General features: G+C 39.6%; 3 protein-coding genes, 4 long non-coding RNA genes and 2 gene segments (V, D, J or C); 7 read left to right on the top strand and 2 right to left on the bottom strand.

Moving 5' to 3' along the window:
- Positions 1-240: 240 nt before the first annotated feature.
- ccdc177 (coiled-coil domain containing 177) lies at positions 241-4,015 on the bottom strand. Its single transcript, XM_014994858.2, has one exon. It carries the CDS (start codon positions 4,004-4,006, stop codon positions 1,478-1,480), a length of 2,529 nt encoding a protein of 842 aa, XP_014850344.2. The 5' UTR covers positions 4,007-4,015; the 3' UTR covers positions 241-1,477.
- Positions 4,016-14,118: 10,103 nt separating this feature from the next.
- smoc1 (SPARC related modular calcium binding 1) lies at positions 14,119-76,875 on the top strand. 9 transcript variants are annotated; one of them, XM_088002868.1, is made up of 16 exons: positions 14,119-15,249; positions 40,841-41,006; positions 42,269-42,337; positions 45,992-46,104; positions 46,207-46,306; positions 50,179-50,232; positions 51,059-51,106; positions 51,910-51,942; positions 53,433-53,489; positions 53,920-54,000; positions 58,892-59,084; positions 61,390-61,472; positions 64,782-64,887; positions 64,984-65,103; positions 65,195-65,228; positions 67,729-67,781. In XM_088002868.1, exons 1-15 carry the CDS (start codon positions 15,148-15,150, stop codon positions 65,199-65,201), a joined length of 1,332 nt encoding a protein of 443 aa, XP_087858994.1. In that variant the 5' UTR covers positions 14,119-15,147; the 3' UTR covers positions 65,202-65,228; positions 67,729-67,781. The 9 variants fall into 9 exon arrangements, with proteins under 9 accessions (XP_087858994.1, XP_014850352.1, XP_014850350.1 ...); XM_014994866.2 differs by adding an exon at positions 74,345-76,875 and having other exon boundaries at positions 14,552-15,249; positions 64,984-65,228; positions 67,729-67,762; XM_088002865.1 differs by adding an exon at positions 74,345-76,875 and having other exon boundaries at positions 14,561-15,249; positions 64,984-65,228; positions 67,729-67,782.
- A 5,116-nt stretch (positions 76,876-81,991) lies between these two features.
- slc2a1c (solute carrier family 2 member 1c) lies at positions 81,992-89,374 on the top strand. 2 transcript variants are annotated; one of them, XM_088002756.1, is made up of 11 exons: positions 81,992-82,271; positions 83,183-83,256; positions 83,462-83,560; positions 84,575-84,735; positions 84,826-85,066; positions 85,150-85,312; positions 86,323-86,507; positions 86,642-86,743; positions 87,278-87,379; positions 87,927-88,130; positions 88,567-89,374. In XM_088002756.1, exons 2-11 carry the CDS (start codon positions 83,242-83,244, stop codon positions 88,744-88,746), a joined length of 1,452 nt encoding a protein of 483 aa, XP_087858882.1. In that variant the 5' UTR covers positions 81,992-82,271; positions 83,183-83,241; the 3' UTR covers positions 88,747-89,374. The 2 variants fall into 2 exon arrangements, with proteins under 2 accessions (XP_087858882.1, XP_014850363.2); XM_014994877.2 differs by lacking the exons at positions 81,992-82,271; positions 83,183-83,256 and having other exon boundaries at positions 83,274-83,560.
- A 1,869-nt stretch (positions 89,375-91,243) lies between these two features.
- Positions 91,244-91,743, top strand: LOC148152776 (uncharacterized). Its single transcript, XR_015761993.1, has 2 exons — positions 91,244-91,349; positions 91,512-91,743. It is a non-coding gene; the product is annotated as an uncharacterized LOC148152776 (long non-coding RNA).
- Positions 91,744-96,416: 4,673 nt separating this feature from the next.
- LOC148152775 (uncharacterized) lies at positions 96,417-96,878 on the top strand. Its single transcript, XR_015761991.1, has 2 exons — positions 96,417-96,560; positions 96,647-96,878. It is a non-coding gene; the product is annotated as an uncharacterized LOC148152775 (long non-coding RNA).
- Positions 96,879-98,576: 1,698 nt separating this feature from the next.
- On the top strand, positions 98,577-98,909 carry LOC148152774 (immunoglobulin kappa variable 1D-13-like). The segment is given in 1 exon segment: positions 98,577-98,909. A coding segment is annotated over 1 exon segment (333 nt).
- Positions 98,910-101,097: 2,188 nt separating this feature from the next.
- On the top strand, positions 101,098-101,824 carry LOC148152773 (uncharacterized). Its single transcript, XR_015761990.1, has 2 exons — positions 101,098-101,229; positions 101,308-101,824. It is a non-coding gene; the product is annotated as an uncharacterized LOC148152773 (long non-coding RNA).
- A 6,992-nt stretch (positions 101,825-108,816) lies between these two features.
- On the top strand, positions 108,817-109,149 carry LOC106922453 (Ig kappa chain V-VI region NQ2-6.1-like). The segment is given in 1 exon segment: positions 108,817-109,149. A coding segment is annotated over 1 exon segment (333 nt).
- A 2,146-nt stretch (positions 109,150-111,295) lies between these two features.
- LOC148152772 (uncharacterized) lies at positions 111,296-112,681 on the bottom strand. The gene is made up of 2 exons (XR_015761988.1): positions 112,230-112,681; positions 111,296-111,594 (listed from the first exon to the last, which is right to left on the bottom strand). It is a non-coding gene; the product is annotated as an uncharacterized LOC148152772 (long non-coding RNA).
- Between the last annotated feature and the right edge of the window lie 8,321 nt (positions 112,682-121,002).

The following is a 121,002-nucleotide window of genomic DNA, read 5'->3' as shown; positions in this document are numbered from 1 at the left end:
GGTGAAGTGAAACGGTCGAGATTTTAAGTCTTAACCATAGTTGGAATGGCCTACTCAAAGTTTTTACCTAAATCTAATTGACCTCAGGTTATTTTTGTAAAGACTGTTAAAGGCATACCCAAAGTTCTACAAATTGTGAATGTGGCAGCCGGCAGGGGGGCCTTTTCTCACTGCAACCCAAACTTTTCAGACCTTCTTTCAGCTTCACTGCTTTGGTTTCCTTTGTTTTGGTTTGTCACATCATATTCCAGTTGTGGTTGTACTGTGACAAAAAGAAAAGAAAAGAAAAGAAACATCCAGGGCTGTTTTGAACCTCGGTGAAACACTTTCTCGTGTAAATAAAGTTTGATTGATTCAATGTTTTTGCACTCTAACAGCTAGAAGACTCTATTTAACACCAAAATCCTGGCTGGGAAAAAGAAACATCCAGAACGAGCTCCCAGTGAACCATCCTCATTACTCAGGCGCTTTCTGCAACTCCAGCCAGATTTGTATTGCCATGGCAACGGCCTCATCTCATGTGTGTCGCTTCAGTTTTATTTTTATTTTTTTTCCCCTTTTCACAGCTGGAAAATTGTAGGATTAGTGCATTATTAAAACTACTGCTGCAGCAGAATGCAACAAAAACAGACGGGGAGGTTTAAACCACCTACCTGTTGTTCTGGGAGACGGTCACTATGACACTGTGTTGGAAGCAGGAGGATGGTACGGGGAATCGAGTGAAGGTTTTCTCTTGGAGAGCTTTAGTGCTGACTTTAACATGAAGAGGGGACTAAAACAGAGTTCCTGAAGGGAATTTGAAGGGGGAATGCTTGTGGTGCAATATCTACCGTCCTCTGCACCTCCTGGCGCTGCACAGTCAGCACCGAAAGGACGGACAAGCTTCCGTTCTTGGGCTTGACTTCCAAACTGTCCGCATTTGTACAAAAAAAAAGGGGGCCGGGAACCATTTGTGTTTAGCCTTTTCCTCAGGCTTCCTTTCCCACTAACAGGAGTGTCCCCCTGAAAGCCCCCGCAGCTGTCGTGAAGTTGTGCTTCCAGATAAACAATGACTCTTTCATTCCAGAACAGCTTCCAGTCCAGTGGCTGAAATAAGACGCAGCTAAGGGCAAAAGGACGAAATGAGAGAGAGAGAGAGAGGGAAAGAGAGAGAGGGCGAGAGAGAGAGCAGGTTGTGTTGCGACAAAAAGAAGAAAATTGTTCTGTCCACTCTAAACATTAAGCTGGCTCCGCCTGACTAAAGGGCTTCACTGTTGAGAAATGACTACTGATATGGTTTGTTTCTCTAATACGGCAATAATACAAATCTGGATTTGTTCACTTTTGTGGGAAAAGTGGTCAAAAGTATAATAAAACTGCTCATGGGTAATGATATGTAATGTAAAGATATGTGTTGATTGGAAGAAGGGCAACCTGTTGAGTGTACAAAGGTCAAGAGCCGATGATATGACTGGCGGTATACGACGAAGCTGTGGGTTTACTTTTCATCCAGACTCGCTTTGAGCTGCGCTTCCAGGGCCATCTTGTCAAAAGTGCGCATGTTAGTCTCCTCCCGCACTTTGTCCCGCACGTGGAAGGACGCCCGGGCAACAGAGCGGGCGCTCTCCAGCACCGCCTTCTTCTCCCTGAAGATCTGCTCGCTTTTCTCCAGCTTCCTCTCGATGGACTGCAGGAGCTCCAGGCGCCTCTGCCTCTCCTCCTCCTCCACCCGTTGTCTGTTGAGCTTCTGGAGTCTCTCCTTCTCCTGCCGACTCTGGACGGCCCGCTTGGCTTTCTCCTTGGCCTTTTCCTCGGCCACCACGGCGGCCTGCTGTGCTCGCTTGGCAGCCTCCTTCACGCGGGCCTCCAGGAGCTGCTGCTGCTGCTTCTCGCGTTTCTCCGCTGCCTTGCGAGCCTTCTGGATCTGCTTCTCCTCACGCTTGGCCTTCTCCTTCAGTTCCTGCCCCCGCCGTTCGACTATTTGCTCGTAGTTCTCAAGGGAGCGGTTGAGCTTCTCCTCTGCCGCCCTCTTAGCTTCATCCCTCTCTTCCTGTTCTCTACGGGCGATTTCTTGTATGAGGGCGGCGTGACGCCTCCTCTCCGCTTTATTCAGACCTCGCCTCTCCTCATGGGCCTGGTGCTCCCTCTCCTGCCTCTTCAGCTCAGCGATAGTAAGCTTCTCCTCCAGGAGCAGTCTCTCTTGCTCCAGCATTGCAGCCCTCTCCTCCTCCAGGGCTTTCAGATTCTGTTCCTGAAGAGCTTTCTTGTGCTTCTCTTCTCTCGCCGCCTGCTGCAGCCTCAGCAGACGGCTGCGCTCCTGCTGCTCTGCCAGCTCCTTCCAGCGCTCCTCATGCTCCTCGGCCTGCCGCAGTTTGGCGGCGGCTGAGTCGCGCTCCTGCTGGCAGATCTTCTGCTGACGTATCGAAACCTGGGTCTGCCACACTCGCTGGCACTGGAGCACCGCCCGCTGCTTCTCCCTGTCCTCTTGCTCCCGCCGCAGCTCCTCCATCCGGCGCTCGCTGTCCCACTGAAGGTGAGCGACATAGCGAGTCTGGCTCATGATGTCTTCCTCCTGATATCTGGCGAGCATCAAAGCTGCGATCTTGCGATCGCGCTCGGACACGGCCTTGAGTCCTCGACGCTTCACCTCCTTCACAATGCGCTCCACCTTCTGTGTCGTCTGAGGGGAGTGGCTGAGGTCTCCGAGGCTGAGGCTGCGGCCCATCAGGGAGTTGAAGGTGGCCATTGTGCGAGCTCGAGGACTTGACATTTTGGCCCAGTGATCTCGTGCGCCATCCCAGCTGTAAGCAGATGACGCCCCGGACTCCGATGAGGTGCATGTAGTCGTGGTGGTTGTGGAGGTCGAGCAGCAGATGGGATCCATCCTCCTCTGTAAAGACTCCAGGGAATGGCTTTTCCCTCGGGCCTTGGACTGGAATCCAAGATGTCCGTTGTGCTGAGAGAACAGCCCTCTTGTTACTCCGTTCAGAGGCGGGTTGGAGTTCTGAACAGCAGGCTTCAACACCGATGATGTTAACGTCGTGTTGGCTCTGGGGAAGGAGGGAGGTTTTGGTGTTGATCTCGGAAAAGTGTTGGACGATTTACCACCGGCAGATTTCTTGAGCACCGGTGGGGGACCAGATGAAACTGGATGTGTGGTTTTTGTATGTTCAGATGATGAGGACACCGAAGCTTTGACTGATCCTTGAAATAGACCCTTAGCAGGTGGAAGGGATGTTTTGGGCCCAGACTTTGCAGGTGGGCTGGTTCTGGGTTGCATGGATTTTGGGGAGGTACTAAGATTAGAGGTGGAGGCTTTTGATAGGATAGTTGCACCCAATGCTGCAGGTTTAGAGGGAACTCCTACATTGGGAACTGAGCTGGAGGAAACTGTGTCAGATTTAGGAGGCGCACCGATCCCAGATGTGACTTTATCCACAGAGGATGAAGACATGCTGCTGTTGACAGCTGCCTGCAGAATCCGTCTTTTCTCTTCCCTAATGATCCTCTCCCTCTCTTCCCTGCACTGCCTGAGTTTGCCATGTCTGTCCTTCTCACAGACTTCGAAGAGACCTGTGGCGACACGCATGGACCGGCCTGGAGCCTCCCGGACAAAGTCGGCCAGCGGGCGAGGCAGCAGCTCCACGGGTTTGACTCCGCATCGAGCACATGCCTCCAGAGAACGGGGGCTCGTCAACACATAACGACTGCCCTCCGCCTCGGGCGAATCAAAGTTATACAGGTCCAAGTGAAGTTTCGGTGGCAAATCTGCATCAGTCTGAGTCTGTGGTTGCTGAGGTGCTGCCCCCTGTGTGCTGACCTGTGGCCCCACCGGAGACGCAGTGTGGCAGGGGCTGGGCTCCGAGCTGCCAGTGGGTGGCGTCTCGAAACCGGCATCACCTTCCTCCTCAGTCGTTGTGTCATCGGCCGGTTCTGGTAGTCGAGAGTCTTCAGCGGCCACAGTTGGTGTGTCAAGTTGTGGGCCTTTGCACTTGTTCTGCTCCTCAACATCTGAGGGGTCGACCATAGTTGGCTCACACTGCGGGTAAAGAGGGCAGGGATCAGCGCAAGACGGAGTGGATGTATAAAACACACAGAAAAATGGAGGTTAAAGCCTAAATCATAAAATTCAGCTCAGATCAGAGATACCGTCTGTGGGGGAAGGGTCAAGCCAAGCTTTCAGGGATGCATGCATGCATGCATGAGCACATGTTCATACACTCAGTGATTTTACACCAGATGAGACATTTTCCCTTCGGGGGAAGTGAAATAACGCACAGAAAAACATCACAGCCCTTTAACAGAAGGGCTATTTTTGGCAGAGTTACTAGGCTGAGAGAATTTGATTACTCATAGCCATGTTTTTTTTCTTCACACAATCGACCTACATGTACCTACACACATTGAAGCCAAGGAAAAATATGGTAAAGAAAATGAGCTGAGTATTGTAAAGGAGTGTGGGCCAAATTGATTATAGGCGCGCACCTGCTAACAGTGAAGGCCTGGACTTTTCCACTGTGATCCACATCAGGGAAAAACAACTGAATGACAGTCTAAAGTCACAGACTGCTATAAATGAAACATACACGTCGACTAATGTGAATACGCGGATATTCTGTGGATTTAACGCAATTCTGTACGACATAGTTTAGCTCTACTGACCTGCCAGAGTGCCAAATGTTTTCTAAACCAGTGCTTCTTTCCCCTTTAATCCTCGCAGCCTCCCTTGCTCCCTGCATAATAGCAGGCTTTCAGGAAAAACGGCTCCGGCCGCCGATCCAAAGATGGAGCATCACCTCGCCGCAGCCTCCAGCTACACGATGGAGACAGATGGAGCGCTTCGCTTCGCAGCCCGTCAGCCTCTTTCTGCGGCGGAGCTCCAATCGACGCCTCCCGACCACGATTTGAACACAGAGCAGCGTGATTTTTAAATTAATTAATTAATTTATTTATTTATTTTGTCTTACTACGTCTCTCATCAACGGCAGATGTATCCTCTCCAGCAGCTCCCTCTGATCCTCCCTAAGTGAAGCGCATCGCGTAAACATCCGCCGTCTCCACCTGCTTCTCAGCAGTTCGCCTCATCTCAGCATCCTAAGCTCCGCCTTGTTGAGGCAAGGAAACAGAGGTTTGTTCACGCAGCTGACCGCTTTAAGATTAAGATGCTGTAGATAATAATAATAATAATAATAATAATAATAATAATAATAATAATAATAATAATAATAATAACAGAGGAAAAATGAGGGGAGATGTAGTAGGAGTAATAAATAAATAAATAAATAAATGAACGTGTCGCGAATAAATAAATAAATAAAAAAATAACATGGTAACTGGACTGTAAGCTGTCTGCACAGTTTCCGGTTTAAACGTGCTAAAACTGGGCTTTTAGAAGCAAAAGAAAAAAATTAAAATTAAAATAAATTAAATAAAAATTATAGTAAGCGTACATACAATTGAAATACAATACCGAGTAAATCAAATAATGATTTGTAATAAATAAATGCGGTGTTATTCGCAACGCTTCCGGTTTTACTATGTAGAAAGGGCTTACACGGTGTTAAAGAAACAATTAATAAATGTAGTGGAGCGGAGAAAGACAAGTAATTACTAAAATAAAAACATAATCATTAATCAATACATAAAATAAAATAAAATACTTAAGTAAAATAAGGGAAAGCCATAGGTAGCATAGATGCACGCAGTAAGGTGCGTAACAGCGGGTATCATTAACAACTCCTGTGTGGTTGTGAACCTGTGTGTAATTAATCAAAATGAACACAGGAGGGCGCCGCAGTAACACGGTCTGGGGCGTCGGCCAGGCGCTAACAGGCGGTGGATTCTTCATTAGAATAAATGGAGGATTGAGATTATGGCGGATAGTTTGAAAATACACACTTTTTTCTTTTTCTTTTTTCTTTTTGCTCAAGAAAATCAAAGAAGCTATCAGGTGTTAAAAATCAAACAAGGAAAACAAAACACAAAACAATACTGAACTGATTTTATTTGTTTTCATTTAATTCTGTTATCAATCTTTTATTTTTTTGTCGAACTCTTTTTCCCAACTTTCTGTCTGCTCAGCAACTTTAGTCCATTAACCTGATTGTCAAACAAAAACATGTGTTAAACTTTTCATTTCACAAGAGAGAAAACAAGCTTTGTTCCTAGTGGTTCCCACCTTTCTAAAAATAAAAAAAGATCTGAGATTAAGAAATTTTTTAAATAATAAAATGACCATTTTGCACAAAGTATCCATATCTTTTCACCCCGTTGTGTATATCAGAACCACAAAGTTCAACCCATTTTGTTGGTTTATTTTATTTTATTTTATTGTGACAAACCGGCTACAATACAGTGCATTAATGAGGTGAAAGGAAATGCTTTTCCTAATGTTTATAGAGAAATTCTAACAGGTTTGGCATGCCTCTGCATTCAGCCTCCTAAATAAGATCCAGTTCAACCATTTGCCTACAGAATTTGCCTCATTAGCGAATACAATCGACCGGCAGCTTAAACTCTGTACAAATCCAGCTCTTCAGTGGAGGTCTGGGAGATTTGGTAGAGAATATTTGTGAGCAAACGACGTCACGGACACAAAGGAGCACAGGAATACAGCGGTGGAGAGGTTACAAGGGTTAGGTTGTTAAACTATCGCGGTCTTATGCGGATTTTACAGAGCAAAGAGACAAAAGCGTAATTCTCTGGCATACATGCGGGACGCTGCGTCCAGGTGAACACTAACTGCACATCACATGATACAATATATGGTGCAGGAGGCATCATGCTGTGGGGACAGAAGACTGGTCAGTGTTGAAGGAAAGATGGATGCAGTCAAATACTGCGACGGAACCGTCAGACACCGCAGAATATTGTTTTATTGAGTTCCGTTTGGGATCAAAAAAAATTATTTTTTTAAAATGGATTTGAATTGAAAACACTTTAGACTGGGGAAGAGATTCACCTCCCAGAGGGACAATGACCCCAAACATACACTTGCAGTGGTTCTGCCGAACGGCCCAGTCGAAGCCCAGACTTAAATCCATTTGAAAATTTATGACATTACTTGAAAAACAGCTGCTGTTCAAATACTTACTCTGTGTAATATCACTTAGCCAGGACTATTTTACAAAGAAGAGAGGACACACAACTTTCCAGTGGCCTTGTCTTTGTGTCACCAATACGATACGAGTGTGCATCGAAACTCATGTGAGCTCATATATCTGCTGCTGATCATGTACGGAACACCAAGAAGACCAAAAAGGTGAGAAATTTAATGCGTCTTTCATACACAAAGTAGGGTATTAACAGGTGAGCATCTGCAAAGATGTGTATAAATAGAGCAGGAACGCCAGGGAATCACTTTCATCCAATCAGCGTATTCCTCGGATGAAAAAGAACCAATCACACCGACAAGTTAAAATATTCCAGGAAGTGACAGAAACGACACAACTTTAGGATTCAAGAAAAAAAAAAACAACACACAAGAAAACATAACACAGTTCAATTCTGTTACCTAATAATCTGAGCATACAAATATGCTTACTTTGTACGTTTTAGGTAACATGTCTACATTTCTTGAGCCACTATATCTGCCGCCACAATCTGCTTGCTACGCCGCAGACTCTCGTACAAGCAGAGGAGCACCGACTGCGTTCCCTCAGCCGTCACCACCGGCAGCCTCAATTAACGCGCCGAAAGCCACTTTCTATAACCGCAGTCGTCTGGTTTGGTTCAGTGATGATTAGATAACCCTGAGTGAAAACCACAGTGATAATGACCCACTAAACTCCTGACCCGGTGTGGGGAACAGTGCGAGTTTAATTGGCTCCCTCCCGCGCGCCGTATCAGGTCGACGGCGGGTAGCGAGCGACGACAGGGAATGTGGTAGCTAGCTTGTTAAATAGGGGGGCATAGAGTCTGGTTGGGTGTGAGGGGGGGCATGTGGACGGGGGTTCAGAATGGGGCACAGTTCACTGACCGACAACATTTCCATGTTTCTGTTTTTGTTTTTGGTGGGCTGGACTGAGGGGTTCATCGAGAGGTGAGCCGCTCGGTGCATTCATGGAGACCACCGAACAGCCCGGCTGGTGGGTTTACACTGAAGAAGACTCACACTCTCTCTCTCTCTCTCTCTCTCTCTCTCTCTCTCTCTATGTTTATTTCTGTACAGCTTTTTGTCTGCTCACAAACAAACTTTCAAGTGTTTCTAATTTAAATTGTTGGTGACACATGCTGATGGATTCTGGATTCACAGTTTTTTTTTTGTCACACTTCAAATCATCTTACTTCAAAATCAAATTTAACTTTATTTAATTAAGAAAGCTGTTTCCACATGAGGATTTCAGTCATTAAAGTAGTATTATGTAAAGTCGACTTTTTTTTCTTTTTAGCTTTACACCGAGTCATAATCTTCCTCCCTCATCAAAAAACATACCTGGAGGTTTGCTTTGATTCTTTCATGCATGTTTGAGAAATCTTTCAATCTCACGTGGAAACGGGTCAGCTGTGCTAAACGTCCGTTTGGACCCAGCACCATCTTAAAGGTGCAGCTCGGTTTCTAAGCACCCGATCTTCTGTCTCTCAGAGCAGTCCTCCCCTTGTGACTCCCCCACTCTGCTCCTTCAGACTAGCCAGCAGCAATTAGCAAACACCTGGTGGAACTGCACATCTGATGAGCTGATTCTGGAGCTTTTAAAAAGACAGAGGTCAAGTTTCAAGGAATTAAATTATCCATGAAACAGTGAATTCCGAGGATCAAACTCAAGTGCATTTGAATCACGCAGCATGAAAATAACACCAGCATGCCCACTTGTGAATGGCTTCAAAAAATACAAGTTCAGACTTTGACTAGCGGCCCAGTCAAAGTCTGAACTTAAATTTGATTCAGACCACATGGCATGACTTTAAAAAGTTTGCTCCTTTATTGAAATGAGTGTGTTTCGCAACGCTGCAATGGAAAAACTTTTTTCACATCACACTAGTCATGTGATCAACAACCGGATGTTACTACTGGTGGAACTGACAAAGCAGACAGGAAGTGGTAGGAGGATGATGGTCTGGCACTTTTTTTTAAAAATAACTTATCGTGAGAACAACCTTAGTCACATGTGATTTTAACTGTGTTTCTCATTTAATGGAAATAACCACAATTGTGAAATTGTGTTTTTTTCTGACAATAGTGGAAAATCGACAAAGTTTTGCGCACGTTTGTAACGGAAACCCAGCTACTGGAATAGTACTGATATTAATTTGGGTGACTTCTGAAGACAAAATATACTCTCCACATTTCAGATTTTAGCTCAAACAGTTTTTGAAAACCATAATGCACAACTCAGTGTTACCGACACCAATAAAGCACCGACTGCACAAAAAGTAAAAGATTTTAAGGATTTTGAAAACATTTCTGTTCCTGTCCTATATATGGACTTTTGTTATTTTTAAACAGCAAACATACGGTGCTTGCACTGATCGGAAAGAACCAATGCAGGAACGTTATTAGAACCAAACTTCAGCTGTCCAAAGACTGATTTTGACTCTTAAAACAAAACAAAACAAAAAGAGAGGAAAAGACAATGTTTCATGCGGATTGTTAGACAGATGTAGTTCCAGAGGCGTGCGGCAGTGTCTGGACGTGTCCTCTGCTACAGTCTGTCCCTTCTCTTGCCTTGGAAGCTCGCTGCCCTGCTGGAACCCTCTGGGCCTGTGAAGACCGGGACCTCCTGCCCCCCACCACCCCCCTCCCGCAACCTCCTCCAGCCTCGGTTTGCTGACAGAAAAGGTCATGTTATTTTGGACAGTTTCAACAACTCCCCCGCTTGACCCTTTGCTTTTTATCCTCCCTTCTCTCCACCTCTCCCTCTTCCTCCAGCTCTGGTGTCTGCTGGACCGAACAGGGCTCCATTTTTGGGGTGTGTAGCGCTCCCCCTCCCCGCCTCCCTCTCTCCTCCCCTGAAGGGGCGAAAAGGTCCCAGAGACCGAGCTGTTAATTCAATCAGGAGAGCGGTATGCTCAATTAGGCATCCATAAGGGCCCTGGATGGGTCTGGGGGCCCTGTGCAGGGCAGGCAGCCCCGTCCCCAGGAGGTATTAATTGTGGATGACAGTGTATAAACAGTGGGGTGAATAGACAGCGCAGGTGTGAGACCCCCAGCCCAGACTCAATAGTTCTTTTCACACCCTCGACTCTCTGTTGCCACTTTCCCTTTTCACTCACTTTGTACAAAAAAAAGAGAAAGAGAGAAAAGAATAAAAAAATCCCTCATATCTCACAGTTAAGCTGGCTTTCCTGGGTTATTTATTTGCCGAGCGCTTCCATCTCAAAGCGTGCAAGTTCGTGTCTCAAGGAGGGGAGTGAGAAGCTGGCGCTGTCGGCCAACTGAGGCCCCCGAATGTGGCTCCTCAATTTAGAAGCTAGTGAAAATTGCAGCCAGTACATGTAAAATATGTGGAATTTATAAAAATGAAATCCAGATGATACTTTAAAAAGCGAGGGGTTTTCTATCTGACCCCTGAGTTTCTTTTTTTTTTTTTGTTCAGCATGCCACCCTCCCCCTTTCCCCTTCTCTGCCTGTCTTTCATGCTGTGTTGTAAATGTATTTAGTTGTCTGAGTTTCCACATTAAATCAGGTGAATCTAGAAATCTTACAGTATCTATCATGCATAATGATTCTGTCCAGGGCTTTACATAAGACATTAACTACAAAATCTTTTTAAATGTATTTGAACAAAGTTGCATTTGAATAAATCAGCCTTTTCATTAGATTAGAGCAATAAGAAGCTGGAAAAAAAAGAAAGAAAATGTTCAAACAGGTTTAAAAATGGAAGCGATGAATACATATTTTCTAAATCGCTGCTTTACTGTTTAAAAAAGTTGCTCAGTTTCTAAGATTGTCTAATTAGTAATTGATGACTTTCTGTTTCCCTGTCATTGATTAATATTTAACTCGTCACAGTGTGCGCGAGAACAGAAGTAAAGAGTGAAATCCAAAACATTTACAGACTCTTTACGTGCCAAGTGGCCATTTGGCAGGGAGGCCAGGTTAAAGCATTTTTCATTTCTTATAAACATATAGACAAATTGAGTTAGCTAAACTCTTTGGCAACTTCAGCTGGAGCTGGGAGCCGTGATCAGATGGAACTGTTGAACTTTTCAGCCAATTTTCATAAGGGTGGTTGTTGTTAAAGTTTACGACTCCAGATGGTTTTTGTCTTTGTCCACTTATTTGCTCCGTACGAGACCAGGTTTGTTTACATGTAGAGCAGTGGTGCCCCAAAATGAGGGGCCAGGGGGGCTGTGACCCCTCCTTGAAAACGTCTAAAAAAAAAGAAAAGAAGAAAAAGTAAATAGTGAAATAAAATATATATTTGGGAAAATGGGTTAGGGAGAATGCCTTGGTTTGGCATATATGCAGTTACTAAAATGAATGGAAGTCAATACAAAGTCTTCAGTTTGTATATAAGTACAAGAATGTCTGTATGTGAGTGTGTTGCTGCAGTTTTGGTGCTCTATCCACCAAAACTGTATTCTATTTTGTACTTTTCAATGCGTTTGTTCACAAAATATGAATTTGTAAAAAAAAAAAAAAAAGAGAGAGAGAGATAAAGAAATAATACATCTTTGAACTGTCTTTGTGCGTTTGAACTTTTTTTTTTTTTTTGCTCGTGTGACATCATCATGGCTGAACATCTGTGCTAAATCTGCCCCCTCTACAGATCTCTGGGGTGGCCTCTGCACTGCCCTCTCTGTTTCTGTGTCTACAGACACCTGCTAATTTTCAGCCGTGTGTACTTGATGTAAGCCGGCGGGGGAGAGCGAGAGCCTGGGTAGGGGGTGGGGGCGAGAGGGGAGGACTTAGGGGGGGCGGTCTAGTAATTAGGAAATATGTGTCCTGTAAACTTGTTCACTTTACCCCCTCTGCCCTTTTTTCTTCTTTTTTCTTTCTTTCTTCTTTTTTTGTTGTTGTTGTTGGTCGGTTTTCCTTTCATGTCCGGCCAGACGGCAACAGAATCAACGACGGCTTCGTTCCTCGGAAAACCTGCTCTGCTTTTGTCCGGGGAGGGGCACAAGGGGGTGAAGAGAGAGGGAAGATATAAACTGATCTCGTTAACATTCCAAGAGACACTCCTGTTCCCCCCTAACCCATCCCACACACACGCACGCGCCCACGCACAAGGGCGCGCGCACGCACGCACGCACGCACGCACGCACACACACAAAATTGTGTTTTCATGACTTATGGGGACTTTACATTGACTTCCATTAATTCTCTACAGGCTAACATTAACCCTACCCCTAACCATCACACACCTGATCCCTAACCAAAAAAACAGTATTTCCCAACATAGGGTCTAATAAAATGTCCCCAAAAGGAACAGTGGTCCCCACAACCCCACATAGGTCCCCACGAAGATACAAAAACCTGGTTCACACACACACACACACACACACACACACACACACACACACACACACACACACGCACACACACACACACACACACAGTACTCTGAACATTAGTGGACCAGCTGCCGCAGATTACAAGGGTGGATCTCCAGATTGAGAAAAGCCTGAAGATGTCTCTCACACACACACACACACACACACCCCCCCCCACACACACACACACACACACACACACACACTGCTCCGATAAGAAGAATTCACAGTATCGAATTCATTCCTTCCCTCTTTTGTTCTCTCTCCAAATATGACCGCCCCACCGGCCTCCCCTTCCTGTCGCCGATCCGTTCCGAGGAAGCCTCCCTTCATTTAGCCGGGAATCATCAGCGGTGACCCTAATTGTGCCAGCTCCAGCAGTTCAATTGCTCCGATTACAAGGCTCTTCAGTGAGGCACTCAAAGGGCCGTTGAACTGTCAAAACCAACAATTAAAAATATCTATAGGGACAAGGACTGGGAGGAGGAGGGGGAGTGGGGAGCCGGATGGGCCTTTTCAGCTCTTAAAAGCCTGGAAGAAGTGAGAGGTTGTTGGAGTAGAGCTGGACACCTGCACCACGTCTCCCTGTAACATGCTCTCTCCTTCTCAGTAGGGGGGGAGAGAGAGAGAGAGAGAGAGAGAATGTGGCAGCCAGAACTGGCTTGGTTTGTTTGGATGGCTGCGATGTGGCTTCACTTTTAAAAGGCCACAGTTAGCGCACGTGTCAGTCAGGGCAATAACAAAATCACTAGTTGGGGAAAATATGACAGCAACATCGCTGGATTTTAAAATATATATTTATTACTTAGTAAATTATAGTCCTGTACTGAGAAGAAAAGTGTGCTTCAAGGTTTATAGTTGGACCATGTTACATGTAAACAGTTCACATAGAGAGCAGTAACTCAAGCAGTTAAAGGGATGGCGAAGGATTTTTAAAGTGAGTTTCAGTTAAAGGGAAAGCATTTGTAAAATAGATTTTTTCAAATTTCATGTGCCTCGTCAAAAACACACCTGGAGTGATGCTTTGATTCTTTCATGCATGTTTGAAAATTCCTTTAATTGCCATGGCAACCACTCCACTGTCCAAAACGCCTGGGTGGACTTAGCTCCGCCTTCAAGGACAAAACTCCCTCTTTCAATTTTCAAGCCGAGTTTCTGCTTCACAGAGGTACCCCACCCCCCCGCGATTACCCCACTCGACTCCTTCAGACTAGCCAGCAGCAATTAGCAAACACCTGGTGAAACTATGCATCTGATGAGCTCATCATACAAGCCACTTCTTTGAAACATAGGTAAAAAAGTTGCTAAAGGCTAAAGGGTTAGTAGAGGAGCGATGCTGCAGTGACTTCCTGAAAGTGGAGTTTCAGAAAGCGCCGGTGTTTTTTAAAGTGACAAAGACCCAATTTCAAGATGCTAAATTACAAAGTTGAATTTCTTTCAAGTCATATTTGATATATATAACATTTTTTTAACAACTGAAGTTAACTGATAACTTAACTACAAAAATTGTAGCTAAATTGTTAACCAGTTTCACAAAACTGCTGCTATCATATGCTAACTTAATCATCTGTTCATCCTCCCAGAGGCGAAAACTAGTGGCTACCCTGAGACCAAAACCAAAGGGTGGCTTCGATTGCCATCAAACAACCATTAAACCTCCATCATGGATATTTAAGATAATTTATAAAGAAGCAGGTAATTATTTCATAGGTTGATGTTACATCACAAAAACTTAAAACAGACTTCCTATATCTGCTATAAGTTGAAAGAAACCTGATAAGCTGATCAACTTTACCCAAAACCAAAGAATGACTGAACAAAACCAGCTTATGTTGGAAAAAAAGGGAAATTATTTCCTTCTACACCAAAGCTTGCTGTCAACAAATCAAATGAAAAATACAAAAATGAAATGCTTAAATAAAGAAAAAAAACCTTCACACTGGATGCCGAAACTGGTTTAACGACAACTATGAAACTAAATCATGAATTAAAAAGCACATTTCTGACCAGTCGGCAGTGGCAGATCTTCAAACACAGGCTGACCCCCTGGGCTGTGTGTGACAGCTATTGACTTTATTCAATAGATGTTTCCCATTGTAACCCAAGTACAGAGGCTAAATGTCACAGCAGCAGGATACTGGCCTATTATAGAGCATTATACGTCCCTGAAAGGGGATGAGAGCCCAAAGTTTAACCTCACAGTCGCTCGGCCATTGTCTCTGCTCTCAAAGACGAATGATAATACACTGAGGGGTCTCTGCAGCTGGCAGCTTCTCTTGACTCAACCAGATCCTGCGTAGCTTCTTCTTCTTCTTTTTTTTTTTTTTCTATTCTCAATATGGGCGCGGCTTCGCCACCAGGCGGCGCCGCCATTGGCTCCGGCAGAGCGTCAGTCAGCGACGCAGCCTTCAGCCTGGCTTTTAAATGAAAGTGCAGCGACACTGAACCTGTGGAAACCGCGATGAACAGCTGATCCTCCCGCAGTGGATGAAGCCTCCCGCCGCGGTCTCCGGCCGGTCATGATGTCCGCTCCTGTGCACGGCACTATGTGAATAGCTATTGGACAGACAAAGCAAGGAAGTTATTACAAGAAGAAAAGAGTGAAGATATTTCTACATACATATGTGTTTTTGGGATCTCAAATTAATAATAACGTCTTAGATTTGTGTGTTTTTTTTTTCTTCCCGGATTGGAGATACTGCGCGCTTCTCGGTGCGCCACCAGCTCCCCGTCATGCTTTTGCCAAGCGCTGTTGTCTTCACTTTTTCTTGCTTTTTGGCCCCGTTGCTCCTCTGCTACCTGCCTCAAGTCTCTGCACAGAAGCCCGGATCGCGGGTGAGTGGACCCACGCGTGTCTCTGCACACTCTGCACTCTTTCAGAAAAAAAGTTCACACACAGAGCCGCCCGCGCGTAAAATTGTTTATTGAATCTAGTATCTGTTTTAAATGGTCATGTTTTTTTTTTCTTTTTTACTTGCGGATTAATTGAGAACACGTCTTTTACAAGGCAGATAAATAATTGATTCCCTTGCTAATAATGTGTACAAACGCCTTACAGTAAACGAAACTTTTATTGTTGTTTTTTGCAAAAAACGAGTCGAAATCCCCCATTTTTTTCCACTTTATGTTTATTCACCAGGTAAAACAAACAAACCAGTAATAGTTTTCAATCAAATCTCTGTTAACATAAAAACATTTCCTGTCTTCTCCGGTAACATTTCACAAGCTTAACCAAACAGATGAATCTCTCCAGGCACTTCAGCTCACCCCACTGGTTTTCCAATTATTATTGATCAATTTTGTGTCTGATTAACCATCTTCCTTCTGATTTAGCAGAGTAGAAAAACTCATTACGGATAGAATCCGCCTTATTTCTATTAAAAAATAAAACCCCCTCTTTAGATCGTAACAGAGTGAGGTCCACTCTAACAATTTTCCCAAACCCTCTAAATTCACTTCAATTCACAGTGCTAATTTACAATAAATGTCTCCCCACTACACTTTACGACAGAAGCATGTAGAATCTAATTATTATTTATTTTTATTTTGTAAGAGTTTGTGGCTCTAGTGGCATTTATTCAGAGTAATCAGGCAGGAAATGGAAAACATGCAGCAGCAGCTCCGGATGTTGGGGGAAATAAAACCCTGGAGGACCAAAAACCGACTGTGACTGTCTGCTTCATTCCAGTTCAGTCCCAGGAATAAAACAAACTTAATTCAGTTTATAAAATGATCCATCCAGGCATCAAGTTGCCATCGCCTGGTCAAACATTTAGATGGTTTATTGCATCGAGTTAAAAAACTTTGTAGCAACCAGACTGAAGTAGAAAGAAGCCCACAGCATCACAGATTCATCCTGTTTCTCGTTGATGGGGTGCTCGTTGCCAAGGCGACCCACCTCAGTTTCATCTGGGCCAAAGCAGATGAATCAACATGTTTACATTTGTTACATATAATGTATAAAATGAGTTTCCTCTACATCGTTTCTGCACTAAATAACTTTATTTTAAGACCCTTACTACATCGACTACCGATAAATGGTTGTATTTTACTGTATTTCTTTTTCTTTCTTTTGGCTAGATGATGCATTATCCATTTGCAATCATCTAGCCAGGAGCCAGCAGTGTTTTAGTTGCTTTTGTAATCTAGAGATTTTTGCGACTGTCTATAGAATCATAGAATTGGCACCTGGCAATAAATCCAAGGTCTGTCCAACTTCAGTCATAACATTTTTGCGAGGTTCAGACAAACGCTGATGGCCTTGTCAGGTATAAGAAGAAGAAAAAAAAATCACTCTAGGATCCAGATGCACTTTAGAGGATTTGATTTTTTTTTCTTCTCTTTTTTGCTTCAGTTTTTCTGAACCTGTTCGACTCACAAGCGTTTTTTTTGTGTGTGTGTTATTTAAATGTTATTTTGGAAAGAGAGCAGGACTAAATACTGCACCGCTGTCCCGCAGTTGGCTTTAATCCTGAGGCTTGCTCCAAAAGTGGTGTAATCCATCTAAGTGAGTAATGAGAAACAGCAACCCCAGACCTGATCGGTCTCCAACCAGGTGGATTATGAGCAGCTCAAACCCAGGAAAAACTTCTCTTTTCTGTGTTTTATATACGTGGTTTTAAAGCCTACATGTCAGTGCAGTCAGGGAAAACCAAAGCATAGTTTGTCCAGATATTTCCTTACTTCCCACAGCATCCCTGCTCCCGTTCCCTCCTCCTGTTCTCAGACAGATCTTTGTCACTGTTGTGTCTCCTGGTCCCGTTTATTCCACCACCCTCCCTCTCTCCCTTCTCCTCCCACACACTGCTCTGCTTGTTCCCCCCCCACCACCACTTTTTGTGTTCTTTAGTTCCTTTCCAAATACCCGTGGCACCGCTGAAGGCGAAGAGGGGAAATGAGCGATGCGAACTGGAGAGGACCGGTATTGTTTCGGTTTGCTGATGTGCCGTGATATTTGCGGCTGTGCGTATGTGTGTGTGTGTGTGTGTGGGTGGGGGGGGGGGGGCAAGATGACTCACGGCGGGGGGTGAATATGTAATGCCCTCTCACATACGGGAACCGTTTCACAATGTCTTTGAAACCTTCTCGAATACAAAACGTGGTGAGGTCTGTGGGGACGGAGGCGCAGCGGATTTTGTGCTGTCTCTATCCGTCGTTTTCCTCCTGGTGAAAATAGTCCAAGCAGGGAGGGGGGGTTATAGTTGACTCAGGTGCAAAAAAAAACCCCAAAAAAGGTTTGGTTGCCTTTGGGGTTTTCCGTTTTGGAATTCACTTGGAAGGTTTCACCCCAAATCTCACGCGACTGACAACCTGACCAGCTCTTCTTCTGATGAGCTGAACTGTCATGTCGTCCACTTCAGGAGGAAAGATTCTTTTGTGCCTGGTTTTAGGCAAACTTCTCCAAACCACACTGCAGTCAGTTCGACAACCACAAAGAGAAACGCAGTAAAAAGCGAGTTGCTGTACGTCTGTTTGGTGTCACTTTGTACAAGTTCCAGCCAGGAATGGTAGGAATCACCTCCCAACACATGAACTCTGCATCCATTTCGTCCTCTTGCAGCTCACTGACCACCAGCATCCACAAAGTGGAGACTTTTAACCTGGAGGTTCAAGAACATGGAGAAACTGAGTCTATAATACTTCAGCAGCTAGTAGTGGTAATTACTACGTGGTATAAGGCACTCTGCCTGTTCAGTATATATATATATATATATATATATATATGTATATATATATATATATACATATATATATATATATATATATATATAACATGATTTCTTCCTTCCTTTCTCTACAAGGCCGATCCCTCCCCTCTTCCCGCTTCTTAAAAAAGTCGTCTCTGAAAACAGAGCCAATCGGAGCACAAGAAGAACGGCTAAATTATTTTACTGTTGTAGACAAAACAACATAACGAAGCCTAACTCTACATGCGGCTTAGTCACGACTGAAGCCACACTAAACTAAAATGAAAAGACAGAAACAAAACGTGAGCAGTGATAAGTACAAAAGCAATCAAACGTGAGAAGTTATAACATATTCCACCTGCTTTAATCGACAGTTCTAATTGGTTTTAGAAATCATCAACTCAATTAATTTTTTAACAATTAATCATGATTAAATCTCAGCATTCCTGATTAAAAATGGTCATTGTTTAACCACCCTTATATTTATACGTGTAAGCTATATACATATATTGATCTTTCATGTAAACAAATGGTCAGTGTACTAACACATAAGTACTTAGGTCTAGAAGTCACCTTTCAGGCAGCTGACCAGCAGTGCATAGAATTTAAGGGCTTTGTGTTGTATTGACAGTCACTTTCTTTAGCATATGCTAAAGGACTTTAAATAGTATGACACAAAATACTTTGGGTTTTTTTAAACTGTAGCTATTTATAGTCTGGTACATCAGATAGTATACAGTAGGTTTATGTTTACCTACAAAGTCAATAATAACTAATTTATTCCAAAGTAAGACATTTATGTTCATGTTTGGCAAAAGAAACCAACCAATCAGAGCATGTTTCTGAAATCTGAGAATAGAACATAAACAGACAAATTTGCAAAATATGATATGTACTTAAAATTTGATTAAGAAACCAACTTTTTCCAACATGCATTGTTTATCCCCATAATTCTCTTTAATTGTATTAAAATTAAAGACAATTAAAAACTCTGATGTTGAAGGCAGAGGAAGGAGGTGGAACTGACCCTAGTTGCACCTGTGGTCACTTCAAGGTGTTCTGTAATTACTTTTGCCCCGTCTTCATAAACGTGGAGGTGGGAGGGGGCAAAGGGGGATGAGAGCGCGGTGGGGGCGACAATAAATGTAGAAGTTAAACTTACCGTGTCCTACGAGTCAGTTTTTAAGCACATTTTTTAAACCTTACTAACCGGGGAGGAGGATTTGCACACTAATGAGACAGATGGCGGACAGGCGCCGCGTCCACAAATATCTTTGTCATGAATTCAGCTTGATGAGGATGTCCTACGTAGCCAAGCATCCTTAATTCTCCTCATCAAATCAACCTGGTAGTGCTCGCTGAGGGATGCAACAAACGGTCGGCGTGCATATTTTGCTGACGGCATCAGCGAGGACTCGTAAACTCACCGAGCAGCACAGATAAAGAGCCAGGCATGGGTGGCGGGGTTGGCCAGGAATGCATGCCTTCATGTTGGGAGAGAAAAAGCCACACGGTTCAGCAGGAAAGCAGTTTTTTTTTATTGCTGTGATGTAGATCACAGCCTTTGCTGCAGGTGTGAGTGGTCTGCATCTGTGCACCGATGGATGCAACGTGCATGTGTACGGTCGGCCGGTGGCTCTAATTAAGCTCGCAGCACGCAGGTCTCAGGTTTTATTGAAAGAAAGAAAAGATGTGTGAACGCTGAAGTCGATCTGAAAGTAAAGGCAGGTGTCAACGCTATTAGACAGCTGTTATGTTATGAGAAGCACCTTTTTACTCAGTTTGGCTGCGGATGTCCCATTGCATTTCTTGATTTTGAATATGTTCAACCATCCTACCGTTATCTTCTGCTTAATCCAGGGGAAAGATCCAGGCCTTCCTCTCTTTAGCCACTTGTTCCAGTTCCTTCAGAGGAATCCCCAAGGCATTCCCAGATTAGCTGAGAAACATAGTCCCTCCAACATGTCCTGGGTCTTCCTCTGTGTCTTCTCAAGTTTGGAACATGCCTGGGTTCTCTTGATGTAGACTCAATAATGATATCCTACTGGATGACTGCACTTCTCACCCCATCTCCAAGGGAAACCCTTCGTAAGAAACTCGTTTCAGGCTTTTGTATCCGCAATCTTGTTCTTTTGGCTTGTGACCAAAAGAAAGCAAAGGAACAGAGACAAAGCGGTAAATCCAGAGCTTCTCCTTTTGGTTTAGCTCTCTCATCACAATGATAGACCCACATCACTTAGACGCCACACCACTACCCTTATTGATGTCCCACTCCATTTTCCCTTCAATCATGAACTAGAGCCATAGATACATGATCTCCTCCACTTGGGGAAAGACCTGGAAGGAACTCTACCATTAACTGCCTCAAGACCAAGTTTCTGGATTTAACGGTGCTGATTTTTTAAAAATTTTTTTATCTTGACTGCTTCTCACTTGACTGAGAACCGTTCCAGTGGAAGCTTCAGATCATGATCAGATGAAGCCAGTAGGACCGCATTGCCTCCAAAAAGCAGAGACGCAATAATGAAGCCACCTGGACGGATCCCCTCAACGCCTTGACTGCGCCGAGACAATCGAGACTTTCGAGACTTACATTCTGTTTATAAAAATTATGAACAGAATCTGTTACAATGGGCAACCTTGGCAGAGTCCAACTCTCTCTGGAAATGAGTCCGACTTGCTGACGGCAGTTCAGACCCAGCTCTGGTCATGTAATGACAGTCCGTGTCAAGGGGGCCTGGCACCCCATCATCTCAAAGTTCTCCACACAAGACTCCCAATGAGACACAGTCCAACGCTTTCTCCAAGTCTAAAAAAAATGTTTAGGCTAATGCTCATACCCCCTCCAGAGCCCTGCTGTGGGTGTAGAGTTGGTTCAGTGTTGCTTGGAGGGGGGAAAAACGACACTGCTCTTGTAAATGTCAAAGATTTGTCACACGTCAGAAATTGAATATCTTTTTCTTGTAATATTTGGTTACATGAGGCTCAGGTTAGATTTCCTTTCAGAATGTTAGACGATTGTATTCATAACGTAATAATAATAGTAAAAGAGCACATGATGTATTAAAAATAGAAAGTATTGAAAATATAAGCTGATATTTCAGGCAGAGCAATCATGGTCTTACTCAAATTTGTCACTTTTGTGTCATCAGAGACTCTAAACATGCTCAACAAGCCGGGTAGCCCAGAGAAGTAAACTTTGTTTTATTGCTCTATCATGCTGCATATTTGGTCATTTAGACCCAAATCTAGAAGGTCAAGGTTTCCAGCTGAGATGTTTAGACCCTCTGAAGTGAGCGGTGTGGTTGTCCAACCATAACAAACAGCAATGAGAACAGCAAAACAAATGCAGGGGAGTTTGTGGGAATTTTGTGGGTTTGTGTTAGCCGCACTCTGATGATTTAGAAAAGAAAAAGCAGGAAAAGTCAAGGTTTTAAAAGAATGGCAGCTTGAAGAAGTCATATTTCTCAAAACAAAGATCAACAATTGGAGAGTTGAGGCACATTTCTGATCTCTGGTTTATTTAAACCTGGAGTCTGCTGACACCGGTTTTAGTAGATTGCAATTTGGTTTTGTGAAATGTTGTGAAAAGTCTGTTTATCAATTATTTACATCAAAGTCCCACAGTGTGAATAAGAGAGCATTGGCTCTGACATAAGGCCATCAGAAGTGAAAACCAAGACAAAGTCATTTCAGTTTCTGTCTTTAACTTTTCATATTAGCCACATTAGCGTAGTTAGCATTGCTAGCTGTAAACATCAGTCTCTCTCTCTCTTTCTCTCTCTCTCTGTGTATTGACCAGAGAATGCAGACCTTCACAGCAACACAGAGTCTCCCAAAAAGCTGCCAACATTTCTAACATGTTTCAAGATGGAACCAAAAAGTAAACAGAGGAACTTTGCATTCCTGGTTTCTACTGAAATCAACTCCAGGTCGATTTCCCCAACAACAGAAAGATTCAGATTTAGTGCTCTGTGGCAGGCAGTTCATTTTTGTATTTGGTTTCTGTTGCAAAAGTCTAAATGAACACCTGATGTACCTCTGTGGAAAATACAGATTATGTTCTACTTTGATTGCTTACAGTAGTTATTGTGAAGGGTATGAAGAATTTTTCATTAAAATGTAAAAAAAAAAATTCTTTTTTAAATTAAATGCATGCCAGTTCCCTTTGACATATCATCTTTTGAGAGATGTTTGTCTCTTCTCTCAAAAGACGATTTATTATTATCCAATCAGAAAACAAAATTCTTGATGAAATGGAAATCCTTTTAAATCTAAATCTGCCAGATGGGGAAAAAAAAGCAAAGATCTTGAACAAATTTAAGTGGATTGTGATTTAACCAAAACACACTTAAGAATCATCGTAAACCAACAGGAAGAGGAAAAGCAAAACACAGAAAAAAAATCCTTAGGATGATTGCACAGTTGCTTATTTTTTTCTTTTACAAAACATTATGTTTTTAATTATAAAAAAACAAAACAACAAAAGATAAAAGATGTAGAAATTGTTCCAGACACCAGGGCTCCACTTTTATTGTATTGGACTCTAACAAATGCCTTGAATGGTCACTCCACCTCTGACAAGTCATATTGCTTGCATATGTTGATTCCCTCAGATAAGCGCATGATTAGGAAAATTCATTTCATGCTCAATTTCAGGACTTCGTAATCAGGTTAATGGAAAGCAGCCATCCTACATGAGTCAGGCCTGGAGTTCCCGTCAGGAATCGTCATGATTTTACTCAACCTTTTCTTCTCTCTGTAGATCCTGCTGATGGGTTGGGGGGGGATTAGGGGGGTTGCCTGTATTTACATTTTTATTTTAATTTTTTCCCCCTCCAATGTCAATTTGAAGTCAAGGAAACTCACGTGACGCATGTTGAATGAGTTACTACTCTCTTTAATCCTCAAAACGGCTGCGACGTTTCCGCCTCCTTATCGGGCTCCCTCTGCAGATTTAGCCTCTGCTTCTGGCTCATATTTTTTTTGGTTTGATTTGAGCAAGTGTGTGGTCCGGACAGAGCAACAGGGACTTCTAATCCGGCTGTAGTACGTGATGGACGCACACACTGGGCGTTTCTTCCCAGGCCGGCGGACACGGGCCGACTGTTCTGCAGCCAGGACGGAGCATTAGTGACAGAGAACGCTGTTAATCAGATTTAGAGTCATATCGGAAGAGGAAGAACATGTCTCCTTATCCCGGCATCAGCTTTGGATTTATATTTCTTCTCACCACTTCAAAAGATGCTGAGGACGTTATCCAGATCATTAATCCTGTCTTCGGTCTCGAGCACTGATCTGTTTTCATTGTGGCCTAGCAGCCGGCGACGCAAGTCGGGATTCTTCGCCATACATTGGATCAAAATGAAATTTGCTAGGATAATTGTTCACAACAGTAGACTAAAGTGATTGTAAATGTGGCCAAAGTAGAGATTTTCTTGGTCATACTAGAGGAAGCAAAGGGAAATTTCTAAAGCCATTTGGAACCAGTTGGGAAAACTGACGGGGTAAATTAAAAATAAAGGAAAAACTCCACAGATGGTAGGATAAACGGACAGTTTCTAAGGAAGTAACAGATAACTTTTAACAATTTCCTTATCGACTCTGTGTAAATCATCACCTATGGTTTTCCAGCCAACAACAAACCTAAATATTGTTCCAAAAAAAAAAATACAATAAGACCAGCTTTTAGCTCAGGAAATGTCACAGAACTTGAACTTTTAAAACTTAAAAAAAAAACAAAAAACAAAAAAAAAATCATAAAATCACTCAACTCATACACAACAAATGAAGTAATTGGTTTCCAATAACAAAAAATCCTCTATTATTAAAATTCTCAGGCAGTGTTCCCTATGCATCAAAGTCAGCTAAGAGAACGCTGATCTGACAAAGTGGAGAACCTTTATTCATTTGAAATCACAGGCCTGTCAATATGCTACCAGAAACGTCTAAATTTGCAGGGAAACTCATAACTCAACAAATAATCGCCTTTCTGAACATGTACTCAGCTTCCTTTCACCCAATCTGGTTTCAAAGTTCTATAGAAAATGACAAATGCTCCCTCACGGAAAATGTTAAAATATCTGCTGGACAAACGTGTTGTGGTTAAACATGAAATATTACTGACCGAGCAAAGTGGATTTCATTTCTCACTTTAAAACTCATTGACTTTTATTCATGTAATGAATATGAGACAGCCAGAATCAATTTGTTCATAGATGTCTCACAGGGATCCACTCTTGGGCCATTAGTGTTTTTTTCTTTACAGAAATGATCTTCCATCTGAATGTCAAACATCCAACATTCAAATGTATGCAGACGACACACTAATATACATGTACGATAAAAATGTTAACTGACAGAAACTATATTTAATTAACATTAATTAACATTTAATTAACATTCAACAAATGTTGAATGAATGCTGCTGAAACCTCAACGTAGCCAACATAGTCGCTGGGTTCTGCTCTGGATCAAACAGATCCAGTGTGGAACCTAAAGATCCTGGACCAAGAGAAAGAATACAAGCTGTAACAGAGTAAAAAAAAAACCTCTGATAGAATCTAAATTAACTTTAAAATCCCAGATGAAAAGGGTCTTTGGAGTCAAATTCAACGTTTCCAATTTACTTTCATAAGGTCGCACTTATATGTAAATACAGGCCAGTGAAATATGTATAAAATGCTATGGTCACGTCACAAATCAGTTACTGTTAAGCATTAAATAGAGCCCGCAGCCTTATGAGACCTATTCAAAATACATAAACTATTGATAGTCAGATATGCCAAGATGAATATTAGTTTTTTTTCTATTGCTGTGACTTTATGTGCTTCTCCTCCTACTTCAGTTCCTGCTTTTCTCTTGTCTGAAAAAAATATTTAGATGTTTGAATATCTTAACTGGCAGTTTTTTTTTTTGTTTATTAGTATATTATCTAGTGTCTGATTATTGTAGCTCGTCTTTTCTGTGTATTCTGTACATTCTGTCCTGTAGTGTAAATGCTGTTTTCGGTAACTTGTAAAGACCGAGTGCCAGAAACCTGCAGGTGTTTACACTTTACCTACAACATTAAAGCAGTAAGTGTCTGGGCATTCACATTACTGAGTTTCTGATAACTCCACTAATTAAAGGATACGAAGGAAAACCCTCGCTCACAAAGGTTCAACGTCAGCCCAGACGGCGGAGGACAAACTTTCATTGGTTTGTTGTTCCTCAGTGGAGGGCTCATAATTTAAAGAGTCCTATAAACAGTCTGAGATTATTGACAAAAGGAAGCATTTAATGGACATGTAGAAGAATGCGCGTTGTTGTTGCACCGCTTGTTGTTGCTGTCTCACCACGATAACAAGCCTGTCGCACAATAGCGGAGATCTTGGCGCACAGTTCCGACTTTCTACAAACAGATGCACAGTCAGTGAACTTGAGCGGTCCGTAATCTGCCTGAGAATAGAAACACTTCTTCCCAGCAATAGTCAAGTCAGGGTGAGACCTGCAATTTTTTTTTTTTGGCCTAATGATGAGAGCCTGCTTTGTTCTGCTTCAGAATCATACAGAGAAAAAAGAGGGTTCATTAAATTATGTTTTTCTCCATACTGCCTTTCATATAGAAGATGTGAATTTGGTACCTTATGTTGGAAAATGTAGATCCTTCGGGTTGAAAAGAGACCGCAGTGATGCATCATGGCCTTTGCCAAGTTCAGGGTTGCTGTACCACACATGTACTGGAGTCACTTTTTCCACATTTTATTATAGTGGACACTTGTTGTTGTTGTTGTTGTTAAAAAGTTGATTACAATAATTTTCCTCTCACAGTTTGTGGAAAGAATTTGTGGGAAGTCTTTTGTATACAGAGGCCTGTCAGCATAACAGATTTTGCTGGACGATAAATTGCCCCAGAAGTTATTGCGATAAACGATAACATCGTTATTTTGAGACCGCTTTCAAGTGATAGAAATGGTGGTGGTGTAGTAATGCAAGGACGCATTCTTAAATACCAAAAATCTTTAAATTCTAACAAACATTTAATGCTGGAACGGGAAGATATTTTAAATACACAAAATGAACAACAGAAATAACAAATAAAATTCATTTTGAAGTCTCTGTAAACGAAATAGTCCTTAAAAAAGAGTCTAGTTGAGACCAAAGCACCAGACTGAAGACTTTTATCATCCAGTTTTTGGTGGAAAGAGAAAAACGATAAATCATGCAAATAGAAATTATAGAGCTCATTTTAATTTATCATGTGATTAATTGATTTATTGCTTATTGTTACAGGCCTATTTGAATATTTAATAAAATGAAGAAAAAAAATCCCTAAATAAAAATAAAATTCATTGTGCTTAACTAAGAACTTTTTGGGGCATTTTGGCTGCAATCACAGCCTCTCATGTCTTCTTATATCTCTACAAGCTCAACACATTATTTTCTCCCATTCTTCTCTGCTGACCAATAGGCTGGATCTACAGCGCCCCCTAGGGAGCCATTGTTTATGATTCTAGAGATTTTCACTTATATTCAAGTCCAGGACCAGGTCCAAGGTTCTTTGCTTTATTGCTGCGGGTAAATTTAGAGCCGTCCAGATAAAGTGACTGAAGAAAAGGAATTTCTTGTTCAAGGACTCTGGTACAAAGATTGACAACTTCTGTCTCGTCTGAATTTAAAAAACAACCAAGTGCAGCCATCCAGTAGCCTGCTGTGTTTTTGAGTTAAAAAATCGTTTAAAGTTGACAGTAAATTTGAAAGTATGACTAAGCGATTACGTATTATTGGACAACACTATTAACAATGCCTTAACACCAACTATTAAGTCTTAAAAAAGAAAGTACAATTAAAATACACATATTTTTACACTCCAGTTGCTTCATCCTATTTAAAGAGTTCTTTTTGATTTTTTTATCTTTATTCGCTGACATTGTTAGCGTGTCGACAGTAAGTGGTTACGGAGCTCCAAAGAATAAAAAATGACCCCTGACCTCAGACTTCCTGTGTGTTTACATACTGACCATAATGATGTCATTGTGCTTCCAACTGTTTCACCAAAGAGACTCTTTAACACGTCTTTATTATCACTGTTACTGGTGTTTAGAAAGAACCTATAACCTATAAACAAAGAATGCTTAGTCTGGTGGGGCAGCAAGTAAAGCCTGGTGGCCCGCCAGGCTTAAAATACATGAGCAGAAACAACGCCATCCATGTGTTTGACTGGCCTAGTCAAAGTCCAGACGTAAATCCTGTTGAAAATCTGTGGCAAGACATGATGTTCATACATGCTCAGCACATACTCCAAGGATCTTACAGCTGAAAATGCTCTGAAAGGTGTTAGTATCTGAAAATGTGAAAATGAGCAAGACTTACTAATATTTTTCTTACTGGATCATAACCATGTGGCTTAATGTTCGTCAGTAATGTCCAGTGTTTCTGGGACGTACATCAGCACACATGCTAAATAACAGTCTTTTATTTGGGCACCACCTGATAGGTGTGATAAATCTAAAATTGGGATCAGCGGTTTATTATGTGTTTATATGATTGTTTTATTACTCAAACTCCGTCCAGAAGTGGAATATTCTCCAAACTAATAAAGAAAGTTGGAAGGTGTGAGATTTAGATCCACTGTTGAAGGTGAAATTCACAGATTTTCTTACTGCCTGGCTAAAATAGCTCGTTTTTAAACCTTTACGGAGGCGTATAAAAATTATTATTTTTATAATGATATTTGCTTATCTTGTTTGAATGCCAAAACCCAGGCTGGAATAAATTCCCTGCCAGTGATGGCAAAGTCTTTTTTTTTGTGAAGCTGTAATGGTTGCACAACAGGGGTTGCGTTTCACTTATTTTATGAGTGTTGCAGAGAGAACTCAGGGGTTTGTGTTTTTCTGGCTCGACCGTGTGGGATACTGTGCATGCTGGGGGAATGTGGCTTGTTAAATGTGAGAATCTCATTGCTCATTGTTTCCCGGCCGAAACCAACCGAAACACACCGTCTTGATTTGACAGAAGGAAAAGGTGACTGTCAAATCATGACAGTGTCGGGAAATGCTAACTCTCTCTCTCTCTCTCTCTCTCTCGCTGTCTCCCCATTGTTACTACTCCTACATTGTTTGTCGTTAAAAGGTACTGAGAAGGATGTATTTAATACTCTAATTTATCTTTTATCTCCTGTTTGGCTCGGCGTCACGTCAGATTCTGCCTCAATACGGAAAGTATAACAAGTTCGGGTATCTGTGATGTTTTCCTGGTGTGTTCCGATAATTGCTCCCGTTGCATTTTGCCGCATTCAGTCCGAATATGTTTGGTTTTGATTATGAGATTCCGGGTGGGTCTGAACCACATCTATTGTTGGCAGAACCGGGGAGGGGCTGTTTTCTCTCAGTAGATAAAAACACTTTATGTCACCTATGCTACAGCGGACGATTGCTGCCAAACGGAAAAGGCCAAGAATTTAGCTGTAAATAACAACTTTTAAGCTCCCCAATTTGCTAGGCAGGTGGAGTTTTACCACATCAGGACCTTCTGGAGAGGATTTGGTGATCTGGGAGGAAAGAGCGAACTGGGTAACGATGGGACGGAAGAAATTTTCACACTTTGATGTCTTACCTTTTTTTTTCTTTTTTAATTTACCTTTGGAAAACAAAGTCGGTAACACTTTATTTGAAGGGGGTTGAATAAGACTGTCATGACACTGTCATAAACATGACATAGCACATGTCAAGAACATGAATAAGTCTTCATGAATATTTATGACTGTTGTCATAAAGCGTCATTCGGTAAATTATGACACTTTTAATACAAAGTTGACATTATTCAAAATGTCTTTGTTATGACAACTTCAACTAAATCATTACTGTTTAAACTTTACCTTTAATAACATAAAGTTACCTAATTTTTAAAGTGCAATCAGTAATACTTTTATGACAAATTTATGTCAGTAATGATCTCTTGGTTAATGTCAAGCTGTCATAACAAAGACATTTTGAATAATGTCAACTTTGTATTAAAAGTGTCATAATTTACAGAATGACGCTTTATGACAAGTCATAAATATTCATGAAGGCTTATTCATGTTCATGACAGGTGTTATGTCATGTTTATGACAGTGTCATGTTAGTCTTATTCAACCCCCTTCAAATAAAGTGTTACCACAAAGTCTTTTAGTTACATGTAAATACCATTACTTACAAATGATGTCCTTTGATAGCCAGTCTTGCCTCCTCAGTTCGGCGGGTTCCAGTCTTTGATAATCGGTGTGAGGAAGGTTTGCCTTACTCCTCACTCTTGGTTTGAGATGTTTTACGGATTTCTTTGTGTGTACGTCCCATTTCAAGTCATCCTGCAGTATCTTAATGAGAATCAGATCTGATCTTTGACGTTGGCCGTGACTCTGTTTCTCGGCTAATGCATTCCTTAAGCCAGTCCTCGGATTTACTGGCATGTTTTGGGGTCATGGACATGTTGCAAGGTCCTGTTTTGCTTCCACTTTAATCGTCTTTTACACATGATGATCTCATATTTTTCTCTTTGATCCACAACTTAATTCACGGTGGAGTTGATGAAGATGAGTTGGTCAGGTGATGAAGCAGCAAAGGATCCAAAACCCACATCAGGAAACTTCCAGTTCTGTGCTCAGCAGGTGGGATACCACTCTTTTTCATGAATATTGTGTTTGGTTTCGGCCAAATTTTTACTCCATATAGTTAGCCCTGTCACAATAACAAATGCTGCTAGACGATAAATTGTCCCAGAGGTTATTGTGATAAACAATACTATTGTTGTTGTTAAGTAATGCAATGACAATAATGGCATAATAATGAAATAACATATTCTCAAAGATCAGTAAACCTTAAATACTAATGAACATTTAACACTGGAGCTGGAAGATATTTTAAATATCCAAAATAAATGAAAAAAAAAACAAAAAATAAAATGAATTATGAAGTCTCCATAAACAAAACTTCTCCTTCAAAAAATGAAAAAGTGGCTAGTTGAAACCAAAACACCAAACTGAAGATTTTTATCATTCAGTTTTTGGTATAGAGAGAAAAGAGAAAAACGATAAATCATGCAAATTAAAGTAATCGAGTTTGTTCTAATTTATCAGTCGATTAAGTGATTTAGTGCTTAGTGCAACAGGCCTACATATAGCATATATTCACTTTTGTTTAATTGTTTTTGTTAGGTTACAAAGATTTACTCCTTGTACACCTCCCACGACTGTTAAACTTTTACCATCTCTCACATTTTTAAAGGTTTTTGTGGCACTAGTGGCCACAAAAGCCAGAAGAGAGAAGGGGAAAACATGCCTGGGGCTGGGACTGTGCTGAGGATTGTAGCCTCAGGATATGATGCACTTGGTATGCCCATCTCTTCCTGGTTGTATTTTTCCCTCCCAAAAATGTGCTAGCATTGATATTTCCTGAGAATTCCTTTAGCACCTTGCAGTCTGCTTTCATGTTGAACTGGCAGCTTTGAATGTCCTCCACTTTTAGGGTATTTTCTATAAAGTCTTATTTTCTATAAGACCTGTTCCTTCACTCAGTCTTGCTGCAATCTTTCAAAGGTGCTACGGTTGTACTGTTTAGTTATGCTAGTTGAATTTCAGATAATCTTTAAAATTCATATTGAAACTCTTATGTGAATCTTTGTATGAACTAAAGAGACTAAAAAGCCAAATCTCCCCTTTCTGCTTGTTTCTGCCAGTTAAAGGTTATTTTCTTGATATTATTAGGAGCTACATTTAGGTCAAAACCATTGCAAGTGAACCTTGCTCTGACAATGTTCAAATATGAACTATGTTTCTTTGATACCAGAAGGGAAAATGATGTAAAACAGTAGTTTAGAGAGAAATGTGATAAGACTGTTTTCCACGGCTGAATCTTGGCGTCGTCGTTGGCTGTGATGCAGGACAAAATCTGAGTCAGAAACAGACCCGATAACATAAGACTTTGCTTTGGTTGCCTTTACTGCTCCTCTTGTACTCTGCAGGGAAATAAAGTTGCATAATTCACTCCGACACATTTCTATAAAAGCAACCGTCCTGCAACCGAATGAGAGATTTAGTTTGGTTCCATAGCAACTAACGGGACGAATTTACTCCCGTCTCACACTGGATGAGACGCATAACGCCTCATTGTTTAGCTCTGATGTTGGTGTTTTCTTATGTTTGTCAGCTCAAATTCAATTCAAAAGCGGTAAATAAACAAGACAGTGAGTCAACAGATTTTAGTGGGGCGTTAAATGTAATTGAACGTTAGCAACTAAGTCACCTAATTACGTTGGGGCGCCATGACTTTACGTTGGAAGTGAGGGACGGGAGTGTTGAGATTGTTTTCCCCCGAGTTGTTTTTGCCAACGTAACCATGGCTTCCACTTGTTCAAGTCGAGCTAATTTGTTTGTGTTAGTAGCACACCTAGTTCTCTCTCATAGTGCCATTTCTGAAAGTTGGAAATAGCTAGCTTGGAAATGGATCCATGGCTTCCTGACGCGTCTGTTGATTTGATCAAATCACAAATTTCGGCAGAATTCACGCCACATTTTCTACCACTTGAAAGTATGCAAAAGTCTAGGTGCTCAATAGCTTTTGATTTGTTCTGGGATCAATGAGTGATGAGCAGGAGGAGAGCTGAAGATGTAATGTTCAATACTTACCCTTATCAGTGTTTACTATTCAATTTACAGAAATCCAAGTTTGTGACCTTTAATTAAAACTATTTTTCTTTCTCTTAAAACCTTTCTCGGATGAGAAAATTTTAACGGAAACGAACTGATAATGTCACAAAAATGTCATCAATTTAGTCAGACGGTCGGATTTCTTTAAATCAAATTAGAATAAAAACTTGACCTGATTGAGAAAAATGGATGTCATTTTTGGATTTAGCGGTGCAAAATAGACCTAATTCAATTGAAAAAACAGACAACTTCCCAAAAAATATTTGTTTTTTTGTAACTCAGTGTAATTAGAAACATGCCTGCTACATAATGCAATACTGCTGTTACTTACCATTTTTACACTGAAATCAACTAAATAAAAGCGATTAGTCTACCAAATGTCTGCTTTTTGACAAGTTTAACAAGTTGTTATGACGTCAATCGTGGCAGAGTGGGTTGCTCTCTCAATAGCATAACATCAAATGCAAACAATCAATTATCTTGGTGTGTGTCACAGGATAAAAATAACTACTTATTAAAATGTAATAGTCATGTATTAGTAATTTAAATTCAAACCACAAAAGCCATGACTTAATTTTAATTCGTGACCCTCTTCAAAACACCCAAGAGTCATATTTGGTGTAAGGGAAATAGGTGTGGGCTGCATTTAGCACTGGATTTGAAGTTGTGTGGATTTTGGGTCTGATGGCGGCATCCGTTTTAAAGCTTGGCCTGCTTTACCCATTTTAAACCAGCTTTAATATGTTTGGGAATACCGTCCTTGTGGAACACCCAGTTGCGTCCGAGGTTCGACCACAAACCCAAACTATCCCCTAAGTTGAAAACAAAATGGTCAGAATTAGCCCAGGAGCCACTGGAACCTTCTTTTACATCGGTGTGTCTGTCCTGAGTGGGGACAGTTTCACACAGCTAAGGACTTGGAGGGTGCAGATGAAAGAAGAATCTCTGATCCAAAAACACCTTCAATTTTGTCAACATGGATGTTCTAGAGAAAAGCTACCATATTTTTCGTATTATAAACCGCTACTTTCCCCCCACTCTTTGAACCATGCGGTTTATAAGCCCGGTGCGGCTTTTCTGTGGAATTTTCTTCAGCCACCAGGGGGCGCTTTAGCAGGAAGTGAATCATTGGAAGTCAAAATTAGAAATCAAAGAAGAAAGTGCTGATTTTCATTGAGAACAAGCACATGCTAGCAGTATTCATGACAGAGAAATGTTTTCAAACTCATATGATGCAGCTTTTAAGTTAGAGGTTATCGATCTGGCAGTAAAGATTGATAGTCGCTGCACTAAGCTTAGCGTGAACGAATCCATGGTTTGGCGCTGGAGACGCAGGGCTGCGCCCTTAATAGCAGATGTGGAAAACCCGAGAGCGGTGGAGATACCAGCGGCTTATAGCCTGGTGTGGCTTATATAGTAGGTACATTTCCAGTTTTTTTTTTAAAACTTTGTGGGTGTCGTTTATAGTGAGGCGCACTCTATAGTCCGGAAAATACGGTTCATGTTCAGAGGAGGGAATGACAGGTTTTTGGCCTCGGAGGCAGCTGGGTGTGACGTTTAGTCTCATTCCTGGTGCTGGAAGCATCATGTTCACAGAACACTTCACATTAATGTTTAAAACTGAGATATATAGCTTTAATAAAAATATATATTTCAGAATAGAATAGGGACAAAACAGGTCCTATGGATAAAGCACGAAATTTGGAAAAAATATACACAAAATATAATTTTTTCAAATATCTGATTAAACTAACCTGAGTCATGTGAGCACAACAATGTATATTTTCCTGGTATTTGCTTAATATTTTTTTATATTAAACATTGTAGTCGGTGGATGATGCCTGTAAAAGTCCTTGTCCAGGAGCAGAACTCAATACATTATAATAGTTTAAAATAATTAAAGAAATACTAAAATTATATATTGTGACAATTAAGTATAAGTAGTCATATAAATAATTATAAAAGTATCGATAAATTGAATTAAAAATATTTTTTTTTATATTTTCCAACTCCATTGAAATTTGTCCCTAGTTTTTATCAACACCGTCAGACATGAAAAGAATGTAAAAAAAAATCAGGCATTATTGTGGTGCACCAGAACTTCTGAGGACCCCATGACCTCTTCCCTTCTCTTCCTTTGCTAGTTAGCTCTGGTTAGCTTATGTTATTCTTTAGTTTTTTCTTCTGTTTTATTCCTAAGTTGCTTGTCACAACCATGATGTGTCAACTCCATAACTGACAATTTACAAAACTTTGATGAAATTTTGTGAAATAAAAGCTTAATTTTGGTATAATGTAAAGATTTCATGGACCTGATGAGCTACAATATGACCTCCTTCAGAATAACATCCTATAAATTAAATAGAGATAATTTGTTTTTTTTTCAACTCCGTCAGAGTTTTTGACTCTTTCAGTGAAATTGTTGTCAAATCTCACTTAAATGTGCAATTAATTCATTTGTGTTACTTCACATGCATCAAGTATTTCTTTTTACTCACTAGTTTGTCATCACCTTCAGCTCTGGGTCAACTCCATCATGCACTGTCAACTCCGTCAGATGAACTTTTTGTTTTTTGTTGATTAAAAATGTAATTTAAAAAAAAAATGTTGCAACTGGGAGCCTGTACTTTAGCATCTTTACATTTCCTAAACATTATTTGTCATATTTGCATACATAAGGTTGAGAAATAATTAAAAAATGGGAAAATTAAAACCCATTTTGTCTCTCTTCTCAAGAATCACTGATTTACATATTTGTTAAAATTATTTTTTTGTGACAGTATGAGATAGACAGAAAAAAATCGAGCTCCTCCATGTCCTTCCAGTGCTGCTACTTCAGTCTGAAGAAATTCACCGCTCTGGATCAGAAACAACCAATCAGAGCCAGGAGGAAGGTCTTAGTGCCGTCCATCCAGCTCGTGTAGGCGTTGCTAAACGTGCTAATGGTGTAGAAACAACTTACTGGTTCTGGTTCTGATTGGTTGTTTCTGACGGAGCGGCGTATTTGTTCAAATGAGAGCAGCTCGAAATTTTTTTTTTTTTTCACAAAATAAAAAGTTTTGTACCCCAGCTTTAACGTTCACAATGTGAACTTTGACAAGAAGTGAGTGAGCGAGCAAATAAAACATCCTCAGTGTCTTTCTCGAGCGCAAGGACACATTTGCTACTTTATATTTAGAATTTTGACGCGAGAACTCTGCATTCCGCTGAATAAAGCTCGCATCCACACCCAAACTCTTACGCCATCGGACGGCCGTCATCTAAACAGTGAGTCAAAACACGTTGCTCAACACTGGGACTCACTTCTTCTTTCCCCCCTCCTCACCCCTCCAATCTTACAATTTAACAGACAAAAATTTGTGTTAAAGAACTCCAACCCGTGAAGTGAAAAAAAACACACACACAAAAAAAGCCAGCTTTTCCCCTCTGCCCGAGGCTCTAGTTTCACCTTTACAGGCAGCGAGTCTGTGGGTGGGACGGTGTGAGTCAGAAATGTGGGAGACTCGGTGAGAGGGGTTTATTTCAGCTCAACAGATAATGCCGCCTCTAAATGTCACCCGGCGCTTTGTTGTGATGAGAAAAGAGGCTGCATCCATTACGTGAGTCAGGAGCGCGGCGGACAGGTCAGCCTGTGGGAGGAGGACAGACGCCAGAGTCCTAAATCTGGACTTTTTGTCGTTTTGTTTTGACATTATTTGAGCCGTTTAATATTTAATCATATACACAAACTGCTCTGCTGTCGTCTGGCTCCCCAACAGGCCAAATGTATTTTTATTTTATTGTTTTTTTACCCCTGTCTGCTGTGGAAGGGATAGGTTTTTCTTTTTTGGTACTCTTAAACAAATCTTTTAAAATCTGATAAATGGCAGATGCGTTCTTTTTTCTTTTTTTTTTTTTTTCTTTTCCAGCTGGATTACGTTCGTCATCCGGCAGAGCCAAGAGGAAGAAGCACAAGTAAAAAATGAAATGCTCTGCTTTGTTTCTCCCCTGTCTGTACTTACTCACCTCGAACAGATCATATTTTAGTTTCACTCTCAGCCGTTTGACAAGAGTTTGTCGTTCTCTCCCGAATGCCAGGGCTGGAATCCTCCTTAAAACTCTGGCTTGTTCTGGGCATACTGTTCTGGCAACTGATCCCGTCTGAAATTTTCCTTCATTTTTCTTTTTCTAAACGTATCTATAATTGAAGAACTAACTCTGGCCAAAAGGAGTTGGAAATAGGCAGAGATTTGTGGTGGAGCTGTAAAGAGCCGTAACCTTTTATCTTATCTGGCCTCCCTCCCCTCAGCCACCATGCTTTCCTATCGCTCGATTTAATCTGGCAGATGCTGCACCTCTTGTATCTTCTCTTTATTTCACAAAGAATCTTATCTGTGTTTCAGCTCTTTAAAGTCATTGCACGCAGATTTCTTCCCAGCAAAAACACAAACAAACTGTGCCGTGCCACCAGCGCCTGGTAGAGTCTCGCTTTTAAGAACGCGGTAAAAGACGCAGCAAAGAAGTGATTTTTTATTTTTTATCTTTTCCAGACATGATAAACAGTTTGGCTTCAAATGACGGCTGGTCCGTTTGCCGTTAAAAAGTCATTTCTCTGTAAACGTGAGACCAGTTCGGCTGTAGCGTTTGTGAGAGTTTACTCTGTTGTTGAGGGATTTAGGCCGACGACTCTTTGCTTTGTTTTTGTTATTTTTTATTCAAATCGGTTTAATTCCACCACATTGAAAAGGTTTGGGAGCGTAGCACAACATCTGAATCAGATTTACATCTAGACTTTGACTAGACCACTCTAAAATCTTCCGACTTTAAATGTTAGCATTCATTTAATTGAGGAAGCGTTAAATCCAGGGACACAGAAATATTTTTGTTATGAATTATAGAGGCAACAAAATTTGCCTCAGTGCTGTATAATATAAAGTGCAATTCACTTTTTTTTTTTTTTTTTACTGGAACACTGTAACCTAGAAACATTGAAATATGATTCCACATGTAGACATGGCTACCTGAATATATCTTGCTAGTTTGTTGATTAATTATGAATTATTTCTGAATTTATTAATTTGGTTTGGTTCTACATATGATTCCATGGAGACATGAGAATATTTTTGTATTTTTTTTATTTTATGAATTAAGAATTTTCTATTAATTTATCAGCTTAGCTGAGGTCCATGTGGAATATAATTAGTGTTAAGTATTTATTGAAAATTATTGAATCTCTGATAAAACGATGTTGTTCCATGTGTTGAAATGATGAGAATATTTTTGGTAATTTTTTTGATGAATTATAGATTTTTTTTTTAGTTTTAACACTTTAACCTCTTTGGTTCATCATGGTATAAAGTCGCAGTTATTTTACTTTTGCAGAGGAAAAAAAAACATTGATTTATGAACATGGTAAATTTTTGATGCAATTCTACATCTACACACGACTGGCATTATTTAGGTAATTTCTTAACACATCATAAACTTTTCAGAAATATTTTACATTTGTGTCTGCATTGTTAAAAGTGTTGGTTAACATTTGTACGTTTTTTTCATGTAATATGGATTTTATATCATTTTTTAAAAAATAATTTGGGTATGTAATGCCATTATTGCTTTAAATAGAAGCTGTTTTTCATAAAGTCTAATCTAGGTACATGTAAATGTTGTAGAAAGTAGTTGATACAGTCATCTCAGTGTATTTTGTAGTTTTTATAATAAACTATAGATCTAAAAATAGTTTTCAATTTTGTTCTGCGGTAGAAAAATTACTCAAATGACATTTTACAGAGTTTCTGATGTATGTTCTCTGTTACTGGTTTAATAATTAGATTTTTCATGTGGTTTATCACAATTAACTCAAGATTTAAGGGAGAGATTATGTCAACATGAAGGGTCAAGTTGGTTTTAATAGTTTTTTTTATTGTAATACATTAAATAATTTTTTTAAAAACTGCTTTTGTCATTTATCCATGTCAGTTTTCAGTGTGACAAAAAAGCAAAATGAGAACTTGGTGTCATAAAGACTGCATACTCTGAGGTCACTTCAGCTGGATCACTGACCACTTATGAAAACTTGGTTTGTTTCTGATCAACTCGGACAGAAATGTAAAAACTCGTGTTTATAGTTGCCATAATTTTTGCTGCTGGCGGGAACAGTTTGACAAATGTAAAATAACGAAAAAGTCCCCTGCAAAAGAAACGATCTGTCCTGGTGTTTGCCCAGTTTTCTTACCACATTCTGGCGTTTTGCTGCACCATAAAACAGCTGTTACAGTTTCCAGATAGAAACAAACGGTGAAGTTGGTTTCTAGTCTGACTTCAGCTCCGTCCTTCAGCATCAGCTGGTTCCTCTTGGGCGTTTCTGGGTTCCTCAGCAGGTCATCAACCAGAGATCCAGGTTCTGTTACCAGACAAAAACAACATTCTATCAATAACGGGACATTGTAGTAACATGTACTACTTATGCTTCAACAATGCCGCCGTGTGTGTTAACTCAGGCTTCGCTTCTTGTCTGCAGTCTGTTTCCCACGTGTGAAACCTTTAAGTTACAAATTCAAAAGCTTTGCTGCTTAAATGCCTCAAAAGCTCTCGAGAAATACCTTTGCTAAAATGTTTTCCGCCCTTTAAGCTACTTTTTTCCCCCCATTTTGATGCATCATAGCGACAATCAACAGAATATTTTGTATTCTTTGTGACAAACACAGCGTGCACAGGACTTTAAAAAAGATGTTTTGTTTTTATTTTTAAAAACTTTGGCTCACATCAGCTCCACGGTCCACCGTATGCAACTTGATCTGACAAAACCTACAAGGCAGCCGAGAACCAGAGACTGATTTAATCTGAGACTGGTAAGGGCAGCAGCCGAGAAGCCAGCGGTAACTCGCGAAGAGGAGGAATTTGTTGGTGTGAGGACTATTTGTTGACCCGAATCTGGTCTTCATGGACCGACGGCAAACAGAACATGCAAAAAGCTGCGTGGGATTGAAATGGACACTTCCAGATCACAATTAAGCCGTAATGTAATAAGTGGAACAAGGTGGCGGGAGCAGGGCTGATGGACCTGATGGGATGATTTTCCTTCCATCTGACTGTGTTGCTCTTTTACGTTAGATGAAATGGTAAAACATCTTTTCTCTTCCGTTCCTCAGCGTGTACGAACTGCAGTTCTGTTCTCTGTATGTAAAACATTAAAGGGGCGCATTCTGCAAAATTCACATTTTGCAAAATTTTGTACTTCCATTTGAGTTTTCAGCGCTTCTAAAACAAAACAGTTCAAGCATTAAAGAAAAATAAAACAAAACAAAGCAAAAAAAACACTCAGACATTTTTTGGCAATAAGTTCATGTTTCTTGGTGTCTGTAAAATGAGCCGTTTCAAAAACCTTCTGGAATGAAACGTCACAAATCAGCAGGAACTGCCCCTCACACAGCAACCCAAGTTGAGCACCAATATGTTGCTGTACAATGGCTGCTGGAAAAGACAAGGGTTTTGTTGTGGACTTACTATTGTGAAACCACTTGCTGCCATCTGCGTCTGCTTTTCAAAGATGTACGGTTGTGTAATCGCGCAGCCATTTTCACGTGCGAGTGTAAAAATTGAGTTGGGGGGCGTGGCTACAAAGTGGATTTAAAGTGACAAGAGACCCTAAAACAGCTCGTTCTGAAAGGCAGAACTGAGTAGACTGAAACCTCATCATTGAAGAATGATTCTGTGAAAAACATTTATAAAATGTACATATTTTGTGTAGCCCATAGACCTACTCCCTACTCTATCCTAAAACTGCCATGCTGACTGAATGGCGCTCCTACTGAATCAGCTCGTAACTTTCATACTGCTGAACCGCGATGTAATGGTTTTCGCACAAATTCATGATCTGACAGATCGAATACATCAAAATTGGGCGAAACTGCAGACAGAATTCAGCTGCGATGGCTGAACAGAGCGTATCCTCTTTAGGAACCGCTTGCTGCGAACTCGGAGCGCAGACCAGAGCACGTCTGAAGACTCGCTGGAAATCGCTTGTGTATGAATTCCCCGTCGTGCGCCAACTCATTCGTGACATCTGTGGTTTGGCATCATTTCGATCTAAACCGTCTGATATCTCTTTTACATGTTCAGAGAAAATCCGTCTCCCAGCAACAATTTCAGATGTTTTTCCAAAACACAGCGTCTTGTGTTTGTTTGGAGCTCGGGCACCGAAGCAGGGGGACCGTCTGACAGCCAGAGCAGAGGCAGAACCTTCACATGCGCTCCTATAGCACATCGTTTCTTTCTTCTTCTTCTTCTTCTTTTTTGCAAGTGTCTTCAGATTATCTGATAAGATAAGAATGTTACCCTTTTCTTTTTTTTCTTCTTCTGCCTTTCATCTCTTTGACATCTTATTTTCCATCACCTTCTTCCCTCAGTACCTGCCCTTTATAAGATCTACTGTCAGATCCAACCAGCGCTGCCGCATGCAAATTCATACAGAGGTTTTCAAATGCAACATTTTCCCACGGGAAAACTCCCCCGCCCCAAAAAACCTTGTTGTTTTAATTGCGCATTATGAAACAAGGACTTGAGATTGTTTCAACATTGCTTCCAAGCAAGATGTGACAGATTAATGTCTGAATCCTTGTGAAGAAACAAAAACACAACTCTTTGGGGGAATGCTGATGTGCTGCTACCATCGTTTGCGTCTGCCTGTCAAGGTTTTTCACTCTTCCAAAATCTTTTAGATTTGAAATATCTGGTGACTGCTTGGAGGGTTGAAACTTTTTGTTCTGGCAGAGGGAACGCTGTCCTCCTATCGATAGATCACAAGTACAGAGAGAGGGAAAGTAGAGATTCCTACCAGTCAGTTTGGCTCATCAAAGTTGAACCTGTCCTCATCAAATGAAAAGATAAATTGGCCTTAAGGTTGATCTCTCTTACTTTCCTTTAAATCCCTTTTTTCTGTTTGTAGTGGCCAAAACAAAGAAAAGCAGCGGCTGACAAGTGTTGAAGGAATGCGGGACAAGTCGAGGCAGTAGTCTCGGGAGTCGAGACCGTGGAGACGCCGGAAAGCAGAGCGTCGTTGTGCTAACCTTGTTGCTTTCTCTGTGGAAATCAGTGGCTGATCGGAGAGAGAGACAACCACTGCGGGTCCGTCTGCCTGCGGACGCTCGGGAAGCCGGTGTGCGGTTCGGACGGGCGGACCTACGAGACAAACTGTGAGCTGCAGAGGGCCCGATGCAGGGACAAAATGCTGACGATGGCGCATCGGGGACGGTGTCGAGGTGAGGACAGCAAAAAACAAACAAACAAAAAAACAAATAAATATATATTAAAAAAAAAACAAAAAAAAAACAGCCACGCCGGCTGGGTTGCATCGACACAAGAACACCTTTCTGTTCGAGGGTTTTGTGTTTTAGGACATTATAAAAAGTCTTTTACGAGATTGAAATCTGAGCGCGAATCTACAAGGACGCCACATTCAATGCTGTCATTAAGCGGAGGTAAAAACCAAAACGGAAAAACAAAGTAAACACCATCTGTCAATAGCCTGCAGATCCAACATTAGCCAAATTAGCTGGAGGAAATTTTACTCTGTTTGGCTTTATTAGTCTCTTGCGTCACTGCAATATTGTGGTTACGATAAAAGTGACGATAAGAACTGTTTAATTTTTCCTTTTTCAGGCAATTGTACGACTGTGTGTCACGCTAATTATAGACCCACAAACACAAATAATACGCTTGGAAAAACATTCCCATTTGTAAAATGCTTCTTTAGGACACATTTTCAAATTTATTCGTATTTATTTGTTTTTATTGAACAAACAGTAGAGAAAATGGTAAAACTATCAATCCTGACAATAAAGAGAGTTAAAGGTTTTAAACGACACTGATTGGTAATTATTGTGACAGTAATGGATCAAATTTCTTATCTTGATAAGAAATGTATCACGATAAGTGATAAACGATACGATAAATGCTCACCCCGGTGCACAGCCATCTTGAAGTTATTCCATAACTTTTTAATCAGTTTTTCCCCTTTTATTATTGTTTTTGTTTAATGAATAAAAACAGTACATAATCTGTTTTACGCTTTCGGACAATCGAGGTTCAACAAAATAATTTAAAAACTGATAATGATCAAATTATTGTCATTACTTCTCTAATTTGCCGCAAAACGCACATTGTAGCCTTTAATTTAAAACTCGATTTTGGTGAAGATGTAAAGATGACTCCACAATGCAAACATGTTTATCGTAATCTGCAGAAATAATTAATTAATGCTAATGTGCTATTTTTTTTAATTATTGTGGTTTTCAAACATTTTGCATGCGAATAAAGCTCTTTTCAGTTTAAACAAATGTATTTATTAATAGAGCATTCATTTGTCAAACAGTGTATCTACATATTTTTCTAAAAAAAAATACCAGATTTACCTTCAGTTAGTATATTCATGGTGTCTTTTTTGCTTCAGACACAAAAACTGCCTGTTTTGCACTGATCACAAACCATTGCATTGCATGTAAAGGATTCTTTTGTCTTTCAGTGAAGTTTACGCTGCCGGTGGCTTCAGCACCAACGGCCACATCTGATGGGAGAGAGCCAGAACCGAAAGGTAGGAACTGAGGAGACACTTCAGTCTTTAGAAGCTGTGAAATTCACCCCATGTAGGGAATCGGTTCATTTGGAGGACTGCAAAGAAATGTTTTAGTGAGTCAAAGGTCATAATACAGTTATAGTCAAAACGCCTCAATCATCCAAGGGCTCAAAAAGTAACACGATGAGTTAAAATCAAATAAAAACAGGAAGAATATATCCCGAAAGCAGAATTCTTTGGTGAACAGATTTGGAAGTAGATGTAACGAAAATCCTTCTTGCAGCTTTAATGTGATCTACATGCATTCACTTTTCTTGCATGTATGTTTGAGAAATCCTTTAATCTCCACGGCAACCATTCAGCTGTGCATAACACCTGGGTTAACCGAGCACCATCTTCAAGATGCAGCTTCCACGCTTTCTCCTCACAGACCAGCTCTCCTCTGTGACTCCCGAACTCCTTCAGACTAGCCAGCAGCAAATTAGCAAACACCTGGTGGAGCTGCGCATCAGCTGAGCTCTTTATGCGAGCTACTTTTCAGTGTAGCGCTGGTAAAAATGTTGCTAAAGGGTTAATACATGAGGGATGTAATGACTTTCTGAAGGCGAAGTTTCAGAAAGAGCAGCGGTTTTTAAAGAGACAGAAGCCCAATTTCAAGATGTTAAATTACAAAATCAAACTTCTTTTAAGTCATATTTGATATATGTAGCATTTTTATAACCACTGAAGGCAACAGTTATTTTATTGTGCTATAGAATGGAACTATGTGGCTGGAAAATGCAGCCACATAGTTCGGCCCTTAACACGTCCAATCCATCACCTGGTGGTCTCCCCACGTTGCTTTGCCATGGAAACGCGGATAAGGTGAAAAGACAGAATCACATCTTGGGGGCCAAGTTGCATCGAATGCGGACCGCCTATTGAAAGTCACCTGTATCCCCTTTCACAGCATGGTTTTGTAATTAACACGCAACCAGGAATCCCTCATTAAAGATCACTTTGTCCTCTTATCGTCTTCACAGTGACGAAGAGCGTCTGACCTTCAGGGTCATGCAGCTGCGATTATAGAAGCAAATGAGCATCGCTTCCAGCTCAGCTTCCAACTCACCCGTTTCCGTGTGTTGGCCTTTCAGCGAACACGCTCATGGACCGGCTAAGCGTGACATCAGCGCTAGCTTAAAACGCTCTTCTTGGTCTCCTGTCTTCATTTTCCCTTCGACGATATAAACTGCAAATGTGGAAAGCAATAAAACACATTTATTTTGAAGATCACAAAGTTGCAGCTTTGAGCCGTAAAACCTTAAGGGGAAAGTGGAAACTAGGGTTTAGGGGAGAAGATGTTTTTGATTTCCCAGCTCTCTGTGGGCGTGTAAGTTTTTACAGACCATGATCACAGGCTGCCCTCGACTCTGGATGCGGCTCTGGAGTCAAGGTGTGAACCTGGCATTGGCTCCCTAGTTTCAAAGCCTGTTTACACGTCAGGAGAACAGCAGCCCGATTCCTGCCTCCTCTGTTTCAGATGGGTGAACTTGATGGATTGCATCGATACATGGGTAGCTGCTGGGTACGGATGAATTCGTGGATGCATGGATGGATGATATTGATGGTCTCATTGATGGCTTTGAATATTACAGCTGGAACAGCCCTCCGTATTTGGCTACTCACTTTGACTTTCTGCCCCTCCGTTTTGTAATGCTTGGGTTTATTTCACAATAAAAGTCCTGCGGCGCGTAAAGAAAAAGCTGGGAGAAGCTTAAATTGCCTTTGCACAAGTTTTTTTTTTCTTCTTTGTTTTAAAACAATAAAACAGACTGTCTTCAATAAGCAAGGGTGAGCCATAGCGATATGGACTTAAAGTTTTATCACAATATTTTACAGTGCTATTGTGATAACAATAAAAATGACAATGAGAACGATTTATTACTTCTTTTTCAGGTAAGTGTATGACCTGTGTGTTACGCTAATTATACCATTCCCATTTATAATACATTTCTTTGTATCACTAAATTGCACACGGTAACTGTATTTTTCAATTTATTGGCAATTTTTATGTTTCTGCTGAACAAACAGTGAAGAAAATAGGAAAAACCATCAATCCTGACGATAAGGAGAGTTTTGGAAGGTTTTAAACAGATTTAGTTGGAATTTATCATGACAACGATAAACGCACAGCCCTAATGAGGTCACAACTCCAATTCAGTCAAATATGAGAATAATAAGTAGAAACAACCAACAGAGAGATATAGCTATAAGTGGGACTTATGACGCAAAATTCTAATTTTGCATGTTTTTCTACTTCTAAAAACCCAGGATTTCCATGGATTAGAGATTTTTAGTCTCAATGGGATTTTTCTGGTGAAATAAAGAACAAATTACTACTACTATTATTATTATTATAATAGTTATACTATTATAAATAAATTATAATAGCAATAACGAAAAACTTCAAGCCCATAAAAAAAACACTACCCAGCTGTCTTTTGGCACTCAGTTCACATTTTTTGGTGTCTGGGAAATGAAACCGTATCAAAAACCTCCAGGGACAGCCCCGTCGCCTAGCAACCCCAGCAGCGCAGCGCCAGTCACCTAGCAACCCCAGTTGAGCTCCAACATGTTTTAGTTACCACATTTTACTGTTGTACAATTACTGCTGGAAAAGTGTTTTGTTGCTAGATTCTTGTTGGTTGCATAGGAGGTTCCACTTCTGCTTTTCAAAGATGAAAGGTGATATGATCTTGCATCCGTTTTCACATTTTCACATTTGAGTGAACCCATTGAGTGGTGTGGCTACAGCAGCTTCTTTTGATGTAAAGTGAGAAGAGGGCCTAAAACAGCTCATTCTGAAAGCTCAAAATATGCGGAGCTCACTAAAAATCTCATCATCTAAGAAGGATTTAGTGCAAACAATATAATGAAGATGTTTATTACAGCCAGTAGCACCTATACCAACAAGTTCAAGGAAGCATAAGAGGTCAGAGAGTGGCTATGTTCACATAAGTCCAAAATAAGAAAAAATAACCACTTTTTTCAACAATAATTTATTACTTTTTGGTGACTGGAAAAACCTTCTGAATGTAATGTCACCAAATAAATATAAAAACTAAATTCATAGTCCATTTTTCTACATTTTACATTTGACATCAAAGTCCTGTTTTAGTTCCATCCTTCTTTTCCAGACTGTCTTCTCCGGGATTGCTTTTTATGAACTTTCACTCATCTGCTGAAGTGGAGGGTTCAGGCCACTCTGTTCTGCACCCTGCTGAGACTATATTTACAAGAACAGCCAAGCATGAAGTTCAACCCCACAGGTGAACGCTGTAAAAGACAAAAAGAAAAAAAAAAACAAAACCCACACACATCTTGATGGGATTTTCAACGTTTAAATGTGAAACCTCCTCTGTTCCTTTTTTCCCACAATCTCAGAAATATTGCTTCAGAGTAAAACTACAGAGCGCTCGGTGCTTCGCCTTGTTACGTCACATTGCGGATGAGTCAGAACCGAATCAATAAGTCTGTTCCAATTCCTCAAAATATTCTTCAATTGACTGTACATTTCACCCCCCCCCCCCCCCCCCGTCTTTCAGTGTTTAAACTGCAGTGGGCAGCCTGCAGGTGCAACAGGGGTCTTATCGTTATTGTTTTTTTTTTGTTTTTTTTTTCTGTTTTCCACAGACGGAGGTCAGTCAAAGTGCCACGTCGAGAGGAACCAGGCCCTGGAACAGGCGCGGAGACCTCAGGAGTCCACGTTCGTCCCAGAATGCAACGAGGATGGAACGTTCGCCCAGGTGTGTGCTTTACCCCTGACCTTCCTTTTTCTTTTCCACTAGCGTACTCAAATAAACGCAGCTGTAATAACAGATATGTTTGCATCTGTATGTGTTTGTCAGGTCCAGTGCCACACTTTGACAGGTTACTGCTGGTGCGTCACTGCCGACGGCAAGCCAGTGAGCGGCTCCTCTGTGCACAACAGGAAGCCTGTGTGTTCAGGTACTTTGACTGGGCAGGGCGGTCTTCGTCAGCCAGTGTGTGAAGGAAATGTACTCGGCTTTTGCCGACTCATCCTGGTGTCCTTGGTGTCTCCTTCCTGTCAGCTGATTCTGTATCTTGTCTGATTTAATCATAAAAGAAAAAAACAGCAGATTATTTGGACACGTAAAAGATTTGGCAGCTTTAGTGTCGCTAATACATTCGGGACATTTGGCACGATATGGAATTATGTCTCCAAAGTTGGTGTCCCATGTTTTAGGTGGCAGCACAAAAATGTGCCACCGCTTTTTTGTGGTGGTAGTAATAATCTTGAGGTTGAATCGAATCCCCAGACCAACAGGCTCTGCACCAGCTCTGCCACTCTGCCATGCTCTGGTTGGTCCTTAAATGTGGAAAATAAATAAAGCAAAACTCAAAAGCCTCGGGCAAACCACCCTGACCTTTAGAAGCGAAACACTGCGAATATAAACCAATCACTGTGATCCACATATACTTATGCAAAAATGGGGGCCCGTCCAAGAGCAACAAAGCCGTAGCAGAGCTCGGCTCTCCACAAATTGTGTTTTGTTTCCTTGCACAAGACCGCAAACACACTCTACCCATTAGAGCTCCTCTAATTAGACGTCTCTTTAAAGCTCCAGAACTGTTAACTCATTGGTGTTAATGTCTGGCATTAGCAAAACAGACAATTGGGAATTGCATCGGCAGCTGTTCTCGCTTGACCTGACCGCAAAACGTTTTGGACGGTCAAGTCTTGGATTGAATTTAGTTGCGATTCATGGCAGGGTAGATATGCAGGAATTAGCACAGTAGCTATGTTTCATCCTTTGTCCTGAGCTTTTAGCTTTTTAGCTTTTGGCTTTTTTTTTTAAAGTAAATCACACTCATCAACTTGTTCTCAGATTTGAATTGATCAGTTCCAAGAATAAAGGAAGAAGTCTTTGAACAGAGTCCCAGACTAGACTGGTACATGTGTAATGACATGCTACGTGTTGTCAGGTGCAGGTGCAAGGTCAACAAGGAGGCTAATAATGGCTGGATCATGCCAGGGCCTCTCTGGTGCTCTAAGTGCTTTCAGCGGGACTCTGGTCGCTCATCCTGGATGGGAACACTTTCCGATAATCGCCCTCGTTTTCCTCTGTGAGATAACACTCAGGAGCCTTTGCCAGGACTGGATTGCACAGTCACCGGAGCAAATGGTGCAAATTTCGTTTTGGATTGTCTGGTAAACTGTTCACATGTGCCTTTGGAGTTGTTCACGCTCCCTGTTGGAACATAGAGCAGAGATTTACAAGATTTGCTTACGCGGGTTTAATATAGCTTATCAAAACTTGGGGATTTCCTAACTTGAGGAAATCCCCAAGTTTAGTTGAACACAAAAGTAGAAGTAATCAACTTCTACTTTTGTGTTCAACTGACTAATTAAAAATTAATGCAAAAATGATTTAATCAAAGCTGATTGCCACTAGAGGCTGACGGCTCAATCCACAATATCGATTAAAAAAAAGTCAGTTTCAGTATCAGATCGATACTTTAGTTACAGATTCCCTCTTGAAATTTTCTTTTGTAGTTTCTCAACTCTACCTCAAATCAGATTTTATTTTGATTTGCTCTCGAATGGCATGTTTTTTGTTTTGCACTTTATTTAGAAAAAATGCAGACTAATTTGTTGCCTATGGTTACTGTTTGTCAGGTCAATGTTAGGGATGGGCATGTATAGTATCATTTATCGTGAAATTTATTTTATCGTGGTATAAATCTCGACTTATGGGTCTCTCGATATATTCCAGTTATAGAAGGTAAATAAAAAAACAGAACCGAGAGTATGATTGGAAGTATTAGTTCCATGAGAGCTGATAATTTATTGATAATTAAATATCAATGAAAGAAAAATATGATTAAGTGCAGCTGCTGTGTGCACTTACTTTTTTTTAAGTAAGTGGTGTCCTAAAGCAGCCCGTTTCAAATAGAAATGATTTTCAAGAATATTATTTGTGTTTATGGCACAATGAATGCTGAACCATGCAGTCTGTCATAAAGTTACCTAAAACCCCCTAGCTTTTTAAAAAAAAACAAACAAAAAAAACAATGTCGTTTTCAGAATAGTACCACAAAATATTGTGATAAAACTGTTAGTTGGCGTTGCCCATGCATGATTAATATGTTTTAAAAGTTTGTTTTAGATACTTATAAACTTCATCCAAATGTTGTGTGAGGTTTGAACAAAATAATTTAAAGGAAAAACTACAAAAAAAACAAAACAATAAAAAACCACATAAGATCAGAAGTTTGACACATCAAATTAAAATAAAAAGTATCATAAGTATCGGTATCGACAATACGAGCCCTCTTTTCATTTCGTATCGGATTGATATAAAAAAAGGGAGAATCGCACCCTAGTATTAATCACACTGTTTTTGTAATTAAGAAATTATTCTAGCTCAAACTTGCCAAGCAATCGAACCCAACCGCTCAGTTTGACCAAAGTCCAGCAAATGAAATATGTGACAAAACTCCTTTGCCTAATTATCACCTCTGACAAACAACATCCTGGAAAACTATTTGTATTTTCTCCGTGTTTCATTTGGATTACACAAAGTGGAGTCAAATGAAAGTGATACAAATAAAAACAAAAAGTTTTTACTCATAAAATTCTGAGACATCTGGCATTCATCAGCCCCGTCTAATGTGATACTCCTAAAAAAAATCCAGGGCAACTAATTGACTTCATAAGGTACCAAATTTTAAAAAAAAACAAAAAAAACAAACGAGTCCTTCTGTGCGTAATATGGTCTCAGGATGCATACAAGCTTTTTTTTTGTAAATGTTTCAGACGTGTGCTGAAGAACAAAATTCATCTTGAAGACCAAGAAACGCAGCAGATCGGTCAAGCATCAAGTTGTGGAGAAATTTAAAACAGAACTACGAAACAATATCCAGAGTTTTTAACATTTTATTCGGCACATGCTGTAAAATAAATAATTTCTTATTTCAACAAGAACGAGGAAGCCGGAAACACAAGGAAATGCTTTAAGAAATCCTGTTTGGCAAAATGTTTACCATCTTACGTTGTCAATGGCCTTCAAGATACAGCCGGAACTACAATGGAACGGTTTAACTCGTTTTAAGACTTGGATCTTAACATTTATTTCCATTCCCATTCGAGAATGGAAGTCTTTACGTTTGGAAAAAACTGGCAGAGACGTTCGCAAAAAATACTTCCAGCTGCGGTCGCTGACGATGGTGGTTCTTCTGAGCACTGACTCAGGAGAGCTGAATACAAGGGTTAGGGTTTGTGTTTTAGGGTAAACCTATTTTAGCCTACCCTAAAATAACCCAGAATCACTTTTCCCAGTGTCTTTGTGTTTCAGGGTAGAGTTATCCTACCCTGAAACACAAAGACACTGTGAAAAGTGATTCTTTTTTTTTTTTTTAACCAGGTACTGTGTCCAAATCTACAAGCCTTTGTTGACATAAATGGTTTCTTTTTTTTTTTTTTGTAAAAGTGGTTGAAATCATTGGGGGGGGAAAATGTCTGAAAACCCAAATTTCTCTGCTCTTCAACCGGACACATGATCTCAATGTCCGTCTTGAATAACTCTAAAACTCAGTCATCATCACCTGCCTCCTTTCTGCCCGGCATGAGGTCCGATATCTTCATGGTTTCTTGCAAAGGTATGTATGATGGTGGAAGCAGAATCTGGGCGTAGCAAACCTCATCCTGCTCAGCCGATGCATCCGAAACACGACGCCCTCGTCTTTTTTTTTTTTGTTTTGCTTTGTTTTTGTTTTTCCCTTCTCGATATAACTAGACCTGCTGGACTCGAACTTGACTCGATCACCCGAGTAAATCATCTCACATACGTTTGCAGGAAACTTCAGTGAAAATATGGGAACTGATGCTGGAAGGAGTGGATTCTCAGTTAGTAAGTTTTTCTTCCAGTTGCTTTCACTCAAAATTCTGCCCTTTGACCTTCTGTTGTGATTGGTTGGATCATTTGATGCATTTTCTCCGAGAGCAACCATGCATGAAACTGACTACCTGCATGTGCCGGACCAATACAGTGAAATTAAAATACATTTTTAACATTTTTGCCAGTAATTTTCCAGAAAATTGGTCTCTGTTGGTGTGAGGCTGATGAAACGGGTACAACGTCTCCAATAGGATACAATCAAGTACTAACATAGGGTTCCCTCTGCAGCAAGATGTTGAAGACTAGCTGCGTTTCCATTGACCATGTCATCGCGCAATCTGGCATTTCGAAAGTAATTTTGCTTAGTGGCAAAAATGTAACAAAAAAACCTTGTTTTAGTGCTAAAATGGCTGTGTCAAAATTGGTTTATTTAGCAAAACTGCAATGGAAACACTTTTCGCATCACGCCAGTCACACGATCGACAACTGAATGTTGCCGAAGAAGACAGGAAGTAGTTGGAGGATGACTTATCGAGTCGAACAAGCGTATTCACACGTGACTTTAATTGCGATTCTTACTGAATGGAAACACCGCAGTTATTGAAGTTGCGTTTTCTTCGGACGTCAGCAGAATATCGACAGTTTGTAATGGAAGCGCAGCTGGTGTCGTGTTTCTTCGTCCTGCGTCGACCGACAAGCTTAGAGACAATCAGAAGAATAACGAAATCCAATTGAAATATTTTAAAGTGAAGGTCCTCAGAAGAACTGTCTGTTTCCACCATCTGAAGCGTTGCTCACTCTCTGTTGTGTCTCCACCCCCTCCCTCCAAATGTCGCAGGGTCAGTAACCGACCGACCGCCTGGGCCCCCGAACGCGGGTAGAAAAGGTGAGCTGAGATCTGTTGCATGTCCTCCGTTTGTTTGTTTCTTTGCGTGTTGGGATAAAGCAGCTCAAAAGGTCTTTTGACCCAGTTTTGCTCTGCCTAACATGCACAAAGTCCATATTTGCACAAGTAAAAAGTGCCGCAACAGGAAGCCGTGAATCTTCACAGTTAGGATTGGTGAAAGCATGCAAAAAAAAAAAAAAGAAAAAAAGATGAAATTTTGTACAGAAGAACAAAAGTTTTTACACAAGTTGATAGATATTTTGAAAAATCAAAATCAACTGTTGGTAATTATTTATGAATGCGTTGGATCAGATTTTTTGCTTTCCTTTTTAGAGTACAACTGTAAATGAATGAAAAAAAAATCAGACATATATTTTAATTTGTCTAGTGTTTAAGTTCCACTTGAAAGTCCTGTTGATTTTTCTTTTGTATATTTTTAGAAAGTAAACTTCTATTAACACAGAAAATAAATTGAGACCTATTTTTGCAAATTTAACTTCTTTCTAAACAGGAAGACACTGTTCAAGGCTGCTGTTAAGAATTATATATTAAAATATGTATTTTAATTGTTTAAAATATTATTTAATCAGTAAAAACCCATTTCTTTTAGTATTCGAAAACCTCCACAGTTCATAACTTCTCAAAAACTGGAGGGAAGAACCAACAAATAGAAGATTTTGAGTATTTTCTTTAGTAGTTTGTAAATTATTTGAATGTTTTGACACTTGATCTCACTTTGAAGGTTTCCGCTGTGATGTTGAAACGTTTTCTGTTGTATGCTTTTGACATAATTATTTCCCAAGGAATGTTCCAGATGCTGCGAAACCGCAAACAGGGTGAGTAAACTAGGCAGATTAATTCACAGTTAAATATGATTCAGCCTGGACAAGGACTCTGCCAGCATGTCTAAATATTGATTTTAGCTTGCAGCATTATGTCAAATTACATTGCTATGTTTCTCTTAGATCAATGGTAAAGCGCCAATGGGGAAATTTGCATGAAATTATCAAGGGTATGAATGTTATATTTAATAAGGGGGGCTGTGAGGCTCATTGTTAAATGGTGACATGACAAAAACGCTTCTGAAATTTATGGCACAATCTTTTATAGATTCAAAATTAAATAAAACAAGCCTCAAAATGTTTGAATGAAGTGTGAACGTGAGCGAAACAACATTTCTTAACGTAGTCCTGTCTGGATATTTGATCACTTTTCTTGATTTATTTTCTGAAGTTGCCGACTGTAGCTTTAAGGTGCTGGAATAACTCAAACCTCAGGCCTGCAGAAAAGTTGTGGATTATGTCTGAAAGCTAATCTGTCCCAGGAAACCAATCAGTTTTAATCCAGTGGGTGTGAAATCCCGCAACAACTTGCAGCTGTAAAGTTGTTCAGATGGAATCATTCAGCCCCTGAAAATTTCTGATCCCTGAATTATAGTTTAGAAACAAGAAGTACTCACGGCTCTGTGGTGAATATTTATGTGGTGACCACAGTTTAGAGCTGTGGTCACCAAGTTCTCCAGGAGATCTGAATCTCCAGGAGAACGTGTAAATATTTTTTTCAAAATATAATCTTTTTTTTTTTTTTACAACAAAGAAAAGTTTGCTAATGTTGACATTTGATGTGGACGGCTGTCTTTGTATCACACAGTCATGGATGTGATAATGCCATAACATTTAGCCATGGCGCTGACTATACTTGGTGCTTAAGTGTAACATTTATACTACATAAGAGCTATATTATTACTATTTATAACACATACATTTTCATAACTCTCGCAAATATCAAAAGAGCTGATCTGCAGTTAAAGAGAAGCTTTAACTTGGACACCCAAAAAGACTTTGACGCAATAACCTCATGTTTAACTCATCACCAGAGTTACTCTAAATAACCTAATGTGCACAAAGACCACATTACTTCTGAAACTGAGCGCAGCCTCAGTGCCTGCTCGGCTCTAGTGTTTCGAGTCAACCAACCATCAACTGATTCCCTCGCTGTGACGATGGAAGTCGTTTGAATTACCTGCAGCTGAACGTGGATATTGAATGGAGGTTTGAGGCCGCCCGCTGAACGCGCAGCCCGATCATGTTGTGAGTGATTTATAGACGCGGGCTTCCACAGGCACCCACGGGTGGGTGGTTGTCTTGTGATTTGTCTGTCATTTCTTCTGTCTGTCTGTTTTTCTTTCTCTCTCTCTCTCTCTCTGTCTCTCTCTTTCTTGGCCGGGCCATGTGCAAATCCCAACCATTCAACAGTTCTGGAGAGTAGATTGTATTAATCTCAATAATGGTAGTCTCCTTCCGTTTCTTTCTCACTCTCAACCCAGACGACGGCTCCAAGCCCACTCCCACCATGGAGACCCACATCCCTCCCGAGGGCGAAGGTAAGCTTCCCCTTACAGCTCTTCCGCCGTTACAGCACGGTCGAGACGGTCGCCTCGACGACTAAATGCGCATACCACAGACCCGTGATGGCTCTCCGGGGTCAAACGCGGCTCGCATAATTGCTCCTTTGTGAGCTCAGGCTCATCGTATTCCAGCAAATTGCAGCAGCCGTACTTTGTCAACAAGTTCATTTCCAAACCTAAGATCTATTCTCTTCAAAAACATAATAAAAGAAAAACATCACCTAATGGAAATATCCAGATGTCAAAAATTGCATTTCATATTTGATGTCTTTTGACTTTTAATGCTGTTTTAAGTTTGGTTTTGTGGGCAAAAGCCAGACTGCTGAATAAGTTAGACATTATATTAAAGTAAATACCTCTATTTGTGAATGCTACTGACCTCTCCTCTGTCATGCTGCCACCGCAGAGATAACTGCTCCGACACTATGGATAAAACATCTGGGCTACATGGAGAATAAGCAGAACAGCTCCACTTCCAGAAGGCAAGGTGAGACTAGAAAACGCACTCTGACAACGTCGGCACGCTCCCTTCTGTTCAGATTAGATCATTTTTATAGTATTTATTGACAATTATTGACTTAAAACAAGCTCCTACATCTTGGTGAAAAGTTACTTGTGAGTTTGTTTTGTCTTATTTCAAGTGTGCCAAGATATTTGCACTAGAAACCAAAACAAAACACTTTTCTCAATGCAAAAACATTAGAGTGTTTTTGCATTGTTCTTGCCGTGTGTGATGTGTTAAGAGTGATCTGGTCCGTTCCGATCTGAAATTGTGCATGTTGAACTGTCGATGTGTGATGTTCGCCAAAGACAAAAGACAGCACAGCCTGTTGAATGTGACGTGTAGCCAATCATAAAGCGAGGTGGCGGAAAAACGAAGGGGGAATCTAAAATATACAGAAGACAAAACATCTGCCTTGGCACCGCAGAAAGTCCAATGGACGTTGGAAACATCTTCGTTTTGCCTTTTCTCTGTTAAACGTAGTCCACAAACCTTCGCCATTGCTTCTTCCCAGTCGGCCATGTTTGTTTCCTGTGAACTCACATTTGTTCTCGAGAGGTTTTGTCAGATTTCCCATCTGAAATCTGCATGTTGGTGGCGAGTGAAATCGGTTTGTGTGTGTTGTGTTGCTCCTGCCGTGTGGCACACAGTACTCTGTGTGACCAAATCTGACGGGTTTTGAAAATCGGCAGACAATTTTAAAATCTTGCCGTGTGAACCAGGCATTACTTTCTCACAACTTAACTGTTATTTTCCTGTAATGTCTATGAAACTTCATTCATACTTACCAGATACTCTCTGGGAACTCTTATGGAGCTTCCCAGGTACTTTCCAAAATGTGTTACTTCTTCTGTGGAAGTAATTTCTAAATTGTGAAAAATGAATCTGTAGATTTTCTTGGACTCTTTTTGAGTCCAAGAAAGTTCCGGAAAGTACCAGGTAAGTTCCGGGAAAAAACTTTTACGAGAAACACCTGAAAAGTTTTAAGAAAGTTCTGGAGAGTTGTGGAAAGTACCAGTAAAGTTCACCAAAAGTAACATTGACTTTATGGAAAACTAAGGGCTGAATTAGTAATTGCTACTGACACAGTTTTCTTTAATCTGTTTCAAAACAACTAATAGTTAAAATGTTACAAATTTTAAGTAACATAGTATATGGAAAACAGAATTGTTATATTTCAGTAGAGTATCGCAGTTAACCTTCATATTCCTCACTCCTCTTTCTTTTCCAACATCAACATAATGTCCTGCTTAGCATCTCAGCCACAAAGTGAAGTCAGATGTGATCAACAAGGACAGATTTTGAGATTGACTCTGATTTCAATATGCATGCACTCTATTTCTGATCCACGTCGATCTGCTTGTTTACTACCCTTCACGCAACGGATATTTTGAATTCATGATGCTGCTTTCTATCTACACACATCACCTCACCCGTCTTATTTCCTTCCTGAACTCAGTTTTCATATTTCATCTCGCATTTCATGCTTCATTGCAAACAGCAGAAGATCCCAGTGATTGCATATTGTGTTTCTCTAAGTACTTTTGACTGATGGCAACGCAGCAAAGGAAGCTGCGGTCTGGCGCGGAGTGAAGACCTAGAGTTTCTCAGATATATTTGCAGTGGCAGCTCTTTGAACGCTCGGTGGAAACTCCGGCTTCCTGTTTCCAGTTAGCATCTGAAGACCTCAAAAGGACAAACGGACAAAGCCTGCTCGAGGGGGAGCTGTCATCACGTCGGAGACGTGAGCGAAGTGTGCGTCCGCATCTGTAACTCCACACTGCGCTTTGTTTCTGTTTCTTGAGTTGAAGAAGTGTGCAAAGAAGCAGCAGAAGCCAAGTATGTTCAGCCACCAGCGGGGTAAACATGCCAAGCGCATGGACAATTAGTGAATTTCGAAAAGTAACGGATGGTTTAGTGATTCAGAAATTGTGCTTTGTTGAACTCAACCCATTAGCTTCTTGTCGAGGTGGATATTCTTGAAATTATTTTTTCATAAACGCTTCTGTTCATGGAATGGAAAGTAATTACTCTCAGATTATTAGATGTTAGGATGTTTTTATGAATTACCAGTAGCAGATACAGGAAGGGGAGAGCACATTAGCAACAATAAAGTTCCATGTTCAACCCTTGGTAAGTTAAGTTAGTTTAACTTAACTAAAGTAGTGTCTGTAAAGATGCTGTAGTCAATATTTCTTTGATAAATAGGTGACGCAAAAATCTGAAATCTTGCTGATTTTCTTTATTTAATTTCTTTATTTGTAGTTAAATTGATAAATTAATTGAATTAATACATTTTTAAAATGTATATATATAAAAAATGTATGTAATTTTTGTTTTTTTTTCAGTTTTGCGCCTTCATATGTTATGGCAAATTGGGACATTTGCTTTTTTTCCCCAATCCCCAAACAACCTAAAAATGGTAAAATAACCACAACTGCGATTTTTTAAATCTGTTTTTCAATTGTTTAAGTTCTTAGCCAACTCTTCAGACCTTCAGACGTATTTTTAGGTATTTCCAAGCAGAAAAGGATTCCTAAACTTGAAGTCACTTGAGCTGCGCTGTTTCTGTTTACCTTTAGCTAAATAAAAGCGTTAGCTACCAGCTCGCTCGTCGCTGTGTTTTCATGGGAAGCGTTTTGCTTCTTCCTGCCAGTGTTTGAGGCCAGAGTGGCTTAAAAGCGTAGGCAGTCATCTGTAGCAATGCTTAGCTTTCTTTGCACGGTGGAAGAATCCTCCCCGTTTTAAAGTCTTCACAGCTTTTCCCCTTTTCCTGGAAAAACCTGAGTCCTAACCAACCAGTCAAGAGCGCCGACGTCCGTGTCTCTGGATAACCCCGCCACTGTGACGGACAGCGGAGCGGAGTAAATGTTTGCGAAGAGAGTTTGCTTAGGCAAACCGACGCAAAGTCCATTTTTTCCCCCCAAACAGATGCGTCGCTGCCAGAATCTGATGACGCGTTCAAAGTCTGGAAAGCGCTCCGTCATTTACGGAACTGCGCTCGCTAGCCGTGGACTTTCCCCGTCTGAGACTCATCTTTTTCGTCTTTTGATCCAATCGTTTTTGTCTCGGGGCGGTGCCGGGGCATTCACATCTGTTTGACTTTGCGGCACAAAAAGTGAAGACTGAGAGACGGGGACGGGGGAAGTAACGAACGACGTGTTGAAAAGCTTGCGAAAGGAGCTGAAATTTTCCGTGACCGAACCCTTCATCGTCTCGACGCATGCACCTAAAAGCCTTCCTCGGCACGGTTTTCCCCGGCTTTATTTCAGCTGCTACTTTAACTGCAGCGGAGGCTTCCTAGAAACAATACTGCAACGATTAGCCCACAGCTGAAAGCCATTGGAGCGGAGAGGAGAAAGTGACGGGAGACGGGAGCGATGGAGGGAGGAGAGCAGGTTTAAAGAGACGGGATGGAGGGAAGTGGAGGACAGAAGAGCAAAAAAGGAAGGAAGAGAAGACACCATTTGTAAATAGTCTCACCTGAATAATGACAGCCAGAGTGGGATGAATAAAACGAGTTAATTAAATGTACTTTACATGGTCATTTTCTGTCTTTGAACCAAAACTATGGAGCAAATTGCCCCAGTCTGTCCTACTTGCTCTTGTGTAAGTTTTCTTTTAGGATATTTACTTCCAGAGGTTTGTGTTCTCTCTTCCAGTCCCTGCTGACAAAAGAAAAACTTAGAAATTGACAAAACAAGGAGAAAAATGATTGGAAATAAAGATTTTCATGACGGGCAGGGAGGATAGATATTTCCAATCCGCACAAACCTGAAGGATTTCCAGCATGAACCGTTTTTCATTTGTAAAATATGTACAGAATCTTTTAATTTTTTTTTGGCTCCAGCATAAAACTCTGTATAATAAACTGTTTTAATTCATTATTTTGAGAATGGGGGCGTTTGACAAGAGAGGCTCAACAGAACACATTCAGTTCTGTGTTGGTATCTCGTTTGGCAGCTGGGATTAGAACCGACGCTGGACATGACTCAAGCCTTTCCATTGCAACACTGTCTGTACAACGTCTCAGATAATAAAAGGTGGTGAAAAAGCTTTGTCAGTAATTCTTTGTCAGTAATTTCAGAAAGTGAAACATAGCATATTTAATGTTGATGGTTGTGGCTTGTAGATAATGAAGACCCAAAATTCAGTGTTTCCAGAAATTAGAATATAGCTAAAATGGTGTATTAGTGCTAAAAGAGAAAAAAAAATATTTCTCTATAAATCGTCTTAGTTTGAAAAGTGAAGTCAGTTTTTGGGTTGCCAGATATTTTCTGGGAAAAAACAAACATTTCTTAAGTCGAAAGTGTTTTGGCTTTTGTGAATTTTCTGAAAAGTCGAAAACTTTTTACCTTGAAACTTAGAAATGTTCCTGTCTTTAAATTTATTAGATTAATCAAAAAAATTCTGATTTTCTTCTAGAATTTTTTTTACTTTAAAAACTCAGATAATGTCTGTTTTTTGGTGGGAACTTACTCTTTTTTTTAAATCATCGATGGCTCTAATTGGCTGTCGTAGATTAATTCTAATTTCAAAAGACACTGAACTTTCATTATTTTTAAGACACGAACATACTTGTTCAACTGGCAGATTATTTTACTAACATGTGAAAAACGTTTTGTTATAAGTGAAATAATCTAATCTGCCAGTGGAACTAGTACTTTTTTTTAAACCAATATTAAGGAATTAGTGACTTATAACAAACGCCTATATTTTGCTGAAAAATTACATTAAAGTTAGCTTTGACTTATTTCAAGCGTACTAAGATATTTGCACTAGAAACTAGACCAGAAATCTTTGGTAAGATTTCATGTTTTTTGATTTTATTGACCAACCTTGTTTCCCTGTTTTTCTGCTGTAACTCGTTTTCCAGAAAAGGTTCCCTCTTGTGACCAGGAGAGACAGAACGCCCTGAACGAGGCTCAGCAGAGTTCTCGGGAGTCCATTATCATTCCGGACTGTGGGTTCGGAGGTCTTTACAAACCAGTCCAGTGCCATCAGCATACTGGTTACTGCTGGTGTGTTTTAGTGGACACGGGACGGCCCATCCCCGGAACGTCAACCTTGTAAGATCTTTCAGCAAAAAGACACCGAAGAGAACAACTGGTTTGGTCTTTATTAGTTTACTGCTCATGTATGTTTTTTTTTTTTTCCAATAACTGTATAATTTACTAGTAAGAATCACCTGCCTGGTGTATGAAAGTCAAATTATGCTGTCAGCTTCAAAGCTTAAGCTAGGCAAATTACTCCAATTAAACCAAAACAGTTAGATTAACTGCTGAGTGAAACATGATTCACAGGAAATGATTCCCCTAAAGCCTCAGATACAAACCATCATCAAAACACTTTTTAGATTTCACAACTAGAAAAAGAATCATAAATGTGTTAGATGAACACTATGAGGTGGAAGCTAAGGGTTGAAAGCACATGCGCGTTCTGTGACATGCTGAAATCACAGCGCCACCTAGCGGTCTGGAACAACAACTACAGCTGACTCAAGGTGTCCTGGCGGTGCTGTCTAAACGTGAAACTATTTCCCCATTCAACATTGGAAAATACAGCCAGGACAGCGGTCTTGTTTAAACATACCCTAATACTATACCATGCAGACGCTCTGCCTGCACTGATGAATATTTACTCATATTGGAATGAAAAATACTCAAAGTGTCTCAAAATAATTGCAGGCGCCCCTCATTTTTGATTGACTCCCTTTTAGGTACTTAAAATTGACAATTTGTTTTTATTCCCAGGAACTTTCCTTTAACGTTGCTATTATTTTGAGAGTTTTTTCACTGTGAAGTCCAAAACACTTTCTTCCACTGTCATTGTCTTGACTGACTTTCACTCAGTGTCTCAGTGTGGGAGCAAAGCTTCAGTTGCGAAAACAAAAGCTGTGAATTTTGGGAATAGGATGCAAGAAAACTATCAAGATACCCTAGTTCCTGGAAGAGATTCCTGTAGTCATGGAAACATATCAAGCATTGAACTTTCATCCAGAGGCAGCACTACAAAGTTTAAAGTAATTAACCCGTCCAGGCAGGTAGCATACATTTATTCACCCTTCATCCCAACACGCATGCACTGTTCAAAATGGCAGTGAGCATAGCCTTCTACTCCGTTTCGACCCACATGTCGCATCTTTCAACGCGCCGACCTGTGTGAGCTGTTTTTTCAAAGAATCTCTTTATCAAATCTCGCTGTTTGTCATGAAAGAAAAAATAAAAATAAACACTCCAACTTTTAGACCCAGGCCTCTCTTAAATGTTTACTTAGCAAAGTGAATAATTTCAAGCAATGATGTCAGTATTGGTTAGCTAGCTGTAAACACTCGGCCTGTGAAAGGCCCTGTGTTTTCAGTTCGGCCTCTGGTGTTTACTTTGCTTTTAGCCGTTGGCAGCGACCTATATTTATATTTTGTGTTGGTCTTTGTTAGAGGGATCTCCAAAACCAGAAATATGACGAATAATGATGCTTTAAACTAATGTTTGCATAAGCAGTGTCTTATTCAGTTTGTGTTGAGAACAAGGATATCGGACCTCAAACAAGAAAATGAGACAAATAGATGTTTGGACAACCGTAGACGCGTGTGAGCGCATGGACACAGAGGACGGCTTGTGTTTTAGAGGATAAAATAAAATGTCAAATTATACAAAAAGTAAATATTTTCCATTTTAATACACAACGTGTCAAAGTTGCGAATCCATCTGATGCCTTTTTTAGTGTCAAATGAATCTTTTGTGTCATAACTTGGACCAACCAGGCTGAATTCTTACTTTCATTTCAAGAAAACAGGAAAGAAAACACTCCTGAGGGGATTGTTTCCGTATCTAAAGGTGCATTGCCCCCTCTTCTTTTTTACTTCCCTGGTTTCTTTTCTCCGGAGAGTGGTGTCCAGGGTTTGGTCGCGGGCTAGGCAGACAGTAGAAAACAGTTGATTTGAAAAAGCAAAAATGAGGCACACGTGCTCCACTTCTCGTTGCATTCAAAGAAGCACTGAAAGAACAGCCAGGAAAAAACGAGTCATACCAGACTGAAAGCCAAACAGTTTGTTATGCTTCTTTAAAAAAAAAAAAAAAAAGGCTCTTGAGCATATTATTAAAAAAAAAGATTTAATAAGAGGCAAGGCTAATCTTTGTCAGTTAATCCATAAGGGCATTTTAAAACATTTATTTATGCGTGCAGAACAAAGTGCAGCAAAAGTAATCAGTGAGAATTATATCACGCTCGTTTAGTTTTCTTTTTCTTTTTGAGCTGCGGGTTATGTTAAATCACTCTTATTTAATGTGTCTATGTGAATCTGTCTGTCCCATGGATGCTTCCTCTTTTCTTTTTCAGTCTCTGATGAAAGTCGTCTTTGTCTCTCTGTAAAAGGTTCAAGACGCCGGAGTGTGACGAAGACGCACGGTCTTACGTGGCGGACCCGGAGGACCCGTTCCACGTCAGGCCCCTGCAAGGTTCCCTTCCTCTTTCACGCCACGTTGATTCGCTTTGGAGAAATTTCACTTCCTGAAATTTTCGACCAGATATGAAGACAAAATAATTAAGTGAAAAATTGTATTGGCACGCAAACATATTCAATTAATTTGAACATTTTAAAAGGGCGGTATTATGTAAAAATCAACTTTTTTTGAGCTTTATGTTCTGTTAAAATGTTAATCCCTCATCAAAAACGTAGCTGGAGTGTTGCTTTGATTATTTCATGCATGTTTGAGAAATCTTTTAATCTCCCATGGCAACCATTTAACTCTGCAGAACTCTTGGGGGGACTTTGCTCCGCCTTCGAGGACAAAGCTCCTCCTTGGAGCTGCAGTTTCAAAGCTTCAGACTCACAGAGCAGCAACTCCCCCACTCAGCTCCTTCAGACTAGCCAGGAGAAATTGGCAAACAGCTGGTGGAACTGAGCATCTGCTGAGCTTTTTATACCAGCTACTTCCCAATGAAACGCTGGTAAAAACGTTAGACAGTTTATAGAGGAGCCATGTTGTGAAGAAAAAACAGGAGCGTCTTAAAGAAACAGAGGACCAATTTCAAAGCTTTAAATTACACAGTCAAATTTCTTTTAAGTCATATTTTCTATGTATACAGAATTTTATGAACAACTTAATGTAACATAGTTACTTGTGCTATAAAATGGCACTATTTGCCTGGAAAACACACAGTGCCGCCCCGTTAAAAACATTAGCGATTCTTTTGGGGTTTCCCGAAACCTTTTTATCCACCTGGGCCAGTTTTTGTGTGTTTTTCCACTACTCTCAGTGGTTTTTATGTGCCGTGTTTTTCCTCTAAAACAGTGAAATTTGATCAAAGCAGCATTCATCTCGTTAACCAATTTCAAACCGGTTCACTCAAAAACAATTGTGCTGGTCCTGACTTCCAACAGCAGGAGACGAGAGGAGAAACTAGGGTCAGATTAGGATTTTGACCGACTTTTTGAAAAGGATTATAAATGCATAACGGTTAAGCTCTAAAAGTAAATTAAAATACGTTTTTTAGTTTAGGAGAAGTTTGTGATAATCCACAGACCTTTAATTATTAAAACCTGCAAAATGTGATTCATCGAAAAAATAACCCTGCAGCTGCTGTGGTTGTCACTCTGGTCTTCAGTTGTGACTGAGGCCTTCAAAGAACAACAGGATTTATGCTGACATTAAATTACACACAGAAGGAGGTACAAGGGGTAGCAGAGTAAAAGCGGACTAAATACAGGTGCACACCACACTTTTTAGATCCTTTCGGGTAACCAAACCAATTCAAAAACCACAGATCGTTTTCCTTTCACTTCACAGTGATTTTCTACTTTGTGCTAATCTGTCATAAAAATAAAATTAGAAAAAGTTAAAGTGGCATGAATACTTTTGCAACATATTGATAAGTGAATTCTATGAAAAATAATAATAATAAAAAATGGATTTCTGGAGAGAAAAAGTCTGTAAAAAATAGGAACTTACAACTTGCCATCATCATCGCTGAGCTAACTCTGTTTTGCCATTGCATAAAGCCTTCTTTGGATCTTGTATTTAAATCCCCATCTGGTGGGTCTACAGAGCGGAGCAGGCTCCTGACTGTGCAGCAGATGTGTGGAAGGTTTTATGGGAGGTGGGGGTATTGAGTTGGTAGGGGCTGCAGGGCGAAGGGGGGCGGCTGGGGGTGCTGGGGACATTTTTATGTACTGTAGAAGGATGTTATGAAGCATCACAACAAACCCAAACACACTGCTCTACATCACCGCTCAAACCTTTATCTGTCTTTAATCACCTCACAGCCACAAGCTACAATGTGTTTTATGAGTTTAGGTTTGATTTTACTGTTGAATTATAAAAATTGCACCTTCTATAAAGTCACAGTAGGGTGATATTATGCTGTGGCAGGAAAGGAAAAGTTGGTAAAAGTTCACAGGAGAAGTCATTAAAAACCATGGTAGCAACGGACGTAAACAGCTACATGAACTATATTCATCCATCAGAGGAGACGTCGAGTAAGAACATATGCGTCGTTTTGTCATTGCCGATTTTACATAAGGGCTACGGATTCAACATGTTTGAATGACAGATAACTTTATTATGAACGTTGGGGTCCTGTGAGAGGTGGAGCCAGCTGCATACTGTTAACACAAAGAGAAAATACAAAATCACTGTAGTCTTCTTCGTGGTTTTCACCAGTAGTAATGTTTGGCTGTTGATCACGTGACTCGTGCGATGTCAATATTCATATATTTTGACTCGGCTGAAAAACCACCTCATCCCAACGCAGCAACTTAACCACGAGTTTTATCTTTTCCAAAATTGGCATGCTTCCAGGAAGGAAATTTATCTTCTAATTTCAAGTTGTGGAATTTTGTGGTTAATGGGAAACGCAGCTACTGATGTATTTTTACATTCTTACAACACATGGCCACAAGAAGACCTCATCTCCTGCGACTAAGGGTTTCCATTTGTCAACTTTAGTCATTTAGTTGCACAGTAAGCCGCATTAAAAAACCTCAAAAGGAGAACGTTAAATCTACATTGAAGCAAGAAATGTTGATTAAATCAAGCATTTGACGTGAGACCTGACGTGAGAGCGCCACTCTAGTGTTTCAGATACATCCCCAGGACTTTACATCCCATACGCCACCCTGTGTGGCAAAGTCCTTGACATTTTGTTGCTAGTTTGTGCAACAACCTAATTTTACACTTGGATGAAGGCACAGCAAGGCACAGTGCCTCCTCAAGCTTGTCCTCTTGTGCGAAATGCTAATTGGAATCAGCTGACGGATGAACATCCTGAGCCAGAAAGAGAAAAAGACAAGCGCCATCGTCGATGACAAAAAGGATGTAGCCTTCAAAAAATGAAAAAGCTTCGTACCGAAGATAAGACCGAACAATTCGACTAAAAAGAGAGCATTATTTACAAAAGACAATTAGGAGGGGAAATTTTGCCCCGGTTAAGTATGCCCTTAAAAAGCATACATCTGGGTAATTAAGAGGAACTACCCGAGGTGTTCGGAATTATGTCATAAAAGTTAACGGGTCTGCGCCGCTTGACAAAAAGCTCCCACCTCCCTCCATGTGACTCGGCTCTGTTCTCTTAAGAAAACAACCGGACCGTCACCTGCGTTTAGCACGTGATCCTTTACTTACCTTGAGCTAACAGACGGTCTCTGTTTGGGTATTCGTCTTCCTGGTGTCGAGGTGCTTCAGCCTCACTGTGCCATAATTACCCAAATTAGAGTTGGAAGGTAATTTTAGCGTATATCTTTTTTTTTTGTCTTTGATTTGTATCAGGCTGCCCGGATGGGAAGAAGGGGGAATTCATTACAAGCTTGTTAGACGCTCTCACAACCGACATGGTGCAAGCCATAAACGCACCGGCGCCCTCTAGTGGCGGGAGGTAAGACTGAATAAAGAGCAACATAAAGATGCTAATTCTTCGCCTGAGGGTGTGTGTGTGTAACCTTTTTACATATCTGCCTTTAATCCCCGTTAGGTTTGTTGAACCAGATCCCAGTCACACTCTGGAGGAAAGAGTGGTGCATTGGTACTTTGCACAGCTGGATAACAATGGTAGCAATGACATCAACAAGAAGGAACTCAAACCTTTCAAGAGGTACCTGAAGAAGAAAGCTAAGCCTAAGAAATGTGCCCGCAAGTTCACCGACTACTGTGATCTGAATAAGGACAAGGCTATTTCGCTGCAGGAGCTGAAAGGCTGCCTCGGTGTCAGCAAAGACGGTAAGAGAAGAATAAGTTTTTGTCCAAGAATTGCTTTGGGGATATATACATATTTTTTTTTTTTATAAAACACATTGTTAGACTTCAGTATCTTATTTATATTTTACTGGTATAGATCTGTAAAGTGTGAACTAGAACTGTAGTTCTATTTTTATGGAGCTAAATTGGAGCCATAAGGTTCCAAATTTGTTCAAAAGAAAAAAACTTGAAACTAAAAATTTTGTTTGAAATCAGCTTAAAATCTTTTTCAATTTAAAATTTCTTTTTGGTTTCAAACTTTTTTTTCAGTTTCAAAATAATTTTTCAGTTTAAATTTTTTTAACAAACTTCATGGCCCTAAATTAGCTCAAATATATTCGGAGGCATAATCTAAAGAAAAAGGAAACTACAAAAACAAAAAAGCATTAAGTGAAATTAGTGTTTGCTCACTTTTTGCTTGAACCTTTTACCCAATAGGAGTTTAGTTTGCCTTCTCTTTTATCGCAACTGTTCCTGTCACAATAAGCAATGAAACAACAAATCAATTAATCACATGTTGAATTAAAATGAGCTCAATAATTTCCATTTGCATGATTTATTATTTTTCTCTTTTTGCCAGAAAATGGACAACAAAAGTCTTAAGTCTGGTGCTTTGGCCTCAACTAGGCCCTCTTTTTTTCTTGAAGGACAATTTTGCTTATATCAAGTTCATAACTAATTTTATTTGTTGTTCCATTTGTTTTGTTTATTTACTTGGAGTATTTAAAATGTCTTCCAGTTCCAGTTTTATATGTTTATTAGAATTGAAAGTTTATTGATCTGTGATAATGTGTTCTTGCATCATTATGCCATTATATTACTAGAAAGTAGTTCCAGAACAGCAACATTGTTTTATAGCAATAACAAACTATCTTACGACTTCAAAGTCAAAGGAAGTTTGTAACATTCAGTTCAATATATAAAGATTGAGTTGTGTCCCAAACAAGCATTAACTACATGAGTGCCCTGCCATAAGAGGTTTTTTGTATTTATTTTTTCATTTCTATCTAGCTACTAACATACTGCTTACATAAGGGATCTACTGATATTTTTAGCCACTGACAGATGTTAACAGATGTCAGCAATTTAACAATTAAAGCCGACGAGAGTTTTAGACTGTTATAAACTGAAATGACTGAATTATGATGTTGAAAAAAAAAAAACAACCACAGAAAAATACCCTGTTCCTGTAGTGAAAACACAACCAGAATGTTCTTTGATTGTAAAAAGATTTTGCTTTGTAACTCAAAGGCAGTCTTAGTCTGTTATCACCATGCCAACGCTTCCAGTTGAAGTTGCAGCAATATATATCGTAAATCCCACATTTATCTTTGTGATGGTAGGACAAATCAAAGGCTTTTCCTTCCAATCAATCAGCTGGAATGTGGATGACATGTAATAGTTTTTATTGAGTCTTATGTGTTTTATTTGAATAACATGCTCTTTTTGTCTTTCCCATTCTAAAATAAATACCTGGAGAAACAAGATGACCCTCTGATGAAGCTGAAAAAAGATTATTTAAAAAATCCTAATCAAAAGTTTGAATAACAAAAAATATTCCAGGTAGTGGTTATTTCACAGGCAGTGATAGGCTGATCGGTTCTACGCTTACAAAATAAACAACAAATGACATAAATTTGATATCCAACTTCAGGCAACACTAAAAATGCAAGTTATGATCTAAACTTTTAATATCATAAAAATCTAGGGGTGCACTGATTTATCGGTGCCGGTTTCTTTAATTTTGGGAGATTGGTGATCGGCAGATTTTTACATATGAAGCCGATCTTATCCACCGATCTTATCTAGCTTGCAAAAGTCTCAACCACCGTCCTCTTTTGCTCTCCGGTGAGAAAGGTTTGACTGACAGGCCGGCCCACCAAGTTAAGTCTGCATGGTTACGGCTAACAACAGTGACCCCAGTGTTGCCAACTCAACAACTTTCTTGCTACATTGAGCAACATTTCAGACAAAAAAAATTGGTATCGGCCAAAATCGGAATCGGCAGATTAAGCTTTTTAAAAGATGGGTAATCTGCCAGAAAACTGCAATCGGTGCACCCCTATAAAAATCTATTTGTGCAAAATGCGACATTCTCAGCTGTAAATAGTCATTTTATTGGTATGTTTCTCCAGTCCAGTTGCTAAATTACTGAACATCCTTAAGTCGTCAGTCAAACAAAAAAAAAATGTTTGGAATGTTTCAAAATTATATAATACAGCAACGTGTACAGCGCTGCTGAATTTGTTAGCAATAATTCCTTAAGATTTAATGTGGTCCCACTAAATAAACATCCTCAAATAAAAGGTTTGGTTTTATAGGATGACGCTATTGCAATGAAAGTTATTTTAAGACTAACGTGTTTTTGTCAGGAGTGCAGTGACTACTGAGAGTCCTGTGTATTGTTTCAGATTTAACCAGATAAATCAGTGACACACATGTCCATTGAGTTTGATTCCTGTCATTTTCCTCTTTTTTGCAGGAAGCTCGTTGACAAGCGGCAGTCAAGGAACAAGGCAAGGGACAAAACTGTTCAGTAAGCACGCGGGTCTGCTCTCACCAACACTGCTTAAAGCTTTAAACACATTTATACCATGTATTAAAACTGTCACTTAGCCACTGTTGATCTTTAGCTGCAAGATTATCCATCATGGAAGGACAGGGAACCCTTATTTCATAGATACATTGGTGTTTCTTTAAGTAATCAAAAGTATTATTTGTTCTTCCAGTTCTTCGCTACAGATTGAAACTGTTTGCTACTGGAGTTTGATTACTTGCGTAAAGTTCAGAAGGTTACATGCCACTTTGCCTTTAAACAGTTTGGGAAAGCACTGGTGGACGCCCTTCTGTTCGTGGTTCAGTTTCGTCATATTTGTGGATTTTTTTCTTTGCGGGACGAAATTCCAAATTATTTGCAAAAAAATTGCCAATTCGCAGATTTTTTTTCCCGTCAAGCATTTCTAAAAATAAAAAATAACAAAAATGCAGCTGGGGATGATGAAATACTTTGGCACAATGCTGCTTGACTCACTATTGGCTGGTGTTTGCAAAGCAGCCAATCCAGAAGCACCAAGAGCAGAAATAAGGAATGTTGTTAGCTTCTGCCGTGTTACTAAGATGGCTTCCACTGAGATTATTAATGCACATTAAGATATCTTTGAACTATTAAAATGGGCAGTATTACATGTTTTTAGAGGAAGTCTAATGTATTAATGCCACTGTTCACGGGCTTGTGGAAGCCCACAAAGACCAGGGATGATCTGTAAAGGCAAATACGGATACGTTTTAAGGAAAAACCTCTTCCACTCACAAGGTTAATGTTTTGGTCAGAACTAGAAAGATGCGTATGAGCAAGGCATCTCACAGTCCTGACTCAGTTACATGAGTTTTGTCAGGAGTAAATCTCCCGCAATATGTTGCCATAAATTTGTGAAGAAACTCATAATGTTAGAAAAATGACCAAAATGACCCAAGTTATCTTGTTTGATAAGTATCTCCAGAAAAGTGCAAAACAAATGAACTGTCGAATGTTTGCTTTTTAGTCTGGCATTTAGCAAATACAGTAGAATGACTTCTGGTCATTGTAACAATGTATTGTGGGTTTTTTTAGATTCTGTGTAAATGTGTATATATTTCTAGCTTCAAGTGTAAATTTTATACTCAAAGAGATTGTGATGTATTTTAGATACTTTTTATTATCACTTTTATTGTCATGGCAGTGAATGCCACAATATATTTTGACAAAACAGAAACACAAGTCAAGTTCTTTAACAATTAGGTTAATTATTTGTTCAATTATTGACTCATTATCACGTTGTTAGCTGCTCTAACACCTCAGTAACATTGCTGTTTCCATGTTAAACTGTTGCTGATTTGACCTTGAGATGGCAGAAGTATTGAGAAAAGTGCAAACCCAGAAACTGAGAAGAATTACCAAAGTCTTTTTTTTTGTTCCCCTCGCCACCACCTTTCCTTTTCCAAGTCATCTTCCTTCATCTCTCAATTACTCACTCCGCTTGGATTCCCTGGAATTCACATGCTGATTATTATTCCCTCTGGTGCTGCGGAGCCTGGCTACCGGGTCCGCTCAGCGCCACAAAACACTGAAGTCATGTGTTTACCCTGGGCTTGGCGCGGACGGCGGTGGAGAACAGTGGTTCTAAACAGGCATAACGTCAGGGTTGCTCACGAGTCGCCAGAATAAACAGCCCCAGGAGTGCCGGAGTGGAGGAGGAGGAGGAGGAGGCTTGTTCTTACTACAGTCACTGAATCTATCACCTGCATGTTTAGGAGCAGGAGGTGAGCAGCCTGACGTCTTTATGTGGCTCTTATGGTACCACTCAGGCACACGGAGCCGGTGAAGGCTGTGAAGAGAGTGAGTTATGAAATAAGCAAAGGAGACGCGGAAAGCTCGCGTGGAAGAACTGGCAGCATATGGCGTTCGCTCGAGGTTGACTAAGATAGACAACCTTTGTGTTCAGGTATGCTTTGCTGCACCTCAATGGCCTGGATCGCTTTAAGTCGAGCTGCTTTTACCAGGCTGTAAATCGTGTCGTGTCCTATCGCAGCTCCAGAGAGTCACGGCAACGCCGTTTGCGTGTATGTTCACGACCACTTTACAGAACATGCCTTTTCCTCGGCGCTGTGATCGTTTGAGACGCATTATTTGTATGAACCCCATCACTCTTCGCTTGCTGGCACCGGCGAAGAAACCGATCTGAACACCGTGTGTGTGAGAGAGTGAGAGGTGCCTGAGAAAGTGGCATTCAACTTTCAGCAGACAGAAATCTTTATATGTTCTCTTGTGAACCTTGTGATTGTAATCAAGGAAGCAATTAAATGTACTTGGAGCGATTATTACCTGGTTAAAATTGTTGTAGAACTACCGAATACAGCTTGTAATTCCCTAGAAGTTATAGGTTACCTTGCACAACTAGCCAGGACATTCCTGAAACTGTCCTGAGACTTATCAAGTTTTTCCTTGGTACTTACATGACAGTTCCTGGATATTTTCTTAAAACTTTACTGCTATATTCCAGATTCTTGCACATCTAGCTGGTTGCTTTCTAGAATTTACCAGGTACTTTCCTGGAGCTTTCCTCGACCTTACCAGAATTTAGAGAGTTGTTTCTGGTAGGCCTGTTGCAATAAACAATAAATCAATTAATCACATGATAAATTTGAATGAGCTCAATAATTTATTGTTTGTTCCTTTGTTCTAAAACTGGTCTTCAGTCTGGCCCCCTTTTTTAAGAATAATAATTAAGAATAATTCCTGATTTTTATTTTTTATTTTTTAGTAAGAATCATTGATTTGTAAGTATGTAGAAGTATCTGCTCAGCAGCCTTGGTGATTGGGGTTGTCAGGAGAGACGCACAACAAACTTAGGAGACAGTGAAAATGTTTCTTTCAGCAGGTCTGAGTGTGTCTTGTATTTTCTCTGGCTCTATCTGGAAGGTGGAACTGTAACGACGGTGTTATTAAGTAGGTCTGGGACCAAAGCTCCGAGCCCAGAGTCTTGTCCTCCTGGAGCCAAACGAATTACTCTGCATCACTTAATGCTTCAGCTCAGTTTGACACTCTAACAGGATGAATAGGAACAGAAGGTGTCAGAGGTGACTTTGATAAAGACAAACACTTTCTTCCTAAGATCACTGCCTTGAATCTAAATCAATCTGATGCAAAAACAACCTTAAAAAGCCCCTCATCGGGTTGTGCTGTGGTGGTGCAGGGGTTAAGCACAACCCCCATATGGAGACCTTATTCCTCGATGCAGCTGTCGCAGGTTCGATTCCCAACATTGGCAACCTTTGCTGCATGTCTTCCCCCTTCTCTCATTACCCACTTTCCTGTCAATTAACTATCAAATAAAGGCCACTAGAGCCAAAAAAATCTTTTTAAAAAAAAATCCCCTCATCATTAGTTGGTATTCGCCTCCATGTACTGATGCAGCACAATTCCCAGCTCTCGAGCCAAGCGTTTTTATTGGCCGGTCCCAGGTGAGGTGAGACGATTTAGCGCTAGACAGGATCTGCTTTCAGGTCTTTATCACAAGTGGGGCCAAGGTGTCCAGAGAGAGGCAGGGGAGCTTTGTGTTGTTAATGGCAGAGACAGTCTCCTCAGTGAGCGGGCAGAGAGGAGAGGGAGAGACGTTAAGCGCTCTGGAGCCTGGTAATTGCGTGGCCAATTCCTGGGCACTAATGTCACTCGGCTCTGAACAACAGAGACATTTATCTGAGCTAAAGGAGAAGGAAAGCATGACTTCAGGGGAAGACGATGTCAGAAATGTTTGTGTTTGCAGGTATGGCGTACGTGTTGCCGACATACAAAGATTGCAAGTTGACTTTTTTTATTTTTTAAACCACTGATCACATTGAAAGTGTTTGAAAAATCTAAGCAGAACTGTGCTGATTTGGGGAGCAAAACTGTTTTTGTTTGTGCTGCTATCATTTTAAGGATATGAATAAATGTTTCCAGAGGTCATGAAAAGGTCAACCAGCCACTGTACCTTCTTAAAACCAAACAAAATTGGTATCAATCAACTCTTATGTCCGTGCTGATGAAATTTTTTTATGTTTATTGCCTTAATAAATATGAAAAGGCAATTTTGTGTGCAATTTCATGGTACAAATCAGACTTCAATGTGCGGCTGCTGAACTAAAGAAGCCTATAACAAATGGAAGCACTTTTCAAGAGCATTATTTGTGTTTGTGGAGGTATAAATTCTTAGCACAGCAATACAGTTACCTAAAAAATGAAGTAGTAAATAGTTCTTATCGTCACCTTTATCACAAAATAAGTCTATATCGCTCACCCATAGTTCACTCCACAGAATATTTCCCAAAACTCTTAGGGATCATAAAGATGTTTTTTTTTTATCCTGCAAATATTTTGATGTTACATTCCACAGGAAAATCTGTAAACACTGAACCTTGAATAAGTTGATGGGGGTCCAAAGTAGCATATTGCTTAAAAGACTGTTGCAAAAAAACAAAAACAAAAAAACGGCAGTAACATAGTTGTGGCGTTTTGATCTGGAGAATCAGCATTATTTGTTTTTATGAGCAAAGAGTTTGTGAGCTCGGAGGAATTAAAACTGTTTTATGTAAAACAGAAACGCGCTCAAAATAAAATGTAGCGCTCTGGATGGAGACGCTCCTCTTGAAGTGGTTGTGCTGTTGTTCCCACTACAGGATCTGCTCCCATGGAATGCAGCCTGTGATTTACTGCGTGTGGGATGAGTTGTGATGCATTCAAGTTTAAACAGCAAGCCGAGTAGTAAATACTTCATAAAAACTCTGGAGAAGCCCTGGGAGTGAAATCAGCTGGACTTGTAATTTACTGCGTACACGGTCAACAGTGACAGGAAGTGCACCTGCGTGACCCCCTGTCCCCCCCGCCTCAGACGCCCTCCACCCACACAGAAATGCAGTTTGATGTGTGCCGTAAGGTCGGATGGGCATAAAAAAAGAAACGCCTAGTCGTCCTTCGCTGGCCTGATCCGACGCAAGATGTAGTTTAATTGTAGAAATGTGCGGCCCAGAACAAATCGGAGGCCTAACATGCTCCCGTTTGACGGACGGGACATCTGCAAGCAATCTGCTCTCCGTGCCCATCTTCTTTTCTCACAAGCCTCTTCATCATTCTTCTGCTCGCTTTTTTTTTTTTTTTTTTTTTTCTTTGTACCCCACCCCCAACATTTCTGACTGACTGATGAGCCGGAGACGCTCCTGGGCAGTTTGGGCATGATTGCACAACAGAGCAGGACTTGAGAGGCTCGTGAACACATGAAGGATTCACCCTTCAAAAGTGTTCATGTGTCTTTAAATCTTTCATTTTATGCACAAACGTAAATGGATGCCAGACCAACTAAAGAGCTTATAACAGTGATTTTTATTTATTTATTTATTTTTGCACAAATGAAAACCTTCTTATTCGACCCCATTTAATCTGATACCCCTGAAATGAAATTCAGAGCAACCGGTCCCTTTCTGAAGCCACCTAATTATGAGAACACACTCATGTTTTATTTATCCTGAGTGTAAATCCAATGCTCTGTAAAATTCACACAGAGAGACATGGGGGATTCTTTACACTTTTCTTCAGCAGGACCAGAGAAATATCGAGCATTTGAGAATAAAAGCTGTTGGCTGACATGAACTGATACCAGGCTGGAGGTTCAGCTTCCAACAGGACAGCTATTAAATCCACAGTGGAGGGGTTTAGGTGACAGGCTTATTCATGTGTCAAATGGCCAAGTCAAAGTCTGGACTTGAATCCAATTTAGAATCTGTGGCACGACTTGGAAGTTGTTGGTCAAAGACGATCTCCATCCAGCTGCACTGAGAAACAGCAACACACAAAGTGCAAACGTTTCATCCTCTAGATGTGTAATGCTGGAGGCATGTTTCTTTACACTGAGGCTAAATGTAAAAGCACAACGCACCTTTCAGGTTTTTATCTGTAAAAAGTAAAAAAAAAAAAAACTTGTTTTCTTTCCTCTTACAATTAAGCACTCTTGTTTATGTAAAAGTAAAATGCAATAAAACACATTTAAAATTTTGATTTTTATATGACAAACTGTAAAAGAGTTAATGGGGTGTGAATACTTTTTGAAGGTCCTGTATATAAACGCAGCGTGTTGATGTTCTCAAGTCGTACTCACTTATTCAACTTAGAAGTTAAGTTGAATAACTTTGGCTCTAAATTGGAAAAAAGAACAACTTTTACAGCTGACCTGATGAAACACACATTTCACTTCTGTGTGTATCCTCTAAAGCAAACATGTGTCTGCTCCAGGTCATGTCAGTGTGACAGCGTATCAGGCCCGTTGAGAGTAAATTTGCTCCGAAAAAGTCAGAAATTTTGACATTAATCTCAGAAATTTTCTAAAAAAAGAAATTTCGGAGTCTCAAAAGTCGAACGTTTTTGATTTTTGGATGTTATCTGAGTTTTTTGATGGAAGTTTAATCTAAAATTAACTTAATTCATTTTCTGATATCTACAATGGCCCTCTTACGCCGTCGTACGTCAACTCATGTAAAACCAACATACAGAAAAAATACAAAAAGCTGAGTCTCTGTGTCTGTCCTTCCAGTCGGCCGTCTGGCGTGAGGAGAGAACGGACGAGAAGCTGAAGACGAGAGCGGAGGGGACGCGTCTGCACGCTTCCTGACGGGAACTTAAAGACGGAGCAGAGAAATCAAGAAGTTTCTGAATCGACAAAAAAGAAAAAAGAACGAGAGAGAGAGAGAAAAAAGAAAAGCAACAAAGCGGCGCCAAAATAATTGCACTTTTTCCTCCCTATGTCTGACATATTAACTGCTTTTTTTGTTTGTTGTTTTTTTTTTTTTTTTTATCTTGAAGTGACTGAGAATTCACTAAGTAAAAAATGAGAATATATTTGTAAAGAGTTGACAGGCTCACCACTGGAAGAGCGTGTATGTGTATGTAACCACTCCCCTCCCCTGCTGTACGTTCAGTCTGCTGTGTTGATTTGTTCAGTCCACATGTTTCAATCCCAGGCCTGTCCAATAAAACGTTACACCACCCGACCCCCGTCCTCCCCCCACCACCGTCAGACATGCTGCAGCAGCAGACAGCTCAGCGGCGAAGCAACAGACAACAATCAATCAAAAACAAAGTAAATCAGTGTGAAGCCACTGACTTACACCTGATTGGTCAGCATGAAACAATGAACTCTATGAATTCCCTTGCTCCGGCTACAGATCCGTTGGAGTTTTCCTCGTAAAAACACAACAACCCCCCCCTCCCCCCCCCAGATGTTTGTGCCGTAAACAGGAAAAGAAAACAAAAACTAGCTGTAAGTACTTAGCTGTGCCGTCCAAAACTGATGCGAGACCATCTGCACTAAATACTTTATACAGTCTGTTAGCTAAAGAACAGCAAAACAAAACATAATAAAAAAAGGCAATAAAAAGCAGTGAAGTAGTTCAGACGATACCTGCGGTGGCGTAATGCATCTCTTCTTCAGGACCCAGCGGGTGATTGGCCGACAGCACAGCCGTCAGTCGAGCTCCACTGCTAGCTCCGCTAACTCAAGTCTTGCCCCTGATTCTACTTTTTTTTTTGTCTGGCGTTACACATGAATATCCTTTGATTGTATCTCAGGCTGTTTGTTTCGTGTTGCCCTGTTGGAAGATGAGTATACTGGCTAGATGTAAAGTAGCTCCGTCAATTCGACCAGCTTCCCAGATCCCCACAGCATGATGCTGCCGCCACAGCAAGATGCTGCAAACCTCGGAGGTCTTCAACTGGATTCATAAATTGTGCGCAGAAACACTTTATTCACTAAGCAGGCGACTTCTAAACTCAGTCAAATGCGCTGGATTTTTATTTGAGAGTATTGGAGCAAAGGGGCTGGATACAAAAAAGCACACCACCTGTGCTTTACAGATTTTAAACAAATGTTTACAGATTTTTACCTGTAAAACATTTGAAAACCATGTATTCTTTTTTTTTACTTCCACTTAACCGTGAGTCAATACTTTGAGAAGCCTGAAATTAGTGGATGTAAAGTGAAATTATATGATTCATTTCAATTCATTAAATACTTGCATGCAATTGTAATTTCCAAAAATGACCAATAGGGAGAGTATTGTGTAGGAAAATAGCCTTAGCTTTATCAGGTAGCATGGTGGTGGACTAACAGTCATCTCCAGAGCTAAATATCAAAACGGCTTTTAAAAATAATGAGTTAATGAGCGAGAACAAAGATTTCAGTTTATTGTTTGCTGTTGATTTGGTTAATTAGCTGGAGTCTCAACGAATGAAGATTCTGGTTTTAAACAGAAAAAAATAAAAAACAAAACATCAAGAACAATTTAAACAAAATGTGGCACAAATTTCAATTTCATAAAACAAACGCGTTTTCTGAGCATCGATGCCGTTACCGTTTGTTCCTCCGATGCCTCATGTCGGCGTTCATCCCTGGAACAACTGATAACATCCACCTCAAACTCGCCCCACTTCATCTGATCCAGCTCTAGATGCAAAAACACAAAGCCAAAAAACAACGGAGCAGCGAGGGAAGAAATATTAAATCTTGCAGGAATGTGAAGCATAAAAATTCCTCCCCACATTTGGGAACAATTGGGTTTCAAAGTAGGAGAAACGCGCTTTCGCTGCTGGAGTCTGGACGCTCATGTGTGTGTTTGGATTTTTTTTGTTTGTTTTTTTCTCTCCCCCCCCACCACAAATATATACAGTGGCTCATGGACACGAAATACTTTTTGTTGTAAATATGTACAATAATCTTTTTGTTTGACGGTTTTACTAAATCCCACTACAGTGGCATGATTTTAAATGTACTTCACTGTCAGCGTAGCTTCTTGTAAAACACATCCCCTGTTCTTCTTCTTCTCTGTTTACCAAGTGTCAAACATTTTGACTTGTTGAGTAACTCATTCACGCTTAAATCCGTAGACTGGGCTGTTTATTTTTGATTTTTTTTTTTTTATCCGTGCTCTGCTTCATTTTGTGTCTGCCTTCATCACTGAACACCAGCAGGAATGTAACACAGCATCTGGTGCTTACAATCAGAAAGTCCGGTTATTTCTTTTCTAACTTGAACTGAACATTTGTGCCAAGAACCAGAGAATAATCCCATCCTTCCTCGAGTCCTGTGCAGTTTCTCCTCCTGAGTGAACTTAACTTTTTTTTTTCTCCCTTCCCATCCAGGTTAGAAACACAAAGCTTTTGTGTGTCTGCCGAAGTGCTTCCAGACGCAGGCGAGCTGCAGATTGTTCGGAAACATCTTAAAAACGAGCCAACAGGCTGACAATCAGCACAGATGGCGATGGGATGTGTGTGTGTGTGTGTGTGTAGAGGGGGGTGCTGCAGCTGGCTGTCACTCTGACTCCAACAGTGTTTCAAAATTTTTTATTTTATTTTTTTTACTAAAATTTGAAGAATGAGACCTGACTCCAACCCAAGGCAATTCTTGATAAAGTAAATTATGTGGCTCAAAAATAATATGTTCTATTTATCATAATAATGTAGCAAAAAAATTATAATAATAAAGAAAAAGAACAAAATGATCTTATAAAGTGAATCCTGTCATTAGGCAGGAACATATAAAACTCATTTCAAGAGCTTTGTTTCTTTCCCGAATATGCTTTTACGAAGAAAAAAAAAAGATTTTTTTTGGCCTTAAATTTAGAAAACAAACATCTGAACAGGTGTGGCATTCTTAACTTATAACAAAAACAGTAAAAATACAAAGTTCATAACATCTGTTTAAACCGACTAGTCGAGAGAGATTCTAACAGTGGAGAGAAGGAGTTTTACACTGCCCCCACATGGTGAAGATGGGTAACTGCATTCATAAAACAATTCAAACAGTAAAACTGGCAATTTGCTTCTTCGTGGGTGAAGTCAAAACCGTATGTCTTAATGTAATACACATCAAATTATGGTAAACATCCAAAAGTCTAATGTATGAAAATATACCTACTCAAAATAAAGCAGGAATTTAACCATTACTGAATATTTAATTTACACACTAATCTGCTTGATTAAAATTTCAATACATTTCTCGACTAATATGTTCCCCAAAATTCATTTGTGTAGCGTATAGCACTAAATTCCTTTTTTGTGATTTTTTTTCGTCAAATGTTTTTAAGAAATTACGCAGAAATATTTTTAGAAAACCTCATGGAAAAAAAAAAGCTAAAACATTGGGGAGCACTGAAACGAAAGATTTTTAGAGGCCATTCAAGAAATAGTGACTTTGGCTAAAATAGTGCTTTATATTTATCATAAAACCCTTTGTATTTACATCATATTTATAAGAAATAATGTAAAATGGCCAGCTGCTCCGAGGCTGACAGTTCTACTGAAGTAAAAGAAATGCTCAAAAAATTTCACATATCATCCGTATATGTATATAAAAATACATGAAAGAATAACCCAGACTCTTATGATTTAGTATTAATTAAATGGTGCAATATATGATGGTAAACATAGAAATCCCCTCTTCTAAGCTTCTTCTTTAAACTAATAACGACTCATTGCAAAAAACTAAGTTGTTTTCTGTTTTTTTCCCCTTTTTGACCGGATTGTTTGTTCATCTGATTTAGTGATGAGACTTCAAAGGTGCGGATGTTGTCTGTGCGTGATGGAGCTGAGGTTGCTGAAGAGGGCCAGTGTGTGTGTGTGGGTGTGTGTGTGTGTGTGTGGGTGGAGGGATCGTAGATGAAACCAGAGCCAGGAAGCAGCTGCAGTACATCTGTCTTGCTCTAACACATGTGGCATTTGACTTCTAGTGTGAAGTTCAAAAGAGTTTTATAATGACGCAGCTGCTTTAGGATCTGTGTGTGCGTGTGTGTCGGGCTGGGGGTGTGTGTTCTTATTCGTTACTGTTTGGGTTGAGGGTAGGCAGGTTGCGGAGGGCCTTCGGAGCTGACTGGTGAATTTGGAGCGCAGACAGTGATGTATTGGCAGTGCAGGTGCAGCATGATGGTTCACACACACGCTGCCCGTGTCAAATCAGCAGGTTTTGGAGCAACAACCTGTTTGCTAAAACAACAGCAGCAAACACACCGTGTACACGTAGTTGTATGTTGGCCTGTCACAATAACAAAGTTTGCCGGATGATAAATTGTCCAATTAATTATTTTTGACAAACGATATTATTGTTGCTAAGAGACCATTCTCAGGTAATAAATGGTTTATTATACTGAAAACAGCAAAATGATGCCAGTATACCAATAAATTGAAGTTTGTAAAGAACACTTAACACTAGAACTGGGAGATAATTTGAATATCTGAAGAACCAAAAACAAGAAATTAAACGGAAATAAAAACAACAACAAATAAAACCAAAAAATAAAATGGATTATGGTGAACAAAATTGCATAATATGAATCATGAGAGTAGAAATGATCAAGCTCAGTTAATCTGTCATGTGTTTAATTGCTTATTGTGGCGGATTTTGCTGTATGTTATTTGTTCTACTTGCAGTAACCTGAGAAACTTTTCACTTTTTTCACTTTGCCACCACAAACTTTAATGTAGTTTAATGAGATATTATGTAACAGACCTGCATTAAGTAGTGCTGGATTCTGAAGTGGAAAAAACTGGCAAAGAGTCTTCAAGTTCTCATGACAAATACAAACCTGATGAGTGTGAACTGGGATGAAGAAGTTTTTTTTTAAAGCAGCGTAAGGTTACAAAACAATATTTGAAGCTTTGACAACTTTTCAAACCTTAAAACGTAAAAGTATTTAACAACTGCAGGAGAGCGTTGGCAAGAAACGCTGCCAAAAAGAGACTCTGTTGACAAGACAACGGTGTAAAGATAAAGATCTTTAGTAAAGATAAAAAAAGAAGAAGAAAAAAAACCATTCACTTCACAGTGATGCGCCATGCAAATGTTAGGCTGTAAAGCTGCAAAATGACTCATGAATACCTTAGCAAGGCACGCGTGACCAGACAAGCCTCAATAACCTAATTGGGAATTTAAAAAAGAAAAAAAATGACATGGAAACTATAAAAATAACTTGGCAAACGGCGTGTATAAAAACACAAGGTTTTATGTTACACCAGGTCGCTAGAAGAGCGTTTCAGCTCATCTGTTTAGAATTTAGTTTTAATTAAACGCAACGTTCACCGACTCTCCAGATGTTCTTGTGGTGATGAGCAAAATTGCTTCATAATTTCCTGAGTTTTTTTTTTTTTTTAGGGTGCATTGAAGCACTTAGGAACAGATCAGGAACCCCATTACAGGTAATTTGAAGAGAGCCATTAGCCTGTACTGAGGTGGGAGTATGAGGGGGGCGTGCTAGCTATGCACTGCTCACCATTTGTGTCTGGTGCCCTCTGTGCCCCACACCCACCCCCCCGGCAGCAGCACCTGCCCAGCTGTCGGAGCACGGTGGAGGTCACAGGGGGTCAGGGGGCTCGAAGGGTCACATTCCAGACAGGCGTATCCACACCCTGATTAAGAACTCAGCTGCAGGATCAGAGCCTGCAGGTGGATGGTGCATTAAACCTCCTAAAGCAAACTACTCTTCCTCTTTTCCCTCTTTCTTTTTGTCATGTGAAACTCAAACGATGTGTATATGTACATCGTCTCTTTTGTTCTTTTGCCGGTTTTGTGCCAAACGCGGATTGCTGTGCTGAACTCGCATGTAAAAATGTTTGTTCAAAGTGAAAGAATTTCAAAAGGCAAAACAAATTTTCCTATGTCAGTTCTGAACTGTATTCCCTCTAGTCATAACATTATAATATTGATGTTTTAGAACTGTGTGTTTCACCTCTTAAAGCTACTCATGTCTTCGCTGAATTTGAATAAAGTCAGAAATGGTTAATGACATCACGTCCTTCACTCTCCTAAATGAGACTAAAAGTGTCTAAGTTTCAAGAATATGAGAAGATCCATTCACGAAAACATGTATGAAATATATCAACGCCAAGAAAACATGTTGTATACATCTAAATCAGAAAAATAAATAGGGAGTCTAATTTTCACTGACTTCCAGCCACACGGTGCCATTTTACAGCACAATCAACTAACCATGTTTGCTCCACTTATTATAAGAATGCTACATATATCAAATGTGAGTAAAAAGTAATTTTACTTCGCAATTTAACGCATTAAAATTGGGTCTCTGTGTCTTTAAAAACTGCTGCTCTTTCTGAAACTCCGCTTTCAGGAAATCATCACAACATGGCTCCTCCAATTAAGCCTTTAACGTTTTTACCAGAGTTTCTCTGAGAAGTAGCTCCTATAATGAACTCAGCAGATGCTCAGTTCCAGAAGGTGTTTGCTAATTGCTGCTGGCTAGTCTGAAGGAGCCAAGTGGAGGAATTGTGGAGTAGCTGTGCTCTGTGAGATGGAAGCTGCAGCTCAGAGGAGGAGCTTTTTCCCGAAAGGCGGAGCTAGGCCCACCCAGGCGTTTTGCACAGCAAAATGGTTGCCATGGGAGATTAAAGGATTTCTCAAACATGCATGAAAGAAATGAGGCAACTCTCCAGGTATGGTTTTGATGAGGCGATAACATCATGACATGATGTGAAGCTCACAAAAGACTTCATATTAACTCAAACACTTCACCGTTCCAGTCTACTTCATGTTGTCAGAAAGGCTCTACTGCGGCCATCAGTTGCCGAAAGTATGGGAAAGAAAAAGAGACCTCAAGCGCACGTGGAGTCAGTGCAGCCCCGCCTGACCTCGCTCAGGGTAAAAAGCTCTCGGACTACAATGGAGCCCCGTCTTTTAAGACCGCGAGAGTTTAAAAGTTTGCAGAAGTATATTTGCTAAAACTTTTGCCACAAAGTTGCAGCTCAGCGCTTCAACCCTGTCCAATGTGCTTGACTGACACCTATTAGGGTTACAAGAATATGCTAATTTTCACATTTGTCAGTCTCTGGATCACTCTCCCCGTGTAGGAGTGTGAAGTCTGTTTTCAACTGAATCAAACCCTCAACATTCAATATTCTTAGAAAGAGAAACGATCCTGTGGAGCCATGAAGTGCTCTAAGAATTCCCATCTCAGCTAACAACATTATCATCAAACTGCAACAACCAACCCACCCTCACACACACGCACGCACACACACACACACACACCTTACTCTAATGTCAGTGTTTTTCCCCCCTTCTAAAATACCTCCTCTGTGCTCCAAGTTCATTTTCAGCTCTGACCTCAGAACAGTTTGTTTTTTCCGCCGGCTTTGATTCGTACAGACGGTTCCTCTGTCAGCTGGAGAGCGGAGGAGGCCCACTGGAACCGTTTTACCAGGTCCGCTCCAAATGCATCGGCTGGGTGTGACTGTGTAAGCGGGAAACCTGCGGGTCCTAAATATACGTGTGTGTGTCCTGAATAATGCACTGTCATTTCAGAAACGCAGGGGAAAAAGAAGGGATCAGTGAGGTTTTGAAGCAGCTATGAATTATGAACTCATCTCATTTTAACTGAAACAAGCGTTTGGTGCTAAAGAGATTCAGATAAATTAACGCTACAGGATAAAAACGAGAGATTTTTCAGTCCCCTGCTCTGGTAAGTTGGTTTAAGATGATTGAAATGCATCTGTCACTGTTTTTATGATTAGCGTTCAGTGAGTTGTATTGTGTGTAACATACCGAAACACTGAAACACATCAGGGGATTTAGTCACTAAATCCAGGTTAAAAACAGAAACAGCTGTTTTTATTGGATTGAGTTTTAATGCAATAAAAACCTCTGTTTTGTTTTTTTTGACTTCTTGTACTTGAACTTTGCAAAAGCTTAAAAACAATTCTCGTTTTTTAAAACTTTTTCCTTGTGATTCTTGTCACAAAGACACCATTTGTTGTCATATATGAAAAGTAACATCGATGACATAATTTCAAAGCACAAAAATGCAGGATTTTTTTTGTCGTTGTTGTGTCTGCTCTAATGCATTAAATTTGTTTTCATCTTGAAACTTGCCGTTTCGGTATATTTTTTCATGACTTTGCCTGATAACCTTACATAATGCATATATACTGTATTTGAGGTTTTATTTGAAGTTTTTTCCATTTATTTGAGTGGTTCTACACACACACTTCTGAATCGATGCTTTGTAGAATCACCTTTCACTGCAATGACAGCAAGTCTTTCTGTACCAGACGCACAAATCTGAAAACGTCTCAGTCAGAAAATAAGTAACTTTTAGATTTCTCGTGTTTATTACAAATATTGCTGATTGCTTCTTCTCTTTTAGTTTTGCTCATGTAAATCAGGCCACACGGACATTTCACTACTTGTTTAGTCTGACAAGTGATTCTGTGTGAAACTCACCAAAACATTTTGATAACCACACGTCACATTTCTTCTTCTTTTAAAATGTTCATGATAATTCCAGGATTACAAGAAAGTATGTGTTTTTCCAAAGAAAAAGAAATCATAGCTAAACTCCAATGCAAATCTTTTGTGTTCATTTACTTTCAGAAAACTAGACAATAAATGCGCCTGCTATCCAGGAGAGATATTCTGTCTCACCCCAACAGATGGCATCCACAGAGGTTAAGTTGTGGTATTCCTTTTTTTTTTTTTTTTTTTACAAATCAACACAAAAATTCACTTCTGAATGCCATATGAATGAGAAATATTGGTTCTGAGCAGTAACAAATTGTAGTTACAAGCTGCAGTTTTTTCATTATTTTCTTGTCACATTTTTAAAGAAGCCGAGGTGAAACATTTGGGAAAATGCTCGGCTTGTTGTTTCAGAGCCATCTGACAGCAACACTCCTGGTCTCCGTCCTGGGAGCCGTGCTCGGACCCCTGCAGATCGGCTACCACACTGGCAACGTCAACGCTCCAGCCAGGGTAAGAGGACGGCCAGATGACAGCATCCGTCCATTAGCATCCAAGTATTTCACTAAATGGTCACGAGTGAAACCAGGGGTGAGCGATAACTGCAGAACCAGAAAGAAAAAATACATTTTTTATAATGAAATCAAGTTTTTGTCATGATGTCAAATTATACAACACATTATTTAAATGTTTCACAATGGATTGAAATTTTACGATATCAAGTTCAATTGACATTTTCTGCCACTTTCACTTATAATACTTATATTTTTTCAAAATAATCTGCCAATCAAAGGAACAACAATCTATTTTTTGCTGAAAAGTTATCTATAAGTTAGTTTGGTCTTATTTCAAATTTACTAAGATATTTGTACTAGAACCAAAATACTTAAGATTTTGTGTTTTTGTAGCGTAACCCGCTGCACATCCCAGGTATCTACTTTACCAAGTCATAATTGTTTCATCCCTACTAGATAAAAGCCTGTTTATAAAGAAAACCATGAGAAGCACAGAACAAGGGCGAGAATGTAACGTCTTTAAGGTGTGCCATATAGACGAGCCAACAATCTCTCTACATTGTCAAATACTGAACATAGTCATGATACAGATTTGTTACATCTCTATGTCCTGTTTTTCTTTGTCTTCTGTCCCTTTATAATTACAAAATGTGGTATAAATTAAGTAGACAACAATTTAAATGCCATTCCATGAAAAAAAACGATGAGTCCAAAAGCGACCCAAATGGTCAGCCAAGTCTTGGGATACTTCAGAAGAGCCAGACAGCAGGCAGACTGTCAAACAAATATCACACAGCCTTGTGAAGTTAGCAGCTGCCTAAACCTCAGTGGCTCAGGTCCTGAAGGTGTTTCCCACAGTCAGCAGTTTCACACCGCTGAACGTACACCAACACCACAAGCTGTCTTCATATGGGACGTTCAACTTCAGCACTTCTCGTGATTCATTCGCACATCGGCATTGGGTTACATGGTCCAAGTTCTCCTGCCTTTTCCTTTTATCGCTGGTCTTCAGATCATTGAAGAGTTCTTCAACAGCACATGGAGAGCCAGACGCAACCAGTCGATGTCGGATCACAGCCTGACGCTGCTGTGGTCGCTGTCCGTCAGCATCAAGGACTTTGGAGCGTTGCTGGGCTCTCTGGGGGTTAAACACCTGGCGGATTCATATGGCAGGTGAGAGTCAAGTAAACAAGTAAAACCGAAACACACAGCAGAGCTTCTACGATCTACTGACGAGCGTTTGTTTTTGCCCTCCCTGTGAAGACGAAACTCCATCCTGATCGCCAACTGTCTGTCAGTGGCAGCGGCGTGCATTATGTTTGCCTCGAAAGCCAGTGGGTCATTCGAGGTTCTCATCCTGGGACGGCTGGTGTTTGGCCTGTTCTGCGGTCTTGTGATGAGTCTAAACCAACTCTACATCCAGGAAGTGTCCCCTACCAGTCTAAGAGGAGCCTTTGCCACACTCAACCAAGTGTCATTAGCCTCTGGCATCCTGATAGGGATGGTAAGGACGGTGCCGGTGATCTTTGGTTTGGATAGTTTAACTTGTTTGTGAACGTCTTACAAAGTATTTACCGTTTGCTACAGGTGGCTGGTCTGGAAACAACGCTGGGCACGAAGAGCAACTGGGCGATGATGCTGTCCCTGTCTCTCATCCCGGCCCTGACACAGTATCTGGTTCTGCCTTTCTGCCCAGAAAGCCCTCGCTACCTCCTGATGAACCAGGGAGAGGAGAGGAAAGCAGAAACCGGTGGGTTTCTACTTCAATAGCCTCAATTAGGAAATCACAGGAGATGAAGTCAACCCAGAATCTGCAATCGTCACAAAAAAAAGAGTTTAAACACCTTTCACAATTCAGTATTTTGTTTGACAAACTGAACATTTTGGTCAACCAACAGTACAAAGTCGCCAAATTACGCACAAGGTCAATAAAGTCAGTGTTTTGGAATAGATGTAGTAAAATCATGATCTCAATTTGATTCCTGCATTGGAAGGAAATTTATATAAATTACTGATTTGAAGGAAATACAATTTCAAAACAGCCAGTAGCCAGTGTTGCTGGTCATTGATCTTGAACCATTTCAAAACATTTCGGGGTTCATCATTCAACTCTGGGAACAATTTAATCAGTCACCAACCTTTATAGGTTTACAGCACAACTCAATGCAAGTTCAAGATGATCTCGAACTGTGAAGAAACGTTTCAGACCCAACAGCTATCAGTCAGTCACCACAACACTGTTAGAAAAAGGCAGAACAAAGAAGGATCTACAGCAGTTTGCCTGAGAACATCTTAGTTACTAATAACCCATAATATTCCAGTTTTAATTAAACTAAAATTGGGTGTGAAAATAGATGGCCACAAACGTGGACAAAATGAAGCAACTCTATGAAAAGGTGAAAGATGAAAAACGTAACTTGGTTGCGACCCAAAGTGGATTTACAAGCAACCCAGTCATCTGGTGGTTTAGCTTTTCCTCTCACCGCCTCTACAAGCGAGCCAAGAATATTTTTAATGGAGTCATATTAGAGGATGATGATGAGATGTTTAGCTGTTTGGGTTGCATTTATCCAATTTTAGCACCTAGAAAGAATCGTTTGTATGTCCTAATACGTGAACGCATACGGCTCAAAAAATGCTGATAGGCAACTAGGTGGTGTTGAGAGGACAAACTTTAGCCATTGAGAAACAAAACGCATCTAAAACACACAAATTCCACCAGCTCTATGAAAGCACATCATTGTTGTTTTCATCCTGCAGCCCTGCTGAGACTGCGAGGCCATGCCGACAAAGTGTCCAGGGAGCTGGAGGAGATGAAGGACGAGGCTGCACACACCCTGACCCGCGTCACCGTCCGGGATTTCCTCCGGAAACGGAGCTACAGGCAGCCGATCCTCATCGTTCTCCTCGTCAACTTAGGCAGTCAGCTTTCTGGATTCAATGCAGTAGGCAAAAAAACCCATCCTAAACACTTAAAGACGTTACTTTTACCAGATTTGCAAATAAACAAGGCAATACATAATTTCATTAGCCCATCTTAAAGAAACACATTTCCCAGTTATTCTGCTCTTTATTCCAGATTATCAACTACTCCACTAAAATGTTCCAGGCCAAGTTCGATGAGGCCAAATATCTGACTCTAGGTGTGGGAGTTGTCAATGTCACCTTCACTTTGGTTGCAGTGAGTACAAATCATCTCCAATTCATTCGTGCGACAGCAGGAAACACAGCAGCTGCATCAGAGGTCGGGATAAAGCCGACGTGTTGCTTCCAGGAAATGTCGTTCTGACAATCTGGTGGTCAGGTTATTGCTGCTTTTTATTTAGAAATCAGGAATCTAATGTATGCACACTGGGATCGGTGATGAAAAACTGGTGTAGATTTGAGTGAGGACAACATTATAAGGTCATTTCTACACTGCAGAGCAAACTAGTGGGCGGAGCCGAGCCAAATGATGCTGCACAGCAGAGCTCATTCGGTGTGGTGGTGGTGGTGTTTACACAGTTAATAACATACAATCCATATTAATACACTAATTGTTTTTCATCGTTACAAACATATCCCACAATACACAAATAGAATCTTGTTTTGTAAAACTAATAATAAATTCTCAGAACTAATGTGAGATCTGAGCCAACCAAATTTTCATGGACATTTTTGATGAAAACCAAATTCATTGCCCAGTTTTTTCCTCCGTCTCATTATTTACCCCCAGTTCTTCTTCATGGAGCGGGCCGGGAGGAGGAAGCTGCTGCTGATTGGTTTCCTCTCCATAGGAGTTTGTAATTTCCTTATGACCATAGTCGACTCTGTTCTGGTAAGTCTGTCATAGTTTGGTCGCTTTCATACTCGCTGGAAATGTGTCTTTAAAAGCAAGCAGTGAAAAACTTATGTTTTTTTGTTTCTTCTTTTTTTTAATCCTTTCTTTCTAAACACTGGACGTCAATAGATATATTCGTATGGCTATAATTTTACTTCAATCCGTCTTTGGGTCTAGAGTTGTTTAAGGACAGATCTTGGTTAGCCGATTAAATCAACAGACTTTGACAAATAGGCCTTTCTGAACTAGCCGTTAGCTTTAGCCTGGGAACCAACTGCTTTCAAAATAATGAAAGTAGTCTGGGTCATTTAAGGCTGACCAGCTAGCCTGGAAAAACATTTGCTGCGGTCTGGATTTATCATCAACAACGACGCTGAGTTGCAGTCCTGGTTTGACATCCGTTGATGTCATTGTTACAACTAGAACCTCAGATTGTCCTGATGGACGTCAATGTCCTCATCTCTGTGCCTAATCAAACTTTCCTTGACCTTGGGACAAAACGCCACAATGACGCGTAAGAGTGACTTTTGCTCCCTCTCTGCAGCACCTGGTCCCAGAGCTGCAGAGCCTGCAGGTCCTGCTGGTGTTCTGCGTGGTCTCGGCCTACGAGCTGGGCCCCGGCCCCATCTCCTGGTTCATCGCCGCCGAACTGTTCGACCAGCCCGGGAGACCCATCGCCATGGCGCTCACCAGCATGGTCAACTGGGGAGGGAAGTTCGTCCTCGCCCTCCTCTTCCCTCCGCTGCTGGTGAGTTTACGCGGTCGGACTTCTGAGGAAGCTTTGAGGGAGGCGAACGTCTTGTTTTTGTTGGTCGCCTAGCGCCTCGGAGACGTTGCTTTTAAACACAGATCGTAAAAATCCCCAGCCTGCTTTATGCCAGACATGCGTACTCGACGTAAAATGGAAATAAATTATGTACAGTTGTTGTTTAAGACACATAAATCTCTCTCTAAAAGCTCGAAGCGAGGCTGAGATCATTGACCGAGTGATTGAATTATCAGCTGTGGAGGGAAAGCGTAAGCCAACAGAGATCCGTTTTTACGGCCTTTTTGGTTTTATAGCATCAAGTTTAAATCACGAGAGACCCATCAGGTTTTTTTTAAGTGTAACATGGAAAGCAATAAATGTGGTAGTTTTGTTTCTCTCTCTTTTTTTTATTTTTATCCCTCCAAATCTCTTACAGAAAATCTGCGGGGCCTACGTCTACTTGATTTTCACAGCCGTAGCTCTGCTCGCCTTCGCCGTCACGTGGCTCCGCCTCCCGGAGACCAAAGGTCGCACGTTCGACGACATTGCAGAGGAGTTCAGAGGAGCGGAGGGAATCCCGCTGCACAACAGCAGCGGATTCAACACTTTCGCCTGAGCAGCAGCAGATTATTCCTTCCCCACAAGAAACTGTTTCAGCCTGCCAACATAATGATAAAGAAACGATTCTTAAAATTTATATTTTGTGTGTTAGCTACACCACACCTCAAATTTAATTTATTCTTTTGATTAAAATCTCGGAAAAAGAAATGTACAGCTTCAGACGAATGCCATCTGAAATAATCATGATCCTTAAAAGAACATTTTTAAAACATTTTAGATGTTTTTTTATTATTACTCTTAGTGGAAGGATCTGATTTAAACAGTACTTGTAACCACATTATTCTGTAAGACACACAGATGTTTAAAATAATGTTAAATAATGTTTTATTAGTACCATATATTTTATTAGACTCTGTAACTTTAAAGTTCTGTAATATATTGAACTATATTTAATCATTATTACACTGACTTCCTGGTTGTTTTTTCTTCCTGTTGAGGTTCACTGGGTGAAACATCTTCTGTTATGTTACAACCACCAAATGTCAACTTCAAAAAGTTGCAAATATTAATAATTAGGAATCTCATTATGAACGTCAGTACTCGCTGCCTATGGCAAATATTCATGTTTTACTTAAACTGTCTGACCTATAGAGCAGTAAAAGTCTCTATTCTAAAAAAAAAAATGGGGGAAAAAAATGCTAAAAGTTCATTTTATTTCCATCCCAGTAATGCAAAAATATATTTGTTCATATTTCTGTGCATTGTTATAAAAAGGTTTTGTTATCATATCCAAGATTTGGACAACACAAAAAGATTTCTTTACCTTTTAGAAACAACTTAGTGTCACATTTTTAAGATACTTTGACACGTTGTAATAATATAACATGTAAAAATGTTGTGCGTTCAAAAATCCCCCATTTTGAGTGGAAATTAAAAAAAATGTAGTAAGAACAAAGATCGCTCTATTCAACTTATTGTGTTTTCATAAACACAGCCGCAGTTATGCAAAAAGTACATAAACACACACACACACACATACACACACACCCACACACACGCACACACACACACACACGCACACACGCACGCACACACGCACGCACACACGCACGCACACACGCACGCACACACACGTGCGCGCAATAAAATGTCAACGGACACAGACGGGTCAATGTAAATCACAAATCCAGCCACTAGGGGGAACTCAAGAACCATTTCTATCAGTCACTGTTGGTTTTAAAGTGTCAGACCAACACAAATATTAAAAATATATTTTGAAATATTGTTTTCAAATCTTTGTTAGGCTCACAGTGTCTTTCTGAATGAACATGGGTGTTATGACATCAGGTAAACCACACGTCTGGAAAAAAAAAAGAAAAAGAAAATAGAGCTCCAACCTAAAAAAACATGAGTTAATTTGTTACATGTAATCAAATTCAGTTTGTTCCACTTACATTAGTTACTTGATTTGCCTAACATGACAACTTAATAAACTTAATATATTATTTACTTGGATAAACATAATTTCACCTATTTTATTGGGTTTTTTCAGTGTGGCAACATTTTTTGTGACTAAATTTGGGAAATGTTATTTAATATAAAGTTAGCATAAATGTCTGTGTGAAGGCCCAGGTGACAGTGCAACTAAAGTGCTTCATGTTTACAGATGTTCTGGTACGAAACACGTCTGAAGGAACGTCGAGGCTCATTGTGTTCAACAGCAACCGAAAAGAAGCGCGACTTTCAACATTTTAGCACTAAAGATGTTCTCGGCCAACCAAACCTGATGACGGCTTGTGTTTCTGCACTACGGGCAAAACCAGAAACTGAGTCACATCACATGAGAAACTGAGCTGAACAAAAACCTGTAGAGTGGCGGTCTCACTACAAGAATCTAACAATCCCAACTACAACCGTCTTCCTCCAAACGTGTCGGATATGGGTTTGATTGAGATTTAGAGATATTAAGGGGGGAAAACAGCTTGACTAACACATAATGTGGGAAAACCTTCGTGTTTGTAGGCTACAAGACTGAAGAATATTTGCTCATGTCTTAAAGATGGAGTAACTTAGGAAATATGTTTGTTTTTTTTGTTTTTTTTTACAAATTTGTTGAAAGTGTTACTATGTTGTGACAGCATGGTGTGAGACAAATTGTGAAAACAAATTCGAGCTCCTTCACTTTCTACCACTGTTCCTGGTGCCAACTCGAAACAACCAATCAGAACCAGAAGGCGGGACTTAGCTCTGTCAATCATTCCCGTGTGCAAGCCACGCCCACTCCAAATCCAAATCTTGGCAGGTCTGAGCAGCTAACAGTTTCAACAAATATGTAAAAAACTGTTTGTTTGCGGCTTTTAAAAAAAATAAAATAATAAATAAAAAAAGCCACTTTAATAAAAATAAAACCCCCTGAAAAGAATAAAAGTTCCTGCAATCCCCACATTTGTGTTTCCTGTTTCTTCTCTGACTGAGACTCAGTGATGCCGTCGTGTTTTTCGACTCCTCCCCTGTCGTCACGTCCAGAACCTGATCCTGCTGCTAAACAGACTGGACCTGCAACAAGAGCTGCTAAACCCAGAGGATCACATCGCGGCTGCTTCAACATGATCTTCATGGTCTTCATGTTTACTTTTTCATATTTACATGTAATTAACGGTAAGACGAAAAACAAATTCTCCAGACAAGATAAAACAAAGATGAAAATGTCTCCTTTTTGAAACATTTGTCTGCTTCAAAATCTTTAAGATTTAAGATTTCAGTTTACTATACAATGTTTCCGTTGCATCAGTTTCATAAGTTTTATTTGTTTTCCCACAGGTTCATCTCCAAATGACAAAGTCCAGCAGCTTCCAGCCGACATAGTGAAATCTCCTTCTGACAGTGAAGCTGAAATTCAATGTTCTCATACTGATGATAGGTTCGACCAAATCCTCTGGTACAAGCAGTCAGATGGAGACCTGAAGCTCCTGGGATACATGTATGGAGGGACTGGCACTGTAGAGAAAGATGTGAAGGTGAACGTTGACGGAGGAGCAAACAAAGAAGAAAAGTGCACATTAAAAATCAAAGATCTCAACCTGAACAGCAGTGCAGTTTACTTCTGTGCTGCAAAATACCACAGTGCTGCATATCTCTGCTCCCTAATACAAAAACCTCCTCGTTTCAGCTGGGTTTTTTTTGTTTTTTTTTTTACTTCAGTTGAATCCCCTTGCAGCTGCATTTTCACATTTAATCACAGATTGAAACGGGAGGTTTTTACACCAGAGTAACGGCTTAGGCCCTTCAACACTGCAAAAACACAAAATATTACCAAGTTTTTTCTTTGATCTATTACAAAGTCAAATATTTGCTCTGGAAACTAGACGAAAAACACTTGGTGTGGTTTTTTGTTTTAGTGGTGCACAATCTTTTATAAATAGCAACAAGTCGAAAACTTTTCCATGAACACTGAACATGACCACTGCTGATACTTCTCTTGTATAAACCTCTATTGTTGTGGTTAGTTGGTATGCTTCACATAATAGTGAAATATGAATATGAAATAAAAATAATCCAGTAATTGCCCCATATATAAATAATTGAATGTAGTATTTCACTCTACGATGATATTGTGATTTTTCTGAACTCTTCAAAAACCTAACGCCACTTTCTAAAGGCCACGTATTTTGGTCAATGCCAGCATGTGATGGCAGCCAAACGAAGCTCCTGGCAGTACCACCAGATGGCGACATTTCCAAATATATTCTCAAATCCAAATCTTGACAGATGTGAGTGGCTAAAAGTTTCAACAAATACGTAAAAAACAGTTTCAAATAAATAAATAAATACATAAAAGTTACATACTGCAGCTTTAGTGAAATAAAACCCCCTGAAAAGAATAAAAGTTCCTGCAATCCCCACATTTGTGTTTCCTGTTTCTTCTCTGACTGAGACTCAGTGATGCCGTCGTGTTTTTCGACTCCTCCCCTGTCGTCACGTCCAGAACCTGATCCTGCTGCTAAACAGACTGGACCTGCAACAAGAGCTGCTAAACCCAGAGGATCACATTGCGGCTGCTTCAACATGATCTTCATGGTCTTCATGTTTATTTTTTCATATTTACATGTAATTAACGGTAAGACGAAAAACAAATTCTCCAGACAAGATAAAACAAAGATGAAAATGTCTCCTTTTTGAAACATTTTTCTGCTTCTCTACAGGAGTTTCTGACTCCAAACATGTCGGCCAAACTCCTCCTTCCATCATTAAGAAAACTGGGGAATCTGTGGACAAAGAGATCAGATGTTCCCACAGCATCCCGAACCACGAAGTGATTCTGTGGTACAAACAAGACGAGAACAGAACCCTGCAGCTCCTGGGATATCTGAATTTCAACTCTGTCACTGTTGAACGAGATGTGAAGAAAACAATCAGCTTTGAAGGAGACGGGCGCACGCACTCCGACCTCACTGTGTCTGATCTGACAGCAGACGACAGCGCCGTGTATTTCTGTGCTGCCAGATACGCACAGTGCTGCAGCTTTACTGAAAGTCAATGCAAAAAAACCCATCAGTCACCAACAGAACACCTGCAGCCTGATTCTCTCACCAGTTTCCTCCTGTGGTCAGACTGGGATACGACAAACTGCTTTGGGAGGTTAATCAGATGCAAATAAGTGCAATTTTTTTTTGGTCCCCATTTAAAAAAAAGATGCAGAAAACACTTCAATTAAATTCATGCTTAAGTGGAAAAGGTTCTTCTTGTCCAGTGTGAAGCTGTGGGTCAGTTTCCCTGAGAACAACATGAGAGTCCACAACTCAGTGAGGGGCTTTGAAACGCCAGAAAGATTTGAAGTAAGAATAGAAAATGAGTCAAATTCAATTCAGTTCATTTATGTAGGGCCAATTCAAAACAATGTTTTTCCAGAGGCACCAACCAGTTTGTCCACATCTGTAGTTTTAAGTATCAATAAAAAAAAAAAATGCAACCTCTCTGTATGAATACACAGTTTGAAAATGTAGCTGTAATTATGAACTTTCATTTTAATAAAGTTCTGAATCAAGAAGATATTCAGTTCACATGGACACCAAACTCCAAACTTTCATACATTATTTTGTCACCTTCCTAAAATAATGGGATAAGTTTTTTTTTTGGCAAAAGAAAAAAAAAACACCTTTTTATCGTTAGAAATATGAATTAGGCAAAATAAATGAATAAATAAATAAATAAAAATCTAAATTTTAACATATCACTTGTTACTCAGTTAACACTACAAAAAAAAAGTAAAACACACACATTAAACCCAGAAATTAATAAATGATACTGAGTGTCTCGCTGAGGGAAAACCTTTCATAAAATTTGAAACATTTTCTGTGGTAAATATTTTTTCTGAATCCTTTAATATTAATATTTCGGCAAACTCTTAGGTATCTGCAGGAAATGCAGGAATGGGGCGGATCTCCTTTCCATCCTCTAGATGAGTTTTGGACTGAAGGTCTGAACCTCCTCCTTCCTGCAGGTTTTATATCTCTGCTGCTCAGACTGATGGACTTTATGAAAGATGAATAAACTCTTCAGAAAACAACTTATCCTGCAATTTCTGGCATCTTTCCTGTGGATTTCAGGTGACGTTCAATTTAAAAGGCTTTTATGACGGTCATATCTTTATTTATGTGCAGCATTTACCTCATCATGCACACAGGTTTTGCTGGTGGGAGTGATGTCACCCAGCCCGCCGTTTTATGGAAGAATAAAAGTGAAGACGCGACAATCGACTGCAGCCACAAAAAGGGCGAGTTGTACTTCCAGATGTACTGGTTCAGGCAGCTGCCGGGGAAAACGATGGAGCTCGTCGTCTTCACCACGACGGGCAGCAGCAAGCACGACTTTGGGAGCTTCAGCCAGGAGAAATTTTCAGCCACCAAAGCGAAGGCTGAGAGCGGAGCGCTGACGGTGAAGAGCCTGGAGCCGGCAGATGAAGGCCTGTACTTCTGCGCCGTGAGTTCAGCACAGCGGTGCAGACGGCAGGAAGGCTGAACAAAAACCCACACAGCCAACAGCAGCTTACTGTGTTTGGACAGCAGGGGGAGACAAAGCACTGTGTGCTCGGTCTACTCCGGACACACATACAAAAACAAAATAAAAAATAAAAATGAAGACAGCCTTTAAAACCACAATGATGTAATATTTTTGGGCTTATTAACTGAGATATCCTCAATCCTGTTTTCTGCACATTTTAATTTGAATATTCTGTTTTAAATTACAGTAAAGTATTATTTTTCTTGCATTGTAATTTTGCCCTCACTCTACAGCCGCGGCGTCAAACTCGTTTTCATTTTGTCCCATTTCAAAAATCTGACCGTTCTTAAAGGCCAGTTTTGATAAATCCCATTAAACTGTTAAAATATCAATAAATAGCTGTTTTTTCCCAACATTCAATAACTGTTTCTTAAAATGAAATAATATTGATCATGTTTTCATACTGATCAGTCCTTCCAGGATCTTGAAATTGTTTTTGCATTTAAGAAAACTTAAAAATACAAAAACAATTACAGATTTTTTTCAAAACATTTGTGAGGAATTTTTTTTTACCATATTTGCGCTAATGTTCGATGTTCAAAGTGATTTTTTATTAGTCGCCATAAAGGTCACGGACATCATCAGCCTTACTGATGATGTCACATCACATCATCAGTAAGGCTGATGATGTCACCTCTATGGCCATAGAGGCCATAGAGGTGACATCATCAAGTAAGGTTGAGGCAGCAGTCACTTATATCCAGTGTTTTTGGTCAATTTTGAGAAAAATTTGCAATGAAATAAAGAAATTTTTTTTTATTTTTTGTGAATTTTGTGGATTTGTGAAAAACTGGAGGAACTTATTAATGTAGTTTAAAGTAAAGGGCCTCAGAAAATACTCAGATCCAGCTTTGGCCCCCGGCCTCGAGTTTCACACATGTGCTAGAGCACAGTTTCTTATTATACTATTGTGTCAATATGCATAATTTCACTGATCTTTAGCTTACTTTTGCAACGCCTGAAATTACCCACAATTCAATTCAATTCAATTCAATTCAATTCAATTCAATTCAATTCAATTCAATTCAATTCAATTCAAATGCTTTATACTGCCATTTTATTCATAGTTAACAACTAATTTCCCCCTCTCTCCTTCCCCCCTTTGGATAAGATTTAAAAGAAAAATCTGACAAAATACTAAATAAGTTCATGAAGAGAACTTCGATTTGATCTCATGAAGAATTATTAAATCTTTCCTGTTTTTGATAAGTAAAACTGTTCTTCTAATGAAGGAATTTATATAAAAATCCAAATAAATACGGCCAAGTTGTGCTTTCAGAGATAAGAGCATGACCATGTGGTAGCTAACTGATAGTGGAGAAATAATATTTCATCTTTCTACCTAAAGTGATGAAAAAAGGAAATTTATAAGCAGGTTCAAATTGTTAGAAAGTCCAGCAGAATCCAACTAACATCCATAACGTGCTGGTGAAGCAGCCTCACGTAACTGTCCACATACAGTGTTATTTCCTGCAGTGCTACACATGAAACATTTTCCCTCTCTGTATCTTTTAGTTGCGGCCAGTAGGTGGCAGCACATGTTCAGTCGGATCGCAACACTGAACCAGTTCTAAGAGGTTTTGGTGACGTCAGGTGTATAATTTACGAGAAGGAGGAGGATAATCTGACGCTTCCTTCAAACAAAGAAACAAAAATCAGTAAACTTTCTGATGCAGTAAGGAGAGTGTGAATTATATCAGTGGCATTGTTATTTAGCATAAAATACTCTAATTTAACTGTCATTGGAGAGCAAGAAAATGCTCATCTTTTTTTCGCTTTGCTTAAGTTTAAACAATCTCCTGGTTTCAGGTAAAATCTTTAAGATTTAAGATTTCAGTTTACTATAAAATGTTTCCATTGCATCCGTTTCATAAATTTGATTTGTTTTCCCACAGGTTCATCTCCAAATGACAAAGTCCAGCAGCTTCCAGCCAACATCTTTAAATTTCCTTCTGACAGTGAAGCTGAAATTCAATGTTCTCATACTGATGATAACTTCAACCAAATCCTCTGGTACAAGCAGTCAGATGGAGACCTGAAGCTCCTGGGGTACATGTATGCAGGGAGTGAAACTCTAGAAAAAGATGTGAAGGTGAACATTGGTGGAGGAGCAAACAAAGAAGAAAAGTGCACATTAAAAATCAAAGATCTCAACCTGAACAGCAGTGCAGTTTACTTCTGTGCTGCAAAATACCACAGTGCTGCATATCTCTGCTCCCTAATACAAAAACCTCCTTGTTTCAGCTGTTTGTTTTTTTTTTTTTACATCAGTTGAATCCCCTTGCAGCTGCATTCTCACATTTAATCACAGACTGAAACAGGAGGTCCTGACACCAGAGCAATGGCCTAAGCCTTCCTACACTGCAAAAACACAAAATATTGCCAAATATTTTTGGTCTATTTTCTGGTGGAAACATCCCAGTTCACTAAACTAACTTCCAAATATTTTTTCAACAAGATATAGCAGCTTGTTTTTAGTCAATAATTCCTTAATATTGATGAAAACGTACAAGATCCACTGGCAGATTATTTCACACATAAATTTTTCCCATAAGTGAAATATATCTGCCAGTGGAACTAGTAATTTTTCACCAATATTGAGGAATGATTGACTTAAAAAAAGCTCTTAAGTCTTACTGAAATGTTATAAAGTCAGTTATTTGCACTCGAAACTAAAAACGATTGATGTGGTTTTGTGTTGTGGTGAACAATCTTTTATAAACAGCCGAAAGTTCAATTATTTCCATGAACATTGGAAATGGCCACAATTGATGCTTCTCTCATATAAACGTTTATTATTGTGGTTAGAAGATATAAGAGGGTGTTTCAATAATCTAGTAACCACTGAAAGAAAACTCAAACTTTTCACATAATAGTGATATATGAAAGTCAAATTTCACTCTACGCAGATGATATTGTGATTTTTTTTCTCAACTCTTCAAAAACCTAATGCCACTTTGTAGAAGCCACATGTTTTGGTCATTGCCAGGATGTGACAGCAACCAAACACTCAGGAGTCAAAGATGGAAGTGAGACTGAAGCTGTGAAACATTCATGGCCTGATGTCAGTGTGTGTATTCCTGAGCTGTCAGCAAACACACTAATGTGAGACGCAACAGCAAAATACAATTTTATATCAACTGTAAGGAGGGTGTAAATGAAATAGTTCTTGCTTATATTTCCAGTAGATGGCGCTGGAAGTCTAAAGATTTTTCTGCTTGAACTGAGATGTAAATTTCCTGGGAAAACCTGAAACACACAGTGTGTTACAAAACCATGAATCACTGATACAAAACATTCAATATTACTGAAGATATGATTAGAGAGAAACAAAGAATGGCTTTCTGTTCACGTATTAGTGATATTATTATAGGCATACAGCTTGAATATATTACACTGAACGTACAACTGAGCAACTAGCTATTCAACAACAGAAAACCCACTTTTCTTCATTCATAGGTCAAATTTTGTCATCATCATCTTACAAGTACGGTTTCATTAAGCTCCGCCCACATCTTGTTTTAATGCCATCTGTCATTCATCAGGTTTCACTCTTCACTCAGTTATCTAAGCTAAAGATTAGCTGAATATTTTCATAACAGGATCAGACAAATCTTATTTATGCTGTTAAATCTTTATCTTTCTTAAACCCCTCAGAGTAACTCTGTTTAAGAGGCAGTTAACATGATTTATTTACTGTTTTGTTTGTGTGTCACAGGTAGAAAAATTGTGAATTTCTATACCTTCATTTTAGACATTCTTTCTTTCTTTCTTCCTTTCTTTCTTTCTGTCTTTCTCTGTATTATTTATCTAAACGTTTCCACCATGTGTCCAGGTGTTGCTCTGGGTCTTGAGGTCCGCCAGTCCGACTCCGACCTCATCAGAAATCCCGGAAACGACGTTCAGGTTTTCTGCAGCCACGACAAAACCGACTTCAGAATGATGCTGTGGTATCAAAGACGACCTGGAAAAACCTCCTTGAATCTCATTGGATATCTGTACTACCAAGCTGCCACAATGGAGGTTTTATTCAACAAGAGTTTCAGCATCCAAGGAGATCTGGGAGGAAGTGGTGCAAAGAACGGCTCTCTGCTCATTAAGAAAGTGGAACGAGAACACAGCGCAGTTTACTACTGTGCTGCTAGCAAAGCACAGTGACAGAAATCTCTTCTGGTCTTTACAAAAACTCACTCAGATGTTTTTTTTTTCTCCCACCGAAACGCTGTGGTTTTCCAAAAGCTGCCAATGCAGCTGCATTCATCAGCTCTTATCTTTGTTTTCTCTCCTTCTCTGTTATTGATTCACATTTATTTTGTGGCATCGGACCCTCAGTCAGAACTTTATATGAACCGGTTCAGTGAGGCGGAAAACTTAAGAGGAGGAGGATCAACTTTGACCCCACCTTCAACAAGGACGCAACTAAATCATTATACTTGAACTTAGGAAACTCTCACTCTACACATATCTAAATTTAACCAAAAGAAGAAAACATGCTGATCTATTTAATGAGCCTCAGTTTAATCACTTTCCCAATTTCAGGTAATTTCAACTTTTTAAACATAGTTTCCAGCTTTTTCTTTCTGCTTTCCAAATCTGTCATGATATTTTCTGATTTCACAGTTGTTAATGAAGCTTTTTCGTGAACTTTTCCCGACAGGTTCTTCTCAAAGTGACAATGTCCATCAGCGTCCAGCAGACATTTATGCGTCTCCTCCAGACAAGGAAGTCAAAATTTATTGCACACATGAGCAAAACTTCGACAGAATCCTCTGGTACAAGCAATCAGGGAGAGACCTGCAATTCCTGGGATACTTACTTGGAGGCAGTGGAACTCCAGAAAAAGACGTGAATGTGGCGATTGATGGAGGAGCAAATAAAGGAGAAATCTGCACACTGACTATTAAGAATCTCAACCTGAACAGCAGTGCCGTTTACTTCTGTGCTGCTAGATACCACAGTGCTGCAGATCTCTGCTCCTCAATACAAGAACCTCCTCGTTTCATAGTTGTGTGTTTCTGCGTGTTTTTTTTTTTTTTTTTTTTTTTTTACTTCAGTTGCATTCACTTGCAGCTACATTCTCATCAACATTTAATCAAGCACTGAAATCGGTTCTTACTGCAAAGGAATGGCTTCAACTTTACTATCTTTTGCAAGTTAAAACATTAACATTCAAAATGGCCACCGTGCGACACATCTGTTATATACAGTCGAGATAGTCCTGTTATTGTGGCTGGAAGATACAATAGACAACACAATATGATTTTAAAAAGTAATCCAGTCAGCTGTTCATCCGATAAAAACTAAAAATGGCCACATATATAAATAATTTAAAGCAGTATTTCACTCTATCCAGACGATATTGTGTTTTTCCTGAATTCTGTAAAAACCTAACGCCACTTTCTAAATAATTCAACACATAATTACATTAAACTCTAGGTTTTCTTGTCACAGGTCATGGCCAGGATTTGACTCAGTAACCTGAGATCTGATGGGGTTCTATAAAGCAGACTGCAGAGACAAAGTACAGCAACACCAGAGATAAAATTAAAACTAAAAACACTGATGCAGACAGCAACCGACAGACCATTATTGTGTTGTGAGTAGCAAGAAGGGATTCCTCAAATCAAACACTTGGTCAAAGAAAACATTGAGGCCTGAAATATTAATGTAAAGAGTTCAGAGGTTGGTGACAGTGGTGTGAATTTCTGTTCTGTTAGCAAACACAGTGATGTGAGGAAATGTAAGAGCTAAAAAAGAGTTAATTTTACTTCAAGTGTTGGGAGGATGTAAAGAAAAAAAAAACATTCCGTTTTCACTTTCCAATAGATGGCGCTGGTGATCTATAGAGACATCTCGGCTTAAACTGCCTCCTAATCGCCTGGAGACCATTTGTGTTAGAGAAGCAAAGAAGATTTTGAAACTATTCATCTAATAATCACATTTATTAGCTGTCAGTCATAACTTTCCATTGAACCAGTTCTGTGAGGTGTTGGTGACATTTATTTATTTATTTCTTTTACAATTCTATAATAATTTATAATTACTTATTATTACAAAGCGATTATTGTTCATTGCTTTTCATGCAAGGTGCTAGATTGGTGACTCTCAAAGTTTGGGTCAAAACACAACAAATATTTGAATTGCAGGTATTATAGAATGATTTCACATAACATACTACCAGATAAATATTAAGTTTAGATAAATAAAATATTCTATTGGTTGTTGAGAACCCCTGAGGTGTCGTCATTTCCTGTTTTTCACTGACTTGTCGACAATGTTCGAATCCGACTGTCTTTAAAATCACCTAAGTGACTCCGCCCTCTGAGTGTATGTTTAAGCAGTGACGCTTTCTTCTTCACTGGTTTTGAACAAACAGGAGGAGAAATGAGAGGCTTCTTCAGACGATCCAATCTGATCATCTTCAAAATAATTTTTATGATCTGCATATTTTTCTTCTTTCTTTTGCCAGGAAGTAATGGTAAGAGGAGAAATACAGACAGACGAGACACAAAGATGGGAATTTTGTAATTTTAAGATCATTTCTGCTTCTCTACAGGAGCCTCTGACTCCAAAGACGTCGACCAAACTCCTCATTCCATAATTAAGAAAATTGGTGAATCTGTGGACAAAGAGATCAGATGTTCACACAGCATACCGAGCTATCAAGTCATTCTGTGGTACAAACAAGACAAGCATAAAGCTCTGAAGCTCCTGGGATTTCTGAATCTGGAATTTCCTACTATTGAACAAGATGTGAAAGGGAAAATCAGCTTTGAAGGAGATGGGCGCAAACAATCCATCCTCACTGTTTCTAATCTCACAGTAGACGACAGTGCTGTGTATTTCTGTGCTGCCAGTCAACACAGTGCAGCAGAATCCCATGAAGTCAATACAAAAACTCTGCAGAAAGAGAGAGAACACCTGCAGTCAGCCTCCATGTCAGACTCACATCGGCACTGACGGGGTTGGATCAACGTTGACCAATCAGAACTCAAGCTGTGAACGTGGTTATATGAGTCACAGTTTAGATTTCTTTCATTCAGCATCTAGAAATAAAATCTGTTTTGCTGACATCATCAGGCTGAACTTGCTTCAATTTCAATAAAAGAGTTTATATTTCAAACTGCGATTGTAAAATGTTGATTTGAATTTTTTTCTTCAACATGAAAAACATGCATACAGTAAGTACACACATTCCTTAGGATGTTTTTCTTTCCTCATCCTACCATTATTTATTGACTACACGAGATCAATTTAATGAGCTTCATCTATGACCACTATTTTTTTTTCTTTGGATAAAACTTAAAAAAAAAAATTCATGAAGAGAATTTTGATTTGATCTCATGAAGAATTATTAAATCTTTCCTGTTTTTGATAAGTAAAACTGTTCTTGTAATGAAGGAATTTATATAAAAATCCAAATAAATACGGCCAAGTTGTGTTTTCAGAGATAAGAGCATGACCATGTGGTAGCTAACTGATAGTGGAGAAATAAAATTTCATCTTCCTACCTAAAGTGACAACAAAAGGAAATTTATAAGCAGGTTCAAATTGTTAGAAAGTCCAGCAGAATCCAACTAACATCCATAACGTGCTGGTGAAGCAGCCTGACGTAACTGTCCAAATACAGTGTTATTGCCTGCAGTGCTAATAACACTGTATTAGCACTGTGTTATTAGTGCTAATACAGCTGTTTTCCCACAGGTTCATCTTAGACATGAAAGATTTTCCTTCTCTGTATTTTTTAGTTGCGGCCAGTAGGTGGCAGCACATGTTCAGTCGGATCAACACTGAACCAGTTCTAAGAGGTTTTGGTGACGTCAGGTGTATAACTTGCGAGAAGGAGGAGGATAATCTGACGCTTCCTTCAAACAAAGAAACAAAAATCAGTAAACTTTCTGATGCAGTAAGGAGAGTGTGAATTATATCAGTGGCATTGTTATTTAGCATAAAATACTGTAATTTAACTGTCATTGGAGAGCAAGAAAATGCTCATCTTTTTTTCGCTTTGCTTAAGTTTAAACAATCTCCTGGTTTCAGGTAAAATCTTTAAGATTTAAGATTTCAGTTTACTATAAAATGTTTCCATTGCATCCGTTTCATAAATTTGATTTGTTTTCCCACAGGTTCATCTCCAAATGACAAAGTCCAGCAGCTTCCAGCCGACATAGTGAAATCTCCTTCTGACAGTGAAGCTGAAATTCAATGTTCTCATACTGACAATAGCTTCAACCAAATCCTCTGGTACAAGCAGTCAGATGGAGACCTGAAACTCCTGGGATACATGTACTTAGGGACTGGCACTGTAGAGAAAGATGTGAAGGTGAACATTGATGGAGGAGCAAACAAAGAAGAAAAGTGCACATTAAAAATCAAAGATCTCAACCTGAACAGCAGTGCAGTTTACTTCTGTGCTGCAAAATACCACAGTGCTGCATATCTCTGCTCCCTAATACAAAAACCTCCTCGTTTCAGGTGGGTTTTTTTTGTTTTTTTTTTACTTCAGTTGAATCCCCTTGCAGCTGCATTTTCACATTTAATCACAGATTGAAACGGGAGGTTTTTACACGAGAGTAACGGCTTAGGCCCTTCAACACTGCAAAAACACAAAATATTACCAAGTTTTTTTTTTGATCTATTACAAAGTCAAATATTTGCTCTGGAAACTAGACGAAAAACACTTGGTGTGGTTTTTTGTTTTAGTGGTGCACAATCTTTTATAAACAGGTTTTTCTCAAAGTGACAATGTCCATCAGCGTCCAGCGGACATTTATGCGTCTCCTCCAGACAAGGAAGTCAAAATTTATTGGTCACATGAGCAAAACTTCGACAGAATCCTCTGGTACAAGCAATCAGGGAGAGACCTGCAATTCCTGGGATACCTGTTCGGAGGCATTGGGAATCCAGAAAAAGACGTGAATGTGGCGATTGATGGAGGAGCAAATAAAGGAGAAATCTGCACACTGACTATTAAGAATCTCAACCTGAACAGCAGTGCCGTTTACTTCTGTGCTGCTAGATACCACAGTGCTGCAGATCTCTGCTCCTCAATACAAGAACCTCCTCATTTCATAGTTGTGTGTTTCTGCGTGTTTTTTTTTTTTTTTTTTTTTTTTTACTTCAGTTGCATTCACTTGCAGCTACATTCTCATCAACATTTAATCAAGCACTGAAATCGGTTCTTACTGTAAAGGAATGGCTTCAACTTTACTATCTTTTGCAAGTTAAAACATTAACATTCAAAATGGCCACCGTGCGACACATCTGTTATATACAGTCGAGATAGTCCTGTTATTGTGGCTGGAAGATACAATAGACAACACAATATGATTTTAAAAAGTAATCCAGTCGGCTGTTCATCCGACAAAAACTAAAAATGGCCACATATATAAATAATTTAAAGCAGTATTTCACTCTATCCAGACGATATTGTGTTTTTCCTGAATTCTGTAAAAACCTATCGCCACTTTCTAAATAATTCAACACATAATTACATTAAACTCTAGGTTTTCTTGTCACAGGTCATGGCCAGGATTTGACTCAGTAACCTGAGATCTGATGGGGTTCTGTAAAGCAGACTGCAGAGACAAAGTACAGCAACACCAGAGATAAAGTTAAAACTAAAAACACTGATGCAGACAGCAACCGACAGACCATTATTGTGTTGTGAGTAGCAAGAAGGGATTCCTCAAATCAAACACTTGGTCAAAGAAAACATTGAGGCCTGAAATATTAATGTAAAGAGTTCAGAGGTTGGTGACAGTGGTGTGAATTTCTGTTCTGTTAGCAAACACAGTGATGTGAGGAAATGTAAGAGCTAAAAAAGAGTTAATTTTACTTCAAGTGTTGGGAGGATGTAAAGAAAAAAAAAACATTCCGTTTTCACTTTCCAATAGATGGCGCTGGTGATCTATAGAGACATCTCAGCTTAAACTGCCTCCTAATCGCCTGGAGACCATTTGTGTTAGAGAAGCAAAGAAGATTTTGAAACTATTCATCTAATAATCACATTTATTAGCTGTCAGTCATAACCTTCCATTGAACCAGTTCTGTGAGGTGTTGGTGATATATTTATTTATTTATTTACAATTCTATAATAATTTATAATAATAATTATTATTATTATTATAAAGCAATTATTGTTCATTGCTTTTCATGCAAGGTGCTAGATTGGTGACTCTCAAAGTTTGGGTCAAAACACAACAAATATTTGAATTGCAGATATTATAGAATGATTTCACATAACATATTACCAGATAAATATTAAGTTTAGATAAATAAAATATTCTATTGGTTGTTGAGAACCCCTGAGGTGTCGTCATTTCCTGTTTTTCACTGACTTGTCGACAATGTTCGAATCCGACTGTCTTTAAAATCACCTAAGTGACTCCGCCCTCTGAGTGTATGTTTAAGCAGTGACGCTTTCTTCTTCACTGGTTTTGAACAAACAGGAGGAGAAATGAGAGGCTTCTTCAGACGATCCAATCTGATCATCTTCAAAATAATTTTTATGATCTGCATATTTTTCTTCTTTCTTTTGCCAGGAAGTAATGGTAAGAGGAGAAATACAGACAGACGAGACACAAAGATGAGAATTTTGTAATTTTAAGATCATTTCTGCTTCTCTACAGGAGCCTCTGACTCCAAAGACGTCGACCAAACTCCTCATTCCATAATTAAGAAAATTGGTGAATCTGTGGACAAAGAGATCAGATGTTCACACAGCATACCGAGCTATCAAGTCATTCTGTGGTACAAACAAGACAAGCATAAAGCTCTGAAGCTCCTGGGATTTCTGAATCTGGAATTTCCTACTATTGAACAAGATGTGAAAGGGAAAATCAGCTTTGAAGGAGATGGGCGCAAACAATCCATCCTCACTGTTTCTAATCTCACAGTAGACGACAGTGCTGTGTATTTCTGTGCTGCCAGTCAACACAGTGCAGCAGAATCCCATGAAGTCAATACAAAAACTCTGCAGAAAGAGAGAGAACACCTGCAGTCAGCCTCCATGTCAGACTCACATCGGCGCTGACGGGGTTGGATCAACGTTGACCAATCAGAACTCAAGCTGTGAACGTGGTTATATGAGTCACAGTTTAGATTTCTTTCATTCAGCATCTAGAAATAAAATCTGTTTTGCTGACATCATCAGGCTGAACTTGCTTCAATTTCAATAAAAGAGTTTGTATTTCAAACTGCGATTGTAAAATGTTGATTTAAATTTTTTTCTTCAACATGAAAAACATGCATACAGTAAGTACACGCATTCCTGAGGATGTTTTTCTTTCCTCATCCTACCATTATTTATTGACTACACGAGATCAATTTAATGAGCTTCATCTATGACCACTATTTTTTTCCTTTGGATAAAACTTAAAAAAAAAAAAGAGTTCATGAAAAGAACTTCGATTTGATCTCATGAAGAATTATTAAATCTTTCCTGTTTTTGATGAGTAAAACTGTTCTTGTAATGAAGGAATTCATATAAAAATCCAAATAAATACGGCCAAGTTGTGTTTTCAGAGATAAGAGCATGACCATGTGGTAGCTAACTGATAGTGGAGAAGTAATATTTCATCTTTCTACCTAACGTGACAACAAAAGGAAATTTATAAGCAGGTTCAAATTGTTATAAAGTCCAGCAGAATCAAACTAACATCCATAACGTGCTGGTGAAACAGCCTGACGTAACTGTCCACATACAGTGTTATTTCCTGCAGTGCTACACATGAAACATTTTCCTTCTCTGTATTTTTTAGTTGCGGCCAGTAGGTGGCAGCACATGTTCAGTCGGATCGCAACACTGAACCAGTTCTTAGAGGTTTTGGTGACGTCAGGTGTATAATTTACGAGAAGGAGGAGGATAATCTGACGCTTCCTTCAAACAAAGAAACAAAAATCAGTAAACTTTCTGATGCAGTAAGGAGAGTGTGAATTATATCAGTGGGATTGTTATTTAGCATAAAATACTGTAATTTAACTGTCATTGGAGAGCAAGAAAATGCTCATCTTTTTTTCGCTTTGCTTAAGTTTAAGCAATCTCCTGGTTTCAGGTAAAATCTTTAAGATTTAAGATTTCAGTTTACTATACAATGTTTCCGTTGCATCCGTTTCATAAGTTTTATTTGTTTTCCCACAGGTTCATCTCCAAATGACAAAGTACAGCAGCTTCCAGCCAACATCTTTAAATTTCCTTCTGACAATGAAGCTGAAATTCAATGTTCTCATACTGATGATAGCTTCAACCAAATCCTCTGGTACAAGCAGTCAGATGGAGACCTGAAGCTCCTGGGATACATGTACTTCGGGACTGACACGGTAGAGAAAGATGTGAAGGTGAACATTGGTGGAGGAGCAAACAAAGAAGAAAAGTGTACATTAAAAATCAAAGATCTCAACCTGAACAGCAGTGCAGTTTACTTCTGTGCTGCAAGATACCACAGTGCTGCATATCTCTGCTCCCTAATACAAAAACCTCCTTGTTTCAGCTGTTTGTTTTTTTTTTTTTTTACATCAGTTGAATCCCCTTGCAGCTGCATTTTCACATTTAATCACAGACTGAAACAGGAGGTTCTGACACCAGAGCAATGGCCTAAGCCTTCCTACACTGCAAAAACACAAAATATTGCCAAATATTTTTGGTCTATTTTCTGGTGGAAACATCCCAGTTCATTAAACTAACTTCCAAATATTTTTTCCAGCAAGATATAGCAGCTTGTTTTTAGTCAATAATTCCTTAATATTGATGAAATCATACAAGTTCCACTGGCAGATTATTTCACTCATAAGTAATTTTTCATCAATATTAAGAAATGACTGACTTAAAAAAGTTCCTAAGTCTTGTTGAAAAGTTAGAAAAGTGAATTATTTGCTCCGGAAACCAAAAACACTTGATGTGGTTTTGTGTTGTTGTGGTGAACAATCAGCTGAAAGTTCAATTATTTCCATGAACATTGGAAATGGCCACTGTTGATGCTTCTCTTATAGAAACTTCTGTTGTTGTGGTCAGAAGATATAAGAGGGTGTTTCAATAATCCAGTAACCACTGAAAGAAAACTCAAACTTTTCACATAATATGAAAGTCAAATTTCACTCTACGCAGATGATATTGTGATATTTGAACTCTTCAAAAACCTAATGCCACTTTGTAGAAGCCACATGTTTTGGTCATTGCCAGGATGTGACAGCAACCAAACACTCAGGAGTCAAAGATGGAAGTGAGACTGAAGCTGTGAAACATTCATGGCCTGATGTCAGTGGTGTGTATTCCTGAGCTGTCAGCAAACACACTAATGTGAGACGCAACAGCAAAATACAGTTTTATATCAACTGTAAGGAAAGTGTAAATGAAATAGTTCTTGCTTATATTTCCACTGGATGGCGCTGGAAGTCTAAAGATTTTTCTGATTTAAATTTCCTGGAGACCAAGATCTGAAACACAATGGGTGTACAAAAGGGCATGGCTGTGTGTGCTACAAAACATTCAATATTACTGAAGAAACAAAGAATGGCTTTCTGCCCATCATAGGCATAAAGCTTGAATATACTACAATGTACAACTGGGCAACTAGCTATTCGGCAATAGCAAACCCACTTTTCTTCATTAGAAGCTCAAATTTTGTCGTCATCATTTTATAAGTAGAGTTTCATTAAGCTCCGCCCACATCTTGTTTTAATGCCATCTGAGATTCATCAGGTTTGACTTCACTCTTCACTCAGTTATCTTAGCTAAAGATTAGCTCAATATTTTCATAACAGGATCAGACAAATCTTATTTATGCTGTTAAATCTTTATCTTTCTTAAACCCCTCAGAGTAACTCTGTTTAAGAGGCAGTTAACATGATTTATTTACTGTTTTGTTTGTTTGTCACAGGTAAAAAAAATTGTGAATTTCTATACCTTCATTTTAGACATTCTTTCTTTCTTTCTTTCTTTTTTCCTTTCTTTCTTTCTTTCTTTCTTTCTTTCTTTCTTTCTTTCTTTCTTTCTTTCTTTCTTTCTTTCTTTCTTTCTTTCTTTCTTTCTTTTTTTCTCTGTATTATTTATCTAAACGTTTCCACCATGTGTCCAGGTGTTGCTCTGGGTCTTGAGGTCCGTCAGTCCGACTCCGACCTCATCAGAAATCCCGGAGACGACGTTCAGGTTTTCTGCAGCCACGACAAAACCGACTTCAGAATGATGCTGTGGTATCAAAGACAACCTGGAAAAACCTCCTTGAATCTCATTGGATATCTGAACTACCAAGCTGCCACAATGGAGGTTTTATTCAACAAGAGTTTCAGCATCCAAGGAGATCTGGGAGGAAGTGGTGCAAAGAACGGCTCTCTGCTCATTAAGAAAGTGGAACGAGAACACAGCGCAGTTTACTACTGTGCTGCTAGCAAAGCACAGTGACAGAAATCTCTTCTGGTCTTTACAAAAACTCACTCAGATGTGTTTTTTTTCTCCCACCGAAACGCTGTGGTTTTCCAAAAGCTGCCAATGCAGCTGCATTCATCAGCTCTTATCTTTGTTTTCTCTCCTTCTCTGTTATTGATTCACATGTATTTTGTGGCATCGGACCCTCAGTCAGAACTTTATATGAACCGGTTCAGTGAGGCGGAAAACTTAAGAGGAGGAGGATCAACTTTGACCCCACCTTCAACAAGGACGCAACTAAATCATTATACTTGAACTTAGGAAACTCTCACTCTACACATATCTAAATTTAACCAAAAGAAGAAAACATGCTGATCTATTTAATGAGCCTCAGTTTAATCACTTTCCCAATTTCAGGTAATTTCAACTTTTTAAACATAGTTTCCAGCTTTTTCTTTCTGCTTTCCAAATCTGTCGTGATATTTTCTGATTTCACAGTTGTTAAAGAAGCTTTTTCGTGAACTTTTCCCGACAGGTTCTTCTCAAAGTGACAATGTCCATCAGCGTCCAGCGGACATTTATGCGTCTCCTCCAGACAAGGAAGTCAAAATTTATTGTTCACATGAGCAAAACTTCGACAGCATCTTCTGGTACAAGCAATCAGGGAGAGACCTGCAATTCCTGGGATACTTACTTGGAGGCAGTGGAACTCCAGAAAAAGACGTGAATGTGGCAATTGATGGAGGAGCAAATAAAGGAGAAATCTGCACACTAACTATTAAGAATCTCAACCTGAACAGCAGTGCCGTTTACTTCTGTGCTGCTAGATACCACAGTGCTGCAGATCTCTGCTCCTCAATACAAGAACCTCCTCATTTCACAGTTGTGTGTTTCTGCGTGTTTTTTTTTTTTTTTTTTACTTCAGTTGCATTCACTTGCAGCTACATTCTCATCAACATTTAATCAAGCACTGAAATCGGTTCTTACTGTAAAGGAATGGCTTCAACTTTACTATCTTTTGCAAGTTAAAACATTAACATTCAAAATGGCCACCGTGCGACACATCTGTTATATACAGTCGAGATAGTCCTGTTATTGTGGCTGGAAGATACAATAGACAACACAATATGATTTTAAAAAGTAATCCAGTCGGCTGTTCATCCGACAAAAACTAAAAATGGCCACATATATAAATAATTTAAAGCAGTATTTCCCCAGATAGCACAGAATGATTGAAACAACATTGAATCAATGTCAGCCAGAAACATTGAATCAACGTTGAACACTGACATTGAAACAACATTGAAAGTGGTCGGTGACTTGTATGTTGAATCAACGTTAGGGTTTCAACCATTACTGACATTATATCAATGTTGATTCAACCATCATCTGTATGTCAACTTGTATGCATATTTGTGTTGATAGTACATTGAATCAGTTATGAATCAATGTTGATTCTACATTATATCAATGTTGAGTCAACCATCATCTGAACGTGGATCTGCATGCATATTTGTGTTGATTCTACATTGAATCAATGTTGATTCAACACTAATTTGACTGTGGATCTGCATGCATATTTGTGTTGATTCTACATTGAATAAGTTAGGAATCAATGGTGATTCAACCATCATCTGAATGTGGATCTGCATGCATATTTGTGTTGATTCTACATTGAATCAATGTTGATTCAACACTCATTTGACTATGGATCTGCATGCATATTTGTGTTGATTCTACATTGAATCAATGTTGATTCAACACTAATTTGACTGTGGATCTGCATGCATATTTGTGTTGATTCTACATTGAATAAGTTAGGAATCAATGGTGATTCAACCATCATCTGAACGTGGATCTGCATGCATATCTGTGTTGATTCTACATTGAATCAGTTAGGAATCAACGTTCATTCAACCATCAGCTGAACGTGGATCTGCATGCAGATTTGTGTTAATTCTACATTGAATCAATGTTGATTCAACACTCATTTGACTGTGGATGTACATGCAGATTTGGGTTGTTTTTATATTGAATGAAAGCTAAGGATTTATGTACATTTTACATCTGATAGGTCTACATCATAACATGCCACTAAAAGTTTCTTCACTGGTGTTAAACACTGCATTATTGGCAGATGATGCGTAAACTGTGTACAAAAGTTTAAAAATGACAACATGGGTTTGATTTAACATTTTATTTAAGAAAAGAGAGACAGATCTTTAAACATATTTGATTCCTTTTTGACTGTCAAAACAACAGTATGTTGTACACAGAAGAACAGAGTCCATGAAGTTAAGCTTTGTACTGTATGAAGTAGGGAAACAGTACAAGTTGTGGTAACCCCAGTTTGACTCTGGTTAGCGTCACTTTGATTCCTTGTGATGTCTTCCTCTCATTCTGGCGCATAATGAAGCCACTTCTTGACAATTTTGCTGCAGTCCTCAAGAGTCAGCTTTCGGTCAAACTGCAGAGCAACAGCTGAAAAAAATAAAAGTGAGGAAGGTGCCAGTTAGAAATATGATAAACATTTGAAAAGTTCTGAAACACAATGAAATATTAAACAGTGTACTGGTTACAGGTCTGAGAACAAATACAAACCATATAGTTCCCCATGTACACTTACTGTTAAATTAATATCTTAATCTTTCATTAATATTTATCTTAATGTTTACATATACAACTGCATTTACCCATCAAGCTGCAGTATAGTGTAGGATTTATGATATTGATATTAAATCAATATTTAAAATAAAGGGCTGTTTATCAGAAAACCTAACAATAAAACTCAGGGAGGATCAGGTTTATTTAACACACCAGAGACAAATAAATCGAACAAAAGGTGATTTATAGTGTAGTTGGAAAAATTATAATTTATACAGAATAAACTTCCATCAAATAGCTGGTTCAATCTTCCATCAACTACAAATATTTCCAAGTTGATTAAATTCCTTAAAAAGTGTCTATATGCTAATAAAGATCCCACACAAGTAACAATAGTCCAGTTCAATTTAACCAGTTACCAATCCAAGGATCAACAGACTGAATCAGTCATTAGCAGGTTTAGTTCAGTGTTTCACCTGCCTTACATGTTAAGTGTTTCCCTTCTGCCTCACCTGGATTGAATCTGTGGATGATTAACAACCTTCTGCACTTCTTGATGGCTGCAGACGGTCATGTAATCATCCAACTCAGCTGTTCTGGTACAGAGGCTCATTTAAGCACGACCCTAAGCATATCATAATAAAAAGTTAAAAACAAGTGATTACTATCACAACAATTTAAAGCCCACCTGGACCAGCCAGCCTTACACTTCCTTGTCCACCACATGTTCTCCCAGACCAAACAATAGGCCCCACCCTATTTTAAAAACTCAAATCCCACAAAATCTCGCAGGATTTCATACTTAGGCCTGGAGTGGTGGGTAGGATGAAAATAATACAAAAGGAGACATGACCTCAATTATTAAAAATATCCGTTTTGCCCCAAAATAACCAGGATTACTATGGGCACAAAACAATGCCCTTATTTTTCAATAAACACATTTAAGATCAAAGTAATATTGAAAAACTTACCATAAAAGTGCTCAGCGGAGAATTCAATTCAGAAGCCGGTAGCAAACAAGCCAGCAGCAAAGTGGCTTTTTGGTTGGGACAAACCACAAGTGTAAAATTGGGGAGGTGGACTGTACAACTCCTAGTACAGACTTGTAGATGTTTTTGTGTCAACACATTATGCACAGTCAGTAATAATATTTACAGACAAGTAAGAAAATGTACAGAAAGGAATCACAACCCACTGTTCTCAACATGTAGTGCTTAATTTGAAACATGATTAACCCCCACCTAGTAATAAAATGTTCTGACCCAGAGCTCAAGGAGGGGGAGGGAAGAAGGGATGAGAGGGGGTAAAGAGGAGAAGGTTGGGAGGAGGTATTACATTCTAAATTAACCTCTGTAAAGGATAGTTGGTGAAGATTCATTTCTGTACATTTTCTTTCTTTTTCATAAAAAAGTCCTACTGACCATTTGTGTGTGATATATTGACACAAAAACATCTACAACTTACTACAAGGAGTGGAGCGGTCCACCCCCACCATTTACATGAGTGGGATGTCCCAAACACACAGCCACTTCGCTGTTGGCTTGTTGGCAAAAGATGTTAATTCAATGTTGAATTGCTATCATGTGCAATCTGGGCAGGCGCAGAGCTAAGGGGGGGTGGGGCTGGGGGTGCGGTTTCAGGTCGCTTAAATGTCTGATTATAGACTGAGAAAGTCTACTGCCTGTTGAGAAAGGTCTATTTAATGTTAAAGTTACTTTCCCTCAATGGAATATATACTAGTCAGTCCCAGTTACCGTTTCACTCATGGTTTAGCCGATGTGTTTCCTGGGTAAAGATCAAACAAAAAACGCAGACCAACCTCCCCCCCCCCCTCGCTCAACAGTTTCTGGTAGCGCAGGCGATAAACGGGGCCTGGTGATTCGTTAGGGGTCCGGTAATTAGCCCCGCCCCCTGGCCCAACGCTGACTTGTTCCGCTAGTGAATCTGGGTACAGAACGGAATCACAACTCAGTGGTCAACACATAGTGCTTAAGTTAAAACGTGATTAACCCTCACCTAAAAGGGGTTGTGCTGTGGTGGCGCAGGGGTTAAGCACAAACCACAATCAAGGCCTCAGTCCTCAACACAGCTGTCACAGGTTCAATTCCTGACCTTGGCAACCTTTGCTGCATTACCCCCCTTCTCTCATTACCCACTTTCCTGTCAATTAACTATCAAATAAAGGCCACTAGCCAAAACAATCTTTTAAAAAATAAAATGTGAAAAATGAAAAACCCTCACTTAAAATTAAAGTTGTTTCACCCAATTGAGGGGTAGATGGGCCCAGGTGGGGGGAAAGAGGTGTGTGTGTGTTTTTGACGGGTGGAGGGAAGGGGGTTGGGCGTTTGAATGGCAGGCGGTGGTGATGGGTGCAAAAAACACCTGAACACTTTGATTACTAGTTTTTCCCCAAACCTTATCCTCAAGGCAAACTGACCTGCATGCTTTCAGTTCAGCAAAACCTTGTTAATCAAATGTTAATTAAAATCATGTGTGCTGAATTAGGGAAATGACTAAAACTTGCAGGGCAGTGTGCCTGGTGCCAGTGCTGAAAAACACTGGATTCGATGTGGCATTTCAATCAATGAATGTTAATTGGCTAGAATTGAATGGTTGTTTGATGGTTGATCCAGCTTCTGTCATTGACCTGAACCATACATGCAGCCTTTGTGATCATAATTCAACATTAAATTAACATCGTGTGCTATCTGGGTAGTTCTTCCCCAAACCTTGACGTCAATCAAACTGACCTGCATTTTTTCAGTTCAGCAAAACCCCGTTAATCAGACGTCAATTAATATCATGTGTGTTGAATTAGGGAAATGCCTAAAACTTGTAGGGCCTGGAGGACCAGTGCTGAAACACACTGGATTCGACGTTGGCATTTCATTTATTTGATGTCAACCACAAAACAACATTGATTCAATGACACAATTTCAACATTAGTTAATTGGCTAGAATTGAATGGTTGTTTTATAGTTGATCCACCATCAGTTGTCGACCTCAACCAAACATGCAACCTTTGTGATGATAATTCAACATTGAATTAACATATTTTCCAACAAGCCAACAGCGAAGCAGCTGTGTGTTTGGGACATCCCACTCATGTAAACGGTGGGGGTGGACCCCTCCACTCCTTGTAGTAAGTTGTAGATGTTTTTGTGTCAATATATCACACACACACAGTCAGTGAGAATTGTTATGAACAAGTAAGAAAATGTACAGAAAGGAATCAGCACCCACTATCCTCTACAGTGGTTAATTTAAATGTGATAACCCCCGCTCAGTAATAAAATACTCTGACCCAGAGCGCTGATGAGGAGGAGAGGAGGGGAAGGGGTGCATCTGACATTGATTCAATATTGATCAGATGTTGATCAGACATCAGCATTTCAGTCATTAGATTTCAACCACAAAACAACATTGATTCAATGACACAGTTTCAACATTGGTTACTTGGCTAGAGGTGGATGGTTGTTTGATGGTTGATCCACCGTCATTTGTCGTCTTCAACCAAAAATCAACCATTAATCAGACTTCGGCATTTTAGTGATCAGATTTCAACCACAAAACAATGTTGATTCAATGTCACAGTTTCAACGGTTTGATTGGATGGTTGTTTGATGGTTGATCCACCGTCCTTTGTCGACTTCAACCAAAGATCAACGATTCTAACTATTTTTCAACGTTGATTTAACATCATGTGCTATCTGGGTCACTCTATCCAGATGATATTGTGTTTTTCCTGAATTCTGTAAAAACCTATCGCCACTTTCTAAATAATTCAACACATAATTACATTAAACTCTAGGTTTTCTTGTCACAGGTCATGGCCAGGATTTGACTCAGTAACCTGAGATCTGATGGGGTTCTGTAAAGCAGACTGCAGAGACAAAGTACAGCAACACCAGAGATAAAATTAAAACTAAAAACACTGATGCAGACAGCAACCGACAGACCATTATTGTGTTGTGAGTAGCAAGAAGGGATTCCTCAAATCAAACACTTGGTCAAAGAAAACATTGAGGCCTGAAATATTAGTGTAAAGAGTTCAGAGGTTGGTGACAGTGGCGTGAATTTCTGTTCTGTTAGCAAACACATTGATGTGAGGAAATGTAAGAGCTAAAAAAGAGTTAATTTTACTTCAAGTGTTGGGAGGATGTAAAGAAAAAAAAACATTCCGTTTTCACTTTCCAATAGATGGCGCTGGTGATCTATAGAGACATCTCGGCTTAAACTGCCTCCTAATCGCCTGGAGACCATTTGTGTTAGAGAAGCAAAGAACATTTTGAAACTATTCATCTAATAATCACATTTATTAGCTGTCAGTCATAACTTTCCATTGAACCAGTTCTGTGAGGTGTTGGTGACATTTATTTATTTATTTTTTTTACAATTCTATAATAATTTATAATTATTATTATTATAATAAAGCAATTATTGTTCATTGCTTTTCATGCAAGGTGCTAGATTGGTGACTCTCAAAGTTTGGGTCAAAACACAACAAATATTTGAATTGCAGATATTATAGAATGATTTCACATAACATACTACCAGATAAATATTAAGTTTAGATAAATAAAATATTCTATTGGTTGTTGAGAACCCCTGAGGTGTCGTCATTTCCTGTTTTTCACTGACTTGTCGACAATGTTCGAATCCGACTGTCTTTAAAATCACCTAAGTGACTCCGCCCTCTGAGTGTATGTTTAAGCAGTGACGCTTTCTTCTTCACTGGTTTTGAACAAACAGGAGGAGAAATGAGAGGCTTCTTCAGACGATCCAATCTGATCATCTTCAAAATAATTTTTATGATCTGCATATTTTTCTTCTTTCTTTTGCCAGGAAGTAATGGTAAGAGGAGAAATACAGACAGACGAGACACAAACATGAGAATTTTGTAATATTAAGATCATTTCTGCTTCTCTACAGGAGCCTCTGACTCCAAAGACGTCGACCAAACTCCTCATTCCATAATTAAGAAAATTGGTGAATCTGTGGACAAAGAGATCAGATGTTCACACAGCATACCGAGCTATGAAGTCATTCTGTGGTACAAACAAGACAAGCATAAAGCTCTGAAGCTCCTGGGATTTCTGAATCTGGAATTTCCTACTATTGAACAAGATGTGAAAGGGAAAATCAGCTTTGAAGGAGATGGGCGCAAACAATCCATCCTCACTGTTTCTAATCTCACAGTAGACGACAGTGCTGTGTATTTCTGTGCTGCCAGTCAACACAGTGCAGCAGAATCCCATGAAGTCAATACAAAAACTCTGCAGAAAGAGAGAGAACACCTGCAGTCAGCCTCCATGTCAGACTCACATCGGCACTGACGGGGTTGGATCAACGTTGACCAATCAGAACTCAAGCTGTGAACATGGTTATATGAGTCACAGTTTAGATTTCTTTCATTCAGCATCTAGAAATAAAATCTGTTTTGCTGACATCATCAGGCTGAACTTGCTTCAATAGACCCTTTTCACATGACGTCACACAACCTCCGTTTTGGCTCGAAGCTGTGTATCCTTAGTTCCGGTGTACATAGCAAGTAACGATAAAGTTGTCTATTTCATATATATATATATATATATATATATATATATATATATATATATATATATATATATATATATATATATATATATATATATATATATATATATATATATATATATGTAAAATGGACACATATATATCTATATATATCTATATAAAGACATATATATAGAAAGAGAGATTTAGATATTTATATATATATATATATGTATATATCTGACAGCATATGTTGATCAGACAGAACACTGGAGCATGGAGTTTACACAATCTCTAAAACATTTGCCTAAAATAAGATTTGAAGATGTATCACGATTTGCAAACCAATTTTCTCTGACAACAAAATCTAAATTAAACAAAGGCTACAAATTCTTCACCAAACAATACCTGTTTGACTATGAAGGTAGGTATTTTTGTTTTGCGTAACCGTTAGCTTAGCATTAGTGAATTTTTTTAGCTAGCTAACTATAACTGTTCCTTAACCAGAACTTTTTACTGTTTTTAAACTATAACGTTTTAGGCTCTAATCTTGATCCGATTCTTAAATTATAGACTGGAGTTGCCACTCATCCCATAAAATAGGGGTTTGTTTGTTATAAGCAGAGATGTCTGGTGCCGCCGCTGCTTTGTAATGCCTTCCTCTAATTGGACCACTTTTTCCGGTAACGAATAATCTAACGAGCTCGTATTTCAAATCCAGTAATCAGATTAAAGTTATTTTTATGTCCTTTATTTTCCATTAATACAGAAAATGAACCTCTAAACGTTACATCACTGACAGGCGGTGGTGTATATGTTTCCTAACTGTGGCTAAAGCTGCTGCTAGCTGGTCATGATCGGAGGCTGGTTCCTTTGAATACAGTTGGAGAATGGTAAATTGACAATGACTAATAACTGTTATCTAACACGTAAACACTGTTTTATAAAACACAGAAAGTGAACCTCTAAATGTTACAGCACTGACAGAGAGTATATTTTTTCCTAAATGTGGCTGAAGCTGCTGCTAGGTGGTTTACTCTCCGATCGGAGGCTGTTTATTTTACACACAGTTAGAGAATGGTGATTTTACAATGATTAATAACAGCTATCTAACACTTAAATGCTGTTATTATTAAACTTACCTTTTATTATATCATTAAGATTATGAGAATGCGGGAATTTTTCAGCTTGGTTCCCAAGGCAAAATGACACCGGAAGTAAATATACCCAGGTTTGAGTTATGGCGGCCACTGTCTGACGTCACTGTGAAAAGGGTCTATTTCAATAAAAGAGTTTGTATTTCAAACTGCGATTGTAAAATGTTGATTTGAATTTTTTTCTTCAACATGAAAATCATGCGTACAGTAAGTACACACATTCCTTAGGATCTTTTTCTTTCCTCATCCTACCATTATTTATTGACTACATGAGAAATGACCTGCAGGAGGCGCCATATCACCACTTTTGTTATCATCTACTGAACGTTACATCGATACTCCCATCTTTACAAACCCTACAATAGAGACTTAAACCGGTCTTGCTCAGCAGAACATGGAAGTGATCATGAGGCAGGAACTTGTGCTATTAGTGAACTTTTTTCTGTGGATCTCAGGTAACTTTCAATCAACTAGTTTCTATTTTTATTAGTATACTTACTATAAACCCAAATCAAAGCTGAATATTCCCATTAAATGCTAAAGTGATCGTCCTGAACCTTTTCTTCTGACATTCAGGTGTGACTGCTGGCAGTGATGTTGACCAGCCGGCCATGCTGTGGAGAAACCAGGGTGACAACGCAACTATCAGCTGCAAACACTCCAAGGGTTCAAGCTACTACCAGATGTACTGGTACCGACAGCTGCCTGGGGAAATGATGAAACAAATAGTTTACACTATTGCAAGCTCCAAGCCTGACTTCGAGGCTGAATTCAAACTAGATGAAAAGTTCTCAGTCACAAAGCCTGATGCTATGAGTGGGACATTCACCGTGCATAAACTGGTGCCAGGAGATCAAGGCCTGTATTTCTGTGCTGTAAGTGAGCACAGCGATATAAAAAGCTGAGAAGCTGAACAAAAACCTGTGAGCTGTTGGCACATGGATCACATTTTATCTTGTGTATCGTAGAGGGAGGATGACAGATACCACAAATATTCAACTCCTGTTTTATTCATCACTTTGAAGCCCATGTGTAACCGTTTATCCCCTCCTGCAGGTGGGGAATACATCTGTTGTTTCAAAACACAAACATTGGAAAATATGGTTGAATGTAACTTCTTGATGGGTCTGCAACCCTTATTTTTCCAAAGATTTTTCAATTATAAGCCCTTAGTCCAGCTAAATAAAAGTTATTTAGAGCCACAAATATTACATTTTTTAAAATAATCTTTGGTCTACTTCAGGAAATTGGTTATTTTTAATAGAACAATACTTTCATTTTTCTATTTTTAAGTTTTAAGAAAATACAGGATTTTTAAAACCAAGACCTGAATATAATCTAAGTTAAAGCTGCATTTATGTAACTTTTCCAAAAATGTTTTTTTTTTCATATATTAGTCAAAACTATAACCATGTATAACATGAAACAGATAATCTGTGAAAAGATCGATCTCCACCTCTTCCCAGTGTAGAAATGCACTTCTCGCTGTCAGAAACAACCAATCAGAGCAAGGAGGCGGGTCTTAGCGCTATCAATCAGCCTAGCATTAGCATTACGTGCTAATGGTGGAGAAACATCTTACCGTTTCAGGAAAACACTTCATCCGCTGTCATTGGTAGCTATGCTAACTAGCTGTATCATTCATAGCAGGCTCTGTTGTGTCGAAGCAGCTGTAGCGTAGCAGAGAGCAAAGGGACAAGTTGATTGGCATCGCTAAGACCCTCCTCCTGGCTCTGATTGGTTGTTTCTGACTGAGCTGTGTGTTTGTTCAGATGACAGTAGGACAAGGATTTTTTTCAAAGATTGTCTGTCTCATGTTATATCACACTACATGGTGACAGTTATAACAAATATGTAAAAAAATAACATGTTATAAAAGTTACATTTTGCAGCTTTGAAGCAAAGATTTTGAATTATTCATCTGTCATTTTAACTACTTCCATCAGGTGGCAGCATTTCCTCAGGCAGACGTTTTCACTGAACCGGTTCTGTAAGGTTCTGGTCGAAAGAATGTGGGTCATAACTTAAGAGGAGGAGAATCAGTTGTGACACCACCCTGTAATGATAACTTGAGGAGGATGCAAGCCAAATCATCAAAATTGATGCAATGAAGGAACTGTGAATTGCATCTTTAACACTGTTATCGGACAGAATTTGACAAAATGTTCAGAGAACAGATAATGCTCAGCTTCTTTATTTGGTTCAGCTGTATCACTTTCCTGGTTTCAGGTAAGTCCTTAAGATCATTCGGTTCATCATCCCGTTTAGAAAACGATAAAAAAAGAACTTCAAAAATAAACTCAAATTTCTTATATTAACTTTTTATGCCACTGCTAACAATATTGTCCTTTTTCATTCCTCAGGTTCCTCCCTAAGCGACAAAGTCCGACAGAACCCAGCAGAACTGTTCAAATCCTCCACTGACACAACAGCTGAGATCAGCTGTTCACACAGTATTGACAGCTACAACCGAATCCTCTGGTACAAGCAAACCGACAGAGACCTGCAGTTCCTGGGGTTGATGGTAATAGGTGGTGAAACTCTAGAGAAAGGAGTAAAGGCAAAGATTACAGGGAACGCTAACAAAGACAAC

This window comes from Poecilia mexicana, unplaced genomic scaffold, assembly GCF_051168715.1.
Source record: "Poecilia mexicana isolate PSO_F unplaced genomic scaffold, ASM5116871v1 scaffold_22, whole genome shotgun sequence".
NCBI lineage: Eukaryota > Metazoa > Chordata > Actinopteri > Cyprinodontiformes > Poeciliidae > Poecilia > Poecilia mexicana.
This window is presented reverse-complemented; position numbering and strand designations above follow the sequence as displayed.

Coding starts and splice junctions, on each gene's coding strand:
- slc2a1c (XM_014994877.2), top strand. CDS start 83,441: ATGCTCGGCTTGTTGTTTCAGAGCCATCTGACAGCAACACTCCTGGTC. Junction 84,736..84,825: donor CTGGCGGATTCATATGGCAG/GTGAGAGTCAAG, acceptor CTCCCTGTGAAG/ACGAAACTCCATCCTGATCG. Junction 85,067..85,149: donor CTGGCATCCTGATAGGGATG/GTAAGGACGGTG, acceptor CGTTTGCTACAG/GTGGCTGGTCTGGAAACAAC.
- smoc1 (XM_014994864.2), top strand. CDS start 15,148: ATGCTTTTGCCAAGCGCTGTTGTCTTCACTTTTTCTTGCTTTTTGGCC. Junction 46,307..50,178: donor CAGGAAGCCTGTGTGTTCAG/GTACTTTGACTG, acceptor ATACGTTTGCAG/GAAACTTCAGTGAAAATATG. Junction 54,001..58,891: donor CTCCACTTCCAGAAGGCAAG/GTGAGACTAGAA, acceptor CTCGTTTTCCAG/AAAAGGTTCCCTCTTGTGAC.
- ccdc177 (XM_014994858.2), bottom strand. CDS start 4,006: ATGGTCGACCCCTCAGATGTTGAGGAGCAGAACAAGTGCAAAGGCCCA.